This window comes from Lemur catta, chromosome 8 (genome assembly GCF_020740605.2).
Source record: "Lemur catta isolate mLemCat1 chromosome 8, mLemCat1.pri, whole genome shotgun sequence".
NCBI classification, from domain to species: Eukaryota; Metazoa; Chordata; class Mammalia; order Primates; family Lemuridae; genus Lemur; species Lemur catta.
Genome location: NC_059135.1, coordinates 9,845,776 through 9,982,687, shown reverse-complemented (window position 1 = coordinate 9,982,687; position 136,912 = coordinate 9,845,776). Strand labels below are relative to the sequence as shown.

Below are 136,912 nucleotides of genomic sequence, written 5' to 3'. Positions count from 1 at the left end.
AGAACACTTTATGTGAGCTCTATCCTCTTGACATATTTTAAACTGCTCTATACCGTATTGAGAACTATAGGCACTATGCTGTACAGCAGATCTCTAGAACTAGTCTAGAACGCATTTTCTAAAATAATGCAAGTAGTAGACAACATGATTGAGTGCTTACTATGTACCAACAATGCACAATCACTTTACGTAGATCATCTCATTTAACCCTCTTAGCAACTGTTACAAAGTAGATAAAAGCCCTGATTTAAAAATAAGCAAGGTGAGTCACAGAGAAGTTAAATAATCTGCCAAGGCATCCAGCTGTTAGGTGGTGAAGCTGGTTTTAGAACACAAAGATTCTGTCTCCATTACACTATGTTCTTAAGTAATAAAGATTTAATTATGACAGGAGAGTATCAGATGTACCAGTAGGATGAATTGAGGTGAGAATTACATCTTCGATCACCTATGGATGTTTACCTTCAAGAAGAGAAAATAAACTCAAAACAAAATAAGTAAAAACTTTGATGTGGCTGTTGGAAGGAGGAAGTTGTAAGACAGCGAAGCCAATGAGAGCTTGGATTAGAGAAAACTTTGCCACAATTTGGCTACTTTTTTTAAGCAAATAATTTAAATTTTGTTAGTTTTTCACCCTTACTAAGTAAGCTGACAAATAGAAGTTGCATAAATTCCAGGTACACAACCTGCTATTGTGATATAAATGTTCATTGTAAAGTGATAACTACAATCAGACTAGTAATTAACAAATCCGTCACCTCACACCGTCACCTTTTTCGTTACTGTGGAGAGAATACTTAAGATCTACTCTCTTAGCAAATCACTATTAACTATTGCTATCATGCTGTAGTCTCCAAAACTAATTCATCCAATTAGTCTCCAAAACTAATTCATCTCATAACTGCAAGTTTGTACACTTTGACCAACATCTTCTCATTTCCCCACCCCCTCACCCCTGGTAACCACCCTTCACTGTGTGTCTGTTGAGTTCTACTTTATTGGATTCTACATGTAAGTGAGATCATGCAATATTTGTCTTTCTGTGTCTGGCTTATTTCATTTAGCATAATGTCCTCCAGATTCATCCACGTTGTTGCAAATGACAGAATTTTCTTCTTCTTCAAGGCTAAATAATACTGCATTATATATATCTTTATACAGGCATATCTTGTTTTATTGTGCTTCACCTTATTGTGTTTTTCAGATACTATGGTTTTTATTTTGTCTTTTTTTACAAATTGAAGGTTTGTGGCAACCTTATGTCAAGGAAATATCTTGTCATCTCTTATTTCCATCAAGTTCAAAAGAGAACTACTTACTACCCTCCCAATTCTTCCCATTTTCTTTATCGTCTTAGCACTGCTATTCCTGCTAACAATGGCATCATCATTCACTTTTTTCCTTTATTTTCTCTAATCCACCAAATCACAAACAGTTTCCTCAATTGAAAAATAAATGCTATTAAGTCTTATTGCCGTTTTAATCTGTAATCTATAATCTCATTATCACCCTTGCACTACAAAAAGAAGCTGAAACCATCTTCTAATTAATTGCCCTAGTTTCCTTCTGCCCTGTCAGATTACTTCTTTCTAATATAAACAGAAAAAAAGCCAAATATTTGTGTATTATACAATTTACAAGATTTTTGCATAAATTAGTTCATTCTATAAGAGGAACGAAGTAGGGATTTAGAGCTGACAGCACATGTTTAGGAATTGGTGTAACTTTGAGTCTTTTACCCCATTTTTTGCTACCTTCCCCCACTTTCCTCTCCTCCTCTTTCTTCTGGAACACCTTGGTTTTCATAAGAAATTCCCAGGATGGATATTGACTTAGAATATGGAGGGGAAATTATAAAGTTGTGTGGTGGAGCCCCCTGAACTATACACATCAGAGTAAAACTATCAGTTTCTCTCTACTCCTAAATTTCCTGTTGTGTTTAGAGTTTCAGGTTGTATTATCTGGAAGCTTAAAAATGAGTTTATCGGCCGGGCACGGTGGCTCACGCCTGTAATCCTAGGACTTTGGGAGGCCAAGGCGGGAGGATTGCTCGAGGTCAGGAGTTCGAGACCAGCCTGAGCAAGAGCGAGACCCCGTCTCTACTAAAAATAGAAAGAAATCATCTGGACGGCTAAAAATATATATAGAAAAAATTAGCCGGGCATGGTGGTGCATGCTTGTAGTCCCAGCTACCTGGGAGGCTGAGGCAAGAAGATTGCTTGAGCCCAGGAGTTTGAGGTTGCTGTGAGCTAGGCTGACACCACAGCACTGTAGCCTGGGCAGCAGAGTGAGACTCTGTCTCAAAAAAAAAAAAAAAATGAGTTTATGCCTATTTGTGAGTATGCAAGAGATGGGAATTCCAGAACAATTGTATGGAAGCTATACATACAGTGAAGTCACGGACTGCTATTTGTTTTACTTTTTGGAAAATGTTGGATGCAACACTTTGAACAAAGTTGCCTTTGCTACTATTTTCTTGGGACCATGGGATCTTAATCAAAGTAATTTCCATAAGTCAGATGTTCATGTGGTTTACTGAACAATGAAGAGCATGCTTTCTACTGCTCTCACTAATGAGAACTAGAAAAATGTTTTAAAAGTGCATAACCTTGCACACTTGTATTTGTTCTCTTCAATCAGCAGGTGGCAGTGTTTATCTTTAGACAGATAATTTCCTGCTTTTCTTACAGCTAAAAATGAAGAGTATAAAAACTTTATATTCAATGCCCCTTACAGATCAGGTTCATGTGGGGATATAACAGTGCTCAGATTGTGCTATAGTTTAAAGCTTAGGACCATCTTGGCAGATCTAGGGCATGTGATGTGCCTCATTAATCCTGGTGCACTGTAGAGACATTTTCCCACCTATCTGTGAGGACACAGACCAGTAGGTGAATAGGATAGTTCCATTTTTCTTTATAGGCCCCTCTGTTGGAAACCATATCATGATCATTTATTTTATAATGACACAATCTATCAAGGAGTCCAACACTCAATTATGTCTTTTCATATTAGTATCTGACCAGAGTGTAACATAGATTATTTTTGTTTTATTAAAGTTTATTGTGTTTTCAATGGATTGAGAATCTAAGGAATTGTGAATACTTTGGATTGTATTATTTTTACCTACCTGTAAACCTAAAGGGTCCAACTGATTTGTGTTTGGTTGTCAAAGATAAAAGTTAAGTCTGAGACCAGATTAAGAAAGGCTGCTTATTCATAAACTTGTAGCAAGGGAAGGTATGTGATGTCCCTTTCCTTTCAGCAGGAGCTCAGAGGTTCAGTCAGTTTTATTGAGTTGGAAGAGGAAATGCTGGATGGTCTCTTATTGACAAAGGTCCTATTGAGATAGGAAGGAAGCAGGGAGACTTTCCGATTGGTCTTCAGGTACATTTGGCGGTTCTTGATTGTCTGCAAGGGGGCAAGCATGCAGTTTGGGGACATTTCAAAAGAGGAAGGATTGCTCAGTGTTATGCGTGGAAGGTTTTCCGTGGTGGCCATTTCCTGGAACAAGTGAAGGTGCTTTGTTGACATCAAACTGTCATAATGGTCCTTATTTGGGGGGAGGGGTGGCCGCCACGATAGCCAGTTTCTCTTGAGTGACAGTATTTTGGTATTGAAAATATGGACTCTAGACTCAGAATGTCTGTCTTAGTATCCTGTGCCACCACTTGGCTCTGGGACCTTGAGAATTAAACACTCCATGACTCAGTTTTCTCATTTATAAAATGGTACTACTAATAATATGGGGGGCAATTTGTGATGATTAAATAAATTAATAGATACATGAAGAGCCTGATACATAGTATGCCTCCTACTAATGGCAGCTAATATTGTTTGTGTACCATGTTTCAATGACTTAGATTTAATGGGTTTAAGAGCTATGAAAGAGTTTGCACATTCAAGGCAAATTTTTTCATTAATATTAATATGTACAGTTTGGAGCATCCTTGCAATAGATATAAACCTTCCAATTTACTGTTTTTCTGGGAAACCAAAGGGGGCTGAAAGAAATGCCGTGAATAGTTTGAGTACTTATCTCTCTTGAATTCTTATGTATCCATGGATGTGAATAAAATTTTAGTTTATCTTAATAAACATGTCGTGGCCCTGACTCTGAATCAGCACAGTTTTTTGGTACCTTTTCCCCTTTGCAAAGTTCTGAATTTCTAATTAGTCAGGATGCCTCTTCCAGCCCGCACAGCCATGGAAATCATTGTGGGTGGGGAAGAAGAAAATGTAAATAGCTTGAATTGAGTGGATTTTAAAAATTCTTCTTGAAACCCTCCTCCCAGTACTTGATATGAGGTACTTTTCCAATTTCATTAGAAAAATTAGAAAGAATTTATTAACACATTAAAAACATCTTGAAGGTGGAAATATTCCCCGGTATTCGAATTTCAGTGATTCACAGGTATTGGAGGAGTAGACAGATGCCCCCAAATTTGAATTGTAATTGCTTATAGTGCCAATCAAAGAAGCCAGTGCCCCTTTAGAATAAACCGGTCACTGGGGCACCTCCAGCCTGCTGACCTTCAGCGTTCCAGGTGTTGACTTATGCAAATGTGAGGACCCCTGGGAACTCTGGTGGTTCCTGGCTTTCTTTACCTACACACTTTGTTACCTGCCGGTATTTCTAGTACACACTCCCTTGTGGGGGGAATGCCTGAATTTATGCCTAATTCACGTATGATTTTTTCCTGCTTGCCCTGAGGAGTGTATATTCCTGGAGTGGAGGATGAGGCCGGGCATTTTTCCCCAGGCAAGAGGAGACTTGTTTTCTAGGTGTGCCTGAGGCAAAAGGACGTGTAAACTCTTTTCTAGGCCAGAAAATCTCCAACAGATGGTAGATTAACTGTTACAATGCTCTTGGGTTATTACCACGATAGGCAATTATTTTGAATCCTATGAAGTTGCCAATTTCGACAGATTTTGATCTACAATAAGTAATTTCATATGGTTCAACCTAATACATTGCTGTTTCTGTGCAGGATGAGAGATTTTCCACCAAGGCTTGTCCTTAAGAAGATCCTTGGTCGTGGCCTGTCCTACAGAGGGCAGAGTTCAAACAAAGGCTGGTGACATCTTGACATTCCCGATAGTGGGAGAAAAAACTCACCTACCGTGGTGTGTGGCAAAGAGTATGGACTTTGGAATAAGACATCATTCTATTATTTATGAATAAGCCATTTCACCTTTCTGAATTTGTGTTTCCTTGTCTATAAGAGGGAAATGTATTAATAATAACAGAAAAATATGATATAATACACTTGAAGAAACAATCACTAGTCCAATGCTTGTGGAACAGTTGACAGTTGTCCTTGCTCTTCTCTTCTGCCACTAAGAATGTGCCATTGCAAGGTTGGAATCGGCGCTGCCTTGTGTGATACGAAAGACAATCTTGCAGGAGCTGCCCTTCCTGAAGAGTGCAAGGCAGCTCCTTGCCTTTCTGAGGGCCTTTCTCTGAGTCACTCACTCAGGTTTTACTGACTCCCCTGGGAAAAGCAGGTGGCCTGTATTTAGAATAGCATCAGCTGCTTTCTCAAGCATTGGAGCTCATGCTCACAATTTTCAATCAAAACTTTTTTGTAGGATTGGCTGCCTGTAAAAATTTTGTTTCAGACAGTATTTTAAATATCTATATGGTCTTCCTTTTAGATTTGGTTTGAAAGAAGAGGATAGAAGAATGCAAATATATATATTTAAAACAAGTTTCTTTACAGGGAAGTTTGGTTGCTGAAAATGTATAATACATTATACCATACATAGATAATTTATTTGTAAAGGAATCATGTTAGCAGATTTAACCTTCAAGTTTGAATAGTTCAATGAGGTGAAGTATGTCATGACAGGGGTTCATATAGTCTACCACTTAAGAAATTCAAGTTTCACATTCTTGTGTTCTAATGTATTTGTGAGCTGATCCTAATCTGCATTCTGGCCCAATCTTTCCTTCTCCCCTATATCCCAGATGTTATGGGTTGAATTGTGTCCCTACTAAAATTCCAACTGGCTGAAAAAATAAATTTCTGTATTTAATTGTGCAAAATCTGGTCATGATCTATTCTGCTATTTTCTATAGACTGTTAAAAAGTCAGTTTGCAATGAGCCTGGCTAAGTTCTGCATCAAATCAGGAATGGAGTTCCTGGACCCATTCTCTGGTCAGATAAACACCACTGGCTACTGCTGTCCCCAGCACGGCCCAGATCTGCACAGCTTCAAAGAACGGTGGCTTGACTGGGAAAGGGAATACAGGCTGTCCCAAGGTCAGGGCCTCCCCAGAGCGTTGCCAGTGACCCTCCATGCTTCTGCCTTTGCCAGCCCCCGCCGTGTAAGCTGTCAACACCTTGTAAGGAAGGTTTGCCTGACAGAGACTTCCACAGCACCAACTTGCCACCACCCTCTCTCCTGAGACAAATTAGAATAAGAACATTTTTATAGTAGAGTGGCAATGAAGGCAGGTTCATCTTTATTCAGACATTAAATTTTCATTGGAAATACTGAATTTGTATTTATAGTTCATAAAATTTCCAACTGAAAAATTAAAGTCACATGTCCAAGTTGTTCCAACCATCTTTGAAAGCTGTCCAACAACTAAATTGAGTACCAAATAATCATTTCCCTTTAATAGCCACATCCACATTAACAGGCCTGGTAAATCATTTTTAGAGGAATCGATTTGACTTTGAAACAAAAGCATCTGCTTCCAAACATTATTTTCAGGTTAAGTAAATTCATCAACTCTTGTGTCCACGCTGTATTAGTAACATCAAATTAATAAGTGAAATTAAAACTTCAGTTCTTCAGTTACACTAGCCACACTTCAGTTACTCAATAGCCATAGGTAACTAGTGGCCACTGTACTGGACAGCACGGATATAGAAGATGCCATCTCTGCGTAATGCCGTCAGATGTATTTGCAGCAGGTCTAGCCAAATCAAGGCGATGCCCGAGATCGGGGCGGTTAGCAGCATTTGTTTTTCCTCGGCCTGGCTGGTAAGTCTTACACTTTATGGGCGTATTAACTCTAGTTTGCTTCAGCTGTGGAGCTACTGGACTCCTTGCTAGTCCTGGGCCTTGAACACATCATCCAATACCTTTCCGTGGGAGACACTCAAATATTTGTTCAATGGTTGCTAATTTAATCCTCTACGTATTTGTAGCTTTAAAATAACATCTGAAGTTTAACTTCTTTCAAACTGAATAATTTTTAGACCAATTTAGAGGAAAGGAAGATTGAAGCATTCATTAACTCCTCTAATTTGCTACGTGAACTTTATAGTATATATTCTCTTTTGCATAAATTCAGCTTTGCCATTTCTGAAATGGTACCAGCTGAAAGCAACTTGAGGCAAGACCAATGAAGTGTTCTAGGCAATATTTCAACCTGGGCCTGAGTTCATTTTTATTTTATTTTTTATTTCAGGATATTATGGAGGTACAAACATTCTGGTTACATGTTATGACTTTACCTAGCCCCGCTCATCTCTTCTACCTCTAATATTTTCTGATTTTGGAAATATGTCAAAGAAAGCCTTGGTATAACTCAAAGAAATTTCAAATTTGAGGTGTCTTGTTTTCTTTTTAGATATCTAGCTAAAGTAAAGTTTTGAATATTAGACATAATTTTAATATTTAACTGTATCAAAAACACCGTGGCAAAATACCATGTGGGAATGCATCTCTTGCAGGAAATTGCCCTAAATTATTTTAGCAATCTCTCTTGATAACTCCTCAGCCACTTGTGTACATCATTAAAAGATCAACCAGCAAGAAAGGTATAATTTCATCGGGGTTGAAGTCTGTAGTTTTACAATAAGAAAGACAGATGAGTAACACAACTCTCAGATACAACCTATTCTGACCAATGAACTTTGACAGAGCCCTGCTAGAAAATTGCTTTTGTGCTTGGTGGGTCTTCTGATGAAAGTTTCCAGTTTGAAGCAATGGATTCATGTACTATACTATGTATGCTTCTGCTATAATTCTACATGGACACTTTTTTATTGAGAGCTAGTATTTCCTCATAAGAAAAGTCAAATTTGTACACACCTACACAGACACACACACACATACACACACACATTTTATAAAATTGAACGTGAACAAAGAGAAGGAAAGAAGGTAAAAAGAACTTCTGTAGTACTTACTGTGTGAACCATCTGACTAGTCTCTGCATGTTGTAGTTGTTTACAAGAATGCTTTTCTGGAAAGCAGGGACTTTGTTTTCGGTTTTGGTGTTTCCAGGATGCTTGGGTACGATGATGTTTAATAATCGTTTCACAATGAAAGTGGCATTCAAGTTAAACCTCAAACAGCCAAATTCATCTTCCAAGCATTCTATGTGGGATTGTAAAAGGTAACACTTCTCCTCTTGCCTGGGTCTAACTATCTTTAGATTTTCTTCCTCTTCATTTCTATTGAGATCCAAAAAGAGGCATGTGTAGATCACAATTTCTCTTTTATTGTCGGAAAAGGATCTTCAAATGTCAGACTTCAACTGTAACACGTTTTCCTCCTTTATTGGAGTAACTGATGAGAGTTGAAACTATTACTGGACTGGTATTCAGATGAGGGCCCGCTGTTTCCCAAGAAAGAAAATATAAGGGACTTTGGGGTGGTGGAATCCCCCGCTCCCCAATGATCACGTAAAGCCTCTTCAAATAAACATAGATTTATAAAGTCAGTATGTTTCACTTCCAGATAAGCTTTTTTTCCTACTAAACTGCTCTGTTATATGGAAATTCTCAAGCTATCAATGTTGTATGCCCAACCAAGTATCTGTTATAAAATTTATTTTTCCCAAGCTCACATGAACAATTTCCAATATATAAAAAAAATCATTCTTCTTCAAGTTCAGAGTTAATTGAGGGCATTTATAGAGGCTAATTTGAAAGTGGACCTTTCATTATTTAAAGCAGATTCTGATTTTAGACTTACTATATTGGTGCTGAATAATTATTTCCAGGGATGCTAGATAAGCACCAGCATGTGGTGGTGCTGAGATAAATGAGTGCACTATTGTTCTAGGAAGATCTGTTCTGTGCAGGTATTTCCACAGGTGATTATTAATAAATATGCCTCACCTGGTCAGAGTGAAAAGACAGGGGAAAATTGCATTTGTACTTTGGCATTTATGTCTTCTCTGAATAATAAAACTTCTCTACCATTTATGCTTGCCACATTTTTATTAAAAAGAATCTGTGAATGATCTACTTTGAGGATATGGAAGAATTATCTTTCTCCTTTGTTATTAAATAAGAACAAAATTTATTAGTTAATTATCCCAGGTCTGTTTGCCTCGACTTTGGAATGGTGTGACCAGATAAATCATTGCCTGCAGCATCAGTTTTCAAAACACGGGGTGAGGAGACGTGAGAAGACTTACATTTCTACTGCTTTGGGTATTTATGCAATAGTGATGTTGATTTTCACAGCATCTCTTTTCCAAGTATTCCATATTCTCTGTCATCACAATCCTAATTGGAAAAAGCTTTGGCTTAGAATTTAAGCATATTTTAAAATTGTTGATACCGAGGAAAGGGAAAGGTCAAGACATTTACATGTATGATTAAATGTCTCCTATGTGCCAAGTGATTTGTAAAAGTTATCACTTTTAAACTTCACAAATTCTCTGGAATTTAAGAAGCCGACATAAAATGACCCAAATAGTGATGACAGAGCACAGATTTTTTTTCTTTTTTTTTTTTTGAGACAGAGTCTCACTCTGTTGCCCAGGCTAGAGTGCCGTGGCATCAGCCTAGCTCACAGCAACCTCAAACTCCTGAGCTCAAGTGATCCTCCTGCCTCAGCCTCCCAAGTAACTGGGACTACAGGCATGTGGCACCATGCCTGGCTAATTTTTTATATATATATTTTTAGTTGTCCAGCTAATTTCTTTGTATTTTTTTAGTAGAGACAGGGTCTCACTCTTGCTCAGGCTGGTGTCGAACTCCTGACCTCGAGCGATCTGCCCGCCTCGGCCTCCCAGAGTGCTAGGATTACAGGCATGAGCCACCTCGCCTGGCCCAGAGCACAGATTTGAACCCTAAAATGTCTGTTTAAAAATCTGTATACTTTCCAATCCACCATACTATGACCACTAGTTAAGAATTACCCCTCGCTTTGGAATTTGATATATATGGCCTCAAGGTGCTAAAAAATGAGAATAGACCTCTATTTATAATTTATATCTATATCTATAATTTACAACTATGTCTACACCTATGGTTTTTTAATGTTTAGTATCTTTTTTCTTATTAATCTTACAACTTATTGAGGGCAGAGCAGTGTTTTACGTTCTTTACATCTGCCACAACTATGGTTATAGTCATCATGAGCACAGTGCCTTGACAGTATCTGATAGACTAATTACTTAAAGTTCACTGTCAATCCCTAGGCTTCTTTATTTCCTGGGTCCAAATCAGGTCAATAGTAATAGTAATTGCTCAAATTCCATTGCATTCTTATCGTCATTTGTATACTGAAGGCCTCAATTTAAAATCTCTTCTATCTAGCAGTCCCTGGAAGTGTTTCCTGTCCGTGCAGAATTTACGTGAGGTATTTTATTCTGAACTGCCTTGAGTACATCCTTGGATTGAACTTGAGGGATATCACCCACTCTACAAGTCATTCATTCGGCGAGTACTTTTAAACACCTACTTGGTACTCATTATAGGTACAAGTTACTGGGATGGGGCAAGGGTTGGTTTCCCAGAGCTCCCAAAGCTGTAAGTCCTCATGATGGTAATGAGTGACCTTCTACTTATGCTCCTGTGCCTCATGAAACGTGAACATAGTTCCTTCAACTTTTATCTGCAGACTTGCCCTCTGCAGGGCTTAAAAGCTAATTTGTGGAGGGTAGAGTAGGGAGCAGGTATAATACTACCTCCTCAGTGGTCTCCAACCTTTTTGGGGTTGTGTCTCCCACTCCAGAGACATGTTAGAGAAGTGACCCCACAGGATGCTACACCATGCTGGCACATATATCCCATGCGATAGCAGACATTTAGATTTCTGTCCAACGAGGGCACTGCCAGTGGGGTTGTATTAACCAGAGAAGCAATCATGGCTACCAGAGAATTGCAGTTGCACTTCTAGAAAAAGAAAGAAACATTTGCCCTGCTTCCCTTCCCTCCCTGAGTGTCTGTTACTGATGGAGAATAGAACCAGAAAAGGCAGGAGAGGAAGAAAAAAACAGCAGACACTGACCCTCTTCTCACTTTGAGCTCTTCAGGCCAAGGAGCTTTTTCTAAGCACCTGATTTGTGCTTAGAAAAAGGGAACTAGAGCTTTCAGTTGCATACAAAAGCCAGGTCTATAAATTGGACTAGACTGGCTGGAGATTTTAGTAATGAAAGTGATCAGAAACTGTGGAATCTGCCCCAGATTCATAATAGAATGGCAGAAAAGAGAGTTGACAGAACATAGTTGGTCTAGTAATTGAAGAAATTTAAAAATGCATTATATTTTTGCTTGCCTTATATAGTTTGGATTAATAAACCCTTTACATTTGCAAGTTGACCGCCAAGAAAATGCTTCCTTGTTCAATTTTCCTGGGGAGTTGGAGAAGGTGGGGATGGAGGGATGAGAGAGAGAGAGAGAGAGAGAGAGAGAGAGAGAGAGAACCTTCTATATGATGCTTTCCCTTCAGATTGAGCCAATTTAGGTCCCATGTCTATTTCTGAACTAAGTGCTCTAAAAGGGAAAACTGAACTCTAATGGGCATAGTCTAGTCTGTGTGCACCCTGGGAGCTGGGATGGAGTCAGCTTCTCTTATATCACATTGGTTATGTGGAGGAAGGTGGATTCCTACCAAAAAATCAGGTAAAGAGGAGAGGGAGAAGGCATGCTGCTGACTAGGCACCAGAGCTCTACACTACGTGGGGCCACCATATGTGATAGTCATCTGCTTTCATCTTGGCAATGACCCATGTGGCCCCGGGCAGTGTTGACTTATTTCCTTTGGGTTGCTTCATGCCAAAGATCTCCTCATTACTCACATTCACTATGTATGCCCAGATTGGGATAGGACAGTTGTCACTTCCAGCATGTAACCGGTGACCAACAGTGGCATTGTGGTCACTTCATCATCCACAGTCCTCTCCCCACTGGCCTGCCTCAAGGGAAGGTTCCTCTAACTCTCAAATCCATAACGAATCAACCTTGGTGTTTGTTACTTTGGAAATAACCTCCTGTTATTTTTTTTCTCTTTTTTGCTGTCTCCTGGAGTCAAGCTCTAAAAACAGAATTTAAAATTCATCTTCCAGCATGTTTATGATTTGTTTATTCTTCCCATGCTGAAAATGTGGCTGATGCACACTTCCTCTGTGATCCACTTGACAATTCTGCTTTTGAGTTTGCTGCTTAATTTTTCACTTTGAACAGATGAATGCCACAGCATTATTGGTTGAGTATTTAATATAATATTTTTAAAAGTTAAACATAATATAATATTTAAAAGATTATAAAATAAGCCAAACTTCTTTTTTGTACTTTAAGAGGAAACTTATATTGAAATTTTAAGGTTTTGGAAAATATCTTATGACCTGGCATTCTTCCAGATTGAGGGCATTTTACATGTTGCAGTGAAATGTAGTATTTGCCTGGAGGCAACTTATATGAATGATCTGGAAGCATGGGTTCCTTCCCTAGGTGTGCTTTCAAACTGTTAATCCAGCCTTATAAATAGTCCTCAGTCCCACTTTCTCAGACTTAATTGTTTTCAATGTCAAGTAAATAACACAGAGTTTTGTTCATTGTTCTTTTCTCTCACTTTGGAAGCATCCTGGTAGCTGAGAACATATATGGTTGAATTGATCAAATGATTTGTGGTTTGTGGCTCTGCTTCTTTTTCCCTCTGCATTGTCTATCTTTGACCTCCCCTGCTTCTCATGTCTCTAGTTGATGCTAATTTAAAACCTTGCAGCAGAAGTTAAGAGTGCAGGCTTCGGAGTTAATCTGCCTGGGATAAATCTTACTCTGCCTGTTTCTGGCTCTGTGACCTTAAGCAAGCTCCTTAACTCTCTTTGTACTTCAAATTCTTCAATAATAAAGTGATAACAGTAATACCTATTTTAGAGGGCTATTGTGGAGATTCAACATATATAAAGTCAACATATGTAGAGCACTTAAAATAGCGTCTAGAACATAGAGTTAGTGCTCAAAAAATGTTAGTTGTTTTGTCTCTGTTGCCTTGCTCAGATCCCCTCACACCTCTGAATCTTGATGTCCTTACCTATAATATTAAGTTCATAATTTCTTCTCATATTTAAATAAACTACACGGACCTGAACAAGGAGCACAGAGGACGAAATCATTAATAAAATGTTGGCTAATTAGCATCAGGGAGCTTCTTGCCAAGGCTGTCCTGCAATTCCAGAAGCATTAGAAGGTGACCCTCCTTGGACTTCTGTGAGGTGCTCATTAGCGGCTGTCTCTATCTTTCAACTAAAGGGCTCGCCCAAACCTCCAGCTGAGTCGGGAAACTGCATTTCCTTCCAGGAACAAATTCATTTATTATTAAATGTTATTCACTCGTCAGTCCGGGGAGTTCTGATGATGACAGCATTGCCCTTGACATTCTGAAAGACAAGACCCCATGACTCAGGGAACAGTCTACTCGTGTGTCACCCACTCAAGTGCTCATGCAGGGCAAGTCTAAATGCAGCATGTGGGGACAGTGAGAGCTGGAGAACTTGGAAAATGTCATAAGGAAACGTGTTGGCATCTTAGTTGAGGATGGGTCAGATATATCGCCCAAGAGACGTGAAGGCAAGAGGAAAAACTGCCAAAGAGTAGGGATGTGTTGTCTCCGTGCAACTTCTGTCCTTTCACACAGAGTTTACTCGTTCATCTCTGTTCTCGCCATTGTGCTTGGGACATTTGTAACGTTGCAATTGTGACCAGCATGCTCAGACTCTCTTAGCTGCTGAAGTACAGACTGTGGCTGACTTTATCACCACTTCTTACTTGGTAACAAAAATCACATGTTTAGATTAATGGTCAGGGACCATTTCAAGTGATGCTTTTTGATTTCTTCAGAAACTTTCAAATTTACCTAAAGATGCACTTGGAAGCACTGAGGGGAGGCAGGGTCTAAATGAACACTTCCCACCACTCTTTAATTCTTGCTTTGTTTTTTAGTTACGTTTTTCCAGCACTTTTCACTGATGCTATGTGTTCTATTAAGATTTATATATTCTATTTTTGTTATGGCTCAACATCTGTATCCCTTACTAGCGTGAAAATTCTGAAATGTCAAAGACCTTGTCTGCTCTCTGCTGCATTTTCTTGTGTCACGTGGGATGGCACTTGGCGTGCAGGTGTTGACTGAACACCGCGGTTCTGCTAGTTCCCTTTCTTGGCTCTTTTTTCTGCAAGTTGGTTACTGGGCCTGCTATCATGCCAAGGCCTGTGCTATAACGTCAAAAAATGCTTAGCCAGACATTAACAGGCAGTTTAGGGCATAAGTTACAGCTTCTTATTTCTTCAGAGGTATATTTATGAAAGCTGTGTTGTAACTGGTGCGTGTTTAACTGAAAGTGATACATTTCATCTGCTTTGAGTGGCAGGTGGTTAGAACTGTTATCTCTGTTTTCAGCAAATGTAGAGGAAGGAAGAATAAATGCACAGGGTTTGACTGGGAGCGCAACCTCAGGGCCTCACCCCCCAGCAAGTGAGGAGAACCAGATGACCTTGATGTTGAACAGAAGCCTCTTCAGGGGTCATGAATGGGGCCCAGTGCTTTGACTGAAGCAAGAAGTAGCCCACGTGGGCATTTTACCTTGGCATGTATTAGCTGTGGCTTGTTGTATAAACTAAATTCTGCACTTCTACTGGATTTACAATCATCATAATAATTAAAAATAAAAATAAAAAATATTTCTTCAAAGATTACATTTTTATTTTCTCTTTCTTTCTTCATGAGGACATGTTCTGTTAAAAATGTCTTCAAAATAACACTCTTTTTGGTCATATCTGACTCTTTTGACAACTTTCCTTATAAACATATGAGTCTCAGGAGGGTAGGATTTCTTTAAACCAATATGTATGGGAGGATCCACTAGGCACCAGGATAGTACTAGCGGAAGGTCTAGGAGTGAGGGCAAATGAAGGAGCCATGTGCTCTACTTTCCAGAAACTGGAGCTGAATTATGAAAAACGAAGGAACAAGCCCCTGAAATTATCCAGACAGTTCAAGATTTGTATGTGTGCAGATTTCCTCAGGTTGTCAAAAGAGCCTACACCACAAACATTTTAAGAATTGTAGCTATATTTTTTTCTTTGTCTCACTGAGTACTCACAAACTTTTCCTCACCTTTTTAGCCAGAGTTGTTCAAAATTCTATTTCCCTGTACCTTCCCCCAGGTACCCATAGGAAGCAAATAAACAAACTGCTGCCGGATGCTTAACCGGAAGCCTCTTCTGATCTTCACTTCCCTGAGATACTGAACCCCATTCAATTGCTTTGCTCCCCACTTGCTATCTATCCCCTTTATCCTCCTCTCTGCTGAACAGCAATTTGTAAACTGTTCCATTGGAAGTAGCCTCCTATATCATGTTACCCACACATTTTAATTGTTATATTAAAAAAATTAAAAAACCCTAAGTTTCAGAAACATTTGGTAACATGCTGGAGAGTCCCTATAGCTGGGACTGTGAGTTACTGCTTTTTGTACCATATCCCTGAACTCAAAGTTTGAAATAAAATTCTGCTGTCAAATATAAAGAAAGAAAGAAAGAATTGATCTAATTTAGTGAGGAATTTTTTTTGACATTTCTGTGAGTTTCATAAAAGATCAATATGTGGGGTACTGACTTTATTACAAAATATTGCTAGGTTTAAAATGATTGTCCTGTTGCTTGAAATAGTAGACAAGAGTACCCTTCACAAATGTCGCACACGGGCACGGAGAAGAATCCAGGGCACTGAAGACTAGATGCTCTCTTGGTTTCATCCGCCTTCCTTCCATCTCAACAAACGGCGGCCCATTCTGTTCTCCTCTACAAAGAATAGAAACGCTGGTTTCTGTTTTATCTGTGCTGCGTGCTGTTGTTTGTGATTTGACAAGAGAAAGATATGTTGTGTGTGTACAAGGATCTGGGGGTCAGGTGTTCAGCCCAAGGACAATACAATTTGCCATAAAACAATCTTTGCACCTGGGCTTTGTGTCCTCAGAGTGTCATAGTAGAATCTAGAGTTCCTGCCATGTTCTGGGCCAGAAATAGACAGAGTGAAGAGTATAGTAATAAGTGGAATAGAGTCCAACAAAACAATGGATTCTTCCTAAGGCAAATAAAAAATGTTGATAAGTGTGTAATGAAAGGCTATCTCCAAAGAACGGAAAGGCTTCCTTTCTCCTTTCATGGGAAGGAGCTGTGAAAACTGAAAAGAAAAATGTGAGCTTGGATAGAAGACTTTAAGGAGGGCATTTTTGAAGGGACCATTCAGGAAAATTTTAGATGGTCAAAGGATCTTTGCAACAATAAAAGTGGATTACCATTTTCTTTGTTCATGCACAAATAATTTTTACCAGTGGGAAGGAGGCTCTAATTTTTTTTTTCTCCTGTTTGTTTGATTCAAAGCTTTCTGCACTCAGTTGGCTTCCAAGTCCTGCGGATAGTTCCCTGAATGTTACGCAGATTCATTCTCAGACTTCTAAAATATTCTCAGTGCTGTGCCATCTAAAATATTTTAGGTCATACATTCTTATGAAATTAAAATAAAAGGTAAATGTTTATATAAAATTTCACTTGCCTGAATCCAAAAGTAATTTCATAAGAAATCCTAAGCAGCCTTATATACCCGACAGTAGTCTCTGGTAAGCTAAGAAGAACACATCAAAATAAAACTGCAATTTTAGAATTAATTCTTGAAAATTTTTAGATGTAAACTAAGTTTTTATTTCCTTGGGGCCTGTTAGCTCCCCCAGTTCTACATGGTATCTGCTATAGAGACGACATTGTGCCAGGGACTATGGCAGAATCCATAGATGAATAAACCGTGATTTAGAAACTTACATCAGCAATGGAAACACATGCATTCACCTTCCCAAGCTAGAAGGCAGGAGATGATAGGTGCTTGTGCAGGATGCAGGTAACTCAGGATGCCTGGGTTCCTCAAACTCTGTGCATTCCCAAAAGAGGCCTATTTTCAGGACTGGCCTTTGGCTGACCCGTAGGAACTAAACACTGAGTCCTTAGAATGTTCTGCCTGGTAAGAGTGTCTTTGTAAGCCTGAGGTCTTGGGTCATGCTGTATCAATTTGACCAGATAATTTAGGGCAACAATGTGATTTATCATAAGCACCCACTTTTGGTGTGTGTGGGGCTAGAGTATGAATAGCTGAGGTCAGTATGACTGACCTCTGATCAATATCTGGGCATATCCTGGTTGGCAACACTTTGCATGCCTTGTCACATGTCACTGCTGAAGAGTTAAGTGCGTCCTGTGCAACTCCACTGGGAACAGACACCTGGAAGCTTGCTCTTATTTCTCCTGGATTTTGCTCTAAGTGCATTTTCCTTTGCTGATCTTAATTGATAGCCTTTTGCTGTGATATTATAAATCATAACTGCAATAGGCGGCTTCTGAGTCCTGCGCATCCTTCCAGCACATCGTTGAGCCTGAGGTTGGTGTTGGAGACTGCTGATGCACAGCGCCGTATAAGAAAAGCAAATCACAGAGCTGTGGGGATCCCTTTCCCCATGAACCAGGTGGTCTTTCAAGGCAGCAGCCCAAGTGTAAGATATAACTCAGTGGGCCACACATGCGTTCACATGTTATTTTTCTTACATGACCATCTGATTGTGCATCTCATTTGATTAAAAGGAATCATTCTGAAAGAGTGCATTTTGGACTCCTTAGAGATAGAAAGCCTCTTAAAATGTGGCTTTGCTTCATATCTCGTGCTTCCCTCAGCTCATACCTCTGTTATTGTATCACATTCCCTCTGCCTCAGGGACATGTCCAGATCCTCGCTTGGGATCTTTCTTTTGCTCTGAATGTCCTCTCTTCAGCCCTTTAGAGCCCCCTGCCCCCCACTTGCTTAAATGACCTCCTCATACCCAAGACGCTGAGCTCAAATGTTTTCTCCTCGGAAGTGGCCCCATACGTCATCAGGTAGCAATGAACACTCCCTTCCCAGGGCCCCCGGCTTTGCCAGTCCGTGCACAGTTACACAGAGCAATCATTATATTGCCTTGTTAGATGTTGACGTGTCTCTTTCCCCTACAGTCTGTGAGCTCCTACATGCCAGGCTGAGCATGATTGAGATCTCCATTCAAACTGTCTAGCATGGTGCCCACCACCAGTAGCTACTAACACAGTGTTTATCACATGAAGGGACCTGCACCTGGACTAAGGAAGGAAGACACTGGGCCCCAGGAAGATGTCAAGGATGATGGTTTCATCAGGACCTCCGACCACTTACTGAGTCTTCAATACTGGCAACGTGACCTGCACCCAGCCCCCAATGCCGGTACACAGCCACGGTGAGAGAAATCCTCCCAACCTATTGTGTTCCAGAAAGGGCTTCCAGCAAGGAACCGTCCTTCCCCATGTGACTTAGAGAAGACTCTCAGATGATCCCTTTTTACCTCTGACAAGGTCAGACACAGACCTTCTAAATTCCCGTTTTTTACCTCATAGATGATCAGTACCCACTGACCAAATGGAGCAAACTTGTTAACCAAGCTTTAGCTACATTTCTTTTTTTTTCCCTGAGGCCCATGAACTTTGGCCCATCCTCAACCAGATCCAGCGTTCAGCTGCCCTCCTGCAGGGCCCTCCTGAGGCTGGGCTGACCTCAGCCTAAACCTTCTCTGTCTACTGTCCGGCTACGCCACCTCGCTGGTCCATCTTGTCCCCCTATTTCCCCGCACTTGGTTCTGTCTAGCCGTGTTTACTCCTCTTTCTAGAAGAAAACCCCTCTGTGCCTAGGCCTCGACACACTTGCAGATCTCCTGGTCAGAGTGTTCTTGTTATTGCAATGGCTCCATCCTCCACCAAAATAGTCTTCTCCCAGTCCTTGCAATTATCCTTTTAAATAAAGCCTCTCTTCCTAGGATTCTCTTAATAACATTTTCTATTCTCTAGAATATATATTTACTATTCATTAATGGAAGTGGATCATCATAAAGGTCTTCATCCTTGTCTTCAGCTGACTAGGCTGAGGAGGAGGAGGAAGAGAAGGGGTTGATCTTGCTGTCTTGGGGTGGCAGAGGTGGAGGAAGTGAAGGAGGTAGAAGGGGAGGCAGGCGAGGCAGGTGCACTCGGCTGCGTTAGCCTCACTTTTATTGAAAATAATCTGCGTGTAAATGGACCCGCACAATTCAAACCCCTGTTGTTCAAGGGCCAACTGTAATATACCTTTGCTGATATTTCTCATGTATTGATGTTCAGTGTTATCTATTGACTTCCTGTTATGGTGGAAGAGGATTTCGTTCTTTTACACCACTTCCCAATTTCCCACCTTTCATCCTGCTAATGTAATTGTATTATAATTTTTATATAAAAAGTAATCAGTTTTTTTAACATTAAAAAAAAATAAATAAATAAAGCCTCTCCTTACCAATGTCTACATTTTGTTTATATTTGATAATATCCACTGGTTGACTGGAAACTTCTTTGTATATAAGCATGCTCATGCCTCCTTATTCATGAATAAAATAAAGTGCCTGTGATTCTCAATGCCTTGTTTGCATAAATCCTAATAATTCATTTCCTGAATTCAAAGAACATTCATCCATTTACCTCTAACCCTGATGAGTTTACTTGAGTCTAGATTGGTTTATTCTCAAGTTTGAAGGATCTTTGTGTGTCTTGTGCCTCTTTTTCCTGTCCCCTGACTTAATGTAAAGGTCACATGCCATGGGGGCCCCGGTAGGGGATGCCTGGTTTTCAGAATCCTACTGGGATTCTCTAGACTAGAGGCTACAGGCTCCTCCTTCTGTGCACTAACACTTCATGAGCCTCAGGTCCCCTTTTTTCAGTGCATTATTTACACCCGTGCTCCTCAACCAGTGATAATTTTGCCCTTATGGGATGTTTGGCAACTCAGGGAGATATTTTTTGGTTGCCACACTGGGAGGAGGCAGTTGCTGCATCTGGTGGGTAGCAGCCAAGGATGCTGCCAGGCACCCTGTAATGCCCAGGACAGCCCCCTGCAACAGAGCATTGTCTGATCCGAAATGTCAATAGTGCCAAGGTCGGGAATATAAGAATATTACAAACTTAGTAAGTCTTAACAAACCTAGTCAAAGAAAGGTTACTGGATGGGTGTATACATACATAATGAGTGCAACGTGCACTGTCTAGGGGATAGACACGTTTGAAGCTCTGACTCGAGGGGCTGGGGGGGCAAGGGCAATGTACATAACCTAAACTTTTGTACCCCTACAATATGCTGAAATAAGAATAAAAAAAAAAATTGAAAGCGGAACAGCAAAACCTGTCTAAGGGATTTATCTATCTTCCTCTAATCACACTTCTACTATTTTTTCTATCAGGCGCTTAAAGCTCTTGGAGAAAAAATGATCAACAGTTTGGCAACAGTAATTTATTGATTAGTTTGCAACGTTAAGTACAACATAGATAACTTCATCACATGGTTACAATCCAGTATTTGTGCTTTGTAAGATAAGTAAACATTTATTCGAGCACAAGAAAATTTTAAACACAATATTCTGGGACTGTTTAAAAAATAAATATATCATTTCCCATTTTTTTAGCACAAAGAAGCACATTTTAGCTTGAGATGGTGGATATATTTTAAAATTTGACATTTGGTTAATGTGTCAAATTAAACATAAAACCTAAATTTTGACTATTTGTGTAATAAATGACTAATGAGCACTGGCAAAGATTCCTGGGGTGGGTGGAGGGAGGAAGTATAGCTTAGGAGGGAGCTTTCTTGGCCTTTCAAGATTTGGATGGTAGATCAGATGAGGCCAGCATTGACAGTGTGGGGTCTTGTTCACATTTAAAATTACTTCATGATCTTTAAAAACAGAATAAAAGTATAGTATTTCTGGAAATTGTTAATAAACACATCTTTGATCAAGAAAATAAAAGTCAGTGTAGTTCATTTAGTTGAAAGGAAAGAAGACTTATTAGGGATACATTTAGATGCCTTTATTTTCCAAAAGAGTAAATCTCTATTATTAAAATACTTAAAATGTGATAAAGTCTTCTTTCCCCCAAATTGAATGCTAATATCTTTGAGTCAGGGACAGTCTGTGATCCTAACTGGCCATGTCAAACACAAGGCTATTACCCTGCTTCCATCATTATAAATGTCATTGGAGTGGCATGTCTGCCATACAGGAACCAACACATTCATAATGAAACAAACCACTGAGCTCAATGTCAACATATGACTTTAGACATCAATCTCTTCATATTTTACGAAGCTCTAAGCTAACTCAATATATTATTTAAGATAACAATCTCTTCATAATTTACAATAAAATAAAGTGAAAGTTTATATTTTATGTATTTCAAGACACAAGCAGATTTAATCTCAAAAGATTTTTTTTTGTTAAGTAATAAAGCTTTCTGTTAGGGTAAGAATTCTGTAATCACGTTACCCAAGTAACATAGTGTTGGAAACAAGACAACCTTCGATATCCCTCTCCGTCAGCTGAATGCCAACAGGTTTCTGGCTAAATAGGAGCCCAGATATTGTAGGGGAGAAGTGAGATATTTGTCAGCACGTTGCAGTGAATAAATAAAATCACCTCCGTAGAGGACACCGATATCCTTTTATCAATATCCACTGATACTGGTCTGAAAGTGGAAATCTTTTCTATAAAGGCCTGGGGATTTCTTACCCATATCTTAAGTGTTTCCCTGGACTGGCAGCCCCTTAATATGCTCAGAAAAGTAAAATATAGGTTACAGCATAATTTATAAATTATTTCGACCAATCTGTTTATTTCCAGTTAATTTGCCTAATTGAAGACATTACAGATCATTTTATATGATTAAACATAAGTGAGTGTAGCTTTCCTGGAGTTTGGGCCTCATAACGAGCAAATTTCTCTTTTTCCAGCCCCTCTAACGCAAGCTCTTTGTAACTCTCCCACGGGTTGTATGGGTTTGGACGGACCTATATTTTGCTTTTCCTTAGATTTATTCTGTGTGCAGTGAACTTGAGTAGCAGATTTTTTTTATAGCTCTGCTAATGTGATGTGATGTTTTGAGAACATTTAGAGCATCTAGAACAAACCACTGTAATATAAGCTGGAACAAAGGGAAGGAATGATCTACAGGGCAGCCTGCCTTATCCCAGTTCCAAGAGCCAGTCAAAGAGACTCAGGCTCCCACCCTTCCGCTCCTCATGCATTTTGCAGTACTGGACGACTGCGTGAAAGATATCCCCCACTTTCCAGGACTTCTGATGAACCAGCCGCACGACATCTAGAAACTAAGACAAAACACAGGGTTAGGACTCATGGATCACAGAGGATCTTCAAAGTCATCTCATTTGACCACCCTTCCAAAGCTGATGGCTCTCTAGCCTATGTTTGACCATCTCTGGTGTCAGGGGACTATTTTCCAGGATAATCTATTTTCTTTTTAGACATTTTAGATCATTAAAAGGTTCCTTCAAAGGAACTGGAATCTTCTTCACAGCAGTTGCCATTCATCGATTCCAGGGGACTACATGGAATGAGACTAATTCTTCCTTCAACAGTCTTTTAGATATTTAGTGTTTTCTTGGGTCTGCTTTTCATATACCATGGGTCCCAATCCTTTCTACCTCTATCACAAACAATGTCTCATTGGATGTATGCATTTAGGCCAAATAAATCAAGTGCTGAACTTTTAGGGAGGGCCACCTGTTGGCTCCTCATTCCCTCTTGAGAAGCAGCTCCCTTGCCTTCCATGCTAAGATCAAGCACCAAGAGAGGCTGGCTTTCCACAAAATAGGAGCAGGAAAAATTGAGGGAACACCCCAGATTTGTCACCTGGCTATTGACAAAAGCTTCAACTGGCCCTAGAGAGAAAGTTCTGGACTACAAATGAATTGTGGGCTTTGAGGAATAGAAGATGGGGGACATCATTATAGAGATTGTTCTCGTCATGAAACTGTGTGATGAAGTCCAGCATGAAGACCTCTCAAACTCCTTAGTCAGATACTTTTTAAAGCAACAACTAATGAGAGCCAGAAATGGCAGGAAGTTCTTTCACACGTGGAATCTCATTCAATTCTGTCACAACCCTGTGAAGTGGGCATTTGCAGATGAAAAAAAGTCATGTGCTTGAGAGATGATAAATTGACAATAGGGTCATGATATTCTAATACTTCAGTCCAGTGCTCTTGCCACTGCAATACCTTTCTACATTTTGGTGGCAGGAGAACACAGAATTGATATTCATTTGGAGCACTGTGAGAAAGAATAGGCTGGGAATCTGGTATCATTTTATGAAGAAGAAATTCGTATTTGTTAAAAACACGAGGATTGTATCTCTTCATTGTTTCCTTCTATGATATTTTTAACTCTAAGATTTTATTTTTCTTTTAAATCAAGTGTTTTTATTGCATTTGTTTGCTGAGACGTTAGCAATCAGCCAGAAACTGGAAAGCTAACGTCTTTCCAGTTTGAATTTGTTAATTCGTTTCAATTATGGAGAAGTTGTCTTACAGAGATCCACTGTTAAATTACGTTTCTTCTCCCAGCTGTGATGGTACCAACTATTCGCACAATTACAGAAATCAGTGCGTTATTGTACTCGCTTGCCTTGTATTGACTTAATCAAAATGAAGTAATTTTCTAGGCTGGAAAATGACATACTTAACTTTTAATACCTAGAAACATAAACATTGTCTTAAAGAGTTTTAGGATGCTGTGAAAAGGGAGCCAGATGGAAGGCAGATGGCAACCACAGATAGTAATCTCTGCAGGGAAGGACAACGTCTTAGCCATCTTTTCATATCTTGTGCCTGCACATAGTAAGTGCTCAATGAATATTTGCTGAATAACAGAATGGATGGGAGACCAAATGTGAGTCAAATACATTCAAAGTTCTCAAGAGGCCTATTTGAAACATGGATGGACATCTAGTATCATTGAGGATGAGCCTTCACTAAGTACTCATTTGTGAGTTTTAGGTTATATAGTTGTGCACAGGAGAGTCTCTCACTGTGGTGATGACCACAGGATGGTGCCAAGTGACCCAAAGTTGTCAAAACCCTGACCACATAGGCCACTGTTCCAGGAGTTTGTGGTATGATCACAAGCTAGAATCTGTCATGATTGCTGAGTCCAGGCTGATACTCTAATACAGTGGCATTTAAAAATGATCTGGCCCTACTAAATAGAGCCTGCTCTGAGGCTGTGATGACTTCATTTTGGATGGTGAGACCTTGAAATATCTTTGAAGGTGATGAGCAGGAAGGGTTCATGCTTTCTTTTCTTCCTTCATTAAAAAAATAGATAAAACTGAAAAAAAAATTATGAAGAAGCGAGAAAAGGACATTTCTAGTTCATTACTACAGATAGACTTTCAAAACCAGATTGTAGTTAGCACCTGGCCCTAGAGGTATCCTCATGCCTGCCCATGCTATTGTTTTGGTATTTAATCAGCTTTAGCATGTCAGGGATTTGGGTTTTTCTTTCCACTGCATGGAAGGATAAAAATGAAAAATTTTCATTTACTGCCATTTCACAATCAGTAATAATTAGGTTCTCTTCCTATAGATCATACTTGGCATTTCTTTGAGCAAGTGCTTTACTTTAGGAAACTAGAAGAATTTACAATCTGTTGTGCTATATCACCTGTAGACTCATTTGAAGAAAGACTATCACATGGGAGATGAGTTTATATTCCCAAGTGCATCTATCTAATAAATTAGATTCATTGTTTACAAAATTATATTGTGGAATTTATGGGAGATGTTGCAAACTCTGCAATTTTTTGAAAAACATTCAAGTTAGATTTCTGAAAACCACCACCTTCTTTTGCTTCAAGACAGAATTAGATTTCATGAAAGTGAGTTGGTCCCTATGTTACTCCTGCAATTATGGCCTCTAGAGCCACGATTCGCAGCCTTGGCTGCACCCTGGAATCCTGGGCACCTTTATAAAACCCTGATGCGTGGCCCTCATCCCCAGAGGAAATTCTGATATAATTGGTTGGAGCGTCAGAGTTTGTAAAAGCTCCCCAGGTGGTTCTAACACACACTAAATTTGAGAATCCTGACTCAGTTCAAGACACTATGTTTATAAATGAAGAGCCTTAGTATCTAATTCTTCCTAATTTTCCCCTTTGTTGGCAACATATTTCTTTGAAACCGATACTTTCACTGTAAATATTTTGGATACTTAAGTTACCACACCATACCATCAACATTCTTTTCTCTCATTCTCCTTCCACCACTTTGCACGTGGAATGGAATAAGAAATTGGAGGGGAGACCACGTCTGTCTTCTGATCCTTGCTTTCATAAGAAGGTAAGCATATATGTTTCCTCTTTCTGCACATTTCTTTCTATGCACTGCCTCCATAAAAAAGAAATAATTCTCAATGAAGGCTCAGAGATGACAAGGGCACCAGTTTATTGTGAGAAGCCAGTCATCAACTACCCCAGCTAACAGAATCTCCTGGAATTTAAACAGACGAGAAGGAGCTGGAGAGCAATGATCTTTGCATCTAAAAACTGGGACGATTAGCCCCTTATGTGCCTTTATTTTGGTAACCAATTGCTCTCATGATTTTTATTTTTTGCCCTTAACTAGATTAAATTTCACTGATATCAAGGCTTACAAACTGTTTTGGATTATTGAATATAGGATTAGCAGCAATCTTTCCCCTGGAATTTAGCATGCCTTAAGGCCACTTCAAATTCTGGCATTCCTTCGTGATATTTCTGTTGGAAGGGAATCTCAAGCTTTAGTGCTCATTAGACTCGTTCACTTGAGAGAAATTGTTAAAAATGCATATTTCTGGGCCCTCTTCCCAGAAAGTGATCAGGGCCCAAAAGGGGCTTAGGAATCTGAATTATGGGTAAGTGTGCCAAGCCATTCTGTTTCATGCCCATTTGACTCATGGGCACAGTTTGAGAAATACTAATTTCTCCCTGTTCCTTATCTCTCCTGTCCAGAATAGGTTCCCCTCACATCTCAAGATTGCCATTTATAGCCTTAGCCTATCTTGGTTTACATTCTCCTTACCTCAGCTTCATCCTAAACTAGAATGTAAATTCCAAGAGGGTAGGAAATTTTGTCTCTTTTGCTCACTGTATCTCCAGAGCCTAGAACAGTGCCTGGCATGTTATAGATTTTCAATTGACTCTTGATGATTGTTTTGAATTTATGACTTTAAAGTGCACTTAGCATTTTAATCATTAGACAAAACACAAATGGAAGAGAAAGCTTCAAAATGAAGATGCCATTTGCCAGGGGAGGAGTGACAGTACCCTGGGAACCCAGAATATTTCAAATTTGCCTTTGGAGTTGAGCTAAGGCTAGAATTAGCTGTAAGTTGTCTTTAAGTGGCCTCCAACTCCAAGGCCAAGTTTACAGGCAGTGGTGGGAGGGTGAGCCTCCTCATGATGAACTCACGACTCCCTTTTCTCCTTTAGCACAAGCCTCTATTTTCCCAAGGCAGGAAGGTGAGTAAGTTGGGAACACCATAGAGGGAAACATGTTGACTAAATTAATTTGTCCAAAAAAATTTCAGAATTCACACAAATAGGAACTCGGTATTTATCTGTGAATGTTGTTCAATACCCAAGTGACAGTGGGAAGATGACATTTTCTGAACTTAACTGAGACATTTCTTCAACCTTGTCCAAGCTGATAAGGAGCTAAGGAGACACAGCCTCTGTGAAAAGACACACTCTCTCTCTTTTCTGCACCACTTAAAAATAGCCACTTAACTACCTGACTGATTAAAAAACAACCAGAATGAGGTCCCCCAAAAGCACTGTTGATAGAAGAAAGAATATCAGAATGTCACTTAAGAGTTTTCTTTATTTAACTAGTTTAGTCATAGACATCAAATGGTGCATATTTATGGAAAAGCCACTACATGCAGAAAGCCTTAACTGACTCTGAAAAAAAATGAGATTTTTTTTTCCCTAAAATTACATTATTTAGAATTAAGGTCCTTGAGGTGATGCTAGTGGAATGAACAAAACATCATTTAATGTCTTTCCTGATAACACTAGTGGAATGTTTATTTTCTCAGAAAAATAGTTATGAGCAAAGGCAAGCATTCTCTCTGAGAATTGAAAACCAGATAGGGATAAACAAATACCAAGTCAGGGCGTGATTTACATAATCAAGGTGTTAGTGAAATATCCTTGTACCTAATGAGGATTTATGATATAGTCACATGACATTATTGTTTCCTCAAAAAGGCAAATTGTATAAAAATCTATTCCATTAAGACACCATCTGAAAATGTAGCATGGGGAGTGGCTAGAGATGAAGTCATCTTTCATTTTCCCATGAACCTGGGAATCTACTCCTTCTGAGATTGTGCTTGTCCTCTCCCCATGGCAGGGGGTCTTTGGGACAGTGTACGGCATGGGGTGGGTTCAGCTGCAATTACGCTCTTTCTCTCTGCCCTTTGCACTGGGCAGCTGGGTGGTAAGGCTGGAGGGGACTCACTTAGTGAACCACTCATCACCCGCTAACAACAATATGCCAAGTACAGGAGGGTACCTAGAATTCACTGGGGTAGGACAGTAGGAGGCCTAGACATGAAAAGAAATGTAAATTACTTGTTGGAGAAAGGTTGAAGCGGGAGAAGGCATGAAAAATGAATTAGGGCTCCTTTTCAATTTTTCCAGTAGCCAATCTCATTGCCTAGTGATACAGATATGGGGAAGCTGTTTTAATTACCATGAGCTTGGCAAGAAGGTGAAGGACATTTCATTTCAGGCTGCTAGAGTTTGGCACAGAGAATTAAAATGCAATTACGTGTTAAAAAAAAAATCCAGATTGTAACCCCAACTCATTTAACTTGACAGAGGCACTTTTTAACTAAAGAACCATAGAGAAAGTAGGGCTTCAGGGACTAGCCTCAGCTATTGCTACCTGAGGAATCTCTCCAGGTCCTGATTTACTCATTCGTAAAAAAAGGGACAATAATATCCATTTTACTTTTCTCTAAGGACTGTTGAGAAACAAGTCTGATGTGGTACATGGAGGCACCTTGTGACAAGCAGACATGAAAGAGCTGCCCCCTGGCTGTGACAGGCGGGATCCTAAAACAGTCCCCAGGATTTTCCACCTAATCCCGGGACCATGAATAGGATGAGATGTCCTGCCCTACCTTACATGGCAAAAGAGATTCATCAATTAGCTTTGAGTTAATTGAAAGAGAGACTATCAGGCGATCCTGACCTGATCACAGGAACCCTTTAAAAGCTGAGTTTTCTCTGGCTGGTGGCAGAAGCCATCAGAGAGATTGACAGCAAGAGCATGAAGGGGGCATGTGGCAAGGGATGTCGGGCAGCCTCCAGAAGCTGAGAATGGCTCTGGGCTGACAGCCAGCAAGAAACAGGGACCTCAGTCCTACAACTGCAAGGAACTGAATTATGACAACAAGCTGACTGAGCTTGGATGCTTATTCTTCCTTGGAACTTCCAGATGAGAGCCCGGTCAGGCCGATACTTTAATTTCTGCCTTGTAACACCTGAGCAGAGATCACAGTCGAACTCACCCTAACTTCTGACCTACAGAGCTGTGTGTTGTTTTAAGCTGGTAAATTTGTGGCAGTCTGTTACGTGGCAATAGAAAATGAACACAGCAACATTATCATTAGTTTGAAATCACTTAAAAGGAGTATACTTATAAACTATGGGAAATTGATCTTGAAGACATTGGTAGACAGATTCATGCCTTGATAGCTGAGATTCTATCACAACTAATGGGAGGTCCTAGAGACAGGGAATGAGAGTGATAGTTGCTATTAATTTTAATGTTCACCAAGGATCTCTTCTCAGCTTTATATTTCTGGTAGGTGGAGAAGGACAATGAGAAAGTCTCCCTAAAGCAAACATATTTGGCAGGAAATTAAAAATGCCTTTTCCGGATGCCAAGCCACAGCCTGTTTTAAATATCAATGTGGCCTCACTTTGGTTTCTTTTATATATCAAGTCCTTTCCTTCCATCTTTTATTTAATGAAATGTTATGAAGCAGTTTGTCCTGGAGCAAGAAAACACCAAAAAATAAAAGACTCTGAAGAAAAGTTCCCATTTCCTCAATTTGCTTTCCTCACCACCACCCACAATCCAAGACAAACTGAGGATCAAAGAAATAGTGATTATGAATAAATTTTTGTAGGTGGAAGTTTCTGAGGTTCTAGCCACAATTTTGAGGTGAAGAAAAATCAGGATCACATAATTTAAATTCAGATAGATTAAGTGGACATTTACTGAATTTCTAGCGGTGATAAAAACACAAAGCTTTATAGATATCCCACCCAAACACGGAACACGGTACCTTTTCAATTCTATTTTCCTGAGATTTCTTAAAGTAGATGGTGGGAATCCCAAGTTCGGAGGCAGCTATCCACTGCAGAGTGGCTCGAAGCTCGGCGTCAGGGCACTCTGGCTCAAGGTCAAAGTTGATCACCAGCAGACTCCTCTGGGGGCCGGCTGGTCCCACAGGCAGTTGGGAGGCACGTTCTGAGCACAGACACAACCACAGCCTTACTCCCCTTTCCAAAGGGATATCCCAGGCAATTGTGTGTCAAAATTATGGGAATGTGGCTTACCCTCTATGTTTTCTGACTGTCCTTTAAGAGTCTCCTTTTCTTCTACTAATTCACTTTGGGAGAAAACAACAGTATATGGTTGGTAATATTTAGGAAGAGTAAGCTGTAAATGGAAGATGAGGTGATGGGTCTTACTGGTCTAAAGGCTTCTGAAGTTCTGGATTTATGGTTCGTGTGATGTAATGCGGGGGAAATACCAGTGTGGCTGTTATGTAGCATTACTGGGTCTGCAATAAACATCCCCCTCCACCAGCAACAAGAAAAGCCACAGAACCTAAATGATTTTAGGTGGGATAATTGGTGTGGGAAACTGAGAGATGTATTCTTCTCTTCAATCTCCCTTCCACAAACCTTCACAGGTGTGAACAGTCAAGGAGAGATTTTTGTAGGTAACTAGTTCTGATTTGGAGATTTATCCTTCTCCTGCATTTTACTTGTCATTTAATGGATCATACATTTCTATCTTGTCACAATATTTTTTCTATATTGTGATAGCAACATAAGCTTGCATTTTAATATAGAAAATATATTTTACATGCATATGGTTCTTTGATCTGAAATAAGAGAAAAGACAGTCAATGAATTGCAGAAATTAAATTGTACAGCAAAATATCTCAATTAAAATTTTCCTTCTTTTTATTGGGGAAAAGTGTAGTAGGCTGAGGGTGGTCTAGAACAAGGGACTCATAGCGGAAGTATTTCATTAGATACAGTAATGTTTAATGTTAGAGGTGTCTGTATATGATATATACTTATTATGGAGCCTTGTACCTTGGTGGGAGGACTCAGTAAATGCTTCCAAAGTGAGAGCATATGGCCAACCACTAAAAGGATGTGACAATCTTGAGAAGCCTGTGGTTGTCCTATACTTTTGTCCTGTGTAGAAATTAGACTATAGATGCCCTTCAAAAATGTGTCTTTTGATGATAGAGGATTCTTTCCTATTCTCTGTTACTGCTAAGATCTGGCTGATAAATTCCATTGAATTCCTGATGTTGAGAGAAAGAATATAGTCACTCTTTCATTCATACCTAAGTATTTGTAGACATGCCAGTTTTTTAGGGCCTAGATTTTCTTCTAGATCTCTATGTGAGTGACATAAGTGATATGACAAACGGCAGGTACAGTTTCTTCTATTAAGGAGCTGCAGGATAGTGAGTATTTTGTGCCATAGTTTATGAAGTACCTGTTGTGCTTCTCTAAGTGCATTCTTCCTTTGGTATTTCAGAAGCCCCCAAATTACGGGAAGTGTAGTCGCTGAGTGAGAATGACACATCTCCATCACGGCAACTATTTGTTATTTGACATATTTTATGGTAATAACCCCACGTGTCTACATGTAAAGGAAAAGCTGCTCATGCTTAATTCTATTGAAGTGACTACATTCTATAGTGAAGATTACGGAATAGTCTCCTTTGATTGGCACCGTACAATTTTAATGGATTTTTGCTTCTTTGTGTCCAAGTAGGTAAAATGCCATACACCTCTGATTATGTTGATAAGCTTTATCTAAAATGATTATTCGAAAAGCAGAAAGCAGGTGGTGGTAGGGTGGGGCCTATTCTAGGTCTGCAATCTTGCTCCAGTGACATGGAACCGTGGCAGTACAGAAATGATGAATTTGGTGGTTGGGCACAACCTGAATGACCAAAATGGATTGCCAGATGGAATTGGAGTAGTGGTCTCACAATCACTGCATCTCAGTGGCTACTTACTTAATCATGGGAGGAGATGGCATGTTTTCCTGATAAATGTCCAGGTCCATAGTGCCAAGACTGCTAGTGGCACTACTGTTGCCATTGCTGACAAAGCAAAAGTTTACACATTAATGCCCGTCTCCACCCCCTGGCCATGCTGCCGCTGACACTGACGTTCCACTGTTGTACCAGGTCCTTCCTTTGGTCCCCAGAAGAATATTGCTTTGTGTCTGGGACTCCTAAATTGATATTTATTTCTGGCCAAATCAGGGGAAGACACAACAAGACACAAATTTAGCAGGCTAAGCCAATAATAATAATAAATAATAATTTGTAATTTCTGAAGCGATGTCACAACTGGTGGATCATATCTAATGGGTAGCAATCAACATGCCTTTTTTCTTCCTTATTCAGTTACAGCGAAGATATTTATCTATCGGCATGAGACTTCTTGCTGTTGGTATACCTGCAGAGATGAAGAAATTTCTGAATATGCTGGCTGGGGAGATACCAGAATTCTTATCTACCTGTTTCTTGGAGTTTGATAGAAACCAGTGGGCTCATGGTCTCCCTTTGCCATTGAGGGAATTTTTCTCAGGGACATTCCATAGGACTTCATAGCATGTGCATCTGGCTTGTTGTTTTTCTGTGAGACTACTGAATTTACAAGTACAAAGATGGGTGATATCAAAGTTTTACCACACCTTTATATTACATCTTCAAGAGAGCAACACTTGATACCTTTTGTATTGTAGAGAAGGAGGACCACGTATGGCATCATTTTTGGAGGCTGTATGATCAACATATGGTCTAATTACTAGCCTGGAACTTACTCACTGACAAACAGTAGAGTTGAGCCAAGTTTTAGTGGCTCTATCTGTGTTGTAAAATGGAATGTACCCAATTTTACCAAACCCACCAAGTCTCCTCATACTTTTTCTATTTTCAAAGATGTCTCTTCCAAGCAAGATTTTCAAAGGGTGAGCAGTGGTATGTCTTGTAATGGGACAGTCTTCCCTTAAAAATACCATGAGTAATCAACTAGACTCCCTCAATGTTAAATTCTTGTCTTAGGTTTTGGGTGGGGCCCTGAATATATTGACAGATTAAAACATGATGACTCTAAATTGTACTGGAGATAATTAACTCTATAAACCTGTGCTGTGAAGTCCAAAGATTCAAGTTCTCTTTGCTTTTTGTTTCTATCTTGTAATATTTCCCACTAGTTTTTGGGATTTAAGACAAATTGTTTAACACTGTGAAATGTTCTTAAGTATAAACAGACTAAACTGCCAGGGATAAAACTTTCAAAGAACCATACATACACCCAGATGATTCCGAATCTCATTTTCTAATTGGCCTCTCTGGATTGTCCATGGACTTGTTGGTCCAATATCAAAGAAAACTTTGGACAGAAACATAGAGATTCTTTTAGAAGTTCCACCTCACAGAGAAATAGTTTTTAGTTCATGTCTCCTGATTGGCTTGAGTCTTTCCAAATCTGATCTCTCCTAAGCTCCCCTCCAGCGTTTCCTAAGGAACAGTACAGAGGCCAGGGGAGACACCGGTTAGGAACAGCCAGGCCGAACAATACAGCACAGTGTGGAACAGGCTGGGACTTTGACCTAGTGGCAGCTTTCCTTTTGGCTCGCTCTCTCCCTATTAGAGACCCTTTGCAGAGAACCAGTAAAATGCGTTTTTGGAATCTGTGTTAAGACCAATTTCCCTGGGAAGTCAAGTGAAGAGCAGGTACCTCAGGGATCGCTCGCTGAGCTGCAGAAAGCTACTTGTGTCATCTGGGTTGTCATCCTCGTTGGCCAGCTGGGACCAGCTGCCTGTGCTCTCCTCGCTGCTGCTGGGAGGGTTGGGGAACTCGTCAGGGGCTCTGGCATCTGTAGACACTTCCGCCTCTGGTACGTCTCTGGCATCAAGGCTGTGACTGTAGACGGCAAGATACTATTACCAAGAGGGGAGGCACAAAACCAGACTTTTCACAGAGGTCGCTCTGTTGAGCCCAGACAAGCAGGATGTTGTTGGACACAGGTGGAGTCTTTTTTTGGCTGACCCGTCTGCTGGTGCCCCAGGTCCCAGTTTGCCTTTTGGGGATACTCCCCATCAGCCAGGGTTCTTATCTCTTCTACGGATCTCTTTGTACTGATTCCCTCCACTCATTCGAAAAACAGGTTAAAGCAACCTGGCTTGCAAAAATAAGAACTATTGAGGGACAGTGGTGTTTAAAAAGAAGATACCCAAAGCATTTCCCCCAGAGATGATGATTCAGAGGTTCCTGGGAGAGAAGCCCAGAAATCTGCATTTTAATCAACCACCCCTGGTGATTCTAAAGCAAGTGGTGGTATGTGGGAATGCCCTGTCCAGTTTGGGTGCTTTACCAAGTCACTTTTCTTACAAAGTCCTTATTTTGAACTTGCAGCCACCTTTTACTCCTTCCCCTCCCTCTGAAACCCGTGATTTATATTAGCACCACCTTTCTGAATTAGTGCTTCATTCTTAGATCAAGTAGCTGTCCAGTGCTGTTTAACCCTTGATCTGACAGGCCTTTGTCTTTCTTGATCTCCTCCGTGACCATCCTGGGAATTTCTGCCTTTCTGGTCCTCTCCTTGCCTGGAACCTGCTTCTCCATTTTTCCTTTAAGTATAGCTACAGCCAGCTCCAATTCCCTGCCCTCCTTTCCACAGTCTGTCGCTAAGCGCTTACATCTACTCACCTGTCTATAAAAATAGCTTCCCAATCTGGGCCTCAGCCAGGACCCTCCTTTTTCAGTTAGTCTTCTGCATATCTCCAGTCTGTCTCATTAACATCTAGAAATCAATAGATCTAAAGCGAGTTCTAATTGTCCTCGCACCCTCTTCCCAGTATTAAGGTGTGGCTATTTCTAGCAGGCTGTGCTGCTGACACTTGATGAAAGAAGGTTCTTAATAAGCTTGGTTCTCCTTTCTGAAATGTTGAGATTTTTTTCCAACATGGGCAGAGAAGAAACGAGGGAATAGATGCCATCAAAGAGACAGTAGTTACTTAAATTCAGATGAAAGAAAGTTCATTGATAACAAACGGACACAATATACGTATTCCCCCAAATTCTGTTAACCCCAAAAGTATAATGAGGTTCATAATTTGGAAAGGAGAGCTGTATTGCTCATAAAGGGTCGCTGCCTGGGGTGGCCATTCTGGCAGGCTGGAAAGCAGGGCCCCGGGCCACAAGCCAGGAACATGTTGTTAGAGGCAGAGACAACGGGAACAGGAATTTACACTGAGTAGGGTGGCCAACTATACATATTTAACAAGCCATAGGAGCTATGGGGGGTTATGAATAAACATGCGCCTGTGCAGTCATGCTTTATACCCCTTTATGGGGTCCATTCACCTAGCAGGGGGCTTAGGATTTTATTTTTAGTTTACAAAGTATAAATGAACCAAGGCCTGGACACAAAAAAGAAGGCTCCAAAGTCATTTGTTTGCCTAGTTAAAAAGTAATTTTCTGGACTAATTCCTTACTAAATTAGAACCTTCTGTTATTACAAAAATTTGTTCCAAGATATCTCTTACTAAAGAAGTTAAATCTCAGTGATTGACATTGAACATTTCGATTCAAAAAAGAGTCTGTCAGTGTATCTTACTTTATCTCAATTTCATGCTCTATTTAAAGTAAATCTCATGTTCCCTGTCACATAACTTGGAATTGAGAATGAATAATCATTATCCGAAACACCAGTTTTCATTTTCTTTTGAGAGAAATTTATAGTTTTGCTCATTTATTTATGAATAATGCACAGATTTCATATGCAGATGTATGCAGATGGCTTCCTACTTCTTACTTTACAGTTCATACACAGAGATTTAGAGGACCTTATATCCTGTCAAATTCAACTGTATAATCTCTGCACTGGCAGGGACTTCAGCGGTTATCTAGTCCATAGTTTACATTAGGGTTCACTTTTTCCATGTTCTATGGGTTTTGACAAATGTGTAATGACATATATCCACCATCCACACAGAACAGTTCCACTGCCCTGAAAATCCTCTGTGCTTCACCTATTCATCCCTCCTACCCCAACCTCTGGCAACCATTGATCTCTTTTTGCTGTCTCCATAGTTTTGCCTTTTTCAAAAATGTCATATAGTTGGAATCATACAGCATGTACACTCTAAAGGTTGGCTATTCTTAATAATATGCATTTAAGGTTCTTCTGTGTCTTTTCATAGCTTGATATCTCATTTTTAATTTTTTTTTAGTGCTGAATAAAATACATTGCTTGGATGTACCATAGTTTATTTATCCATTTGCCTACTGAAGAATATCTTGGTTGCTTCCAATTTTTGGCAATTATTAATAAGGCTGTTATAAACATCTGTATTCAGGTTTTTGTGTAGACATAAGTTTTCATGTATTTGGGTAAATATCAAGGAGCATAATTGCTGGATTGTGTGGTAAAAGTATGTTTAATATTTCAAATAACTGCTATACTGTCTTCCAAAGTAGCTGCTTCATTTTGCATTCTCACCAGCAATGAATGAAAGTTCCTATTGCTCCACATCACTGTCAGCATTTGTGTTGACAATTTTTTGGATTTTGGGCATTCTAATAGGTGTGTAGTGGTATCTTACTGTTGTTTTGATTTACGATTACCTAATGACCTATAATGTTGAACATCTTTTCATATGTTTATTTGCTCTGTATGTGTGTGTGTGTGTGTGTGTGTGTGTGTGTGTGTGTGTGTGTGTGTGTATTTGGTGAAGTGTCTGTTCAGCTCTTTGGCCGATTTTAAAGTTTTATTTGTAATTAACAAATAATAATTGAATATATTTATGGGGTACAATGTGATGTTTTAATACATGTATACATTGTAGAATGATCAAATCAGGGTAATAGCATATCCATCACCTCAAATATTTGTCATTTCTTTGTTATAAGAACATTTAAAATTTTCTCTTCCAGCTATTTTGAAATATACAGTACATTAACAATAGTCACCTTGTTGTGCAATAGAACACTAGAATATATTCCCTCGTCTAACTGTAACTTTGCACTCATTGACCAACATCTTTCCTTTGCCCATCCCTCATCCCCTAGCTGTTGGTAACCAATTCTACTCTCTACTTCTATGAGTTTGACTTTTTTAGATTCCACATATAAGTGAGATTATACAATAATTGTCTCTCTGTCCCTGACCTATTTCTTTTAACATGATGTCTTCTAGGTTCATCCATGTTGTTATAAATGACAGAATTTCCTGTTTTAAAAATATATTAGAAAGCTATACATGAGTGGATTAATAAAATGTGGTATATGTATACCATGGAGTACTACTCAGCTATAAGAAACAATGGTGATATAGCACCTCTTGTATTTCCCTGGATAGAGCTGGAACCCATTCTACTAAGTGAAGTATCCCAAGAATGGAAAAACAAGCACCACATGTACTCACCATCAAATTTGTTTCACTGATCAATGCCTAAGAGCACATATAGGAATAACATTAACTGGGTGTCGGGCAAATTGGGGGGAGGGGATGGGTGTATACATTCATAATGAGTGCGATGCACACACCATCTGGGGGATGGACATGCTTGAAGCTCTGACTCGGTGGGGGGTCAAGGACAATATACGTAACTTAAACTTTTGTACCCCCATAATATGCTGAAACAAAAAAAGTATATTAGAAAGCTATAATAATTAAAACAGCATGGTACTGGCATAAAAACAAATACATCGACCAATGGAATAGGATACAGAACCAAGAAGTAAACCTACACACCTATGGTCAACTAATTTTTGACAAAAGTGTGAAGAACACACAATGCGAAAGGATAGTTTCTTCAATACATAGCATTGGGGAAACTAGAAATCTACATATAGAAGAATGAGAATGGACCCTTATCTCACCCCTTATGCAAGGATCAATTAAAATGGATTAAAGACTTAAATGTAAGATTTGAAACTATAAAAATACTAGAAGAAATCATAGCTGAAAAGCCCCACAATATTGCCCAGTTTTTAATCAGGTTGTTCATTTTTTCAATTATTAAATTTTAAGAGTTCATCATATATTTTGGATACTAGTCCTTTGTCAGGTATATCTTTTAGAAATATTTTCTCCCAGTCTGTGGCTTGTCTTCTCATCCTCTTGACAGTTTCTTTCACAGAGCAACATTTTTAATTTTAATTAAGTCTAGCTTATTAATTCTTTCTTTCATGGATTGTATCTTTGTTGTATCTAAAAAGTCATCACCATACCCAAGGTTATCTACATTTTCTCCTATATTATCTTCTAGGAATTTTTTAGTTTTGTGTTTTACATTCAGGTCTGTGTTCTGTTTTGGGTTAATTTTTGTGAAGATTGTAAAGTCCGTGTCTAGATTCATTCTTTTGCATATGAATGTTCAGTTATTCCAGCATGATTTGTCAAAGAGACTATCTTTTCCTCATCATATTGCCTTTGCTACTTTGTCAAAAGTCAGTTGCCTCTATTTGTGTGGGTCTATTGTTGGGCTCTCTATTCTGTTCCACTGGTCTACTTGTTTTTTCTTTTGCCAATACCACACTGTCTTTATTACTATGTCTGTATAGGAAGTCATGAAGTCAGATAGTGTCAATTTTCTGACTTAGTTCTTTTTCTTCAGTCTTGTGTTGATTATTCTGGGTCTTTTGCCTCTCCATATAAACTTTAGAATCAGTTTATTGATATGTGCAAAATAACTTGCAGGGATTTTGATTGCGATTATGTTGGACCTATATATCAAGTTAGGAAGAACTGATATCTTGACAATAATGAGTCTTCCTATCCATGAATAAACTTTATTTTTTTAAAAATATTTTTGCTGGATAAAGTATACTAGGTCAACAATTTTTTTTCCTTCAGCATAGTAAAAACGTCATTTTTTTATAGCTTATGTTATTTTTAATGAGAAATCTGGTATTTTTGTTTGTAAATCTCAGTATGAATGCTTCTTTTTTTCTCAGCTGCTTTTAAAACTATATCTTTATCATTGTTTTTTAATAATTTGATTATGGTGTGCTTTCATGTGTTTGTCTTTTTGTTGATTCTACTTAGAATTCATTGTACTTCTCAATTTGTAAGTTTATAACTCTCATGAAATCTCATATTCATGTGTATCTTTAAATCTTTGAGCATATCTCTAATAGCTATTTAAAATCCTTATCTGCTAATTTAATCTTCTTTGTAATTGCTGGATAGTTTTTATTGATAATTATACTTCTGGTTATAGATGACATTTATCTGCTTCTTTGTATGTGTAACATTTTCTCTTCTTGGATGTTACATTGCAAATTCATGTTGGTGAGTGTTGGATTTTGTTGTCTTTCCTTACACAATGTTGGACTTCATTCTAGGCTAAGTTAGATTCACTTCAGCTTGATCTCTCCACTGCTTGCTTTTAAGTGTTTTTGAAGAAGTTTAGACAAGCCTTTATTGGTAGGGCCAGTTTAGCCCTAAATCTGTGGTGTGATGCTTTTAATGTCTCTACTAAATGCTATGTATATTTAACATGGATTCTTCACTTTGGCTGGTTGGAACTAAATGTCTGCCAGTCCTGTGTGAGCTTATGGAACTGTTCATTTTACAACTCTGGCTTCATGGAGTTGTACCTATGTATGCATGACTCAGTATTCAGCAACAGGTTGAGGGGATCCCTGTGCAGATTTCTGGAGCTCTTTGTCTGCATATCTCCCTCCAATCTCTGTTTCCTCACCTCAGAGTGCCCACTGAAGTCTGCTCAGGTTCGCCCTTTTTGCACTGATGTCTGAAAATGGAATCCAAGCAGAAAGTGGGGGCCATTACTGGGCTCACCATGTTTATTTCCCTTCTTTCAATGTGCTGCTTGTTGTACAATGTACAAAACAGTTGTCTCATATATTTTTCCTGTCATAGAATGAACACTCAAATATTTGTTGGATGAATAATTTCTTTCTTGAAACAAATGTAAATGAATATGCAACTTAAAATAGGTTTCTCAAACATAAGATATGTCAGCAAGTATTTTTTTGTAAGAATTATGAATATGTGTTTCAGTCAGACAGTGGCCTAAAAATGTATTCAGGACACAATAGCTCGCCACCTCTGAACAGAATTAAGAGTGCGTATATCACTTACCATATTCTTGTGTGTAAGTGGGTAGAACTGTTTCACAAAGAATTGAGTTTTGTATTTAGCTATTTTGACGAATCAAATCCTATAATAACATCTAATAACTTAGAAAATGTAAACTAAATATGGCTAATTTTCCGCTTGGCAAATCCGGGGAATTCTCTTGTTTTAATAAAATTCTCATACTGTTCATGACAAATTTCTCTTGGAAAAGATCTCCTGGAATAAAGGTAACCATAGCCCTAACCCTGAACGATGACAACACCAACCATAAATTAAACACTTATTAAGTATTGACAACAGGATAGGCACTAAGGTAAGAGCTTTATTTCCATTTCTTTATTTAAAACTGAAAAATCCTCCTAGGATGTAATTACTATTATTTTTCCCACCAACAGGTGAGTAAACTGAGGTAAAGAGATCAGGGAACTTTCTCAAGGTGACATAGTTATAAAGCTAGTTAGTGAAGTCCATGTTCTATAATAATTCTTTATATTAATTCACAAAGAAAAAATATGAAATATTTAGTGCCTATGTTTTGGAAGCAGACCCAGGTCTTGAGTTTCTAGAGCAGATAATTCCACATTCTTTTTTGCTTTATTAGTGGAAAACCAAATCAGACATCCCTATCATGAGCTGAGAGGATGTGTTCTTGGGTCATTATATGGAACAAAAACCTAAGTCAATTGGAGGCTTTATTCAGATATATTTCCAAATTCTTATTGAAACATCCCTGGGTTGTATCTATTTTAAGGATAGTATCAGTAACATTTAATTCAAAATTGTATAATGAAGTTTTTTCAACTTCAGTGACAATCACAATTTGATTTGAACCTACAAACATGAATCATGTTGAACTATGAGCTTATGTATGTTCTCTAAGTAGGTCACCTTTTTGTCTAAAAATGTCAGCTGGGTTATGATCTCTGTGTTTAAGTAGACTCTAAGTCAGGTACCTGGATTCTATAAGGGTTTTCCATTTGCTTGTATTTCAAGTAAGGTACATTTAAAGAATTACACATTGGCTATTTTGTCTCTTTAACTCTTTGATCACTTTTTAAAAACTTGCCATTCTCCATACTACCTGGATCAAAGTCTTAAATAAACATTGTCTATAGCTGGAGAATGACTGATATATAAAAACTTGTCTTCATCAGCTCAGCCTACTTCATTTGATTCAGCTTTGTGTTATTTTGTTTGTATGTGTTCATGCTTTCTCCCTGTCACTCTCTTTCAGGGTTTCATCCAGCTGGAAAGTTAAGTTCTTAGTTCTAAGTGGCTAAGAAGGATATCCTCAGATCCACCTGAACTATGCACCAAATACACCCAACCACAACTGCAACCTGTCCTGATGCCCTCTGATAGGGAGCATCAGAACCTGATGATAGAGCCTTTCTGCTTCCCTAGAGAGCTGCTGAGACGTGGTGAAGGCTGTGTTCAACTTGTTGACTGCAGCTAAACATTTAAAAATCACAGGCTGTTTGTCAATAATGAACAATAGGCATATGCCTCTGAAAAGACAACACGGGCTATTTCTCCAATGTATGTTTTTCAAGGCCAGAGGCTTAATTTTTGACTTTGTTTTCTTGTTTTGTTTAATTTTAAATATAGACAAAAAATAAAGAAATGATATGATGGTCTCATATTCAGGAATCTAACGAATTTTCTACAGAAAATGTAAGTTGTAAAAGGAATTGACACTTTTTAAAGCAGCCTGAGAGAAATAATTACCTTGCCTCAAATTCAAATTGCATTGTCAACTACATTACAATTTTCTGGAAAAGAACTGCTGAAATGACAATATTCCAGTGTTGCTTTGCACTTATACTGCCAGAATTATACCATGCATCTGAAGGGCCAGGCTTTGTGGGACATGGTGTCCTTGCCAAGATCTTTAGAATAAGACAAAAAAAAGAAAAACTTGAAAGAAGAGACACTAGGGAGAAGAAAAATGAGAGGAGAGAAAAATGATGCCAAAATATTTAATGTCAAATTCCAACGCTAAAATTCATTTAAATTTAGCTGTTTTCAAATGAATAAGTTGGCATCATTAATTATTATTATTATTATTTGCTTGAAAATTGCCATGAATGAATTTTAAAAGGTAGCAAACCATGGGGGGAGATTAATTTTAATGGCAAGAATGATACTTCTGCTATATAAACGAATTCAATCTGTTTTGGAGATTTTAAAAAGAAATTTACTTTCCACTTTTTGTTACAAGTGCATATTAACCCCGGTCATCATTTTTGCCCCCTCTGGAATTCAGTTCTTGCATCAGTAAAGTCCCTATATGTCTAAGATTTAGAATAAATACTAATCAAGATGCACACTCCAGTCGCATGCACCCTCTCTAGTCCAAGAGGTGGTTCACTCACCTGTGGTTTTGACAGACGCTCACATCTGCGTCTCCACCTCTTACCCCATCTGGGACCTTTTCTTCATTCAAATGCTCTTCGGCTTCCTCTAGGGGGCTGCTTTCGGAAAGGCTGTGTTTGGGTTCTCCAGCACAGGCTTCTCTCTGATCTATTTCTATCTGGATCAAAGGCACTTCCCTTGAGCAAAGAGATTGTCTCGTGTGGTTTAGAGGGACAGCATCATGACACGAGGAAGTTTCCTTTTTAGCATCTACACTGCTGTGGCTTGTAAGAGGAGCAGTTTTGCTTGGAGATGACACTGGAAGATGTTTGCTTTCGGCAGCAGAGTCTCTCCTAGGGTAATCGACAGGCTCCTGAACGCGCAGAGTTGGCCCGCCGTACACCCTGCTCGCGGCTAATTTATTCGCACATTTCTCCCCCTGTAAGGGACCAGGCCCAGGCTCAGCAGCCGCGGCCTCTGCGTCATCCACGATAATTTTGTTCTTGCGCATGAGGGCCTTAATTGAGCTTGCCCACGTCTCGTGAATTAGCATGTTTGTGATGTGATCAGTCCCACCTCTCCGATACAGGCAAGAGTCCGACTGGCAGAGACCCGACGAGGAAGCGCTACCGACCGGCTGCACGTTTAGGAAATCTTGCGGGCAGCTCTGAGCAAAGCCATCTAAGGAGTTGGCTTTGATGGGCGCACTGACCGTCAACCCGGCACAGGGGGACCTGCTATCCGGCACCGACGACTGTCTGTAACAAAGCGGGGACCGCAAAGAGGGGGACAGCAAGCCAGCCGTCCAATCCTGGCTGCTCCGTCTGGACGAGGCGCTGTCTCTGCTGTCTCTTTCGACGTCCCTGAGCATGTACCTATAGAACTCCTCGGTGATGCTCTCCGTGCTGGACTGCTTAGAGGGGCAGCTCGGCCTCACGCTGAGGTGGTCACTCGTCCGGCACGCCTGTTGCATGGCTGAGCTCAGAATGCTGCTGGCGTTCTTGCCGGCGTAGTAATCCAGCAGTAACTCAAACCCTCTCCCTTCGCTTTCCATCTGGTTCACCATGAACCTGGAAAACTCGTCGGTGATGCTCTCGCAGCTCGACTGCTTGGAGACCGAGCTGGCCCTGCTGACGGGCTGGCTTAAGGTACTCATGAAACCCAGGCTGTTGACATAGGCCCTGGCTTCCGAGTCCTCCTCGGGGATGCTCTCGCAGCTGGAGGCCTTCAGCCGGCTCCACCTGTCCCCGCTCAGTAACCGATTCCGGGGGTAGCTCTGGGCTTGCCACACGCCGTCCACCATGGAGAACTCCGTTAGGTTCATGATCTTGGCGGTCACTTCATTTGCAAAGATATTGACGGAATCCGGGATGTCCTCAAGGTTCATAGACTCGTCCACAACCCTGTTCATAAGCTTCTCCTTAAGCTCAGGGTGCTCATCTGTCTTCCTCTTGATCTCACTGAGCCGGGGTGGCTTGTGTTTCCTCACAGCAGCCCCACCCGCCTGGCTTTCCTTCTTTCTCTTCAAGGATCGGCAAGATGCGTTGGGTGTAACCAGAAACTCGCTCCCTCTTTTCCATGCACAAAACCAGGGTTGTTTCCCATTGGAGTTGTCAAGGCAAATCGCTGCTATTTCGGTTGCCATGGAGACCACCGTCTCTGCTAATTCTTCGGCAAAGTCTGCAATGCAGTAGATGTCTGCATGCTTTGCTTGCAGCATGGATTGAGCAGGAAGTGGCAAGTCATCCCCTAACAAGGACAGATTACCTTGAGCTTCGTTGTTTAGAGGTGTGGCACAATCGTACTTTTCTTGGGCATCTGGGTTGATATTGTCCTCAGCATCCCGGGAACCACTCCTGCACTGGCCTACTGTCAGTGACCTTTCTGCTTTGAAACAGGCTCTCCATTCATTGTCACCATGACTGGGTGTCTGATGAGGGCTTTTTGTATCCTCTGCCACCATTCCTTTCAGATATATTTCCTTGGGGGATGTTTTAGCAACCGAAGAATCTGGCACTCCATGACTACATGATAATTCAGATGGCAGTGTGGGGTTCTTGAAGAGACCTGGCCTCATGCCACCCTTGCGGTCTTGCTTTGGATACATGTCATCCACAAGAGCATCGCTGAGTGGATAGCTGCTGGAGTGTTCAGTGGCTTTTGTTCGTGTTTGACCAGCAGCCTGATCCCATGGCTGGTAGCCTAGTTCTGTCTCCTTGGAAAGCACAGTGGAATGTTCACCAAGCTGTATGATATGGCTCATCTTCTTGAACGTGAAGCATACCACATTGAAGAGCAGTTGGTTTGTACTTTCCATTAAGATGTCCAGAGTTTCCGAGGAAGGCCTGCCATCATTGGGGTTGATTATTTGATTTTTCCGGTGAACTTCATCAATGGAATGCTTCAGGATCACATTGGACAGGGTCTGTGCCAGATCATTCCTGAGGACATTTTCTGAGCATAGGGTCTGAGGCTTTGAAGCAGTGTCTATGATTCTCCTGTTCATGGATTCCATGAAGTCTCCAATGCTGTTGTAGTTGTTAGGCCTTGTTAAAACCAGAGCAGCCTCCTTGAGCAGCCCCTCCACAATGGCTTCCTTTCCCAGCTCCATCCCTCTCCCTGTTGCTAAACCATAAAGTGGCGGGGTTGCTTCAGAAGACTCAGCTGTAGGTAAGGAGCCACTTGGAGCCACAGGGCACGTCGCCTCTTCTCTTTCACCCAGGCCACAGACAGCAACGGCACTTGCCACCTGAGTCATGCCACACAAAGCAGATGGAAAGGAGTATTCGCTGAGGGAAGGCTCCCTGGCTGCAGGGGATGCTTGAGTTTGCAGTGCTTCACTGTCACCCAGTTGACAGTGTGATACTAGGGCCTCTTGCTCCATTTTGAGTCTTTCTGTGGCCTGTGGACTGGAAATGGTCCCAATTACAGTGGCCGCACAAGCTAATGCTACTTCTAGAGCACTCTGGGGATGTCTGCTGGAGTTTTCTCCAGAGTGGGCACCTGAGGTTTCCACGGAGACTTCCGTCTCAGGCCACGAGGAGATGCCTGGCTCCAGGGCAGCATCACTACCATCTGGACTCTGGACAATGACAATTTTGGGGAGCTCATTCCATGACCGAGGGACCACAATATCTTTTGTGGAGCAGCAACTGGGAAGCAGAGCACTTCCTCCAGACACACTGACTGCAGATTCCTGGGGTAGTGTAGGCTGAGACTGAGATAGTCTAATAAATGCGTCTTGCAGCACGGATTCTGCTAAATTTGTAGCATACTCGCCAGTTGTGACTTCTCCGTCTTGTTCAGGAGGAATAGAGTTTCTTGCATCTTCCTGGTCTCCTGAGTCCAGCTGGCTGGCCTGCTCAGTGACAGTGCCACATGCAGAAGGTATCTCTTTAACCATCGTGGAGAAATAAGCATCACTTGGAATATGCAGAGCCTGTGATTTTTCCACTTGACCTTTAAAGATTTCTGAACAATAACAATTTGTGGCTTGTCTCACATTCCCCACAGCCTCACCTTTCCACTGTGAAGGCTTGGCTGAGGCACCCAGACCCTGCAAGGCTGTGTTCTCTGCTAGGTTTTCCGGAGATCGTTCCATTTTAACGAACGGTGTATGATATTTGCCAATGTATTTGTCTTCCAAAGTATAAAGCAACTTTGCCTTGTAATTCCATTCCTCCTGGGTAGCTTCCTTTGGCTTTTTACTCTCCAAAACATTGGCTGAGACATTTATATTTTCATACCCTAGTGTAGAGAAAATGAAGATCACTATCACTTTTTGGATAGCAGGTTATCATGAATCTAAAGTAATAATTACTTTCTAAAAATACCTTAAAGTATCAACTATCTTTTTTTCTTCAAGTATAGCATTTTGAATATTTGTTTAATAAAAGTGAATCCGAAAGTCTTTTGAATTTCGTTATGGAATGCCACCCAATAAACTGGCTATCAATGTGGGATACATATGCAAGCCCTAGAGTAGGAGAAGTTGTTTGGACAACTGAAGACTCACTATTCTTTAAGGAAAAGCAACCCAAACAACTGCATCTTAGAGCTTCCCACTGGGTACAAAGGGAGGAGGGAGGATGTTTAGAGCAACATAAGTAGTGGGACTTGTTGCAAAGATTTGCTCTAAAGTTTACATAGGACTTTCCCCAGGGATAGTGACAACAACGTCTGGGGTATACCTTTCTCTGTGGCTAAAAGTGAGGAAGAGGAAACCATTGTTCATTGAGCTCTGTTAATAAGTCAACAGAAAGAGCTGAATAAATGAGTGTTAAGCACTTTCCTGGCTTATCTCCTTCTGTCCTCACAAAAATTATTAGCTACAGGCACTAGCACACTCCCAAATTACAGGTAAGGAAACTGGGGCTCAGAAAGATTCTATAACTGGCCCCAGGTCTCACAGCCTCAAAGTGGCAGTGCTGAGATTCAAATCCAGGCCAGTCCAACTTGGCTCCAACTAAAATATGGCTTGTATGGAAATCTCAGGGAAGTTAACTTTCCTCCCAGTGATCTCCTCCATCTCTTGGCAGGCAGGAGGATTTCTCTTTAAAGCACACAGATTTCCTCTGGCATCCCTAAGGCATCGTTGGGGAGTCTGGATCCATCCGACCATTAAGTCTGCTAAGTGCATTTGTCAGCATCTTCACCGGTGTGCTCTCCTCCTTCCTTCCTTAAAATTTAGCAAGTAACGATTGTGATGTGTCAGCCACACTGACGGGGCCTGAAACTTTTCTGAAATCTCACCCAGACATTTTTATATGGTGACTAATTTCAAGATGCACATTTGTTTTATTGGAAAGTTCTCACCATTCCTGTATTCTTCCACCTCGCTTTCCTCCTCCAAGTGCTCAGACGCGGTGAGAAAGTCTTCCTCAATTGAGGATAAAGAACAGTTTGTGTCATCCTCCAGTTTCAAGACGTTTGTTTCCAGGTGGAGCTGCCGCTCCTGCACCAGTTCCAGACCAATCAAAAATTTGTTGATTTCAAAGATGATGCAATTGGTACTGTTTGGTCTGTTACCTCTTGCACATTGGACCAAGCAGATATCTGGCAGCCAAGGGCACTAAAAGTGGAGAGAAAAGAAGGAATTTAAGCAAAATAAAAGACTATTTGTGCTGACCTTTCTCTTTCCACCAACCTCTCCCGTTAAAATGAGTGGGGACCTTTAAAATATTTGAAATATCTTCTGAGCTTATATTGATGGATTGCTTGAAAAAAATTCAAGTGTTGTTTGGGAACACAGGGTACCTGGAAGAAAGTTTGATTTAGGGGAAAATAGACCAGCTGTATTATATATTTTAGTTTCTCCTGGTCAAAGCAAAAATTGCACTGGGCAAAGTTAAATAGGCAAGGAAGATTTTATTCAAGGCTATTGAAATAGGGAAGAGAGATCAGAACTGAGTTGGACCACAACTCCACTGAAACAAAAGGCAACAAGGTGGCTTTATTCAAAGGAACAGTAAACTTTCTTGTATCTTCACAGCAGGAGGTAGTAGTTTTACAACTTGGAGCAAGGCTCCCACAGACATTAGGCTCCTGTGTGCCCACAGAGACTGGGAGGTTGGGGCACCGTCTTTCTTGATGATTATATTTCAGAGACAACTCCCGGGTCCAAGTCTTACACACATTCCTGTGTGTGAAGCTGGCAAGAGGCTTTTGGAAAAGATTTACCTTTTAAAGGGGCAGGGAAAGGGAGGGAATTTACAATTATATGTTTTCTAGGTTGAATGTTCTAAGAAAAGGGAGGTCAGAGTCTGGAGTCGGGAAGAGCCTGTCTAGAGCTCAGTCAAGCTGAGGCGAATGTTAAGGTGGTCTTCATCACCTCTCTTGATGGAAGATCTTCAATGTGTCCTTGGCAATTCAACTTTCCTAATCCCAAAGAGTATCTGTGTTGCTTTTGTGACCCAGCATCATTTACTTTTCTTCTTGTTCTCATACCTTGGGGGGCACCATTTTCTGCCTCACTCACAGTCCAAGTAATTCACACAGAGTTAACTCACCCCCAGCTCCAGAGGTGATCGTGTGACTCAGGCCTGGCCAATCTGAACAATGCATTCCTCAGGCCATAATGATAGGTTCAGAAATGGGCATGTGACATATGACAGATAATAGGACACAATGAAACTTCTGCTGGGAGCCACTTGGGAAGGACATTTACTTTCTTTCTCTACTTGACTCCAAAAATATATATTGCCTCATTGTGGGAAGAGCTTGTCTGATAATGGGGCCAAAGGAGAGAAAGCAGGAAAGAGGCCACAAGAAAATCCAGTGACATTGTTCAAGTCCCTGTATCTAATCTACCCACTGGAGATTTTTAGTTACCTGACACAATACATTCTCTTTGTGCTTAAGCCAATTTCCTGCTGTGTTTAATTAAGAATCCTAACTGGGATTAATCAGAGTCTAGCAAGTTTATCTCAAGGTCAGATGTAATTAATGTCAATACCAATTTTCATAGAGATATTGAAAGAAAGCTGGGATTTCCCAGTAATACGTGTACTTGTCAAAAGTTAGGGGATGTGCTCTATAAAGCAGAAGTAGTTTTAAATAAATCTGTTAATTTTATAAAGAAAAGGGAAATAAAATCTTCACTCTGCTCTATTTCAAAGGCAAAATATACAATTTGTTGACAAATCACAAATTACTTAGGATTCACGTAAAATTTATGGTACACAAGCCTCATGAGTAGCTACAAAGTCAGGGAGATCTGATTACCTAGAAATAAAGCCTCCTCATTTATTAATTGACTTATCACTTTGCTTTAAAAACAATTATGTATTTTGAAATTTGGAGATAAAGCATTTTCTCTGAAATAGGATTTTCCAGAGGACAAATATAATTTCAATTGTATTTTTCTGGAAAATGTTTGGTTTCTTAAAATATTTACCCTGCCTCCTTTTTTAGTAACAAAAACTAAAATATTGTTTTAGTCAAAGTGCTTTTTACCTATTTCATTTCATTCTTCAAAGTAATCCTGTAAAATAGAAATCATTATTATCCTGATGTCACAGATGGGCAAACCAAGGCTCAGAAAAATCCAGATCCTCTGGTTTCAAATCCAAAATGACATTTATTTTGTTTTTTTGCTTCTCTGGCTAGCAAGATTCAAGTTATAATAAACAGTGAGATTCTTGCTTTATTAATGAAAACTGTTACACTGTTACGCAGATATTTGCTCAGGCCAGGGGCCAAGAGATATTGCTTGTCTTCTGCCTTAATTTAGCAGGAAAGGAGCAAAGCTTTTGACTCCCAGGAGAGTTAGTTTTCTACTTGGGCTTCTCTACCTGAAGTTTCATTTGTTATATTGGTGAGTACTGCCCTAGATGAGGCAAAAACATTTTAACTGGTTGGTAAGAGCTTAACACCAGGGAGTAGCAGCAGAGGAAATATAAACACAGGTCTAAATATTATTTCTGGTCATCATGGCTTTGCCTAACATAGACGGAATTTAGAATCATTTTCTGTATTTTTTTCAGAAAACGAAACTTCTCACTAAGGAAAAAATATTAGATTGATGTCTTGATTAGCAAATTGTAAGGGGCTGTGGGTAGATCTTCACAAAACATCTGGAGTAGAGCACGAAATAGTGGATGATCTTCTGGGCTCTTTGAGATTTTGAAGGGTTGAAGGATAAAAGAAGACTTTAAAAACTGAGAGCAAAACTAAAATCCAAGGAAGAACAATTTGATAGAAAATAGATGCCCCTCATTTTACTCTGGAGCTATTTTATATCACTATAATGTATATTATATATGTATTTCTTATAAATTAATTAAACAAGTTTGCCTATTTACCTATATTTCTTCAAAATAGAGTTATAGTGACTTATACAATAGGAATGAACATTAATGCATTGAATGATAATGATAGTATTTTAGTTTCTACTTTATATTTACTAACATTGCTTTTTTCTGTGGATTTTATTCTTTGGGTCCAGGAAACTCCCTTTCCATCCTTGGGGCTGCCATTTTGTATTTACTAATTTGGCTAGTTCGATATCTCCTAAGGAATAAGTAACATCCAGAAAGATAGTGTTGTGGGATTCCGGGATCACATGGTATGAATAAGAATTTTGGTACTGTTACTAAAAGAGCAGATTACTCTGTTTTTGATTATTTAGTAGATTTGTAGAAAACCAGGCTAACTAATGAATGCCTACTGAGTCTAGCAACATAAATTTGAAAAGATAATAGAATTTAGGAGTTGATATAAGGGAAGCTCTGTCAAACTCTATGGGGCAATATTAGGAAAAATACAAATGAAGACTATTCTTGAATACAAATACATTATTGATTTTATGCAACAGAGCTTATGTGTAGCATCTGTTTTGGGTTCATATCGATTTATGCAGAGCTAACTATAGATAACTTATTAAGTGAATGGCTTATCAAGAACTTATATTTCTTACCTGTGAAACTTCAAAATCTGCTTGGAGATTGCCAGATGCTAACCCACTTAGGAGGACAATTTCATTTTCTTTTGGCTGTTGGACATTCATGGAGCTGATAAGTTTTGGAAGATCTGGTGAAACGTTGACCAACTTCTGTAGGGCAGGAATCTTTATTAGTTTAGATGATTTCTTTTCACTTCCAAAACGCTACTCAGAAACTTCTTTGTTTGCAAAAATAATTTACTCATAAGTGTTCATACTACAGATTACATAATCTACTAAGATTATTACTAGAAGAAATTTCATAAAATTAAAGCATAAGCATCTAGATTGGAATAGAAAATTTAAGCTTTAAAAACTGCTTAGTTGTAATTTTCCAAAGTAAATATTTAGTATTAATAATTACTATCACACTGTATGTATAAATAGTACTTTGGAAAAATTTCCCCTCTTAAGACCTTGAACAAGATAATTGTCTACTAATAATCTTCTGTTATAATAAAGTCAAAATAATAAAAAATTATGACTAACATTGATTCACTCTGATTATATACTAAGCACTAGGCTAAAAACTATATGTATGTTAAATCTTACTTCATTGAATCCTCACAACAACCCTGTATGGATTAAGCACCATTATTGCTTTCATTTTACACATGAGCAACCTAAGGCCCAGAGGAGATTAGTAACTTGCACAAGTTCATGTAGCTAAATCAGTGCCAAAGTGTTTGCTCTTAGCCATAGCAGAAGATTGTCTCAAATGACTCACATTAACACACACACCATTTTTAGATGCCAACTTGCTTTGGTCCTCCCTGCTCTCTCTTTGATGAACTCTGTACCATAATTCTATCAAATTAAATTATCTGTACAATTTCTTTTGAAAATCTCTCAGTACTACACGGATGATGCTATTTGGAGCTTGCTGAAAATGTGTAATGGGTAATCTGTGTGGGCAGCTGGGTTTGAGAAGTTTCAGGTGCAGTGTTGTCGACATAGGAGTGACTGAGTAATTGCAGATCTACTGTTCCGATAGTCAAGCTGCAATTGGTGTGCTGCTAGACATAAAGAGTATTATACCAAGCGATGAGCTCCAACCATCGTCAGTGTTGTGCATGGAATCACAATCGTACCACGCCACTTAATTCTTCCCATTGTATCAGCAGGCTCTGACTCCAGAGGACCGAGCATACTTTCAAGTCCTTGCATGTTTTTGAGGATTTACATCAGGGTTCTCACAACCTTGGATGTGCTTGGGAAATTTAGCTGCTACAGGATGCAAAAAGTTCAAGCCCCGGATGAGTGTAAGACAGGGAAACCAAGGTTAAAGATAAAACATTTGATGAAAGCAGCAGGAAGATGTGAAACTGCGAGACAAAGGGAAAGGCTGGCTGGTATCAAGCCAGTTTTGGAGAAATCTCAGAAAAATCATCCCGGACAGGGTGTTTTAGAGTATAGAGGAAGGGAAGAGCAGAGAAAGTCACTCTGAATCACGGATGGGCAAGAGAAAGTGAGGCTGCTTTGACAGTTCTGCCTACACGGGAAAGAAAGCAAGCTTCACAAATGTAAGAATGAACAGGAAGGTAGCAGGGAAAGGGCCAGGGAAATGAATGGGCTATGATGAAACCATCTAAAGAGTCTCCTACAAAATGAGCATCATTTGCAGATGAAATCATGTTGCATAGCCCTTGTGATGAGCTCCTGGACAGCTCGAATTCAAAGTGTTACCTGCTGCAGGTGCTCTGTGCTGCATTCATCCTTGTTCACATCCAGGTTCACAAAGCAGACCTGGGAAAGAGGGCAAAAACAGTTAATTAAGGTAAAAACCCAACAGGCCTTTTAGAAGAAAGAAAGCAGGAATCAGTTTGGGGCAAATGATTTGAGAATCCTATGCAGTTTAGATAGTTTGGCAAAGAAACAGTCATTTTGCCTTTGGGCTTCTATGTAGATCTCTGACACACTACTCAGCCTCCTACTAGTCCTAGCAATTGTCCTCTTCCTTACGTGGCCCAACACTAAGAAATGTCTTGGTGTATTCGAGACAATGTAACAACAAAATCTTTAGGTTTATGAGGTGTTACTGAATCTCATGGAATAGGAAAAAAAACTTTGTAACGCTCTAAGCCTCTATTTATAATTGCAATGAGCAATCTCTCAATTTTTCTCCTTATTCTTCTCACTTCCTGCTCCCTTTCTCTACACACTTTTAATAAAGTGCATAACAAGTGGATTTCTCTTTGCCTCATTGTTTTAGTTCTTTTAATTTATTTAACCATGTTATGTAATTGGCCTCTTTGTTAGCCATCTTTGATAAATGTCTGAACAAGTTAGTCTAAAAACAATAGCTATATTATTAAATAATAACCTTGAACAGCAATGAAAGAAGTGCATACAGTCATGAGCTGCATAATGATGTTTTGGTCAACAACGAACCACATATACAACTATGGTTCTGTAAGATTATAATACTGAATTTTTACTACACCATTTTTTTATGTCTAGATATGTTTAGACAGACAAGTACTTACCATGTGTTACAATTGCCTCCTGTATTCAGTACAGGAACATGCTGTACAGGTTTATGGCCTAGGAGCAATAGGCTATATGATATAGATGTAGCGTAGGTGTGTTGTAGGCTGTGCCATCCAGGTTTGTGTAAGTGCACTCTGTGATGTTCGTACAAGGACAAAATCACCTAATGACATAATTCTCAGAACACATATGCCTGTCGTTAAGTGACCCATGACTATAATTTAAGTCCCAAACACATCACACAGACAGAAAACTACCATGGCCGTTCAAACGGGGCAATGGAGAAGAAAACTTAAGAAAAAGTTTCAAAGAGGCGAGTTATGTTTTTGAAAGATAAAAAAAGACTTCTGTTGGGCAGGGGATGGGTCAGAGAGCATGAGTGATGCTTGAAGGTAAGAAAGTGCAACATGCTGTCAAGAAACAGGGAGTAAGAGAATCTGATTGCAAAGTAGGCCTAGAGAAAGGGAAGTGTTAGAAATAAGGTCTGACTAGGTTTGTGTTAAGGAGATAATGTGAATGAGGTTTTACGTAATATTATGCTAAAAATCATCCAAAGGCTTTTATTTGATCATACAATACTCGAACGTTAATTATCTAGAATTTAGTTAGAAGTTTGAACTTATTAGATGCCTGCAAATACATGTGGTGTTTTCTGATTTCAGTTACTGTTTGGGGTCATGGTTTCTCACAGTCCATCCTTTTTTTTTCTTTGTGGTTAAAAAACATAATTGAAAGACTTCATGAAAGGCTTTAAACGTTAAAATAGTTTATGCACTGCTGAAATGTAAGATCATTACTATTTTCTTCCCAAATAATGGGAGATTTCCTCAAGTCTCATGGGCTCATAGGATAATCCTTGCAGCGCGTCCCCGGGATGCAGCATCTGCTTGTTCAGGATAACTCGATGGGCACTAAGGATCGGGAAGGGCATGAGAGGACCCACACTCTCATTCTCAGGTTCTTTTCCTCTTGCTTAATAAGTTGGGGACATGGGGAGGACCTGGACATGAGTCCTTTTGCAGACAGTGCAAATGCAGCATAAATAGTAGATGGAGCTCAGAAGCAGTTCATGATCTAGAGCAGTTTGAGAATATTCATACAATAATTGAAACTTTGCCCTTGGAAAACTAGGTCAATATCCACTGGTACTGAGGGACTTTTAATAACATGCAGCTAGGACTGCAGTTATTGAATTGATGAGGTGATTTGCCATTCACCTTAAGGAAAGTCCCATTACCTTGCCCCTGGGCGTCAGAAAGCTCTTATTATTCTGCATCACAGTGGGAGAGGGCAAAGCAGAGACCAGAGGCTGAAGAAGGCATTTGTTAGAATGATTTGTCTGCCCTCCAATATTTTCTTTAGTTCTCTGAGGATGAACTCTCTTTTCATGCATTCTGGGCTACAATATGAAACTCTGCCTACATCTAGAGTTCATCCTACACATCTGCTAGCTGGGCCAAGACAGGAACAAAGCGAGACGCAAAACGACCACTTGCTCATACTTGACACACATATCTTTCTATATCTTGGTGGGAGAGGATGATCCAAGATTTTTGGAGGCCTGATGTGCATACAGTTTGGAGAGACCTTATTTAAGAAAAGGAATGACAAAATTAAAAATTCTAAATTAGATGTGAAGATGAAAATTTATTTATTTAGAAGGGAAATAGAAATCACAACAAAACTCAAACTTAAAAAGGCTGAAAATACCACAAACATTAAACCTTCCAGAAAAGGAATATTTTAACTAATCAACTGCCCAGGACACTTCCATAATACTTATTTTTTACATTTTTGGCTATATATTCTTTATCATCTCTTCATATGAGAGCAGTTTTGAATATTTTCTCTAGAGAAACTAGAAATATAAGCCAGTCTTCCTCTACTATTGTTGATTGAATTTTTTTCAACTTCCAAATTTTTATTGATAATATCTTATATGTTTTTCAGCTGATTGTCAAATTCAGTGGGAAACTATTATATAATTTCTTTCACACATGAGTTGTTATAGGCATGCATACTCACTTTTTGTAGTACTATTATAGTTTTGTACTCTACAGATAAAAGAATTTGGATTGATTCTCTTTTGTGTGATTACCATAAAAAACCATGCATGGTGCTTTTATAATTTTCAATGCTGTGTTGTCAAATGAAAGCCTGCCAGGAGAGAACTTCTGGTTAACTAGGCATCAATTAGAACCCAATCTTGTATTTAAATTCTATGTGTCTGATGACTGGAAGGATTTTACATAAACTAACTACCAGCATGTAAATCTCATTTTTTCTCCTCTACCCACATATAATATTTTTGGTATCAGGAACTGTAGGATACGCTCATATGGTGGTATCCCTGACCCGAAAACTTTGTGACACAATGTCTGGTTGAGTCGCCACTCTCGATGGTAGAAGTATTCCTGCAAGTCATTCGTACGTGTGGATGGCTAGCAATCACTGAACTGTACGTGAAAGTGACCTCAAGCCACATAAATATGTCTCATGTAAACACAACCCCACTCAGTTTCCCTTGAGCCAGATCCCATTAATAGCCACTCCAATGAATCTCAGCATGAGGGCAGATAAGATGCAGTAGGAATCTAAATGGAATGAGACAGTTGTAGTTAAAATATCCTACTTTTGAAATTTTCACAAAAACATATAGCCATGTGAATACATTGCTAGCTCCTGTCTGGGGGCCTTGGATGGTGGCCTATGTACCTAAGAACCCTGAAACCTAAGTCTTGATAGTTTTACTAATATCGTAAATCCACTTCTGGAGAAATGGTCCATGTGGCCTGATTGCTCTTAGCAAATTTTCAGTCTCTATGACCTTGGGCTGTTTACTTGAGATTTAGACATCCACTAATGTTGAACTCCAAGTAGAGAATACAGGACAAGCCTCTGGTGGGTATAGGTTAGGAAGTTTTGATGAGAAGACTAAGTTTTCTGTGTCTCCAAGGTGTGTGGTCTTGGTGCTCTGTGTTGAGAAGACAAACAATACAAGGCACTGCTCTTGCCCTCAGGGAGTTTTGATCTGTCTAGAGGCAGGATACATCTCTAAAAAAAAAATAACAAAATAAAAAAATATATGGGCTGTGTGTGCTGGATAAGGGAGTTGGGAGAACTGGGTCGATAATAAATGACATCCCAGAGAAGCCGGGATTTGAGATGAGCTTGGAGCGCAGGGGGGACACATTTAAAAGCAAAAAAGGGAAAATTGCACTAAAAATGAATGGGTGCTTTTCCCCCAATCAGCACCTGTTGATCAATGACCTGGTAAGAGGCTCTGCATTAAGTAGGAGGTGAGGAGAAGGAGACAGGGGCAGAGAAGTCTGAGGCAGGAGGTGCTTCCTACAGGGACTCCAGGAGTGAGATCGAAGCTGGCAGGCAGAATGCCTTTCCTCTTACACAGTGAACACCAGGTATCATTCAGGAGACTTTTTGTCTGCTGAGAAAAAGAGCTGGATGAAAGAGGAAATTAAAATTTTATGATATACTCTCTGTGCAATAAAGGTTGAGAGAGGCCTGCCAGTTAGAATTAGATATTAATATTTACCTTCTTATCAGTGAGTGTGCTCCATTATCACAGGACGTTATGCAGGAAACTTATGGTAATGGGAAGGCAGCATAAAGGTTTTCTGGGGGGAGCAAGGAGGGTTAGGGTGAGTGTTATGTGTGACTAACTGAGAAAGCCGGGGAGATTCTGCTTTATGGTCTATGAGCTGGAGGGCACCCTGCAGGTGGGGAGGCTGGGGCTGTGCCCCCTACACCAGCCGGGGAAGGATAAAGCACAACTGCCGCCCTGACCCTTCACCTATGTCCGCAGTGATGCTACTGAGTTATCTGTAAAATGCCGAGCGAACAAATCCAAATATGCCAAATGACCCAGGGAAGGATGTTTCTTAAAGTATGTGTGTTCATGTGATCAACTTTTTTCTTGAACATACAAGTAGTATGTTCCTTCAGCTTTCACTAGGTGTTGGTTCACACGGGCAGGCCCCGTTCCTCGCTGTACCCTCCCGGCTTAGCATGGGGCCAGGCATTTGTTAGATGCTCAATAAATTCTTCTTGGTAAATACATATGAATAAATGATGTGGCAGCACTGTCTCAGGTAATAGTGTATAAGAGAGGGACACTTGGAATAACTATTTCCCTTATTTATGTGATGAATTCCAATGCAGTCAATAAACACAATTTTCTTCCAATAAAGATATAAGGGACTATATGGATAAGTTAGAAGAGAATTAACTGAGCTAATAATCTAGCTATTGGCTCCTATTTAAGGCACTTAGATTGGCTGCTGCTTCTCGCAAATAAGGATTTGCTAAAAAATAGAGAAAGACAAAATGTTGAGAGCCATAATTGGTAATAAAGACACTTAAAAGGTGTTAACGGCTTTCTTGGAATAGAAGCTCCTTTCTCTTCACATAAAACACATTTGGTTTGCGTCTGCACATGTCCTTGTTTAGACCATCTGCAGACATCCTCAGCCAAAGCAGATGGAAACACAACATCATCCCAAGGGAACACAAACGCTTCTTTTCTTACTTAACAAAGCTAATTTTGTGGTTGTACTCTAACTTTTATACTCCAATGCTGCTCTTCTATCATTATTACAGTTTTAAAATCAAATATTGTGGGAACAAATATGGAGCATATCATGCTACTTTATGATTTTGACTTTTACATAATCTAATAAAATATTCTTGAAAACTGTTTATGCATAGCAAAAATGTAAATGTCTCTAGGCAATATGCTGGTTTCTCTGTTTAGCATGGGTTATTTAGTCAAGCAATCTCAATTATTTCTTTTCTTTATAACTCTTTTCATAAGTGAAGTTCCATGTAGGTATTTGTAAAAATAAAATTTTACTGTGATATTTTATTAGCTAGTGATATAAAATATGTTTTTTGTGAAAAACTAATGTGAGAAAGAGGTTGAGGTTAAAATCTAGTGAAACAAGACAGAATAGAATAATTTTTAAGGGGATTGGAATTCATAGCAACTTTTGTGAGGTAACTATATTTGCTAAATAGCTTTATTTGGATAAGAATTAAGTCAGACAAAAATAGTACTATTATATCAGATAAAAAAGTTTGACTTTTTGAATTGAAAACATAAAAAAACTGATGATGATGACTGTCAGCATCTAACACGTATCACATGTGGATAGCTTTATGTTTTCATGTGTTAATTTTAGTCAACATCTTAGGCTGTTCTGAGAGTCAAATGCAATCATCAAAAAATGTCATTGCATTATGCATCCACTAAGGGCCAATCACTATGCAAGAAGTTAGACGACAGCAGGGCTTTTAACCTAGAACGTGAGACCTTTGACTTCCTCTGCTGGGAATGTTTTTTTTGACTCCTGAAGTCAGCTAAAATTTTAAGGAAATCATTCTTAAAGAGATCCCATTTAGAAAATATTAACCAAAACATGATGTCAAATTGCCTTTAAATTCCAGGCACTTGTGTATTGGATTTGATCAAATATATGCTTATAGTTTTTCTTAGAAGAAAACCAATTCCTTCTTTCAGCAGCTTCTAACAATGCAGCCATCTGGCCATGTGGGATATGACAGGATCTCTTAATTTGGTGTTATCAAAATGCTGATCCACAAAGCTTCCAAAGAAAAAATTGTTTCCTTTCTTCCAAAAGACTTCTGTTAGATTCAAGACCCTGGACCAGAATTATCTTCTAAAGAATATGGCATTTTTTGCTGATTAGTCCTTTAGGCTAATGATACTAAAATGGCAATTTTTTTATCAATGTTCTGCTACCATGCTGTAGACATTCTGGAACACACTTGACCACATGAGAAAATACTGCATTTGTATCCAGTTTTTGCTTTGCAATGATTGCAGCAATCATGCAAAATGAAATATAAACTTTTACTTACACTTGAGACTGTCAAACTTCTCTGCTATTTTTTATTGTCACTGTATTTAAAAAAATCTTCAAAATATAGTTTTTTGGGATAGTTATTCAAGCCATTTGTGATAAAAGGCACAGGAAAGGTATAGAAATTTCTAAAAGATGAGAGATCTTTTAACTAAACATACATTCAGCCAATTTTATTGCTAGCCTAAAAAATAAATTAAAAAACATAAGTATGCCACTCAAGATTTGTTTTGCCACAAACATTTTAAGATGTTTGCTGTCTTAAAAGCCATTTCTTTTGGAACAAGAGGATATACTTATATGTAATGTCTGATGTACAATTGTCAGATAAGTAATACATTACATTTATTTTAGATTTCCATTATAAGTATTTGTTATTAGCAAGTGTTTCCTTCTTGCAAGTAAGTCCTAGGTAATTATTAATATTTGGACCAGATGAAAGCCAGAAACTCAGTAGACCAATGCGTTTTTATATTTCACCTGCTTGCAAAAAATGTCTGGGTCATACAAAAATAAAGTGATAACAGAAAATTACCATATTTTAAGTACATGATACCATAAGATGTTTTCCTACGTGGTTTTTTAGAACAAGCCTTTTTGTGATTTATGAGACTCTGGCATTTTCTCCAGGGTGGCTATTTCCTGCTGTCCATCAGTCAGCAATTATTTGTTGAATTCCACTCAATGCCAGTACTAGGCTGATCATGTGAGGACCTGTTCTCTAAGTTTAAGGAATACCTGCTAGACACTAATTTTTTTCTCTGGGATCAATATAATTTTTACCTCTGAGGGCCTTCAGGAACGTTAAATCAGGATTCTCCAAGTATTTGTTTATGAGAAGACAGTTCTGTTTTCCCTGACACCTTACAATCACTAAAGAGGGAATAATCTTGGCAGAAAGTCATTGTACAACGGATAGTCGTACAAATAGTTGCCGGAGGAATCTGGATGGTGATGGTGGAGCTGAGGGTGCTGGCTGAGGAAGGAAGCACGCGGTGGCTGGCTCTGCTCCCAGCTCCCATGAGGTCGTAGGGGGAAGGAGAGGGTAGCCAAGTTCAAGGGCTTGTCAATTGTCAGGGGATTAGTTGGGAGTCTTAAGGCTAAACAGCCACTTTGAGGACTAGTCTGATTTCCTGAAAGGGGGAGAAGAAAATGCAAGTGGAAATTCAAGTGCCCAGAGTAGGAGAGAAAAGAAGTGAAAGAGAAAAAAAAAAAAAAAAGCAAAACCCCAGGCAAATAAACAAACAAAACGACAATAAGGTATAACATTATGTACTGGCTTACTGCTGGAATGAACTGTATTGCAGGTTGGAAGTCTAAGCTTAAACTTTTGTTCTGCTTCAAACGGGCTTTACCACTATGAGCATTTAGCCTTCCTGTGTGGCACATCAAAATCACTTGGGCAGAATCCTTGCATTTGCATGTTCCCAGGCTTTCCACCAGCGCTAGGCAATCAAAATCTCTTGGGTTAGGGCCTGAGGATATTTATTCATTTATTTATTAATTGCTTCTATTGTTATGTATTTATTTTTTAAATATAACTTTATTGAGATATAATTTACATACCACATGATATGCCCATTTAAAGTGTGTAACTCAATGGCTTTTAATATATTCATTGTTCTCAAAAGAAGCTGTACCCATTTCCAGCCACTTTCTGTTACTCCACAGATACCTTCTCCCCAGCCCTGGGCAACTACTAATCTATTTTATATCTCTATAGATTTGCCGGTTCTGGACATTTCATATAAATAGAATCATACTATATTTATATTTTTTGTGACTAAGAATATTTATATAGAACAGCTATTTCTGAGAATGTAAAATAACTAAAATCTGTCTCCTGGACTGTAACTACTTTTTCTGCCACCCAAGTTCTATTAATATTTATTTGGTATAAATATTTATTTCAGTTTGATTATGTAAAACATTATTTACTGATGAAAACACTAAATGGCTTTTTTCTAAGCCTTTTTACTTATGTATAAGCACAGAATGTTACCTTGTTTTTCAAGGCAATGGATCATTTAATTAATGACTTCCCTGTTGTTCCTGGAAGCGTTTATGACTTAATTCATCTAAATGCGCACCAGCGTTATGCACGTTGCCTATTATCATGTGTCATAATACCAGCGAGTGATTGCAAGAGACATGAAATATTCAACTACATATACGGAAGTACAAAAAGTTATAATTGACAACAGAAATGTAGACATGTTAAAAACAACAACCATTCCTTAATCGTCATTACTTAGTAAATTTCTAAATATTAATAGTGCTGTTTGAAGGGAACTTGTGGAGCTGGAGACAACAGATCCTTTATTATTAAGACAAAAAAATAGTGGATCAGAATTAAGTAAATACCACCTTTTATATGCAGATCAACCACTTGAATCCAATGTGTAATTTCAATTTCTCAACATAATGTATGAAAGGATATATGGGTTAGCTTTATTGTAAACATTTTAAAAGATTAGTTGACAATGCACTTTTCATTGATGTTGAAAAGCTGATCAGTTAATTAACAAAAATCTTCCTCCGGTATGATGAGGTAACCCATTTTTGACTATGATATAAGAAAAGATGCTACAGACATGACATGAACAAAAATATTACATTTTAAAATTGTGTAGAATTTGGTGCTTTAACTCTTCTGCTAGGCTTCCATTAAAGATTATTCCTTTCACCTTTAAAGTAATAAAATGTCATAACCTCCAGTGGTTGCTTTCTTCCTTTTCTTAAAGTCCTATACATTTGCACAAAGAAAATGTAAAAAAAATAGAAAGTCACGTTTGTAGTCTGAATAGCTCAATTATTTTAGAGTGGATGAAAGGCAATATAAACACTGTAAATCATGGCAATAAATGATAGTGAATCTAATTTTAACATGCAAAAAAGTTTATTTACTAGACATCTAACCTGTGTATCTCATATTTTTGACAACCAAAATGCTAAATAACTCCAAATTTACCTCATGTATACTTGACTAAGTATTTTGTGCATCTTTAATAATTAAATGATGCTGCAATCCCATTGATATAAATAAAATGTATGAAAAATAAAAACTCAAAACAATTACTAAATGCACATCTTGGGTGATTCTACACAGGGATGTGGAGTCGGATTAGAGGATTTTGTCCTTGAATCTAGCTGCAAAGAGAGGAAAGGTCCTTCTCTTTTTTTGAATAGAACTATCCAGATTGACTATTGATAAAAGGCATCAGAAAGTGGTGTGTTGTTCCCCTAGGACTCTCAGAACCACTCTATGTGGCCTGTTCTAGATCTGTATATGAAGCCATTAGCCCAAGACATCCATACGAATTATGGTTCTTATGTTAACAGATTGGATTCACAGGACCTGTTAGAGACTCATTAATTTAAATTTTCTAACAGACTGGCAAATGTTGAAAAGTAATCTCCTTTTTAAATAAATGACCATTGAATTCAAACTTTCAAAAAATGGAATTCTTAGGTCTGTAGTTTCCACATAAATAGATAAAACAATTAGAGGAAAAAAACAAAAGAAAATATGAGAGGGAACATCTATTACAGTGAAAAGGATAACAACTAATCCTTCCCATTTGTTTCCTTAGACAATGATTCTAATTAATGACTAAAATGGAAGCTGGAGGACATTATGCTAGGTGAAATAAGCCAGATACAGTAAGATAAATACTGTACGGTCTCCCTTGTACGTCAGATCTAAAAACATCGAACTCAGAAGCAGACAGTCAACTGGGATTGCCAGAGGCTGAGGGTGGAGAAAATTGGGAAATGTTGGTGAAAGGGCACAAGCTTTCAGTTTTAAGATGAATGAATTCTGGAAAGCTAATATGCAGCGAAGTGACCATAGTTAATAGCACTGTATTATTTGCTTGAACTTTGGTAAGAGAACAGATTTTAAGCATCCTCACCCCCCACCAAACAGACAAACGGTAATTGTGAGTGGTGATGGATATGTTAATGAATTTGTAGTAATCAGTACACAATGTATACATATATCAAATAATCAGGTGTATACCTTGAATATTTATAATTGATACTTGTCCATTAAATATTTTTACATAATTTAAAAATTAAAAAAAATCTAAGACTTTTTGCATGATGAATACTCTCGGGTTGGTTGTTTTTATTTTTTGTCTCTGTGGGTAAATATGATATATATCTGGATTTCTGACATTTTTGTCCACTTTACTCCCTTAAACTTCATTTGGGCAATGACTTTTGGGAAAATGGCCTTCACGATTCAGGTTGTAGTTTAAGTTAGCTCAGGCTTCTTAACAAATCATGGCAAATAAATTTTGCACTTGAACTCCGGTTGTGGAATCAAGTGTTCAAAATAGATAGGAAATTCAGAAGCTTGCCAAACAGTTTATATTCTCCAACACTACCAAATATCATTCACAGCCACAGGGGAGGGAGCTGTTTTTTGCTTTTGTGAAGTTTCATGTTTCAACATTTCTAACTTTACTCATTGAAGCACCCATTAATCTGTCCTCATCGTTTACAGAAATGAAAAAAGAAGAATTCTTTGTAATACTATTATATTTTTCTGTCTGAGATTTAAAATTCCAGGTTGCAATTGAAGGACACTGTGAACTGTCTATCTGTAGCTTTTGGAAAAGACTCAGAAAGAAGCCCCTTTCTGTGCAGGGAGAGACAACACTGTCTGGGCAAGGCCAACTGAATGGTGAAATTCATCCTTTTGTCATTCCGAAACCTCATCATCGCTCCACATCTGTTGCCAGCTAACATTTTCCCACTTGAAAGGAAAGCACAATAAGGCATAAAAAATATTCTTGAGCTTCAAACAGATCTTGCCAAATACATTTTTATTTCACTATGAGTACGTGAATAAGATAACAAACAAAAGTGGAATAACTCTCCAAAATATAAGTGCGAATATATACAGGAAAATGTGTTTCTAATATTTTTTATTTTAACATAGAGTCACAAAATTTTAGAGCAAAAAGTGACTTTAAAAATCATCCGATGCTGATTTCCCTGAGTTCTACATAGATTCTAGTTATCAGCCCTTTATCGGATGTGTAGCATGAGAATATTTTCTCCTATTCTGTAGGTTGTCTGTTTGCTCTTGTGGTAGTTTCCTTGGCTGTGCAGAAGCTTTTTAATTTGATCAGGCCTCAGTTATTTATTTTTGTTGTTGCTGTGATTGCCTTTGGGGTCTTCTTCATACATTCTTTCCCTAGGGCAGCGTTTATATTTAGGAGTGATGAACAGATTGGAAGCCCCTGAGTGGTGCTTGAAGTACTGGGTTTCTCCGCAGGTCCATTAGAGGGGACCCAGCCATATTCTTGGAAGACTTGACACTATCACTGTGCATAGCATATCAGTCTGCTCAGGCTGCTATAGCAAACTACCCTAGCCTAGGTGGCTTAAAGTACAGAAATTTATTTTCTCTTAATTCTGGAGCCTAGACATCGTACGTCAGAGTGCCTGATGATTTGATTCCTGCCAAGGGCTCTCTTTCTGACTTGTAGATGGCTACTGTCTCACCACGCCCTCACGTGGTGGAGAGAGAGCTCAGGTGGTGTCTCTTTCTTATTCTTTTCTCTCTCTCTCTCTTTTTTTTTAATAAGGACACCAGCCCTATAAAATCAGGGTCCTATCCTTACAGCTCATTTAACCTTTGAAACTTCTTTACTGGCTCTATCTCCAAAAACGGTCACATTGAAACTTAGGGTTTCAACATATTAATTTTGTAGACACACATTCAGTCTATAACAAATAGGTTGCAGTGCCTGCAACCAATCTATTTCTCCAGAGATAAAGTCTTCAATTTATTGCTTGGGATATGGGTGTTAAAAATCTGGCTATCAACGTTCTTGGATCTTAGGAGTACGAGGGTCTTATGTGTATAGATTTTCACTTAAACTCATTTTTCAGTACTATAATTACCCTCTACCTTTCTCTTGAGCCTGACTAGTGTTACTATGGAATATGCCTTGAGTTCCATTGATTTATTGAAAAACTGTGGGTTGAGTGCCTACTATGCACCAGTTATTGTGTCAGATGCTAGAGGTGCAGCAATGAACAAAAACCTTTTGCTGAGATGGTGGCCTCTTATGTAGGATCAGAGAGGGAGTTTAGAGTTCTAATTCTTCCCTGAATAGACTTACAATGAACAGCCCCATTTCAGCCTCCTGCTTAACTTCCTTCACTGTGTTTGACACCTATTTTTAATTATGAATAACTTCCTGGATTTTGAGATGTGAATTGACTTGGCATTCCCCACTGAAGTCTTTTAGTATTCAGTGTTCTACTACAATCTGTTTGGTTTTCATTTTCTGAAAAATTGACATCTCTCATCTATTGTTCTGTTTTCTTTGTCCTTTTTGTTCTACTTTAAGTTTGATTTCAAAAGAGAACAGGGAAAATTCATGTATTTAATCATCTATACGTAATGGAACACCTTAACATTTCTTCCCATCAGAGACAAGATTTCTTCAGAATGGAATTCTGGTGCCAGCTATTATGCTAATAATTTTTCTTCATTTATTGCCTTGGCAGTGATGGGGAAGAGGAATACAAAGGAAATAATTTGATATAGGCAGTAGAAGTGGCCAAGGGAATAGAATGGAAGGAGGAAACAGGCACTTCAGAGACAGCCTGGGGGGACTGATGACATGGGTGTGAGGGAGAGACGAATGATGGAAGAGAGTGTATGGGATTTTTTTAAGCCAGGGTTATTCAAATAATATTTCATTCCAGGTAAAACACATTTGAGGGTGAGGGCAGGGTGTTTTCTTCCATGGGAGAAAGCAGGAAAATGATAAAGGAAGAGCAAACTTCAGGAAATTGTAGGGATTAGGCAGAAGACATTGCAATGGGTTGAAGAGCTGTTGGGAGAAAGTAACATCAAGTGTAGAGAGGGGAGAAGTTTGGCAATAAATCACTTAATCATAGACTGTTGAGATCAGGTAAACTTAGGGATTAAATATTAATAATTTAGTTGTTCTCAACTGGGCAACGGAAGGAAGGCGGTATCAGAATTCCCTAGGGAGATTCATAAAATATACACGTTTGATTTCAGACTGTCCTCCACAATCAAAATTAAGCCCATTTATTTACTAAAGTGACCCATTCAATGGGGAGGGAGAAATAAAGAAAATGAGAAAGAGGGGATGAATAGTAGAGTAATAAGAGTAAGAGAAAATGAACACTTTAAATGGAAAATGAAACAAAATGATAGTATGAGTGTGAGATGCCAAGTATTTAGTGCAATGCCACCTGCCTGCTTCTGGGATTGCCCCCACTCCACTGGGGAAGGTCCATTTCCAGGCCTGTGGTTCATGCCATCACTTCTCTTACATCTGGAGGGGGAGCCTCAAGGAACAAAGTGGCTGGCAGGGGAAACTCTAAAAACTTACTGCTGCTTCTGACAGCACATTGAAGATTCCTACTCCCCCTGCATCTGCCATGACTACAGAAAGGATTGGTAGCGGTGACAGTGGAACTTCAAGAGAGAGTTCCAGCTCAGACGCTAGGAGGAGCCGGGACACACTTTCTTAGCAAGTGCCATTGCATGTGGATGACAGCTGACGGTACTGGGATTTCCAGTGGTGGGAGCTGAGGTTGCCACCTGAAATCTACTGCTCCAATGAAAGCTGTGCTTTATGGTAAATCTCCTCCTTCAAATGCCAACAGCAATATTTAAGGGCTTACGTATAAATCTTCAAGACCCCAGGATTCTAAATTGCTTCTTCAGGTTTATTTGATATATTGCTGCTAGTGTCTCCAACAGTCCAGAGACCCTGGGAGTGAGAAACTGCCAATGTTAGTTTGATGAGACAGTTCTGATGCTGCTCTCAGGTTGGATTTTTATGTTGTGTGCAACAGATCTCCTCATTCCATCTTCACTGATAGGAAGAAGCTAAGAAGTGGCCATACAAATATTCCTTCTCACCTTTCAGACCTCCTCTTAACTGCTACCTCCTCAAAGTAACCTTTCCCAACCACTGTGCTATTGTTGTCTCTTATAGCACCTTGCACCTGTCCTTCATAGCAGTTGTCACAATTTACATAAACTTTGTTTATTTCCTGTTTTTTCCTCAACTAGAAGGTAGACTCAAAGAGAGGGTCATGGTCTATCACGGGTACCCAGCTTCTATCAAAGTCATGGCACAGCAGATGATGAATAAGTAACTGCTAAATGATTGAGGAATGACCGGGGCATTGATGGACATATGGAGATACTGAAGTGACCATGTCAAATGTCCCACTTTGGTGAAAGTCTGTGTTGTTTTATTTTCTAAAATGTTTAATTTCTAATTATGATGGGTACATAACAGTTGCATATATTTATAGGGTACATGTGATGTTTTGATACAGGCATATAATGTATATTAATCAAGTCGGGGTAATGGGAGTATCCATCACTTTAGGCATTTATCATTTCTTTGTGTTAGGGACATTCTAATTCCACTCTTTAAGTTATTTTAAAGTGTACCCTAACTTCTTGTTGATTATAGTCTCTTGGTAGTGATATCAAATATTGCTTGTTCTATCTACTGTGTCATTTTAGACCATCCCTTCCTGCCCAGTTTGGTTGGCAGAAATGTTACAATGAACCCTGGCATAACGTGGTGGTACCTGCTGTCCCTAGGCACTGAGCTAGCAATTCTCATCTTTTTTGACTTGAGTGCTTCTTAAAAGTTTTTTTTTCAGTTTAAAACTGAACAGGAGAATAAAGTAAATAAGCCAGAAAATTTACTTTGCTCCCCAGGAAGTATTATGTGATATATGAGCATGAGCCAGAGAAAATCATATTTCCACAGGGAGGAAATGAAGTCAATGAAAGTTTGCTTACAGAGTATTGACAAATGTGCTTTCAAACCAATTATCAGACAGCTTTGAAGTATGAGTGGACAGAATCGCCTTTCCTCTCCTTGTGGCTGGTATTGGAAAGGTCTTTTTTCCTTGGAATGGCTGCACATGTTTATATTCATGCATATTTTAAGGTGGGTTGGCCTACCAGAGTAGCAGCTCATGAGAGCAGCTTGGATGGCCCCCAGGGTTGAGAAAGAAATAAAATCACGAACCATCCGTGCTCAAAAAGGCACATCTGACTTGTTCAATGGACTGAGAAAGTTGCATTGAATATCTGCATTTGACAACTTAGGCCTGTGCTCTCAAATGCCACTGCACAATTGGGAAGGCAGGCAAGACTGAAACAAGAAACTGGTTTGACTTTATCTCCTGCTTCTTTCTTTAAAGTCTTCTTATATACCATGAAGGAAGAAAATGTTCTGATATTCTCGGTTAGTATTCTATAATATCGTAATAATATCGTAAGAGAATATATTATGAAAACAATATGCTATAAATCATGCTTTAGGTAATGAATATTAAAGAGTTTTTTGTATTCATATAACTCTTACCTATTATGAACTCAAAATATCTCTACATGCTATCATTGAACTGACGATATTTTTATTGAGGGTAATAGGCAATGAAATCCTCAAATGCTCAAGCAGAACACAAGCAAACTCATTTCTTTCAAACTCTTTCCTTTCCTAGTGTTCTTTATTTCTACATGATTGTCTGAAGTTCAAAACTTATAATTTGTTTTATTCATAACTTGGGGAAATATTTGAATGCTTATGCGAGTAATAACTGAAATCACAAGTGCAAGGGGGAATCCTTGGGCCTTAAGGAGTGTGTGCCAGAGGACACTGAACTGACAAAAAGGAGAGAGAAGTCTGAGCAAAGATTTGGAGGTCTCAGAGGCAAGGCGGGGGAGGCATGGGGGATGTGTGCAAGGCGGTGAGGAGCAGAGAGGATTCCAGGTAGGGAACAAGTAGCCTTTGCGAGGGCTTTGTGACCAGAGGGAGCACGGTGCTGAAAGGAGGAGCAGTCAGAGTGTGAGGAGTGAGCAGAAGAATGGTGGATGTTGAAGCCAGAGGGAGGAGCAGGTTTCAGACTATGCTGGGCCTTGTAGGTAACTGTAAAGACCTCGTCTTCATCCTGAACACAATGGGGAGCCAATGGGAAGAAAGACCCCAGATTGGGGGAGATTGACATGATATGTGGGCAGTTTCTGTAGCCTGCACTCTACTCCCCTCCCCAGCCCTGACATCCCATTAATAATTAGTCTCCGTTCCTTGTATACCTACAGAGTTGCTGAGTCGCTGAGTTGCAGGCCTACATTTCCCTTTTGTTCCTGCAGATTGCTTGACTCAGAACCTCATTCCCTGTGACCAAGAGCAAAAGCCTCCAATTGATGCCCACAACTCCGGCTCCCACATTCCAGCCCATTCTGCACCCTGCTCCTCCCAGAATAACAAACTTCTATTTTTTTCTAATGTCTAGGGAAATCTTAGCAAAGGGTGTGAGTTACTCCATGTGCTAACTGCCCCTGGTACATTATCTAACTGTACATATATGATGTTACACTTTGTATCCTTTAACTCTCACACGCATTATACCATTATACACATGTTAGACCACACACTATGCCATTTAATCTTCCTCACCCCCAGTTGAGATAGGAATCATCATTTTACTGTGCTAGGGTTGTGAACCCTACACCTTAAACTCTGGCCAAACCTGACCAACAGTGTTTCCTGAACACGCCCTGCAATTTCTTTCCTCTTCACCTCTGCTCACACAGTTAGTGCTGCTGATGGCACCTGTTGCCTGTGCCCCAGTCCCCACCCCCCAATCAGAACATCATTCAGTCTTTAACAAATGTACTTACTCCTTCAATGCCGACCCTTATAGATCTAGTGTTCTGTGTTCCCCTTAGCATTTGTTAATAAGAGCTGCTATGTAGCCTTATAATATTTATATGGTAACAAATAGAAAAGCCTTTTTTTAGTAGTTTATAAGTTCCCAAATAGGAGAATTTACTCATTCACTTTACAATTTTTTTAATTGTAAATTTACACAGAGTAAAAGCTCGCTTTTTTTGGTGAACAGTTCTTTGAGGTTTGTTTGATGCATGTGTAGATTCTTGTAACCACCACAGGATACAGAACAGTACAAACACTCCAAAGAATTTTCTGGTGCTGGCCCTTTATAGGCATACCCTCTCCGCACCCCTAAACCCAGCAATCACTGATCTGTTCTCTGTTTGTGTATTTTTGCCTTTTCTAGAATGGCCTATGTGTGGAATTGTATAGTATGTAACCACTTAAGATTGGGTTCTTGGACTCAGCAAAGCGTTTTTGGGATGTATCCATGTTGTGTATCAGTTGTTTGTTCCCCTTTAATGCTATGTAGGATACCATTGTACAGATGTACCATGGTTTGTATATCCATTCACTCATTTATCTAGTCACTGTGCACAGGTTTTTATATGAATATAAGCTTTCATTCCACTTGGGTGAATATCTAGGAGTGGGGTTACTGGGTTGCATGATAAGTGCATGTTTAACTTCTAAGAAGTTGCAAGCTGTTTACCAGAATGACTATAACACTTTTCATTCCCTGATTATTCACTTTGTAATTTTCTTCATGTACTTGTAAAAAAAGCTCTCCACAAACGTTTTCTAAATCGATTTCTACAAATGGTAAGGCTGAGCTGCAGTCTTGGTCTTGCAGAGGAAACTGCACGTGCCAGCTAAATATGCCAGCCAGTGACTGCAGACGCTGATATAATAGGAGAGAGAGAGAAAGAGAGAGAGAATTTTTTTCCTGAAAAACAGAATCTTAAGGTAGACTAAGAAATATGGGTTTATTATTTGCTACCTTATCCCCCTATTCTTGTTTGAGGTGATGTGAAACTTAAAATACAGCAAAAAGCATTCATTCAGATGCTACTATATGGAATTCATGGTAAATTTTATCTTATCAATGAAGAACAACACTTAGCACAAGTACAGAGGGCACTCTACTAGGTGTTATGTGAGATATAAAGGTGTAGAACACAGGATATTTTCCTTCAGTGAGTGTGGTTGGCGTGTCTTAGTGCCATCCGCGTTGATAATTATATTAACAGCAAGAGCAGTAAAAAGCTTTACAATTTATTGAGGTCTGTGCTGAGTGCTTGCATGTACCTTAGCTCACTTAATCCTCATAACAACCAGATAAGCTTGGCACTGACACCGTATTTAGATATAGATGACGATATTGAGGGGCAGAGAAATTAATTAATTCCCCAGGGTCACGAAGTCTATGAGCAGGAGAACTAAAAACTTGAAGACAATTCTGATGCTATAATCTGTTCTTTTAATCACTGAATCACCATGCTTACCCTACGAGAAAGAGCTCAAAAAGGAAACGAACAGATTAAATAGGACTGAAGGGATGTGTCTAAATTTCCATAAAGATCGAAAGCTTTTAAGGACATAGCCACACTCCTTGTTTGTGTAGAATAGACTGAATAAATTCTTAGGCCTCTTATTCAATATAGAATTCATGGTCCCTGTCTGGTAAACTAATTAATGGAAAATTATTAAACATAATAAATTAAGACCAAAAAAATCAACATTTCTTTTCAGTCACTCAGGAAGGTAATTCGCTCCTGGTTTGCTAAAATTGTGTATCAGCGACAAAACTCATTTTTATATTTAAAAAGAATAATCCTGAGGCCTTTTGGTTTTTACCTGATTGCATTAATTAAATAATGAAAGAATCATTACTTAGAAATGTGAAAATAAAAATGTTCATTGGGTTTAAAGCGGACAAACGTATTTTACTGAGTGGTAGAACCCAGTCTTAAAAGGCTACAATGTTTTTAATCCGATTAAGAATTGGATACATTCTTAGCATTTGTGTTTAGTAGCCAAACAAGGGTGCTTTTTTTTTTCTTTTTAACCATGACAGTGATAGGAATGTGACATTTACTTCCATGACTTTGACATATTTGCAGTCATATGCATGATGGTTGTTGAGGATCCTTCACTACAACAGGCATCTAACGTTGGGTTCAATTGGTGGCTTGAAGACGGCCACCAGGAGCCCGGATGGAGGGGCAGAGCTGGGGAGAGCCATTCCCCAGGAAGACAGGAGGACATGGGGCTTTTCTTGGGGAGAGGAAAGCTTCAGAAGTTTGATGGGTGATCAAGATAGGACCGTGGAAGGAAGAGACCTTATCAAGAGCAGCATGAAAGGGGAAAGCAGTAGCTTCATCTCTAAGAGGAGAACACAGGCTGAAACTGGTGATAAGGGCTCCATGAATCACCCAGCATTTGGGGCAGACCTTGAACTTTTAAGGCACTAGAAATGCTCCATTTTTACATGTGTGCTTCCAATGTAACAGATGTGGATTTCCCTTTCTTAGTGTTAAACCTTCTCCATAACATAACATAATAATAGGGGATCACAGGAGCAGGTGAGCTCTATCGGCTCAAGGTACATGTACCTAAGGGACAGCAGGATAGGGGATAAGGACAGAATCCAGTTAGCATTATTATTTTTCACTATTGTCATTATTATCACCGGTTAGACTCTCAGTTTTACCCATTACTTGGTAAATAAGAGTTTACAATATGAGACTCAAATAAGGAAATTGCTTGGCAATGGTAATAGCTGCAATATTTGGGCTGAGGTATTTATGCTCTGATTACTCAAGAAATGATTTTTTTTTTTTTTTGGGTGGAGGAGAAACAGCATCAGCTGTGGCCACAACAACAGCAACAACAAAACCCCACAGAAAACAAAAACAAAACAAAACTCTTTTCATTGATAAACTAACAGATCTTCTGGTGACTGAATCTAGACTCCACCTTTATTAGCCTGTGAGATAAGGAATATCACCCGGTTCCTTTCAGAGGTTACAAATGGGCATTCTCAGGTTAAATTTAGCGATTATACGGTCTGGGAAATGTTTACTGAGGAATAGGAAATGTTTTAAGTGAAATCAAGGTAACAATAAATAAGTGGGTGATTTCACATAAAGAAATCCGGATTTCTGGCCTCTTAAAAAAACAAACCCTGGGGACAATGAGCCTACATTTCTTCAGGGCAGCCGTTTCCCGGACCTCTTTCCATGTGGCATGTGCCTCCCTGTTCCCCACAGTCTCAGCCACTTCCTAGTGTATCCTGGATACTGAAATCTCATGGAAAATGCCTGTTGTCATTGTTTTTGCACAGCACTTTATGTTAATAATAACACATGTCTCTGTACCATGTTTCTATTAAAAATGAAAAAAATAAAAATGCCAAGACTATGAGTTTTTTAAAAAATGGTAGAGAGCCTGTTTCTTTGTGAAAGTGAGTACTAGCTCTACCTGTTTAATATGCAAAGTGGATCTATATTTAAAAGAAACAACATAAAATCATAAAATAATATTATAAAACAATCCATCATAAAGAACTATACAGGTATAAAGAAAAGATGCATGATGAAACAATTGGTGATCTGTAAAAAAAAAAAAAAAGGAACGAAATTTTAAAAGCATTTGTTTTGGATGTGAGTAAAATAATTTCTTTTGTGAAATTAGTTATGCTTCAGGGAAAATAACTTGCTTGGGCAATTGCTTTTTACAGATGGTAGGTTTATTTAATAAAGCCTATTGACTACAGCAGAAATCATGTGTTCTGAACAGAAACAAGCTTTTATAAATAAAATTATAGCAGGGAATACTGTTGCTTGGCATGTTAAGCTATTGGTGAGATTTTATTATTTAGTTTACATGGAAAATCATTTGTGGCATCTGCTGAAAGCGCAGATCGATTTCTCTCTCTTGCTCTCTCTCTGTCTAGTAGTGCCCCATTAACTATTTAACTATATTTTTTCTTGGTGTTGATGCCAATTTTTATTTAACCCAGGAACTTTTGGATATAGCACCTCTGATCACATATGTCATAAAATGACTTATTTTGTATATTGAGAGAGGCTGAATATCTTATTTCAGACTGGTCAAAATCAGTAAGAGGTGGTGTCCCTGCTGTAGTTGGAGTTAAAGTCAGATTTACTATGAAACTAACATATACAGTGACAATGATTTGCAAGAATGTAGAATTTTAGTTCCTATATTACATTATGAACTAGTTTTTGTTTTTGTATTTTTTTGGTTAAAAAGTTGTAACTGGACAATATTAAGAACATAGCAATTAATTCCATGCACTCAATATGCTCCTATAGCTTTCATCTAAAGTAATATTGCTGGATAAACTGGGGAGCACTACAGAGTTTAGGTGGCTTTGTTATGATGAAGTGCTGAAGAGAGTTTTAACTGTGGAAAGACATTACTTATTCATGCATCCATGGTTGCAAAGATTGCGTTAAAGATTTGACTACTTTAATTGCCAGTATAACTGGTCTAACCATTGAAGAGTTATAGGAATGCATTATTTCCTTTGTCCATTCATCCTGAAGTTATGTATTTGGAGGTAATATTTGGGAAGAAATAAGCTGGCTCATGTTTATATGTTAATATTGGTTTCCCAAATGAAACTGAACTACATTCCCCATGCTATAGATTTTAAGGTTGAGTTTTAAAATATTACTCTGATTGATGTTAAACTGCAAGTAAAATTATTTGACATTACTCAGCTCAATTTTTCTCTCTTTTAATATTTAAATTGGGAAGAAAGAACTACCAGTGAAGGTTACTGAAGTACAAAAATCATAAGTCCTGGAATCTATAAATGAAATCGTTGGGGTACCAGAATTCTCTAACTCTCCGAGGCATAGCTACCTTAAATACAAGAAGCAGGAATCTAGTCTAGCACTTATGGCTCATTATAAAAGCAGTGAATTCTCCAAGCTTGGTATTTCTTGGCTGTGATGCAGTCTTACCATGTGTGTGGCATACACCTAGGACCCAGCTGTGTCACCCCTGTGGTTCTTGGGAGACAAGGGAGACCGACACGACCATGCTGACTCGAGCTACTGCTTGTGCTGTGAGTAATAAAGTCCTTTTTCTCTGACCCAGCAGTCTCGTGTCTTTTTCTAACAATCGTAAAACAGCAACAGACTAGTTTATTAGCTTGAAAGTAAGATAACATCTCAGATTTTTCACAGTCTTTGACAAGACAGAGGTACCAGCATAGCCAAGAGGTCAAGTAAGGTAAGGATTAAAAGAAAGTCTATTGGTTCCTGATAAATTTGGCAAAGAGCAGTTTCCACGGAGTGCTGAGAACTGAAGCTTAATTGCAGTGGGTTTCGTTGCTGCAGTGGAGACACCAAGTCTAAACTATTTCAAAAAGTTTGGCTATCCAAGGGGGCAGAGGGTAATCTGTAAAAGAGAAAATGGGTTCAAAGAAGAATTCTCTTTTAACTTTTTTGTTATTTCATTGTGCCTGGCCCCCTTAGGCTTTCAAGTTTGTGATTCTTGACTTAGGGCTACTGCTGATGGTTGTGCACTGTGTAACGGCAGGGGGCACCACTAACTTTCTAGTCATGGAAGAATTGCAGGGTCCTCATAATCATTTTCTGGAGAGAGGCTGTGCATGGATTTGAGAAAGGGCTGCCCTTTGGGTCTGAGACAAAGCTGCCTCAGGGCACTCTCGGGGTAAGTCTGTCACTGGACAAACCAGCCCCAGACTGTCGAGATGATTTTCTTCCCAGCACTCAACACTTTTGGTGTCGAGCTATGTGGTCTGGGTGGCTAGGGGCATTGCCCAATAGCAAAAGAACTTTAATAAGCAGTTCCTTACTGGCAAGTTACTTTTTCACTTCAGGGACAAAGCATTAATGGAACCAATCCAGAAGAGGGTTCTCAATGTCCAGGCCTTTTTGTTGTGCAATGAAAAGACTGGCAGGTGGTGTTTGTCTTTTATCCTTCAAGACTCAGGGGTTATCAGTTTTATGGATAAGGACCGTCCTGATCATAAACCCAAATGCATTTGCACAAAACAGTAGAGTTAGTGTATCCCTTCCTGCTTAAAACTTGGTGCTTGCTTCTTTTCCTTGCTAATAAATATCCCTTGTGGTATTTTGTCTCCCAAAATAGGGTACTTTCAACTGCATTAAAAACTTGTTCAGGCAGGTGGGAGGGGGGAGGAGGGGATGAGTAAATTCACACCTAACGGGTACAATGCCCACTATCTCGGCTATGGGCACACTTACAACTTTGACTCAAACTGTACAAAAGCAATTTATGTAACCAAAATGTTTATACCCCCGTAATACTCCAGAAAAAAGAAAACTTGTTCAGGAAGAACATCCTTTCTCTTCAGTGATTTTCCTAATGGCATCTGGGAACTCCTCTGCTGTTCTTTAGTCAGAAACAGCTGCTTCTCCTGTTATATCAAACTTCTTTCTAAAATTAACAAACTATTCTTTGTCGGCATTAAATTCTTCAGCTTTAGATTCTTTTTTTTTTTTTCAGCTTTAGATTCTTTATTTTTCTTTTGTCTCAAGCAGTCATAAAATTCCACTTTTTCTCAAATCACATTAGAGCCTATAGGTATGCTTACTTATAGCAATCCTGCACCCACATAAAAGCTACATTTTCAATATGAGAGAAATAGGTACTTCACAAAAAGTTCAAGGTTTTCAGACTTGCTGGTGTAGCTGAGCTGCAGTGATGGCTTCATGAAATTCCTTTTTCTTTTTTAAAATCGTCCTCACACTGGATTAATTTATTTTGAAACGGTGGGCAACTGCAGCTACAGCCTCACTCTATAAGTATATGGCAAACAATTCAACTTTTTCTTGTAATATCATGACTTTTCTACGCTTCTTGGGAGCACTTGGAGCATTACTAGTGGTGCTTTGTAACATGAGTCCCATGGTGTTATTCAAGGTCTATGGTATTGCCCTACACATGATGAAAATTTCATGAGATCCATGAGAGAACACTTTTTACTGTGACATGCAAAATTTATTGGAGAGACAAACTCCTCACGTGAAGATGATTAACATCACACAGAGTTTTAACATGTACTTGCAACACTTGAGCTTACCTCAATAGCAACAGGAGATGGCTACAAAATTATTATAGTCGTACAGTATGTACTATAGTTAATTTTATGCAGTTATGATTTAATGCTGCATCTTTACATTTGTTTACATTTCTCCTGACTGCAAATGTTTGTGTGGGTAAGTTTTAATAAATTTAACTTTTTAATAATAGATTTGAATATATTATATAGTAGTAAATATTAAAATAGACTAGTATCTATATATCTTATGCATTCATGACATATTTATCATTTTCTTATTTTTTTTTTTGACATTTCTAGGCTACATAGTCTGTCTGTGAGTTTTTTCCAAATTGTTGCATATCTTGAAAAAATTTTCCAATATATTTATTTTAAAAAAAATCCATGTATAAGTGGACCTTTGAAATTAAAGCCCCTGTTTTTCAGGGGCTTGCCCAAACATAGGAAGGGGTTTCATTTGCTAATGAGCCAAAGAGACCCCAACAGCAGTGTGATGGTTAATTTCATGTGTCAACTTAACTGGGCCACTGGCTGTCCAGATTGCTGGCTAAACATTATTTCTGGGTGACTGCCTTCCACTCAACCCAGCTGTGTATGTGAGGGATTTCTGGAAGGCATTAGCATTTGAACTGATAGACTGAATGAAGCTATGGGCCTCTTCAATGTAGCTGGGCATCATGCAATTGGTTGAGGGCCGTAACAGAACAAACAAGTGGAGGAAGGTGAATTTGCTCTCTGCCTGACTGAGGAGCTGAAGTTGATCTCCTCCTGCCTTCAGTACTCCTAGTTCTCAGTCCTTCACGCTACAACTGGAATCTACACCATCAACTCTCAGGCCTTTGAACAACACTACTGGCTTTCCTAGGTCTCCAGCTTGCAGACTGTGGAACTTATCAGCCTCCAGAATGACATGGCCCAATTATTTATATAAGTAGCTATCAAAAGTTGTTTACTGTGTCTACCAATTTTTTTTTTTTTTTTTGAGAAAGACTCTCACTCTGTTGTCTGGGCTAGAGTACTGTGGCTTCAGCCTAGCTCACAGCAACCTCAAACTCCTGAGCTCAAACAAATCCTCCTGCCTCAGCCTCCCAAGAAGCTAGGACTATAGGCATGCGCAACCATGCCCGGCTAATTTTTTCTATGTATTTTTAGTTGTCCAGCTAATTTCTTTCTATTTTTTTAGTAGAGAAGTGTGTTTTGCTCTTGCTTAGGCTGGTCTCGAACTCCTGAGCTCAAACGATCCTCCCACCTCGGCCTCCCAGAGTGCTAGGATTACAGGAGTGAGCCACCTTGCTCAGCCTGTGTCTACTAATTATTCTTTCAACTAGCAACATTAATTTTTTAATATAAAAATTCAAGAAGATAGAAACCATGGTAGATTAATTCTATCCACACCAAACCAAAGATATTGAGATGCTCCTTTTACATGATGTGACAGTGTATTTTCCAGTGGTAGGGACACGAATATATATCACCTTACATGCTCTTTCTACAATGTACCATTGATGCTCCTCCAAGAAGATATAGGTTCAGTGTTCCTTCACCTTTCATCTGGGCAGGCTGTATCTACAGTGGAAATAACTCTGGTGATTTCTGAAAATAGGCCATCAAATGTGATAAAACTTCTACCCGGTTATGGGACACATGCCTTGGGGACCCTGAGCCACCATGTATGAATTCTGGCTTCCCTGAAGACCCTGTGCTGGAAAGACCACTTGAAGGGGCCACATAGAGATAAAGAGATGCCCAAGGAGGCCCAGCTATTTGAGGCCCCAGCTGCTTGAGTCTTTAAAGCTCAGGTGTCAGACATGTGAACAATCAAGTGTTCAGATAATTCCAGCCCTCAGTCTTCCAGCCAACACAGCTGATGCTCAGTGGAGCCAGCCTTTGAGTCTTCCAGCTGCGTCTCAGACAGTAGGGAGCAGAAAAAAGCCACCTGCCCTGTTCCCTGTATGAATTCCTAATCCACAGAATTTGTGAACATAATGAAAGTTTGTTTTATGCTATTTAATTTGGGCATCACTTGTTGTGCAGTCATACTAATTGGAACAGATAATCAGAGAATCATAAACTCTCAGAGATGGAAAAACTTTGAAAATAATTAGTCAAAGCAGTTTATTTTACATATGAGAGAATTAGTTCAGAGGGGCAGAATAATTGACCCACCATCTAACAGTTCATTAGTGGCAGAGCAAATGTTCTTTCTCTCCTTATGATGTCAGGAGGGTACTGGTCTGGAATGGAACATCCCACATGACTGAATTGGGATAAGGCCTTCGGTTTGAATGAATGTTGGTTCATATATTAATAACCCCAGATGGAGGACTCTTTCCAACTGTGATTCAACTAGATTCAACTATAAGTATTAGATGGGTAGTCTTGAAAAAAAATGCATCACTAATGTAACGCTTAATGCACAGGGAGTAATAAAAGACTGTGACTAAATAAAGCCTGAGACCACAGGAATCTTTGTGTGTCAATGTATTGCTTAGATTTTAAGCTGTGCTACAACCCTCTCCAAGTTAAAACAACATGTCAATAATCACATAATTTCAAAGCAGACTGTTCTGGTAAATCCTTTAGACCATTGTCACTTGGTTTCTTCTCTTTATCTGTTAACAGACAAACCTGCTACTTTCAGTACCAAACGGACTGAGGCTTTACATGCATCAGTCCTTCTGTGAATAATTTTGATAAATGTGCCTTTCACATTTACTTCTATGAGCACTTAAAATCTTTTTTTATAGCATAAAATCAATAACTTTGGATGCGAGGTTAATTGTGATTCTGTGCCATGAGGAAGACCAACCAAACAACTGCTCCCAATGACTTATGGTTAACTTAGGAGAGAGCCACTTTATGAAATATTATAGGCAATATACAGCAGCAGCAAAGCAGGGTCAACATTAGTTTGCAGAAATCTCCATACAGGTGGATAAGGATAAAGTGCTGCAGATTTAATCTTAAGGTCAAAGTTTTCATAATGTGCTCCTGTGACCTTAAGTCAAGTAATCGTCTAGGCAGATTGTATTTTTGATAATTTAAAAAGAAGTATTAGCAATGCAAAAAATTGCTGTATTATATAATGTGACTAAAATGTATTTTTTAAGTGCAAAAAATCTATATGGTTGTAAATTTATATAATTTCAGATCCATGATCTGTATTTTATATTAATGCCCACGAGAAAATTAATCTTGAAATATTTAAAATGGTCAGAAGTATACCACTGATAGTATGGGACCCTGCTTTAATTTTATTTGAGTCTGCTTTCTTTCCTCTCCTTCTCTTATTCTCTCTCCTTCCTTCCCTCCCTCCCTCCCTCCCTCCCTCCCTCCCTCCCTTCCTTCCTTCCTTCCTTCCTTCCTTCCTTCCTTCCTTCCTTCCTTCCTTTCTTCTTTCCTTCCTTCCTTTTCTTTCTTCTCTCTCTCTCACCCTTCCCTCCTCCCTCCCTCTTTCTCATTAGTCAAAAACATGTATTCCTGCCAATCAAGCTTCTCTTCAGCATGAGATACACAATGTTTTCAAAGAAAAATTAGGTCATTTTATTCCTTTGCCAAGAAAATTCTGGCTCTGAGAAGGCAGATGCTATGTCTACCTCAGTTACCACTGTAGCTTCAGGGAGTTACACGATGCCTATTAAAAGTAGGAAGAACATAATTATGGAAGTAAATACAAATTACAGAATATGTTCACAAAAATGGATCTCAAAGATCAGAAGGTTTTTATAAGTGCATTATTTCTCTTGTGCCACAAATACAGTAACATTTGAGCACGCGTTTTTAGCATATGCAGATGTGTCTGGTTTTCAAAATTAATAGCCCCGTAGTTAGGGCTCAGGTGCATGTGTGCGTGCCCCTGTGAACTTACTTCCTGAAATCTGAGGCCCAGCAATAGGGAAATGTACAATATACTCTGATTACACCCTCTTTGAATTACACAGGACTTACTCTTCTTTTATAAAGGGTTGACCTGTGTTTGATCCTCTCTCTGAGTTTCAAACCACATATGAAATTTTTTCTGGTAGCTTTTGCAATTTCTGGTGGGTTGTGACTAACAGGCTACAGTAAAATGGGATGGCAAATTAAGGTTTATAGGACTAAAAATACGGTTCATAATTATAGCTTTGCAAAAAAACAAAAGCTATATTTATATAGGAACCAATATCTTTCTTGCCAAAGATGCCAGATTACTCTTCAAAAGGAAAAGAAAACGCAATGTAAATGTCTAATTTTCAGATGTAAGTCAGGGGGAAATGCTATAAAACATGTAATTTCTTAGAACACTTTGAGTAGTTAAATTAGTAAAGCCTAGTAGAAAAAGCAAAGAAAGTTTGTACTAATGTGAAATTACAGTAAGAGCGTATGTCTGAAATTGTTACGAAATGGTTATTTTGATAAAAATTTCAAGGCAAATCATACATTATTGGGAAGCAGAGACCAATCAATTAAAGTCTTGATGGTTGAGAGTGAAGTCCTTCAAACACTTGATGCAAAAAAAGACCAGAAAGATTCCTCTGGTACAACAGGAATAGTTTTCTTCTTATCCATACAAAAACATCAATGCAGAGAAGTAGTATTTATCTTTCAAAATGTTGGCTGCTTGCCCTGGAACAGATGTTGGCACACTTTGTCTGTAAAGGGCCACATGGTATTTTAGGCATGCAGGCCATAGGGTCTTTCTGGCACTTACTCAACTTTTCCATGATGGTGGGGAAGAAGCCAGAGACAATACATAAATTAATGGGTGTGATTGTGTCCCAATAATACTTTATTTTATGGACACATGTCAACAAGATAGTGGAATAGGACTCTCAGCCTCATCCCTCCTCAACAGAAACATCAATTTGAACAACAGTCCACACATGAAAATACCTTTACAAGAGCTAAGGAGACCAGGTGATAGATTACAGCATCTGGTGTAGCAAAGAAATAAGAAAAGACCCATTGAAGAGTGTAGGAAGGATAGTTTTACATTACTCACATCATCTCTCCCCCAACCCCAGGCAGCACAGAGCGGGGAGAGGTATTCTCAGAGTGTGGGAACCAGAGAGGGAAGAGTGCATCAGGTGTTGCCTCAGAACTCAAAACCAGGCCCATCCCAGGAAAGCCCAGTACCAGACAGGCTGCCACAACCCTACACCCCAGGCTATACCTGTGGACTGAGTCTCCAGGCCCGTCCTGGTGCCAGGTTGGATCCCCTAGTCCCAGTTCCAGGCCTATGTGGCAGACTTGGTCTCTGGTTTCCTGTATCACCAGGCTGACCCTATAGCTGCCCCGGCTGTGGGCTGCCCTCAGCATTGGGCTGGCCCTCAGCGCCCCAGGCTTTAGACCTGCCCCAGCAGACCCCCAGGGCAGGATGGACCTTTTGGATTGAAGCTCAAGACCACCCTTGCAGACCCAGGCTCCAGGCCAGTCTCCATGGACCTGGGACCTAGACCTGCTCCCATGGACTCAGGCTCCAGGCCCTCCCCAGTACCAGGCCAGCCCCTATGGACTCAAGCTCTATGTCTACCCCAGTGGACTTATGTGTGAGGGCCAGCATCTGCAGACTTATGGGCAGTTTCTTTTTGAGGTGACAAAAATGTTCTGAAGTTGACTGAGAGGATGTATCCACAATTACATCAACATGGTAAAAACCAGTGAATCGTAAACTTTAAACTGGTGGATTGTATGACATGTGGATTATATCTCATAAAGATATTAAAAATAATTGATTCACTTTTCAGACATGTAACACTCATTTTGTGTGTGTGTGTGTGAGAGAGAGAGAGAGAGAGAAGATAAAGAAATTGGGCAGGGGGACAGTAGCTCTTAGACTCAGTTTGGAGGCTACAAGGGATATTATGGGGGCTGTTAGTGAGCTGTTAGTTACATGCCCTACTCCAAGGGGTAGACCATGCTCAGTTCTAAATGCTTGATGACATCTTGAAAAGCAGAAATACTCCTGTTAGTTCTGAATTTCCAAGAAAAGCAGAAATATGGATTTTTATTTTAAATCCCTGGAAATACAGTCAACTAATTCAAATATTAAAAACTACCATGTACATTAACACTATGATTTGATGAGCAGATAAGTTTTTTTTGCAAACATTCATTCTTGATATTTGTCAGATAATTTAACTCTTAATTCCCTGCTATCCAATTTATAAAGATTTAGTGGAGAAATTCCTAAATCTGTAAGGTCTGTTCATTTCTTCAGATTAGTGCTTCCTAATATTTTTTTGAGTAATCGATACTTTGGAGAAACTGATGAAAAATCCATATCCCCCTCCGACACACATTCAACATTTTCATGTGATTTCAGGGGTTCATGGACCTCATAATAAGAACTCTTAGCCTAGAAACAGTAAATCTTCCTGGATTAAGCCAGCTCATAGGGAGTTTGTATGTGGATGCATTTGAGTCCCACAGAGAACTGCTTCCACTGATGGTACTTTTGCATCTGGCTGTCAGTTAACATTAGGGACAGTTCTAAAAATAGCAGTAGGGACCTCATTGTTGTGAAGATAATACTGACATAACAAATAAAATGAACAATGTTATAGTGACTCTCTCTGAGGATTCTTAGTACAAATTTTCCAAAGGTCTTAGAACCAGTAAAAGCAGGGTTGATGTAGAGTAATCCGTAAACTTTTGTTGTGTAATGGAAAACTCACTCCTTCTCTGAATTGCCTGCCAGTAAGTGCAGAGCAAAACTTTGCAATGTTGCAAGGCAAAGGTTTTATACACCAACTGTCCAACTATGTCCTTGACTTCATATTATTTTTTTACTCTTAATTTTCCATTATTTTGGCTTGTTTATTTTTCATAATTTCTTAATCTTTGTTATGTTTTATGACATTTTTCACCCGGGAGACACTGGTGCAATGGGGCGTGGCAGGTCTAAAGGAGTACGTAAAAATAATGAATACATTTGGCAACAGAGCCTTACATTTAAATTTACTACCAAGAGCCTCACATTGTCAAATGAGCAATTTCTGTCGTGTGTATGTCAGGCGGGAGGGCAGAGTGGAGACCAAGGTGGACCACAGGGGTGAGGATTCATTTGTGCTTGTTACTGCATGGAAGAGAATGTCATTGTCAGATCATCTCAATCTTCCTTTCCAGTGGCATTTCCTCCTCTTCATTCCTGTTCTGCCACCTACCCTCCGACACTATTCCCTGCATTATTCCACTTTTCCCAAAGTATTCCGGTTGTCTGGTTTTATCTTCTCTCCATACCTCCATGTATCTAAATCCTACATTTTTTACAAGGCCTGTCTCCAATACAGTGCACACCAGGATTTTTTTTTCTAATTCTACTGTACCCAAGCAAGACTTAATCTCTCCTAATCCTCTACTTTTCACCCTTATTTTTCAGCCTCCTCTAACTCATAATTTTTACACTGTGCTGAAGTCATTATACTGTAACTGTGAATTTCTTAAGATGCAGAAATCTATTTTGCCCATATTGCTATAGCCCTCAGAGATTTTGGCACCATAGTTTGCACATCATTAAGATCAAATAAATGCCAGCTGGGTAATTAAGTGTAGGTATAGTCGCATGGGATGTCTGAGGACAATGTTGCTTTGGCTTGATGGTACAGAAATATCAGATCTTAATGACATTTATGCCTGTGGATGATATAACTAGGTATGACCTGAGAGCAATTTATATACAAATGTGATAATCTTGAAGGCATTGAAAGTAATAAAAAAGCTAAATACCTAGGACCTTTTCAATAATACTAATTTTAGGTCTTCAGAATGGATTAATGAAAATCTTTTAAGCCTCAAATAAACATGATAATCCTATAATGAAGAAACTGTACCTTTTGTGATATTTTCATAATATTTGGGTGGGAGGAGGGAGGTATCTACCAGAATATTGAAAAGTGCTGTACCGCTGCATTAAGGGCTAGTAAATTTGAGCTTTAGACCTGGCTTTGCCACTGATTTACTCTGTAGGCTTGAGAAATATCTTCCCTTCATTGTTATTTTGTTTTCTCACCTGAAAAATAAGTAGAATGGGCAATATATCTTTTCAGGTTTATTACAGCTTTTGGGTTCTGTGATTTTGCAAATGGAAGCTTAGTCACTTAGTTTGGCAGAATAGGAGAACACTTGTATATTCTGTTTGTTTAGCAGATGGTATAAATAAATTCACTAGTTGATATTTTATTTTGGTGCTGTCACTAGGCTCTGGCACATGAGTATTGTGAGATTGCTTCCAATGTCAAAGTGTGCCAGTGTCAAAGTGTTTTCACTGCCCTGGCATTTTGCATGGCATTTTTAAAATTAGGATAAAGATGATGAATCGGCTCCTTTCGAATTAAGATGCAGTTCAATTAAAAATAAGAGCCATGCTTCTTAAATTAGATACTGAACTGACTCAGCAGCCCCTGGAGGAATTGTGACACTGGGGGTGGCGGTGGGGGGTGGTCTGGGAATGTAGTTATTCATATAACTGGAACCCTAAAATAAATCTAGGAATTAGGTGCTGCAGAATTTCAGGAAAAAAAAAAAGATACCAGGAGCTTTTCAAGATTATTGGGGTCTTTTTGCTTTTTTCTGAATTTGTTTTCTCTTAATTTTTGCATATTAAATATTTAGAACAAATATGTGGGGCTTTAGGGAACAAAATAGTGACATTGGAGCTGCAAAGGCATAGCCAGAATTGAAAAATCAAAACGGCTTTGATAGTTGATTTGAAATGAAAGTGAGGGAGAAAGTGTGATTCTAAGGATTATTGCTTGAGGAAAATGGGTAGATTTCAAAACTACCAATAGAAATGAAAAATTTGGGAGGCAGAACATATTTTTGGACCCTTACCTTCGGTTATGTTGAGTTTGGGGTATTTTTGAAGGTTCAGGTGGGTGTCTCTAACAGGCACTGGGAAACAGTTCTACAGCCTAGAGATGGTGATCATGCACTCATAGCCATGGCTAAAGCCCTTACGGTGAAACGGCCCAGTGAGAGCAGCGAGCAAGAAGGGACCAGGCTTTTGGACAGACCTTTGGGAAACACCACATTAATGTGCCTGGTGAGGTGAGTAGAAGTCCAGGATGAAGACAAAGAAGTGATCACCCCAGAGGCAGGAGAAGAATTAGAGGCCAGACTAGTGTGTTTAAAGCCATGCAGAAATAGCCGGTTCTCAGAAGCTGGGTGGGGGTGAGAGTCCACTTAGTTCTATCGGGAGCTAAGTAATGTAAGCAGTGAAACATGTCAGTGGATTTGGTGACACTAATGAGAGCAATTTATGCAAAATGGTAAAAAGCGGAGGCCAGAGAGCAGAGACAGTGCACTTCTTATTGGTTTTTAAGTTTGGGGGTAGAAGGAGGGTCATGGTGGTGGTTTGACAGGAAGAGAGGGGAAAGTGATTTTTGTTTTGTTATCTACTTTTTAAAGGCAAGTTGGAGAAATATAAGTATAAAGGTGGAAGAGAAGTACATACAAGAATACAAGAGTGCAGTGGTGAATAGCACTTTTATTAAGAGCGATGATCATTTGTTCTCTTTTATGACAAGGCAATTTAAAAGGAACACAATATTGAAGTAACTGAGAAATCACCTGTCAGTTCCAAATAAAGTAAGGAGTGTAGGAAATTACAGTAAGTTTCCCAGTAATTAATCTGAAAGAAAAAACGTGATTTGTTTTTCCCTGAATCGTCCTGATTAAGAAATGCTTTAAAGTTTTAACTAACGTTTAAAAATTTTTCACGCACATAGGTGTACTGAAAATGTCAGTAAGAATTTATGAGGCAGAAAGCAGGTTCCAGGGCGGTCTAGACCAGCAATTCTCAACCTTTTTGGCACCAGGGACCAGTTTCATGGAAGGCAATTTTTTCATGGATGGGCGTGAGGGGATGCTTTTGGGACAATTCAAGTGCATTCCATTTATTGTGCAGTGAAACCTCTCTGCTAATGATAATCTGTATTTGCAGCCGCTCCCCAGCGCTAGCGTTACCGCCTCAGCTCCACCTCAGATCATCAGGCATTAGAGTCTCATAAGGAGTGTGCAACATAGATCCCTCACATGTGCAGTTTACAGTAAGTTTTGCTGCCCTATAAGAACCCAATGCAGCTGCTTATCTGACAGGAGGCGGAGCTTATGCAGTGATGTGAGTGATGGGGAGTGGCTGTAAGTACAGACGAAGCTTCACGCTGGCTTGCTTGCCCCAGTGCTCACCTCCTGCTTTGTGCCAGGTTCCTAACAGGCCACAGACTGGTACTGGTCGGTAGCCCGGTGTATAGGGACCACAAGGCTATACTAACGGAAAACATGAGCAAAGGAACACAGATGTTTGCAGAATGGCAAATATTCTAACAAAACTGTGAAAAGGGCAGTGAGGGGGAGTGAGGGTTGATTAGGAGTGTGGACAGGGCTGATGTAGAGGGTCTTGAATCTGAAGCTTGGATGCAAACATACCTATTGGATTCACTTTTATGTTTTGATCTTTTGGATCACTCTTTCATGGTTGGGTTGAACTTACTAGTACTATAGTTTCACAGAAATATATATATGTTTATATATAAATGTATGAGTATACACACACACACACACACACACACACATATGCAATTAAGTCCCACCAACATTATGTCACAGATGCTGTGGACCAGACATTGTGCCAAGTGCTGTCTGGAATATAAGGTGAAGGCTGTCTTTGGTTTATAAAAAAGTGTAATATCCACCATGGAAGGGCAGAAATTCTGCTTCTTCCTTTAGCACTTTTTCATCTCCTAATAAACCTTTAGGTTGAGCTTGTCTCGTTTTTACAAAAGAGAGAAATAATAATCTAGAGACTCTAAACTTAAAAAGCAGGTAACCTAGGGTGGTCAGTAGCCAAGCTCACCTTTGAATTTCTTCTATTTTTTTACCTTGAGACTCTAAGTTGTTAAAAAAAAAAACAAACTATTACTTTTAACTAGTTTTCCTGGGATTTTGGAAGAACTGATTAAGAAAGACATGTTAATTCAAATTAATAATTATTTTAAAAAGAAATAGAAAACTATGTAGTCAATATCCTGGAAGCTTAAATGTATTTTAATGAGATACATTGTTTATTGTTGTTGGTTTTCCTTGACTGACAGGCTTTCTCCTCAGAGGAAAATTGCTGTAATAACAGAAATTGTGCAAAATTTGAAACTCAAAGCTACTCTGAGCTATTTTAATAATGGATTCTTTTGTCAAAATGAATTTTTAAAAAGTTAAGAAATGGTACAAACACCCAAATTTTGAGAGTACACTCAAATCTATTCATCTAATTGTATTTTTAGCAACAAAAATGTCAAGATACATAAAATACTTCATTCTGTGTTTTAAATGCAGGTTCACATGTTAAAATAATACTCTGGCTATTTTGGGGACCCTAAGACGTGCATGTCATTAAGCATTTTTTATGAGAGAGCCCCATGACTTAAGCCCCCTTCTCCATCTACACATTCCCCCTAGTTGGTTGGTTTCTACTTTCTGAGAGTCACCCTGAAGACCCTTAAATCTATCTCTTGCTCTCATCTTGTCACCAACTCCACTTTTACACCCAACTATTAATATTTACCTGACTTCTCCACTTGAATGAATAAAGGACATCGAGCATCATCCCCCTTCCCACCTCCAACCCATTCTTCCCTCCCTTAGTCTTCCCCAACAGAGTAAATTACACTTCCATGCACTTAGGAGCTCAAGCCCAAATCATTGGAGTTGATTTCTTTCCTTCCTTCATGTAATCCACTAACACGTGCTGTTTAGTATATATGTACAACTTTGTAGCCTATCTTTTATGTACAGTTACATTGTGAGCCTTTGTTTCCATGTGCTTAAATATTTTTTGCAAATTTGGTTTATAAAGGCTCCATAAGTAATCATGATGTAGATGTTTTAAGTTTATTTAACCATTTCTGTACTGCTGGGTATCTAAGTTCTTTCTAAGTCTTGCTATCATATGCTGCTAATTTTACTGAATACTTATCTGGTGCTTACTGTGTGCAGGCACTGTTCTGGCACTTTGTAATACAAGTGATATAACACATTTAATCCTTACAACCTTTGAGATAAATACAATTATCATCTCTGTTTTGCAGAGGAAGACTCTGAGGCAGAGAGAGATTAAACTTGCTCAAGATTATATAGCTGGAAAGAGGGGAAGCTGGGGATCAAACCAAAGTGGTTTGACTCCAGAACCTGTGTTCTAAGTCAGACCACTCTGTTATCTTAGATACATCACTTTTTGCTTCGATTTATTTACACCAATCTGCATGTAACTGATCATTTTTTTAGAATTTATTTTTAGAAGTCGATCAATAGGCATGAACATTTTAAATGCTTTGAATAGAACATATTACAAAATTACCCTCCAGAAAGATTGTACTGACCTTATCAACTAACACTCTCGATGTCAGTTGCTGGGTGTCCTTTTTATAGTGCTTACATCAATATTGGGCACGATAATTTCAAAAAATATTAGGCAGTTTATTCAGAATAAATTGTATAATATTTGCGGTTGCATCTATTTGATTACCAGAGGGCCTGATTTATTTTTTCACGAGTATGCTAGCAATTGTATTTCTTTATTTTGTGAATTTCTTACATTTGGCTTTTGACAACTTTGCTACTGGAATTTTCATTTCTCATACTGAATTACAGAAACCATATATTGAGATTAACACTCTGAGTTTGTCAAATATATTGCTTATGTTTTTTTTTTTTAACACAGTTGTCATTTGGTTTTTTATTTTGTTTATGTTGTTTACTGAAGCCTAGACATTTTAAAATTGGTTTTTGTAGTTGCATCTAGCTTAACCAGTCATACAATTAATCACCTATATTTACTTCTGAATTGCTTCTTGTATTATGAATTATTAGAAGTCTCTCTACTTATTTAATGCTTAGATATACATCGTAATTCCATGAGTCAGAAAAAAAAATTAACGATCTCAATTTTTATTATGTATAATTTTACCTACAACATATGAGATAGAATTTGGACTCAATTTGAATGAAAGTAAACTTGTAAAACTTTTTCTTTAATAGTTTCAGGATCTGAGACATTGATAAATGTATAGACTAGTTCTAAGACCTGTACTATATATAGTATTTATATACTACTGCTACTAATAAATAGGCTATAAATGAGTACCGTATTTTTTGGCCATGCATGTTAGCCTTCAAATTATTTACTAAAATCTCCTTAATTTCATTTATCGCTTTTCTTGGTTTCTATTTCTTCCACCTTCATGGAGGTAGAGCCACCTAATTGCTTCAATGTGTGACTCTTCTCCACCATCCCTCTGTGTCAGGCGTCCCAGTAAAGTGACTTTTCTAATTCATTAGCTTCAGGAAGCTTCATAAGATTTAGTAGAAATCTCATTTGACTGAGAGTCAAAAAGTTTTCTCCAGGGCTGTTGACTCTCCTGAGGAGCCTCCGCACAGGATGAGGTGAGACTACGCAGACAGGTTCTAGGTCACTCAGGGCTGCCTGGCTTTCTCTGTTTTATCTAGAGCTGTGTTAAGAAGCAAGCCTCCAACGAAGATGCCTTCTGGACCTATCCAAGGAGGATGGGCATTAAAACTCCTGGAAACATCTTAAGATGGAAGAAATGAGCTTGCTCTCTAAGAGCAGTACTAGATGAAGTTGCAAGGAATAAGTTCCTGGTGGTGGAGCCTGAAAGCTTCCTCTCTCCCCCTCCTGCCCAGGAGGCTACTTGCTCAAGTAATCCTTGATGCTGAAACTGCTTTCTAAACAGAGTGAGTCTGCTTAAATACAGGGGCTTTATTTTGCTCAGGGGCTGGCTGACTTCTGCCAGCATTTGATTTTGGTTTTTTTTAAGCTTTCTATAGACAGCATTTAGCTTCTCAAAAACTGTTGAATAAATACTTAAAGAGTGTCCTTGTGCAGTGGGTACTGAATTAAAAGCCTGATCAAGGATTTCTGCAGGTTTGGGTTCAATCCTGGTTTTAAATAGTCATGTTCCATACTGAAGTATGTAAGGATAAGGGGGCATCTTGTGCAACTCATTCTCAAAAAGTTCAAAAACAACCATATATATATATATATACACATATATATGTTTACACACAACCATATATACACAGAGAGAAAAGGATAAAGCAAATTTAGCAAAATGTTAGCATTTGGGGAGTCTGGAAGTTCTTTGCACTTTTCTTGCAATTTTTCTTTAAGTCTAAAATTAAGGAATTAAATAAGTTCCAAACTTAATATTTTTAAGAAAAAAATTGGAAGCTGCTCGAAAACTTGGTAAATATCTGGACTAGAAAATTTAAAATGACTCTCCACAGTTCTATAATTATGTATTTACTTGATCCTGTGAGTCTAGATTCTTTCATAGAACAACTTATCCAGTGGAGTATTCGTCAAATATGGTATAGATATATTTGGAGAAATAATGTAAAATAAAATTCAGTCATCTAAGATGTCATTTTGTCATTGTTTGTCATCACTGGTTGCAATAGCATAGGAGACCCACACAATAGTTGTAAAACTTCTTAGTTTTACACTGTCATGGATAGAATGCGGAAGGATACTGGAGAGCTTTATTACTTATTTGCAAATATCAGACATTTTTAAATACTATGATTCATCAATTAAAATGCATGCTAATAGCTGAGCATCTTAAAATGATCTGTAAGGAAAGAGCCTGACAATAACCACAAATAGAAATAATGTGAATGGTCAAGGTAATGTTAATGAAGCATTAAACCAAAAGATGTTTCCTGAAAAATGAAAAATTAAATTCCAGTAAATGGCAAAAAGCAATAGAGGATTGAAAAAGACTAATTTAGCTTTTAATTTAAAAAAATAAGTCAAGAGAACTGAAAAGTACAATTCTTACCACTTAATTAAGGACCTCTATTAAGATAATGTCTCAGCTGTTGGGTTTTGGAGATTGGCCTCCATCACCCTCTTCCTCATTTCCTTTCTTTAAATAACAAGGTTTTAAAAAACATGCACACCTTGAAGATTAGTATGTATATTTTTCAGAATGGCAAGCCAGAAAGAAAATAAGATTGTATAGCATGATAGGCAATTATGTGGAAACACATAAGCACAGTTTTCATATTCAATAGCCTCAGAAAAGCTATTGAAGGTTCTGTTTAGTGTGCCTATCGTATTTCTGGCTGCTCTAAATTGCTCTTCACCAAGACTCCTCATATTAGCTGTGAAATGAACGCAGTTCCCTACTGAAGAAACAATTAAAACTCATTATTTGATGCTCAGAAACAAATAGTTGTACTGAGATATGCACACAACACCCTGAATGTTTTCTAAGCCTGAGACTGTCCTTCAATAAAAATTTTAAGTAGATGTCTTGAATTCAGAAAACACTGGTACCACTGAGGTACTTAGTTCTAAGAATCCACAAATCTGAACACTATAGAAGTTCATCATAATGAATTCCACACCAATCAAAATTGAATATAAAAAAGTCGGCCACTAATTTTGGTCAGGAAGAAATAAGCTAAAGAAGGAATGATTAACTTAGAGTTGGGTCCTCTTGAGTTATGAACAAATTACAAAGCGATGCAGAACAGCAAGACAGCATTGACAGGGTTCCTCAGATTCTGTTGTGATTTTTTGTAAATAGACTTAGGTTTGGGATGATTTTATGAAGCTATTTTTTAAATTAAACTTTTATAAAAATATTATTTTAAAATACAGCCTTTTATCCCCCTTTAAATTACACTTTCATTTTCATGCTGATGTGAAGAATTGGTTTTGCAAAGGAATTAAATACTTTTTCCCTGATCATTTTGGCTCCTCTTTCTGTGTGCCTATTTTGCTCGCAGTTCCTTCTCCTGGTCCACAATCTATAATTCAGTTCTATTTCTCCTGTAGCTAACAGCTTTCTCTCAGTAATGTGCAACTCTAGAGGCTTAACTTTCATCTACCCATCCTAGGAACCTGTGCCATGCCAGAAAGAAAGAGGGTTTGGAAATTAAGGAAAAGTGACTATCAATGCTTTTGAGAGATTAGGGCCAGTTTTTCATAGGGATCCTGAAATTTCTTTTAGATTTAGAGTCCTGTACAATTTTTTTTAAGATCTAGTTTTATTTTTTAATTGAAAAATAAAATCAAATATATTTATTGTGTACAATAAAACGTTTTGAAATATACAGTATATGCATTGTGGAACAGCTAAATCCAGCCAAAGAACATATGCATTAATTCACATAGTTATCATTTTTGTGTTGAGAACACTTAAAATCTATTCTCTTAGCATTTTTCAAAAATGCAATATATTGTTAATAACTGTAGTCACCATGTCGTGCACTAGATCTCTTGAGCTTATTCCTCCTAATTGAAATTTTGTCTCCTTTGACCAACATCTCCTCAACCTCCCCCAACCCAACACCACTACAGTCCCAGCTCCTGGTAACCACCTTTCTACTCTCTACTCTTATGAGTTGGAGTTTTTTAGATTCAATTTTTAATGTTTGTGCAAGTTCCAATTATTACAAACTATTGGTAGGAAACAAATCTTCCAATATGCTCTTTGTTTGTGTATAGGTTTTTCCTCTTTTAGAAAGACTAGGGAGAACCACAAACGGAGGATAAATAGCTCAACCTCACTGTTGTCATCAGACATTATACAGGGACAAAAGTTAAGAAAGCCATATAGTTTTAAGTCTAAATTTGACTCTATTGGGATTGGTTGGGAAGAGGGGAGTTTTCTTGCACATAGGAAGAGCCAATGATAATCCTTAAATTTGGCTATAAAAGTTAGCAATTCTAATTGTAGACCTGAAATCCAGAGCCCCAAACACAAAGTTTAGAGAAGAACTCTTTGCCCTTCACCACACAATGTTTAGTGTCCCAAGTTTCATGAGTTCTCTAAGTAGGAGACATTTTAATACAGGAGCCGCTTGAATGACAACTGTGACCAAAATGTGTCCACTGATAGCTTTTCCTCTCCATTTCTCTCCCTTTTATGATGTATAGTTGTGTAGAGTTCTGCATTAGAAAATGCCTGAATTTTCCAACTCAAAATTGAATTTGCAAACATTAAATTTGTAAATATTAAATTACTTGTCACCTAATCCTTTTTGTTTTCCCTGAAGATTCTTAGCCAGCAACCAGTTTTCTGGATGAGAAATCAAAAGTACTAAAAATAGCAGCATTATAATCAATTGCTTAAACAAAGAGATTGACTTAAGTCTGTTGAATGGACTCTGCATTTCTTGTGCAGTGTGAAATGTTTTACATCCTCTGTTTGCCAGTTCTGGTTCTTTAATTCTGCTCATTATATATATAAAAAGCCTCCCATCCCATTTTCAGCTTCCTTTTTTTTTTTTTTTTTTAACAGAAATGCTGGCATGCAACTTACCTCCAGGAATAGCTCAGAGCTGATGCTCTCAATTTAGTCATGAGAATTACATTACATTTCTCTCCTCTTTGGAAACACTCTTTTCCAATCTCTGCAATCATGACCCTATAAGAGCTAGGTGATTTCAATCAAAATGAAACATATATTTTTGAAGAATATATAGGAAGAAGCACATTTCATAACAATATCTATAGGAACATGTCTTCCTTTGAAAAAGAAGGGTTTGTATGTAAAGCTCAGCTCCAATATATTGAAATGCATGCCTGCGTATTAGGTTGAAAAGATTTTCAAATAATGACGATAACATATAACAATGGTGGAAAATTTTCATGCTGGAAAATACCTACTAGCAAGGTTTATAATATATATTGAAAAGAATCCAAGAGAGCTGTTGGATGGTCTTTTATTTCTCACCATACAATTCTATTTCTGAAACTTTTTCCCAGTCATTTTTTTTTTTATTTCAGCATATTAAACTTTTTTTTCTTTTCAAAGAATTTATCAGATTAATGTACCTGTTGAAATGAGCTAGTTAAGAGTAGCAACATCAGGCCTGTATGTGATTTTGTTAATGGTCCATATAAGCCAGTTTTGTATATTCAAAAGAATACTTTCCAGCCGTGTATTTAATGAATTATGGAACTTTATCAGACAATATCTCGAGAATTCTGTGTACTTACAGAAGCACAGTTTTCAGACTTGTCTTCTACAAAACCAATTTGGCAGGGCGTCCTCTGATTCTGCAACCAGTAATCTGTTGACTCAAGCAGGCTATTACTGCAAAGAACCTGGGGAAATGAGAGAAAACCTCAGTGCTTATTCAGCAAAGCTTTCTATTTAATCAGGCAGGTCTTTAAAACAAAACAAACAAACAAACAAACAAGAAAATCCACAAAACTTGTAGGTGTTTTTTTTTTCCCCTAGGAGCATCTGTACATTAGAAAAAACTTGCAGGATAATAGCAACTATAGAATATGTAAAACATCCAACCAAGAACTGGCTTGAGAGGAATACATTGATCTTAATACTGATATTTCTTCTCTCATCAAATCCAACACATGGTAACTTCAATGTATGTGTGACTTTTGCATAATTTGCAATTACATGATTGTTTTGAGGTCTGGCTCAATTGCCAATGGGGATCAAACTTCATTTAGTGTTAGGGTTCTTTCATACTCTTTTTGAAATTTTTTTATTTAAAAAAACATAGTGGTTTTCTTTTTGGTATGATATTGATTCTTCAGTTCTTCAGCTCTGCTAATATGCTGAAATACAAAAAAATAAATAGTATAGATTTGAAATAAGGTATGATTTTTCTAGAATACCTAGAGTACCATGTTAAATTTAAGAAGTATTAGGAATAAGTAAAGTGCATTCAAATAACCATTTTCTATAGTATGATAAAGCAAAAGGAATTTGAATATATATATATTGACAAAACCAAATATGATTACAAAGGCCTATTTCTGGGCTTAGATTTTTAAAGCAAGGAAGAACAAATATATTTTGGAGCCAAAATATTTTGAAGATAAAAATCTCATAAATAACAAAATGATTCAATTTAAAATATGTCTTTACATTATCCAAATACTGTATATTTTTTTCCTCATCTTATTTAAGACTTCCAATGCATTTCTGGTACCCTCTACTTTATTAGGGTACATGTCTGCTAATATTGGACTACTACTTTCACTTAAGCAACATAACAAATTTAATCACTTTGGTTAATGCTTCTAAAATAGAATGATACTTCAGTTACATTTCATTTGTACAACAAAGGACTGTCTTGTTTTGTAAAGATAGAGATACATTAACTTTTGTCTCTGTATAGAGTTAATCAAATGTAATTATAACACATTTTTATAATATTTTTGTTCTAGAAGAGTATTATAACACTACTTTTAAACCTTTTCCCACTCAATGTTTATTATTACCTAGTGATGATAAATTTCCATCATTCATTTCCAGAACAGTACAAAGAGACACTTTGTGGATGAGGAAATAATTGAATGATAAACATGGTTATCACTGCAAACAGATACTGGCTATGGAATTCCTCAGTTCTTTTAAAGATTTCACCTAAACTGTGGTTCTTACAGTGTGGGCTAGGACCTCTAAGGGCCCGTGAGATCTTTCAGAGGATGCAGTGGTCAAACTATTTTTATAATAGTAGTAAGATGTTATTTGTCCTTTTCATTCTCATTGTCTCATGAGTATTCAGTGAAGTTTTTCAGAGGCTACATGATGTGTCATAGCACAACAGACTGTAGAAGCAGCTAGGGAAGCTCAGCTGTCTTCTACTAAGTCAGACGTTAAGAAGATTTGCAAACATGTTAAATGGAAATCACTCTTCTCACTAAAAGGTTTTGTTTTGGGAAACATAAATATTTTGTATAAAAATGTTATGTTAACATGTTTATTATTATTTTGAAATTATTTTTAAAATAATAAGTTATTGTTATTTTAAAATTTTCATTTTTTTTAAATTAAGCAAATAAATAAAAATATGTCCTAGCTTTAATTTGTAATATGGAAAATAGCACTAAGGGTATACACAAAAGTTTCTCGAGGTCTACTCTTGTTAGAATGCAAAAGAATTTGAGGTTCAAAAAAACTGAGAACCATTGACCTGGATGAATTTTATTCACAGTAGAAAAAGGGTCTAAGTCCACATCCCCCATTGTCCTTTACTTTTAATTGCAGCATAGAATAAAGTGTAAGCGCATGGACATAGGTGGTCTCACTGGGATGACCTTGGGCAGATCACATTAACTCTGAGTCTGTTTCCACACCTGTAAATGGGCATAATAATACCCACCTGGTGAGATCACTGGGTTATTCAGTGAGATGCTGTATGTGAAACACTGAAACATGCAAAGGGAAGGTTATCCTCTCAGAACATGGTTTCTATTCTCACTATTTGAAGGAAACTGCAAAGGACAATAGAAAGTTGGGTGCCTTCTGCCTGAAATTAGAGGATTGAAAGTATTTTAGATGTGTTAAGGCAAATTTTTTTTAGCAAAGATTCTGGTCTAAGGTGTAATTTTAGTTATGTATTTTGTAGTATGAATAGTTACAGCTACTATTTTTGTATGCTTGGAATCTTCCGGGAATTGTGCTAGAATTTTCATATATATACTTTTTTACTTTTACATTTAATCTTTCTTGCAATGCTATAAGGTAGGAATTATTTTAAAGATAAGGACCTATACAAAATTCTCATTTTGAAGATGAAGACCTTGAGACTCACACAGATGGGAGTTTCTGTCCCAAGTTGTTTGGAGCCTCACTTTGGATCTGGTCTTGAAGACAACAAGACCTATGTGTGAAATCACTTAACAAGGCTGCCTTCCATTCTCATACCAATGGGTCTGATTTGGGGTGTGTTTCTGAAAACTTATGTGCTTCTAATTGTTATAAATAAAACTACATTTTTATGGACTTCCATGTTAAAGTTAGTTTTCTATCAATGAAACTCTGAGGTGACATTTTTCTTGTAGGAGGGGAAATTTCTTTTCCTCCTACGAGGATGTGATGTAAATTATACAATTGAATTGATCTACTTGGCAAGTCTTATCAGTATTTCAGTTTCTCAAGGGAAAGCATGCTTTTACTTCTATTTGAGTTACCATGAGACAAACTGATGTCATCACGCTTCTGCTCCTTGCCTCCCCCTAGAACTCAGGACACCCATCAATACAGCAAAGCACTTATACTATTAATTCTGCATCATAAGAACTTTAGAGATTTAATACAGGCATCGAATGATCATACTGGTTAATAAAATGCTTCACAATGCAATTTAATAAATCTTCTGATTACAATCACTTCTTAGCCATTCCAAAGCTCACCCTCAAAAGTCAGGCCCTGGACCCTGTATATGTTCTAATATATTTAGGGCACATGCTACCATGGTTGCAACACAATGTCAACAGAAAAAAGTAACTGTCACTTATCAGCATTTGACTTATTCTTGTCCTAGATCAGCCTTAGGTAGGGGACAGAGTTCAAACACAATTCCCTTGAGGCTTTCAGGAAAATAGTGGGCAGAGTGGGCACATTTTCCTTGTAAAAAACCTAGAGGTGGAGGAGGAGGTGCCGAAAGCCGTCAGTCTGACAACTCACACTTCGAGATTCCTGCAGATGGGAAAGGGGCTGTCTGTAGATGAGGCTGGCTGGAGAAGAGCTGCCTACCTGTGGGCTTTCACCTGCATTTAACTTCTCTAGCAGAGGGAAATGTGCACAGATGGGTGAATCTTTCAAGCCTTCTACTTTAAAGTTATTTGGGTTCTTGCACCTATTTTTAAAATATTAATAAATGACAACTAATAATTTACAAAGATCCCGTTCTGTCCTATCCAAGAAGTGAGGAAAACGTCAAGTGATTTATGGACCCACTTACTCAATGGAAAATGCTAGAAACACTTCTTTTTTGGCTATTCCATGTCCCTTGGGATACTGAGTATCTTCCCCAAGGCACATCTTTGCTTTTGAGAAAACAGAAACAGCTGAGTAAGGAACTGGAATTTAGAATAAAACCTAAATCTTTTGATGCTTAAGAAGAAATGTTTTGAAGAGAGAGCTTCTTTGTTTGGAGAGTATTCATTCACATGTAACTTTAAAATTTCAATTTTATCATCATAACTAAAAATCAGTTCATCTGATTAGATCAATAGTTAAAATAAGATATATTTTCCCATAAATTTCATTAATATGTAGATTATTAATTACTAAACATTAATATTCTTTAACTATTGGCCAAATAATACTACTCTTATTAAAATAGCCTTGAGCTAAGGCACTAACATATTTCATCTGAATTAAACTCCTAGATTTGTGAGGTAGAATCTAAGGGCTAATATATGTGAAGTGCTTAAAACAATGCCTGGCTTATTGTAAGTGCCCAGTAAAAGTTATCTATCATACTAAGTGTTATTCCCTTTGCCCAGGCTTAGAGGGGTCAATAAGTTGTCTAGGTACTGAAGAACTAGAATTTGAGTCAGGCTGTCAGATCTTAGAGCCTACACTTAAGCAGTGCTCCATTGCACGTTGGTGAAATTACATAGTTTCTTATCCTCAGGTTCTATCAAATCACAGTCTACACATCTATCCATCCCTCTCTGAGCCCTGGTATGGGTGGTTAGGGGGTTTGAGTCCCAGTCGTGACTCACTGTTAGCTATCTGTGTAGTTAAGTCAGCCACTAGCTTCCTGCCTCCACTTGCCTTTTGTAAACAATCAAATCAAGAGAACTGAAGGCCCCTTCTACACCAAACATTGTGTGATTCCTTCTCCTTCCTCTTTTGCTCCTCCTGCCTCTTCATTTCCCAAATACATTAACAGGCAAATAAACAAAGATAATAAAAATGCAGGCTTCCGTAAACTGCTTAGCATCGTATGTTAAGCAATTCCAACCTGTGAAAAGCTTTTGGCTTAATGGGTTGGAGAAATCATTAGAAGAGGAGTGCTTGAAGGAAGAATATGTGCTTGAGAATTTAATGATTTTGAAGCTCTGTGAATAAAATCTCCCCATTGAGTCACTTTCTGAGGGGGTGGGGGATAGAAAACCTCACCAGGCTCTCAATGGCTCATTTATTTATCTGCTATTTTTAGTTGTGGGCTTACCTATTTAAGAAGAAGAGCTAATAACGAATGTTCTATGTCTTCATAAGTTTGAAATAATAATGGCACATTTTTCTCTTAAAATTTCACAAGTGTCCTAAATAAGGAAGAAAGGTCCTTTTGCTCCATGTGACAGTTACATTCCTTTTTATATAGAGAACCAAGTTGCAGGAATTTAGTATCGATGTTAGACAGAGAGGGACAAATAAACTCTTTGTAACTCAGAAAGAGTCCTAAACATTTCTAAGTGATACCTTATATTTTTTTAAGGTAATTTAGATTGGAGAAGACAGTAACTTATGATTAGTTACAGAGGTTTGGAGGCAGAGCTGAAATTCTATTCCATTCCATCTCTTACTGAGTGAGAGAGTCACTTAACTTCTGTGGGACTTAGTTTTTGCATTTATTATATGAGGGCAATTAATTCTAAACCACTTCAGAAGATTGTTCCAAGGATCAAGTAAGACAATGTTTGTAAAGGGCTAACCTCTTAACAGACTGGGCAATGGATGCATGACTGTTCTTAGTATCAGAAATGTGGTAAAAATTAGACAGTGTCTTTTCCATCTCAACATTATTTTGACCTTTTCACATCTGACAATTTCTCTTCTTTTATTTATTATTTATGATATGTCATTCTTATTTCTCCTCTTCCTTCTCTACTTTCCTGCTTCAGTCAGTATTTAGTCTGTAAATGGTCATTGAGCTCTTCTGATGTTAGACACTGGGGACATTAAGATGAATAAACTCCAATAGAGAAAGAACAAGCACTCACAGGACTGTAATAAAGGAAAACAGGTGCTTTGATCAATGACAATCCAGGTCAGATATCACTAAGGATGGAGTGGTTAGTTCTAGCAGTGGGAAGGGATGAAAAAAGACTTTACACTTGACCAGAGTGTTGAAAGACGAATCTGAGTTTCCTGGAGGTGTTAGGGAAGGTGGGGAAGCCATATCTCCCTTTTAAACTAGTATTTCCTCCTCTGATGACCAATGTTAAGTATTCCCTATAATTTAGCTTTCAGTGTGTTGCTCTTTCATTCCCCCCAATCATTTTCCTTGCCTCCTAGTCACTCACGGACTCTCAGGGCATTAGTGACCACCTGGAGGGATGACTCACTCATCTGTAGCTCCAGCTTTGACCTTTCTCTAGAGCTTGGCTTTTCACATTTCTAACTGTTCGTTGTTCCTCTTGGATCTCTTGCTGTCATCTTGGACTATTCCTTTCTACATTCAAACTCCCTCCCTCCCCGATTCCAGTGCCTAAAAGAAACCCAACTCCCTGACTTCTCTATTTGTAGTTGATAGCACAACAATCCTCCCAGTTACCTGGCTTGAGACTTCTCTGCCATCTGGAATACCTCTTTATCTAGTTTTGGTCTTACAGTTTGCTCTCCAAAGTTTAATTTGTTCTCTACAATGGTGACTAATACAGAACTGGTCTTTATATTTATGGAGCTTAAATAAATAAAGAAACATTAAAATACACATTTAATCACAAATGTGGTAGGTGTTATGAAGAATTCAACACGGTACAATGATATAAGATAAAAGGGATGAAGATTGCTATGGTCTGAATGTTCATGTCCCTCTAAAATTCATAACCCCAATGTGTTGGTATTAAGAGGTAAAGCCTTTGAGAAGTGATTAGGTTAAGAGGGCCTCAACCTTATGAAGGGGATTAGTGCTCCCATAAAAGAAGTTTGAAAGAACGTTTTTGCCCTTCTCCCATATGAGGACAGAGCAAGAAGTCACCACTATGAGGAATGAGCACTCACTAGACACTGAATCTGCTGTCACCCTGATCTTGGAGTTTCCAGCTTCTAGAACTGTGAGTAATAACTTTCTGTTGTTCATAGGTTACCCAGTCTAAGGTAGTTTGTTATAGCAGCAATAATGGACTAATACAGGGATGATACTTGCGAATGGAAGTTAGGGAAGGCTGGACATACACAGGGGCCCTAATCATTCATATTTAATTCTCTCTCCCATCACTCTTTCTCCCTTACTCCTTACCTCTTTAATCTATCTAGGTCACTGAAACCACATTAAGGAATAAGAATCTAGGCTTTGAAGACAAACCAGGTTTCAGATTCCAATTTTTCCATTAATTACCTGTTCATCCAAGGCTTCACTTCACCTGTAGAGCCTCAATTTTCCCATCTACAAAATAAGGGTGGTATCCCCACGCACAATGAGGGATCTTTTATAGACATTAGAAATAATGAATGCACATAGGATATGATTAAGTGTTCGTAAAGAGTAATTATCATTATTATTAATGTTACTGATGTTATATAATTCTCTCCCAAGACCTTATCCTCAGTTGACTGACCCAACAAACATCAGTATGGATCTTCTAGTACTATCACAACCTAGGCTAGGCCCTACAGAGTGCGGAAGAAGGACAATATTTGCTGTGGGTGAGGCCCAAAATTTCATGGGCTTGTTGCCAAACAATGGCCTAGCATTCAAGACAGATCCTAATTCAGCTCCCACCTGCTAATCATACAATGAATAGTTATTAAGCTCCAATGACTAAGATATTGCACTTTTCCCAATTTAGGTGTTTTCTAGGCTTTGTCTCTGATTATTCTATTCTGCTGTAATCCACTGGTTTACTGAAGAGGTTCATCTCACAGCCTTTATGATGCAAACATTTTTCCTCACTTCATTCCACCTGCCCCCTGAACATTTATTTCATCAATGCTCTTCTCCAGCCATCAAGATCTAACTGAAATCAAGCCCGACTTCAGTGTCAAATATTTCTTAATTTCTGTGAAATATTTATAATGAAAACAAAAGTTCTACCTCAGAATATTGGAATGTGCATGCAAGTCTTTTCCTTCCCCATATATATGAGTATTAAAGTATTTTATTCAATTTCTATATCACAATTTTCTCCCAGCATATTGTTGGTACTGAGTAACTGTTTGTTATTTGACAACAAAGTCTCTTTTATTTGATGTAATAGAGATGTATAATTTTCCTTTCCAATGACTGTGTTTCCAAACAAAAATCTGTGAATTTGAAAAATGATGCGGTATATTCATTATGAAGAAAAGTTATATCTATGCACACAATGATGTTTTATATTTCTGCAAGGCTTTTATTTCCCTCAAGAATTTTACAAAAAGATAACAAAGAACTTTACTGTTGAGTAGGATCCCTACTTTCTAGTACTATACTATCAAAACATTTCATTTTCTGATCATTGTAAGCACAAAGATGTGAAACATTGTCAAAGCTCTTAAGAGAGGGAAATGCCACACACAAAATACTGTATTTGCTTAATGTATGCATTGTGATTTATGATAGAATCCTGCTTAAAATTAACTACATAAGTTATCAGAACAGGGAATTTACTCTTTTCTTCTAAAGAAATTTATCCTTTTCCCCACCCCACCCCCAACCAGCTGAACTCAGAGAAGTTAACGTATGCAGAGATATTGAGACACTGATGCTCTCAGCTGTCTGGAGACTTCAGGGCCTGGGGTGCCCAATCTAGGGCAAGCACCCGTGGCTATCTTCTTACTCAAGGATTCTAAACAAATATTTACACATGTGTCATCATGTGCAAACGGTTTGTAAGCACTGTCCAAAGGAATGTGCTTTTAAATTTATTTTATCCTTGTAGTATAGTTTGAAGTCTGATAATGTGATGATGTCTCCAGATTTGTTCTTTTTGCTCAAGATTGCTTTGGCTATACGGGCTCTTTCCTGGTTCCAAACAAAGGATAGAATTACTTTTTCTAGATCTGTGAAATATGATGTTGATATTTTGATGAGGATTGCATTGAATCTGTATATCAGTTTGGGTGGTATGGGCATGTTGACAATGTTGATTCTACCAATTCATGAGCATGATATACTTTTAAGTTTGTTTAAGTCATTTGCAATTTCTTTCCTCAGTGTTTCATAGTTCTCTTTGTAGAGAACTTTCACTTTCCTGACTAAGCATATTTCTAAGAATTTTACTTTATTTGTAGCTATTGTGAATGGTATTGAGTCTTTGATTTGACCCTCAGCTTGAGTTGTTGGTATAGAGAAATGCTACTGATTTCTATACACTGATTTTGTAACCTGTGTCTTTGCTGAATTTATCAATTCTAGGATTCTCTTGGTGGAGTCTTTTGGGTTTTCTAGATATAAGATTATATCATTAGCAAAAGGCAATAGTTTGACCTCCTCTTTTCCACTTTGGATACCCTTAAATTCTTTCTCTTGCCTGATTGCTCTGGCTAGGACTTCCAGCACTATGTTGAATAGAAGTGGTGACAGTGGGCACCCTTGTCTTATTCCAGTCCTTAGTGGGAATGCTTTCAACATTTTCCCATTTGGTAAGATGTTGGCTGTGGGTTTTCCACATATGGCTTTTGAAATTTTGAGATATCTTCCTTCTATGCCTAATTTTTTGAGTTTTTTTTAATCATGGAAAGGTGCTGAATGCTGTTGAATGCTTTTTATGCATCTATTGAGATGATGGTAAGGTCTTTGTTTTTGCTTCTGTTTATGTGGTGAATCACATTTATTGATTTACATATGTTGAACCAGCACTGGGATGATGCCCACTTGGTTGTTGTGGATTTTTTTTTAATGTATTGCTGAATTTGGTTTAATAGTATTTTATTGAGGATGTTTACATCTATATTCATAAAGGATATTGCTCTGTAGTTTTCTTTTTTGTTATGTCCTTTTCTGGCTTTGCTATCAAGGCAATACTGGCTTGATAGAAAGAGTTGGGGAGGATTCCCTCCTTCTTGATGTAATGGAGTAATTTCTGCAATATGGGTACCAACTGTTCTTTGTAGGTCTGGTAAAATTTGGCTGTAAATCTCTCTGGTCCTGGGCTTTGTTTTGTTGGAAGATTTTTTTTTATTACTGTTTCAATCTTGCTGCTCATTATTGGTCTGTTCAGGAGATGTATTTCTTCTTGATTGAATCTTGGGAGATTGTGTGTTTCCAGGAATTTGTCCATTTCCTTCACATTTCTGAGTTTATGTGCATAAAGATATTCATAGTATTTACAGATGATATTTTGTATTTTTGTGGTATCAGTTGTGATATCTCACTTTTCATTTCTGATTGAGCCTAATTGGGTCCTGTCTCTTCTATTCCTTAATAATCTAGCAAGAGGTCTATCAATTTTGTTTATCTTTTCAAAGAACAAACTTTTTGTTTCAATGATCCTTTATATTGTTTTTATGTCTTCTATTTTGTTTAGTTCTGCTCTGACCTTAGATATTTATTTTCTTCTGCTGGCTTTGGGTTTGGTTTGCTCTTCCTTTTCTGGTTCCTTGAGATATGTCATTAGATTATTAATTCATGATCTTTCTGTCTTTTTGATGTAGGCATTTAAGGATATGAATATTCCCCTTAGGACTGCTTTTGCTGAATGCCATAGATTTTGATGACTTGTGTTCCTTTTGTTTTTCGGTTCAAGGGATTTTTTGTGGGATCTGTGACTGGCTCTAGGCCCTAAGGTGGAGCACTCAAATACCGCAGGTGGTGGGTCCTAGAACTTCCAGGTGAGTCTTTATTCTCCATCACAGGAGGGGTGTGTGGGGGAGTGAGACTCAGCAGGGCTGGGTTGGGTAAGCCTACCCTCAGGCTCCTCAAAAGCTGTAAGGTAGCTGTCTTAGTAGGGGTCAAAGCTCCACTCCCAGGTTTCTGGGGAGAACCACCATGGAGGGGCTGAGGTGGACCAACCCAGCCAGAACATCTGCTTGTAGGTGAGGGGCCATCTGAGATTCACAATCTGGCTGCTGGGAGCAGGTTTTGCTCTTCTTTCCACTCCCTTGCTCTGCGGTCTCTCTTGGTGTCTGCCTGCAGGCAGGTTTGAGCTCCTCCACTGTGGTGATGCAGGCTGGGAAATTCCCTGTCCAGGATCCCACCCTAGACTAAGAGCATGGCTTTTCTGTGGGGGGCAGGGTGCTCCATGAGTGCACTGTAGCTCCACACTGCAGTCTCTTTTCAGTTCTGCCCAAGCAGGCTCCCTCACCTCCCAAGATTAGGTCACAAATCTCCCCTCCATGCCCCCGAGCAACATGCTCGAGTCCTGGGGTATAGGATCTGGCCTGAGTCCCTGAGTCCCTGAAGATCAATCCCTAACTGTGCCCTGGTGAAGCGTGCTGGTCCTGAGTTGCCTACAGGGTGCTCAAGCAGGTTTTACATCCCTCCACTTCGATATATGCCCTGCTCTGATGGACCAGCCAGGCAAGCAGCTCTGGGAAAGGCCTGTGAGCAGGGAGCTCACAGTCTGAGCATCCTTTAGTCCACCACAGGTCTGTAAGAGGAAATGTTTGAGCCCCCCTCTCTCTGTGGAAGTCTCGATATGGTGGATGCACCAACAGAGGAGAAGCAGTCACTTTTGAGAGCCCTGGCTCAATCTTCTCTCTCGACAACTGCAGGCGGGGGAGGGGAAGGGGAGGCAAAGAGTCTGGATGGAGGAAAGCTAGCACTCTGGTTGTCTCTGTCACTCTCTCCAGAAGCCAGCCTGCCCAGAATGTCCAGGCTCTGGGGTCACACAGGTCCCCCAGAGGACCCATGGGCCCCTGTGACTCCTGCAGTCTGGGCTGGAGTTGGGAAACGTTTGTGTGGGAATGAGCAAGACAGAAACTGAGGGGCTGAGGCCCCCTGAGGAGGACGAAGGAGCACGGTGGATTTAGAAGCAATATGGTGCCTGATGTCTTGGTTCAGATCTGTGGTGACAGGCAGGGACCCCAAGGGGGCTGGCAGCCTGGCGCTTTGTCCTCATGAAGCTCCTAGTTCACTGGCGCCAGAGGCTTTTGGGCTCTTGAGAGTAGAAAGGCTCCCCAGCAGCTCCGGAGCCTGCTGACTGCCAGAGATGGGAGGGAGGGAGAAACAAACCACTCCACCTACCCTTTTCGCTGGACTACAGACCTCTTAGGGGTTGATCTCTGCCAATGTCTTACTCCTTCTTGTTCTGCTCCACAACTTCACCCCATGGAATCTCTGGCAGGTTCTGGCACTTTTCCCTCAGAATTACCCCCGATTTGTTTGATTGTTTTCTTTTTCATATAAAACTTTTCCTTCTTTCTGTGATGATCTGGCAGCTGACGTCTCTGGTCAGCCATCTTGTCTCTGCCCCTCCTGAACTCAAGAAACTTTTATCTTTCAATGAAAAGAATCAATTGCTGACCTGGGCCAGATATTCTTTAATGTCTTGAAGCACTCTAAGAGTCTACAATTTTTTTTAAATGTGGAAAGTCTAGTTACTAGCTTAATTAATGTTTAATTGCTGACTTAAACATTTTAGAATAGCTTAAAATCTAGCATACACGTACACACACACACACACACACACACACACACGCACGCACACGCACATACCACACATACTCATGCAGGAGTAGAAGTCCTAAGATTTTGTGTAATTTTGCACACCTAACTTCATGTTGATTTAACCTATGGCATAGCAAACTTTCTAAGAATTCTGTAGCCTTTCATTTTCAACTCTGGGATATAAATACTTTTCCATTGTTTCATAGGGAAACTGTGTAATGCCTATTTAAAACACACTGAACTGAGAGAGAAACAATGACACAAACTGGAAATAAAATTACTGTGTGGAAGAAAAAAATTGGCATCAAAACCCCAGTGATTTAGTCTCCATTTCTCAGAAGGTTTAATTAAATGTTAAGATAAAAATATTCCTTTTAATGATTTTTCTGGCTGACTGCCTGAGTTCTGGTGTATTAGCTTCCTTTGACACGAAGGAGAAATGGTTTTCAAAGTATGAAGAATTACGTTTCATTATTCTGTAATTCTGTTTCGATAGAAAGCATTTTTATATTATACTATTGACACCTACTAAAATTTGGAAATCTTATAACTGATTATTAGAAATGTATTGTAAAATAATGGAATCTTTTAGCCATTGGAACAAAACAATTCTCCATGATAAAGGAGAATTCACCAGATCACAGGCATAGCTGGTTGGAAGTGTTGGGAAGGAAACAGTGACGGCCCCAAAATTCATTCTCCCCTTTCCTGCAGAGGGAGTGGGAGAGAATGCCTCCAGCTGAAGAAGAAGGTGACATTGTTACAGGTGATGATGAACATACTAATAACTAGCCCCCACATAAACTAAGTGTACTTTTCTGGCAGGACAATCCTTATCTATGGAGTGATTTTTGCAATATATACTTGGTCTGACTAAGCTTACTTCTAGTAAATAAATATGAACTGCACTGATTTATGGAGTATTCATCACTGACAAATGTCACATAAGGATGCAACTGAGTATACAATGGAGATGTTTCATGAACAAAAGGGCTCCTTTCTTTGAAATAAATGTCCTCATATACGTAATTTAGAGACTTTGTATGTTAACTGGGCCAAAGTGCATCCTAAGAAATGAACTACATAGCCTCAGTACAATCTCAGATACCTCACTGTTTTCTTTGTGCCTCTAAATTGCTTGTACCCTGGAAGCTACACTGTATCTCAATGTGGTCACAAGGATATAAGCACAAAGGACATTTCAGAGCTTGGGGAAAGATTGGGATTGGTAAAGAAGTATCAAGCTACACTTGTCTACTTCTGTCCTATCACACAGATGTCAGCTGGCTGAAAAATTCTTTGAAAGCTTATCAGAGCTTTTTCCACATGAGTATGATAACTGAGTTTGAGTCTTAAGCAAAAAATGCAAGAGTGACAAAAATACTCAGGAAATGTAAATATAGTATAATTTATGAATGACCAGCAATGGTTTAAACAGAATCAAGTTAGACATATAAATAGAAGACAGCTGATTAATTGCTGTTTAATTGCTATTTAGAGTCAGTATAATGCTGTCATAGTTACAAGATCAGTGAAGGGAATGTAATTTTAATGTGAGAAGAAGCAAAATACAAGAAGAAACACACATGCAGAAAATTATTGGATTATTGATTTTGGATTATTTAGTGTTGGCATGTGAAGTGCAGGCAGTGCAGAATTTGCCACTAGACAAAAGGACAGTGGATTCAATGGCCATGTATCATGAACATTGGTGTATGCCTCTGGTCTTTGGCAATTAAAAAAAAAGCCACAATTTTCTTTTCTCAGACTCTTCTCTTTGGGGGAAAAAGCTACTGGAAACAACTACTTTTTAAGATGTATGCAGATGAGCACATAATTTGCTGAGGGGTGAGCCTGGCAAGATACAGGAAAGACGGATACTATTAGGGCTGGTGGGGAACATGGTGTCTACGCCAGACTACTGAGCTGAGAGGGTTTCTTAGATGAAGAACTGCAGGCAAAGAGAGGAGGCCCCAAGGCTAGTGATAGGAAGCAGGGATGGCTAGTCTTTCATTAAATACCCAAAGATAGAAAGGAGAATTTTGAATGCCAGATTAGATATTCTTAAAATTTGAGACCCCTTCCATTTCTGGGTAGAAATATTTAATACATAATTTAAATAAAGTTTGGAGTAATGACAATAAGAATTCAGCAAAACAGATCATTTGTTTAGTTCCAGCAGTGCAGTATTACTCTCAATTCCACAAAATGTGCCAAGCTATTTTAGGTTTTAGAGTCCTACTTTTTGGTTAAAAAAAAAAAAAAAGAAAGAAAAGAAAAGGCATGAGAGACGCAAGATCCTTCCAGGAGTTCTTCACACACAGCAAAAAGGACATTCAAGGAACGGAGCTGCGGAGACTAGAACACAACTAACACTGGAATCTTAAACACCCTATAGCAAAAGTGTTGGAGGCAAAGAGAAGTGGGGCAAAGTCCAGAAGTCCTCAAAAGGCTGACATTTGGAATAACAAGCTGAATCATATTCAAAGTGCAAAATAAGCCATAATTGATAGTTTTAAACAAAATTTCCCACATAGGGTCACCACACTGATATTTTGAAAAGAATGAACTCTCCATAGCCCACGCAGCCCACCTCTCTGTTTGTGTGTGGACCCAGCTGCCTGAACGTCAAAGGAAGACATTCAGCTTCTTGACCTGCTTTTGCTGAAGGCAGAGAAAGTGGGTCTCTGCCAGAAGCTGTCATTATTTGTATTCTGTCCTCAGTGCAACCCTGAAGCCTCCTAGATGTTGATGTGGCTCAGCACATACACAAGTTTCCTTAGGCAGTGAGTGAAATTGCCCCCAGAGAGAATTTTGTGGCTGGCTCTTTAGCTGCAACTAGGCTGCATCCGGACTCATGGCTTCTCCTCCTCTCTGCCTCCCAGTCCACCTTCGCAGTGGTTGGGTAGTACCACTGCTCATGAATATCTTAGTCTAAGTGGTCAGAGTTCATTCTTTGGTTTAACCCTCGGGGTCACAGAGTCCTACTGATCTTGACTTCCAAATGTGTCCCACCAGCTTCCTTTTCCTCCCCTCCTACTGCCCCATCCCGGTTCTACCTCTCTCCCCGCCCTCCCTGTCTGCACCAAGTGCGCCCCTCCTGGCATCCCAGATTCCAGTGTCCCTTTGCTCTAAGGAATTCATTTTAGAGCTACCAGATTAGCTTTCTTTAAATATCACTTTTAGTTAGATAATTGTCTATTTCTTTTCTTTAAAATACCTTTGTTTCTTCAATGCTTCTGATTACCGTTGCAGAATGGTGATAAAACAGGACATCTAGCTATTTAAGAAACATTGGCTCAGCCGTTCTCTGGTATCAGAAGCTGGCCTGAAACCATTAACAGGCAGCGTGATCAGAAGAGAGTGTTTGTAGAGCTGAGAGTGGTTTATACTTCAGGGGAGAAATCCTCATGTCTTCCTTCTACAGAAAGGTAGATACAGCTCAATCATGCTGATATTGTTTTAATTTACTTTATTTATTTTTAAAGTCCTTCCTTCCTTGAAGGAAACCACTTCTACAAAGGAGGAATATTATACCTATTTTCCATCACGTGAATATCTAACTTTCAAATGCAGTGAAATTGCTTCTTAGCTTCTTGGAAGTATTATTGGGGCTCTTGTCCAAGAGCAATACAATTATGACTAATAAAAATGTCTTTAGAGATATGGACCAGATTGTGAAAGAGCCTTCCAATTTGTAAGGCTGTGCCTGCACATGTTAATTAAATTGCTTTTGTTAATTACCTGCCATCAAAAAGATACGGGCTTAGATAAAAGTGTATTTTACACAATAAGATGAAACATCAAGGGACCTTCGTTCTGTCATTCTTCAGGTACGTCTGTGCCACTGTTGACAGCAAATTTAAGTCAGTTGAAAGGGGGCCAGTCATGGCCAAGAATGCTCTTGAAACTTCAAAAAGCTGTTCAGATGTCATATTAAGATCAAACTCTGCCTCTGGGAACCTGAAGTGTTTTCAGTCTGCCGCCTTTGATAAGTCCAAGTTTAAGGCGGATTTAATTAACATGACATAAAAAGAGAAGGATATTTCAGGTGTTCATTTTGCTCCTCACATGAATCTTATTAAGAGGCTTGTTTCCACTTTATCACAGATATCACATCTTCAGTCTGTGAAGTAAAGCATGGACTGAAATTGTCCGGCTGTTGTAGAAATATAACAGTGAATATAATGCTTTCAAAGCAGAGGAAAATCTAAGAGGTATTCAACATAATGAGGGTACATTGCATGCTATGTTAACATCAGTTTTAAAATTCTATTTAAATAAATTTTCCCCTTATTTAAAGATTATTTGGAATCAACTAATATTGATGGAGCATCAACTATGTGCCAAGGGCTTACACAAACCTTTTAGTATGTAAACCACACCAACTCTAAGGAATGAGTCAGAGAGGTTGCATCACTGGTGTAAGATCACACAGTAAGAAGAGACTCCTGGGATCTAATTCAGGTCTTTGGATTTCAAGTCCAGGTTTGGTACACATCCTACTGCCTCCCTAGAGATGAACAGTTTTTGATTTATTATAAAGAGACCATGAAGACCTTTCACTAAGTGGTTAGCAAATATAAAAGAATAACATTTATTAGCTTATTTCGTAGAAAATCCTTATGATTCTGTTTAACAATGGTTGTATTTGTCTTACAGGAAGGAGTGGTTGTATGAGAAGGGGCCATCAGGCAATGTCTGTGTGAGATACGATTCGAGGGATATAAGGGGAGAACTCTAGGGCCGCTCCCGCATCAGCAACTTTTCCCCATTTTTTTTCATGTAATATGTTATAATTTAATCATTTAAAATGTATTATTTTGGAGAATCACGTTGCATACATTAAAACTGCCCCTGGGTCTCAGGGTTCATTAAATTAGGGTGACATAGAGGTTAGCTGACTTTCCAACTTGGTTGGATTAATAGTGTTCACTTGGAGCTTATAATAAGTAGAACTCTGAGGTCATGTCCAGGTTCAATAGTCTCAGTTATCAGTGTCAGTCAAGGCAAAGGGTAATAGCAGCAGTAGCAAACAGGTTTTATTTGTCACCACTATGTTAAGCTATGCAATCATAAATACCTCAGTGTGAATTTATCTGATAACTTTCCTAGCTCTTAAAAGACAGGGAGAAGGGAGAGAAAGGATAATTCTGAAGCTGGAGCTAGGATGACCACATAACTTATTCTGCGTATCAAAAGTTTTGAGAGCAAAAAGGGGTCTATTCACAAAAACCAGGACAATGTGTGCAAACTGCCTCTGTGTGGTATGGTCATCTGAGCTCTGGGGAAAGGCAGTCTCTGACTACCAGAAACATACTGATGAGCTCCTCTTTCAAATAAGTGCACTGATGTCTTCCTGATAATATGGCTTTTTCACAGCCATGGCTTCTGGTGACCATGTTTTCCCAATGACAAAGAGGAACTGAAGCAATTGTGTTTGGGAAGGATTCTCAAAACCCCTGGAGATTCACTATGAAACGCATGAAATAAATTCAGTCAATTTTCCTTTTTTTCAGAGATTGATTATCCAAGGAAGGCATTACCTTCTGGACCCTTGTTTTATCTCTTCTGCTGGTTAATTTAGCAATATGTCAGTTCTAATAAAACGGGTTGATGGGGAAAAGATGAAGCTATTCCGTGAAATGAGTTTGGGGAATTGTCAATAGATTTCAATTACCCATGTTACTATCAGTGAAGGTTGATTGACTGAAGAGTGGTGATTCATTGGGACAGCCTTGCTACTTCCAAGATATAACTGTCCTTATTCTTTTTTCCTCTTTTGTACAGAACGTACATTATATGTGCATTTATGAACATATAGATCCTCTCCCTCCTAGTCCCATTACCTGTGATTAACAGTATTGAAGAAAATTGATCAATGATCATTGAAATTAGCTTGCAGTATTATTTAATAATAAAATAATTAATAAAGACATGAAATAATTCGATATTCAGTGTCTTTTCCCCCGTAGTTTCCTTCAAAACATTCATTGTCTTTTTATTGAGGACCTTGGTTCTGGATACGAAGAAGAAAACATTAGTGAGCTACTCTTCTGAAGGGAGGGCAAACCATTACTGCCCTCACGGTGTGTGACATGTAGCACACTCAGCAACTAAATAGGCTTTTAAATGCAATTATTAGGTAAGCTTGAGAGAATATTTGAAATGAAAGAAATGTGCTATGAATATTTAAAAACATATTACCTATACAGAAAGTTGTTAGTTCCTTCTGCATTAACTTGCAACAGCCCTTCCTAAATTTGGTTGAATATTCTCTTTACATATTCAAATCTAGATCATCCTTCAGAATGTAAATTAAGATCTACTTCTCTACTGAATTTATTGCTGTGTATTGCTGGTCCAAGGTCTTTCTTGGCTCTTAGCTTTTAAAGCCTATAATACTTATTGTCACCTACTTTATATACCTCCAAAATATAGTGGTTTCAGTTCCAGACCAGCACAATACAGCAAATATCACAATAACACAAGACACACATAATTTTTGGTTTCCCAATGCATATAAAAGTTATGTTTACATCATATTGTAGTCTATTAAGGGTTCAATAACACTATGTCTAAAATAACAATGTGCATACCTTAATTAAAAATACTTTATTACTAAAAATGCTAATGATCATCTAAGCCTTCATGGAGTCCTGATCTTTTTGCTGTGGAGGGTCTTGCCTTGATTTTTATGGCTGCTGACTGATCAGGGTGGTGGTTGCTGGAGGTTAGGTGACTATAGTCATTTCTTAAAATAAAACAACAAAAATGTTTGGCACATTAACTGACTCTTCCTTACATGAAAAATTGTAGCATGTGATGTTGTTTGATAGCATTTTACCTATAGCAGAACTTCTTTCAAAATTGGAGTCAATCTTCTCAGACCTTGCTGCTGATATATCAACTAAGTTGATGTAATATTCTAAATTCTTTGTTGTTGTTTCAACAATATTGACAACAGTTTTACCATGAGTAGATTCTATCTCAAAAAAAAAAACAAAGCACTTTCTTTGTTCATCCGTAGGAAACAATAGATGCTCATCCATTTAAGTTTCATTCTGAGACTGCAGCAACTCAGTCACATCTTCAGGCTCCACTTCTAATTCTACTTCTCTTGCTATTTCCACCACATCTGCAGTTACTTCCTCCACTGAAGTCTAGAACCCCTCAAAGTCATCCATAAGGGTTGGAAGCAACTTCTTCCAAATTTCTGTTAATGTTAATATTTTGACCTCCTCACATGAATCATGAATGTTCTCCTCACCATGGTATTCCTTTCCAGAAGTTTTCCAATTTACTTTGCCCAGATCCATCAGAAGAATCACTATCCATAGCAGCTACAGCCTTACAAAACATATTTATTACATAATAAGATTTGAAAGTTGAAATTATCCCTTAATGCATGGGCTGCATACTGATGTTGTGTTAGGCATGAAAACATTAATCTCCTTGTACATCTACATCAGAGCTTCTGGGTAACCCAACGCATTGTCAAATGAGCAATGATATTTTGAAAGAAATTTATTTTTCTGAGAAGTAGATCTCAAGAGCGGGCTTAAAATATTCAGTAAACCATGATGCTGTAAACAGATAAGCTGTAAGCTTTTGGTTCCATTTATAGAACATAGATAGAATAAAGTTAGTATAATTTTTAAGGGGTCTAGGATTTTTGGAATGGTAAATAAGCATTGGCTTCCACCAAAAGTCAGCAGCTGAATTAGCCCTTAACAAAAGAGTCAGCCTGTCGTTTCAGGCTTTGAAGCCAGGCGTTGACTTCTCCTCTCTAGCTCTGAAAATCCTAGATGGCATCTCCTTCCAATAGAAGTCTGTTTTATGTACATTAAAAATCTGTTGTTTAGCATAGCCACCTTCATCAATGTCCTTAGCTAGATTCTTCTGGATAACTTGCTGCAGCTTCTCCATCAGCACTTGCTGCTTCACCTTAAATTTTTATGTTACGGATACAGCCTCTTTCCTTCAACCTCATGAGTCAATGTCTTCTAGCTTTAAACATTTTTCTGCAGCTTCCTCACCTCTCCCAACTTTCATAGAATTGAAGAGAGTTAGGACCTTTCTATGGATTAGCTTTTGCTTAAGGGAATGTTGTCACTGGTTTGATCTTCTACCCAGACCACTGAAACTTTCTCCATATCAACAATAAGACTGTCTCACTTTCTCATCATTTGTTTGCTGTTTGGAGCAGCACTTTTAATTTCTTTCAAGAACTTTTCCTCCACATTCACAATCTGACTAACTGTTCAGTGCTAGAGGCCTAGATTTGGCCTGTGTTGGCTTTTGTCATGCCTTCCTCACTAAGCTTAATCATTCTGAGCTTTTTATTTAAAGTGAGAGATGTGTGATTTTTCCTTTCACTTGAATAGTTGTAGGCCTGTGTAAAGTTATTTATTGGCCTAATTTTATTATTGTTGTGTCTTATGGAGTAAGGAGGCTCTGGAAGAGGGAGAGAGCTGGGGAACTGGCCACTAAGTGGAACAGTCAGAATACACACAACATTTATCGATTAAGTTCACCATCTTATATGGGCATGGTTTGTTATGGTCCAAAATAATTCCAACATTAACATCAAAGTTCACTGATTGCAGATCACCATAAAAATATAATAATAGTGAAAAAGTTTGAAATATTGAGAGAATTACTAAAATGTAGCACAGAGTCACTGAATGAGCACGTTCTGTTGGAAAAATGGCACCGATAGACTTGCTCAGCTCAGGCTTGCCTCAAACTTCCATTTGTAAAAAATGCAGAATCTGTGAAGTGCAATGAAGCAAAGTGCACTGAAACACGGTATGTCTGTGGTTATCTTACATAATATTTTGTCTCATGATCACTGTTTTAATTTTTACAAAAGAAACCATTATATTTCCCAAACCATACTGTGCAAGGGTAGGAGCCACTTGTGATCTATCTTTCTCTCTCTCCCCAAGATCTAACAGAGTTTTGAAAGTGTTTAGGTTGAACCATATGAAATTGCCTATATTTGGTCATTTTTGATCAGTAAAAAAGGGCAATTTCATATGATTGAACTTAGTAACAGCTACTCTAGAGATATAATTGTGGAATGAGTGGGACCATATTTAAAACTTTAAAGTCTTACTGATATATATGTTTGTTTATATACACACACATACATGTACATATCTACACACACAGATATATATATATATAGTGATGAAGTTATTCAGAATTGAAGTTATTCAAGAAAAAAGTTTCAGTTTTAATATTTTGAGTGGACATCCAGCCCCAAACAGCTCTTTCAGTTCAGTAGCTTCCAGACATAATTATTTTTCATAAAAGAAATAAATATAACCACCTCTTTTCCAGGGAAATAACTGCAGCTGAGATAAATCATAAATCTTCAACTCTCAATTTAATAAATATTGAATTATTTTTCTGGAACTGTCTACTTAATGATAATATTGTTATGCTGTAGAATATTAGTAATAAAAAAATCTTATTTTCATTGCTTATAATATACCAGGTACTGTTCCAAACATTTTACATCTATTAATTTATTCAGTACTTGCTTCAATCCTGTAGAATAATATTATTATCTTCATTTTTAACATGAGGAAATTGAGACATGAAAAAGTAAAGTCATTTGCTTAAGATTACATAATAAGTAATGGTGGAACTGGGTGTCAAATTCAGGCAGCCTGGCTTCAATCTTGTTCTTAAAAACCACAAAAATTCTAATCAATAAAAATAAACATTTATTTTTTAAATTAGAAAAAATTAAAAATCATTTAGCCTTGTGAAATGCACAGCACCTGGTGAAGACTTTATAATTTGGAGTTAGAGGGTTGAACAGAATATACCTAAGGCTTAGAAACCTGCAGTTTTAGCTCTTTTATAAATAACTCAAAATCATTTTGAATTACAGATCTTCAATTTCCTGCATTAAAAACTGGAATTTATAGCACTGACTTCCCTATAGGAATTTTATGAGAGGCAAAAGAACAATAGATCATATAACACATGCTAAGAACTCTTAATTAGGCTTATTTTTATATTTGATTATGAATGAATATATGCTAATACTGTCATAAAATTAGGTTTAATGTTACTTTTCTGTAATAAATATGTTTTCTAGTTCATTTCTTTGTTAATTTCTTTAATACTCAAAAATTAGGAAGTTATACAGAAGTTACATAAGCAGAGAATGAATAGGCTGCTTAACTGTGTATAGAATTAACTAATATATATTAAGTTTATGTATGCACATGCATGTATATAATGAATATTACATACATATACATAATACATACACATATACAATATGCTTGGTAACAGAATTTGTCTTAATTTACATCTCTAAGATTTTTTATAAATTTTTTTTGCAATAAATGAAAAACAATGTGATTTCTTCTACGTTTGGATGAGAAGAAACACATTCTTCTTTGGAATTCAGTATCAAATAGTGCCAGAAGCATTAGGTGGGAATTAGGATCTTGGGTATTTTGCTTTAAGTCTCTGAGTTTTAGTTGGATTGGCAGGAAAAATGAGGTCATTAGATTAGATGATTTTATGTTGCTCAAATGACAACTATCTGTAAGTATCTTAAAGTAAGATTGTTTATCAGCTCTCAAGTCTAAATTTTAGGAAATACAATTGTCTTTCTCCTAATAAAATAAGCCAAACATATCCTTTGCTTTAGGAAAATATCAAAAGCAGAACAGCCATAAAATTTTCTTAGATACAGACATAGGAGCTTAATATAATAATTTGAGTCATTCAAAACCTGTGAAGGTTTTTTTTCGGGAGGAGATCCTAGAAGCTGTTATCTATGGCTAAGTTTGGGAAGACGCACTGGAGAGGAGCTTGGGTTGAGGTGGTACGGCAACGGAGGCTTATAATTTCAAGTTGTACCTTTCTGAACTGCTTGAGTTTTCCAGTCATTTCCATGAATTGCGTTTTTAGTGTCATCAGGGTTTATTTGGGAAAGCAAAATGTGGACCATTTTGTTGTTTTTATTGTTGTTTCTACTTTAGGAAAAAGTCCTTGAAAGGTCAAACTAGTGCTCAAGTTCAACTGGAGAGGAAAATATGGTGTAAGGCGACGTTACCTTCTTACATGCGGTGATAGAGCCACCCAGGCTGCTTCCCGAGCTGCCGTTGCCACTGCCCTGCTGCAGTTCTGAAACTTCATGCATCAGTGGTGACTCCAAGGTGCTATTTGTGCCCCAGAACACAAAAGAGAACACATTCCAGTGAGTCATCTCTATATTTAGAAATGAATGAATGAATCACGACATGGCTTATCAAAAATCATCTTTTCAGATTGCATTAAACACTACAAATCCCTCAGCTGAAATTTGCATTTCTTTGTTGGATACACCTTTGGAACTGGTGGAACAACTACAGACTATCCTCTTGTGAATTTAAAACTGCAACCCAATGCATTCTGCAGTGCCTTGATGGACACAGTTGAATTTGTCTGACTTCTAGCAGTGCTAGCATCTTTTCTTAAGCAAGCAGTTTTAATACTCAAATAAAAGTCTTCTCAATTGCCATGTTAATTCAACTCTGCCAATATTAACACATAATAAAATACTTATTGTATTTTTTGAAATGAGGGTAAAACATAATTTTATTCAGGAGGCAGGATTGTACCATGAAAAATAACGAGCACTTTAGAAAGTGCAGGTCATCCCTTTACCATCTCTGTGGCTGAAGACAGTCCATTAACTTGGCTGTCTCCAAAATTCTAGACTTATACCCACTCCCATCTGTGTCAAATCTTGGTGGGCTTGACTACGTATAGGGCTCTATAAATGTTTTTAAAATATTTAAAATTATTTCTACATCTTTAAGAGGTGATAAAATTGAAATTATTACCAAACCTGAATTTTATGATATGACTGGAAATTTAAAATTGACCCTCATTTAAATATAAAAAGCCCTCCTTGTCTTTTAAGCATTTCTAAATATTTCTTTTTTGGAAATATGATAGTTTGGAATTTAAAAATGTATTGATATAACAAGTCTGCATGTTTTATTTTTGTTATTGACCGCAAAGAATATGCATTTCATTGACATATATTTTTCGACTCTGATCTAATAGTTTTGTATATAATTGTCAATGCAATATGTAGATTTTTCCTCCTTTTAGAAGTGCCAAATAAAAGATCACTTAAATAAACAAAGTATTTCTAACTAACATATAACTCTCATGTATCAAGCTCTGAATTGGTTAATTTTTATTGCATTGTAATTAGTCATAAGTCAAATAGTACATTAATGTAGTCTGTTGGCATTTCCATTATTAATTATTATAAATGTCATTTTAATAAATGACTACTGATGGAACTATGTAACAAATAATAGATTCAGGTGAAATTTGCACAGAATAATGCAGGTAAAATCTGTTCTGTTTTAAATTCTCTTATATTATTTTCTGAGTAATTGTTACCTTGAGGACTAGATCGAACCTAATGTAAATGAAAGGATGACGCCTGTGTTACCTTTGCTTAACTGGGGAAAGAAAGTGAAAGAGAGAGAAGAAATAAAGCAGGAAAGGAGAAAGGAGAGAGAGCAGAAGTGATGCAGGGAAAGAGAGAAAGGAAGAAGGAAGGAGAAGAGGAAGAAAGCAAGAAAGGGATATTGGCTCCATTTCCTGGCTACCAGTCCCTACCTACTATGCCACCCTGCCTTTCTGCATCTCAGTCTCTTCATTTATAAGTGACATGTTTGGAGTAAAGTCTGTGGTTCCCTCATAGCTCTGGAAGTCGCTTGCAAAATATCACAGAGGGCCTGAGCTTCTAGTCCCTATTTTTATAGGTTTTCCACTATGTGAAGCCTGTAACTTTTTAAGCTGCCATTTACCTCAAACCCAAGTGCAGACATTCCTCTGAGTGCTTTCCTGGCCCCAGGACAATTTGACTTTTACCCAAAGGCCAAACACCTACTATTGTTAGGTTCCAAATAGCTTACATGTGGAAGATAAGACCATAGACCAAGCTAACTTTGTCCTATAATAACGTGGCCTGTGAGTCGAGGAGATCATATACGTGATTCTTTCTAGGAGGAGCCAGCCAAGGCCCTGTGTGCAGGGGCTCAGGGAGTCAGGCTGTAGGGTCCCCCCCGCAGCTCTGGTCAGCTGGGGATCACTTCCAGCCAGGCCATCAGGAGTCTTATGTCCAGTGTTAGGACATCTCCCACATATTTCACCGGGTTAGTGATCCCCGAAGTGGGAAGTAGGCAGGATGAGTAGGTAGGAAGGCTGCTCCTTCCTGATATAAAACATAGGAGAACCGGTACTCCACCTATCTCTGCTCTAGAGGGGAATCACATTTAACTTGGGCAGAGCTGGTTAGGTCCAAAATTGGGATAATGTGAAAATAGAGAAAAGAAAAAGATCAGCCTTGAAAATTCCTTATTTACCTTAAAGGATATTTTATATGGCTTTAGCTAGACAACCTGCTACAGTACTTTTTACACACCCCAAAATTGAAGAACTGTTCAACTCATTTAGTAGAAGGAAAAAATGACATGTCTACCCACAGATATTTTGTAATTAATGTCCTTCTGCCTCTAAGATTATATGAGATCCTAGCTGGAAGTGGAGGTGCAGAAGAGAATTTGAAGGTTTTGTTGTTTTCCTGCAAGGCTCACTCCATTTGGTCTAATGCTGAGTCTATATAGCATTATTAAATAAATTTAACTCTGTATATATATATATTTGCTTATTGTCGTGAGAATTAAATGAGGAAATAGAGACACATGGTTAGGCAAAAATCAATGCATTAATTAAGAAGTGTGATACAACTTCATGTAACCAATATTCAAAGTAAATGCATCTTCTCATTCTAGAAAAACATATATGATGTGTTATAATCATCCCTTTAATCATATCTATTATCCAAAAAAATCAGGTAGGCTTATCTTTTAAATCATGTGATATGGATATGAATTTCCAGTAGGTGACTTTGCAATATGGCTCAATCTCTTCCCATGCCTTTGGGATAGAGATGGAATTTTCAGGGTATTTGCAAAGATGCTGTGTTTGGTCTCTAGAGAAGCAGAATATTTGCTGCTACAGGATGAGGGAGAGATGGCAGTGACATGAGACTCATACATTTATTAAAATGAGCTCAAATTGACATTAAAAGAACTGCTGTCAAGATACAGTACAGCTTTATAACTTGCTCCTAATGGGTAGGGCTGAAAGTTCTTCCCTGGGACGTTTTCCTTTGATTTTGACAAGTGTTGACAATATTTATTAAGCACATCCTTTCAGACTGGTTTCATGCTGAAACTGTTAAATGTGTTTCAATGAGGAGTTAGATAAAGGTGGGAAAGAAGGTACAAAACAGAATTTGAAGTAGTGGCTTTAAAGCAGAATTCTAAAAGGCAGCCTTCTCTGTCAAAAAATTTCATATATAAATAAATGAGGTGCTGAGTTGCCACTGTACTGCCATCATCAATGATTTATGCAGTGTGAATAACTAGGTCACCATCAATGGCGAAAATGGCCCAGGGGATATTCAGTTATTTCCCCAGAGAGAGAAGTGTCTGGCTACTGGAAATTGAGTTGTCTATATATTGCTACTCGAAGTTTGGTCCATGAACCAGCAGTGTTGGTACCACCTGGGAGCTTGTTAGACACCCAGCAACTCAGGTCCCTCTCTAGAGCTACTAAATCAGAATCTGCCTCTTGATATTAAACTCAGGTGATTTCTATGCCCATTAAAGTCTGAGAAGCACTTATCTAACATATTATATTGAATATACATTCTCATTTGCCCTTTGCACTTGATGTTACTTCTTTTAGGAATATTCTTCCTTGTCCCTCTCCTCCCTTCTTGATAATTTCTACTCTATTTTTTGGGTTTCAGCTTATAAATAACCTCTGGTACCTCCCTTCTTCTTCCCCTTGGCGAGGAAGCCACTACTCCTCTCTGACATACCTCCAATGCCCATGCACATGCACACACACTCTCACAAACACACTTACATACTTTTCTCCCACTCCCGTATTCCCAGCCCACCCCAACCCAGCAAGTGAGAGAGACACTCTTCATGTGCATTCCAACAGCACCCTGAGCCAAACCTTGTTACACACTTGTGAAAAAAGTAATATAATTTTGTAATATTTCCTTCTTCTCTTTAGGCTGTAAATTCTAAAAGGGTAGGGACCACTTATGACTCAAGATGGTGTTAGGCAGTGGTAGGTTCTCAACAAGCATTTATTAAGGGTGTTTGTTCCTATCTTTCTGAACATCCTGATTAATCTCAAATGATTAGGCAGAAATAAGCATTTGAATTTAGTTCTAAATTTTCTGCAGTGGTGACAGATGGTGGGATAAGCCACATCTGAGAAGATAATTTAAAGAATTTCCCAGGATAGTTCTAATGAAAGGAGATCCTGCTGCAATGGTTGCTAAAATGTCAATTAAACACAGTACAAAGTTAAACAATTTTAACAGATTCTAAAAGATAAGATTTGCTCTTATCTTCCCCCCACTTAAAGAATGCTCTTGGTAAAATGGAGCAATTATCTTTCATTTGATTGTCTCAATCCTATTAAGACTATCTACTCTTGATCTTTATACTAAATCCTTTAATCTCAACATTGGAAAAAAATAAAAACTTGGATTTATCAAAGGAAATCTTGAGCAAAGAATTGACATGCTCTCATTAAATTCAAAAAATTCAATAACAAACTTCAACAAAGAATGTAGAGGATTTTAAAATATGCCTTCACACAGTTCAAAATCAAAGTTTATTCAATGTTCTTATTTTACCCTCATCCCAAGGGATTTATTTACCTGTTACATGAAACTCAGGGGTTTAGGTCGATCTTGCAAAAACTGATTTGTTTTAAAAACACGTGATGGTGATGTGTTAGTGTCTACTACCTTCATTTTCTGACCAATCTATTGACAAATCTCCTTCCTTAACCAAACTTTAGTCAGGCTCCTCCTGAGCTGTCTTCTCAATCAGGCCTGCCAAACTCAGTTTTAGAAAAGAATCCTGCTAAGTCAGTTTGGCCAGAATCTGCCCACCTTGATATCTGATCAACTCCCCCCTTGTGATATTTAAGTCCCTGGTCCATCTTTAGCAAGAATCCTGTTAGGCCAGTTTAGCAAGATTCACTCTACTATTAATATCTTCTTTTAGTAATTTTTTATCCATGACCCCTTTACTATGCCCATTGGTTATAAATCCTCACTTGTTCCTGTTGTATTCGGAGTAGAACTCAGTCCTATACTGATGTCTCTCTCCCCTACTGCAGTAACTTGCATAAAGTCTGTCTTGTCATTTTTTTATATTTGTGCAAATTTATGGGGCACAGGAAAAATTTTGTTACATTTCTTGCCATTTTTAGCAAATATCCAATGCAAACTTTTTCCTTTACACATGTACTTTTCTGGTTTCATCTCCTAGGTAAGAAGCTTATGTGTCTTTTTGTGTTGTTTTGTTTTCTAGTTTGGAGACATCATGTCATCCATGAAAATTCAATATGCCACCAACTCATCAATTGCTGAAAGACCTATAAAGTCCTCATTAATTCTATAGACTTTTATTAAATGTATTATGGGAAACAACTATCAAAACCTTGAAAATATTTAGAAAACACCATTGTGTATCCTGTTTTAATATTTAAAGATTGGCTGAGTAACTATAAAGTGAATTCCAGATTTTTGATCCCCTAGATCAATAAAATAAAAATAATAACAATAACAATGCTAAAAAGTACCCAACATTTTATTTTCCAAATAAGGACATTAAAAAAATCCCTTAGTACCTCTGTTTTCATTGTTATTCTTCAAAGAAAGCATATTGTAACAATGTAACAGAAACTATGATATATTATCTAAGAATGAAGAATATTTCTTTTTAAGAAAAAATAGTTGACAAACTTTTACTATCATTTTTGTCTTCAGATAAGTGAAAATCTGAGTTTTGGTACCGCCTCTGTGCGGTATTGGTAAGTGGCAATAAAAAGGATATAAATAGGCCACTCTTTATTAATCATAAAAGAAGTGGCTTATTCTTGGCACGAAGAATGGCCTCAAATTAGCTATACCCTAATTCAATCTTGACTATTAAAAAAAATAAAAATAAAGACAGGATTACAGTATTGTTACTTCATTTGGGATATAATTTATAAACACCAGCAGCTGGTAAATTCCTTATTTTCAGAAGTAGTTGTGCTGAAATCTTGTATACTGAAAAATTATATTGAATATTGCTCAATTAAAAGGTTTTTATTTGGGCAACTCTAAACCTATCAGATATGTCCAGTGAAACATGAAATCTCATGTTAGATACTATGCAAAGTAACCGGATTATAATAGAAAATGCAATCAAATAGTAAACTTTCTAATATAAGAAAAAATCTGTACTTTCAAACAGAATATTATTGGTAATTATATACATAGTATAAAATAAGAGTTTTGAACAATCTCCTGTGTGTCAGATTATTTCCACATAGTTCAAGTAACTTAATCCCCTAGTCATGAGTGCATTTTCATTTTATGACTTTAAAAAGTACAGCTTGTTAAATGTCAAACAGTTATAAATAAAAAACTATAATAAACTTAAAATAGAGGTAGTTTTATATCAGAAACATTTAGCAATGAGAGTATAAACACAACAAACTGGGAGCTATATTGGACTGCATCATATTAAAATAGTTTAAATTAGCTGCCAATACTTGAAAACTGGAAGAACGTACCAGTAAGAAAACAGACTAAGTTTCTGTCTTCTCCAGAAAAATTGGTAAATCAAGCTACACCGGGCAATAACTGGTGAACTTGAGATCCCTCTAGAGCATGCCTTGTGAGCCTGTTGCACTCATTTTCATTATAAGGATTGGCCTGGAGAATATTTGACTATGTGACCCTGGGGTAACAAACATCACAGATATATTTTGTCTCATATTTTCTGCTCTCAGATTTTTTTGTTTTTGTTTTTGCTTTTGCCTTTTGCCTCAGTGAAGTCCTTTGGTTTTCTCTTTTGGAAGACTTTATTTGGAGAAGTTTTAGGTTCACAGTGAATTAAAGAGGAAGGTGCAGAGTTCCCCTGAAGCCCCCTTGCCCCCTCCACACACAGCCTGCCCCATTGCCAACATCCCTGACCAAAGGAGTACATTTGTCACAGTTGATAAGGACATCGTAGTCACCCAAAGCCCATAGTTCACATTAGTGTTCATTCTTGGTGTTGTATTAATACATACTATGGGTTTTGAAAAATGTATAATGACATATATCCACCATTATATTAATAGTGTCAAACAGAGTATTTTCAGTGTTCTAAAAATCCTCTGTGCTTTGTCTATTCAACCCTCCTTCATCCACCCTCAGATTTTTAGAATTGTAGAACTAGGCCATGAATTAGCTTTGCTCTTAGAGTTAGTTATTTTTTAATTTGCATTACCTTTTGAAATAAAACACTTTGACACATAATTTTATTAGGTTTTAAAGAGGTCTTTTTTGCTGTCATAGCAGAGAGCTTCATAATCTATGCAGCAAGCTGCTTATACAGCTAACAAAGAACTGGATTTTGTTTCCTTCTCTTGGAGACAATAGCTATGAAAATCACAATTCAGTAAGTATATCTTTACCTATCAATGTTCCTATGTAACATTTTAAGGCACATTTGTATTTCATATTGAAGGAGGAGGGGTTTTACAATTTAGCTGGAGTTGAATTTCTAAATTTTTTATTTAGTTCTTGATGTGAAAAGAATACCTGATTCACTATTAAACTCCACAAAATACTTAGTGCAATGCCTACCTGCTAATTAGTGCTCAAGAAATGTGGTAGGGTCAATAATGGCACCACATTAAAAATCTTGTGCCTTATCTTTAAGTCAATCAGGTAATAATAAAGATAATCTTCTAATTCTCAATTCATGCTTTTTGTCTGTAAGGGTCTGTAGTCCTGAGACACCAATGTTAGTGAACCTATCAGATAGAAATAATCCATGAGTGAAACTTTTATAGATTTTTGTTTTTTCAATCAAAACAAAATGTGTATAGATTATAATTGCAATATTTAAAACCAGTGGAATGAACTAAGCCATGTATAACAGCATCCACGCATTAAACAGCTATGCCATCTGAGAAGATTGGCAACTAATATAAATCCATCAAAAATTTAATATTTCTTATGCCATGTGGTGTAGTGAAAATATTATGCTGTGCTGGAAGTCAGAAGACTTGAATTTGGGTCTTAACACTGTTTCTTTCACTAATTTGAGCTTGGAAAAGCTAATCTCTCTGAGCCTCAGTTTCCTCATCTGTTAAATGGGACTAATACCATTCAGTTTACAAGATTTGTTGTTATCGAAGAGAGATAATCTCAATCAAAAGTAATAAACACACTTTAGCCTAGTCATTGTGACAGCACCTTTACCCTTGTAACTTTAAATCCTCATAGCATCACAGTATGGCAGGTGATATTCACTAAATATATTCATAATGACACTGAGACTCAGAGATGTGACATTTGCTCAGAGTTGCACAGTTAATCAAGAGGCTTAATTTGGGGTCCAAAGCTAGATGAACCTGGGCCCAGGCTGTGCTCTTTCTTGGATGTCCTATTGTCTTCAGATGGTACAACTTGTTTTTGCCACATGCTACTTATCTTAAGAACTCTTTTTCTTTAGGGTGCTCCAGTTTTACTGGGACACTGGGGCCCAGAGGAGAGCAATGCAGATGAGGGTTGAAGGTTAGCACAAGGACCTGTCTCATGGGTGCACCAGGTTGGATGGCTACTCCTGTTGAGAGAGGAGGGGTACTTGGGTCATTGAGGGGTATCATCAAACACACTGCCAGGCCTAGGCTTCCATGAGAGTAGAATAGAAAACCATCCTTCTTCTGTGATTTGAGAGATGAGGAATGCTCTGCCCAACTAAAAATTTCTGCCGTCTGTCTAATCTTGGTGCTGAAATCCCTACTAATGCCATAGAGTCATTTATTCTAGAAGGGGGTAGCAGGACCTGAAGGAATGGGGCAGAGAAGTGATAAAATTTGACAGTAAAGAAGTGGGAAGGTGTGCAGCACAGCATGCTGTCTGGCAAAGGTATCCTAAACCAGGAAGCCTGCAATGTCTGGATCAAAACCTGAAAGTTGGGATCCCAGGGGACTCAAGGGACGCTGGATTGAAAGAGGAGGCTCTCATCAAGATTTGCCTTTATAATGCCCTGGATCCCACGTCCCACAACCAACCTGGATTCCTGCGAGTGTCTCCTGGCAGTCAAGGCAGCAGAGAGGCAGGCAGGTGAGTTTGGTTCAACTACCCACATGGCTGATGGAGAGGACCACACCCACAATAAAGGAGTTACAAACACCAGCAGATTTGGAGAAGAAGCAGGAGAGAAGGGTAGGGGGGAAAAAGAAATAGAAGTTTTAGTATTATTCAAGAGGAAAGACAGATTCACAGCAGGCTGTCTTTAAAAAGAACCAAAGTAGCTAGATGGTGAGGTTGCAACAACTTTTTAAAAAGCTCAGAAAAGGGTTCAAAGTTTGCAGGTATGTCTTGAAATAGCATCTGTCTTGGATGCTGGATTTGTGTCTGTGATTGAGCTTCACACCTTTGATGCATCAAAAGATAATTTATACCTTGTAGATAAAACTTTCAGGAATTTCCAACCGGTTTTATGCATATCTATGGGTAAGAAACACACTTTGGTTTCTCAAGCTTAATATTTTAATAGACAATAGTAGGACAACAGATTTTTATGAATAATTATTCCAGCTTCTTTCAATTCTTTGTAGTTAAAATTTCTATACAGTGCTTACCTGTAAGGCATGTTCTGGTACCTTTTTTCAATGCAAATCTATATATGTTACTTCAAACCTCAAAGGGTATAAGATCACAGTAACTATGAAAAAACAGTAATATTGATGTATATAGAAGCAATAAGTGAACAAGAAGCCATGAGTAAAATTATCTTTGTGTCTCATTGCCTGGTAGTCACTGGTAAGTCATTGGAATTCAGTAAAATTTTACTGTGTGAATAAAGAAACCAGAGAACTAAAGTAGTAAAATACTTGTGATAACAAGGCAGGGAATACCTGGCGTAGGGGCAGAGGGAGAGTACCAAGTATGAATAAGCAATCATTTGTGGTCACTTAAGATGCTCTCCAATCTAAGTCATTCACTAAGGTTTGTAATTCTCCCTGGAAAAGTCCTGCATGTTTTCTTTAGATTTGCTCTTAGAAAATTCATATTTATTTATTTACTTGATAACATTATAAATGGATTCCTTTTTAAAATTTCCCTTTTTGTTCGTGACTCATATGAAAAAATGTAGTTTATGTAAGTGTTCTGGTTTATATTCAACAAACATGCTAAATTCATTTATTTAGTCTAATAATAGATAATTTATCTGTAGATTATTATGGATTTTCTATGTATGCAATCAAATAAACTGCAAATACTGAGACTTTTCGTTTTTTCTTTTCCAAATGTTTTTCTTTTTGTATCTAATTATTGCTGTACTGCATTGACTAACATCTTCAGGAAATGTTGAATAGAGTAATGCAAAAATCCTTTAAGTTATACCACCATGTACTATACTTGCTGTGGGTTTTTGTAGATATTATTTATTAGGTTAAGAGACTTCTCATCTATTTTTATTTTTCTGGTGCTTTTCTCTATTAAACATGAAAAGTTTTTGCATTTTATCGAATGTCTTTCTGCATTTATTGAGATAATCATATGTTTTTTTTTTCCTTTAGAATGTTTGATTATAATGCTCGGTTTTCTAATGTGAAACCATTCTTGAATTCCTGAGACAACTCAGTTTGATAACAATATTATCTTTTGTACATATTGTTGGATTCAGCTTGCTAATATTTTAGTCGAGGATTTTTTTCCTCTCTGATCGTGAATAAGATTTGCTGCATTTCCTTCTTTCCCCCGTCAGGTTGGTATCAAGGCTCAAAATTATGCTGGCCTCATAAAATAAATTGGGGGTATTTCTCTTTTTCTATTTGCTAGGAGAGTATGTGAACTAATGGAATTGTCTGTTTATCAAATGTTTGGCAGGAATTTCCAGCAAAGCTATCTTGGAGTATAGCTTTTCTGTTGGAAGGTTTTTGATCACAGAATCAAATCTTTAATGTTTATAGATTATTCATGGTTTCTATTTCTTCTTTGGTTACTTTGGTAAATTATATTTTTACTCAAAACTGCCCATTTTATCTAAATCTTATTTTTATGTATTTTTTTTTTTTTTTTGAGACAGAGTCTCACTTTGTTGCCCAGGCTAGAGTGAGTGCCGTGGCGTCAGCCTAGCTCACAGCAACCTCAAACTCCTGGGCTTAAGCAATCCTACTGCCTCAGCCTCCCGAGTAGCTGGGACTACAGGCATGTGCCACCATGCCCGGCTAATTTTTTCTATATATATTTTTAGTTGTCCAGATAATTTTTATTTCTATTTTTAGTAGAGACAGGGTCTCGCTCAGGCTGGTCTCGAACTCCTGACCTTGAGCGATCCACCCGCCTCGGCCTCCCAGAGGGCTAGGATTACAGGTATGAGCCACCGCACCCAGCCTACTTTTATGTATTGACATAATGTTTTTACAATATTATAATTTTGTCTGTAGTATCCGTAGTGATGTTCACTTTTTTTTATTCCTACCATTGTTTTTGTGTTTCTATCTCCCTTCTAAAATTGAGTGTATCAGGGACTTGTCAATTTGATTTGCCTTTACAAAGAAACAATTTTGACTTATTTATCTTCTACGGCCTATATTTATTTTTTATTGTATTAATTTTGGATTTTATTATTATTTCCTTTCTTTACATTCTTTGGGGTTATTTTGTTGTTCTTTTTAAAATCTCAGAGCATAGATGTTTACTATGTTTACTGTTATCTTTAGCCTATTTTTTTAACGTATACCTGTAAGGTTATACATTTTTTCTCGTAAAATGGCCTTATCTGCATTTTACAAGTTTTGAGATGTGGCATTTTTATTATCTTTCAATTAAAATAATTTTCTACTTTTAATTACAGTTTTATAGATCTTCAGTTTAAAATACTTTCTACTTTTAATTATAGTTTTCCAGATCTGTGTGCTATTGAAAGTGCATTTTCATTTCTATTAAATTTATCTTTTAATTACTAATTTCTAGTTGTATTGTGCTCAGATAACATGTTCTGCATGATGATAATCTTTGGTATTTGTTGAGAATTTATTTACAATCCAGTATGGATGTCCAAATTCCATAAATGTTATATGAATTCCTCAGGGTTTGGCTGTAGTATTCTATACATGTACATTAAGTTGGCTGTGATATCCAGATCTTCTAAGTCCATATTGATTTTTTGCATAATTTCTTCTTTTAGTTGTGTTTGTTTGTGCTGTTTTAATTTTGAGGCTGTCTTATTGGGCGAATACAAATTTAAAATGATATGCCTTTCTGGGAATTCCACCTTTTGCCATTGTGCAGGACCATACTCTGGCAACACTCTTCCGTTTTAAAGTTCCTTTTGCCCTGTAATGGCAAAGCTGCCTCAGTTTCCTTTGGTTAACCATTGCATGATGTATCTTTTTCCATCCTTTTTAGTATTTAATGTTTTAAATATGTCTTACTTTGAGTTTTAAAAATTATCCTTAGTTATCTTTAAAAATATAATATGCATATTTACGTTATTATATTACAAAATTAATCAACATCTTATCCTCCTGTTCAATACAGAGATCCTAGAACACTTTAACTAACCCCCACAACCTACACTATTGCCTTATATTTTGATTATTTTTGACGCCATAGGGTATAATTAATATTGTTTTATACAGTCAACATTTGCCTAAGTTTACTAAATATTTAAAACTTTCTTCACTCTTTATTCTTTTTGTATTTCAGCCCTCATATCTGGGATTGCCTTCCTTCTGCCTAAAGTAAAATAATATTTTTTAGTGAGGAATAACACTCTTCGTTTTTGTTTCTATGAAAATCTCTTTATTTGTTCTTGTGGCATATTGCACAGAGTATAGAATTCTAAACTGACATTTATTTTCCTTCAGCACATTGAAGATGTCACTGTATTATCTTTGGAATCTCATTGTCTTTGTGGAATCAGCTATCAGTCGAACTATGTTTTGAAGGTAATATATCTTTTTATCTGGTTGCTTTTTAAGATTTTCTGTTTATCTTTGATGGCTTGAGGATATTTAGTCAGTAATTCCTTATTATCTTGTCAACTTTTCAAATCTTTTACTAAGTTTAAAAATATCTTATTATAATTTGGGTCATTTTCAGCAAAAGGATGGATAAATAACTTTGTTATGTTACTGGGACAAAAATTTCACAGGCCTTTAAAATTTATCTAGCAGTGTTGGGAAGGACACAGACAGAGAGGATGATAGCAACCAGTGGGCTTCCAGGTCGAGAAAAATGTGGGGAGGATAAGGGAGATCTAATAATTGGAGAAAAGAAGAACAAATTAGGAAGAACTGGTTAACTGCCTGAAAAGCTTTTCAAAAAGAATTAGAAGTAGAGACGGATGGGAGAGAGAATGATCAATCTTTCTATGACTCTTTACTAAAGTTCAGTTAAAAAAAGCAACTTAAAAATGATCAGGTTTTAGAATGAGATGCAAAAATGAAGGAACGTATCCATCATCTACTTTCTCTTTTCTCACTTGAATTCACTCAACTAAAAATAAATAAATAAGTGGATTAATTAATAAATAAAAAGACAGACAAAATGCAAGTCATCACTGAAGTCCTAAGCTATAATGTTTAAAGACATTGAGCTTACAAAGGAAAAAATATACCTGTGTTTTTCATTTCATGAAAAAAGAACTTCAGAAATTGGAATAATCAATTTTACTAACTACGTTTTATCTTTGCACAATTTGTAAATAAACTATTTTTAAGCCACTTACCTATTCACAAGGGTTATTATTTAACCCACCCAAGAAAGCCATTTTTACAAAATGGTATAGTGACATTCCTCCTTTTTATGTAAGTTCTATTTCTAATGACAGGTGTGTTTCCTAGGTACCATTAAGCATTATCGAGGTGTTCAACTATATTGTTTCATTCAAGTAAATCTCAATTATTGTGGTTTCACTGACATAGTTTTCTTATTTAGTTCTTACATCTACCTTTCCCAACTCATTTTCTTTCAGAAAATGGAATCAGGGCCCAGAGATGGGACCAGTACCTCTGTTTGAAGGTTAGCATTGAGTACTCGTTTTGTGCATTCAGTAGTAGCCATTTGTGAAAAAAAAATTCATATGGTAATAATCCTTTGCTTTCTAAGGGTAGATCATGAGAATAAAGTAATTCAGGAACATATCAATAAGTAGCAATAACCTACATACAACTATTATTAATGGGGGCCTCAAGTATCATGCCCCATGTAAATTAAAGAAACAGAAGATGTATACTCGCTAAATAGACCATAAAATAAATATGATATAAATATTTACTTCAGGTTTTATAACTCCACAGATTTCTGAGTAGCCAAGGTTCAAGAAACCTTGACTTATTCTTGGAAATCACATTTTATCCTTTCCAGGGGAAGCAGAGCATGGAATTTTACTGTGGCTGGGAAGATGAAGTGTTTCATCATTATTAGGACAATACAGCCATGGGCACAGCAGGTTTATGCTGTTGCCTCATTAGATGCCACTGAGAAAAGTGAGCTGAGAGCAAAAAGTGAGCAGATCCAGCTAGAGCAATTATGTAAAGAAACTTTTGGGCTGCTTATTACCTTAAAGCAGTTATTCTCCTACTTCTAAAATCTCCAAGAGTGCTATAAACATATCTCTGAGAGAAATCCTATAAATTTTATATTTATTGCAAATTAGAGTTGCAAACAGGCAACAGAGCTTCTATGTGGCACAAGCAAAGAGGCCAATGCAAAACTTAAAAATGCAGGAGAGTTGTTAATTGTAGCTCAGGGAGGGAGCTCAGCAGGTCGTCCAATTGATTAGCCAGTTTCCAGGCAGAGTGGAACAGAGTGTGTCCTATATAGAAGAGCATCGTGGTTAGAAATGTCTTCCCTGGTGAAGGATTTAAGCTGAGATATGCCAAGTAAGAAAACAAGACTCTTTTTCCCCCTCAAGACCTACTTTGAGATAAGATTACTATCTTTTAGATATACTTTCCTAGTTTCCATTATGAATTCTGCCCAAATCCGGCATACATGTCTCAAATGTAGCTATGTACCAATTGTGACAGAACTAGAAACAGGAACCTAGAGGAAACTTTATGTGCATCAGTATTCCTGATGTACTGGCTCAATTCGTTTCCACTGTAGATAGAATGAAGCTTTCTGCTTCAACCAAACTACAAGTGCAAGGGCTGGCAACAATAAATTGTCATGGTTATATGTCCCAGGCCTTCTTGTCACTGATTCAGATTTACTTCCGAGCTCCTCATTTTCTGAGGTAAAATCTTCTAGAAACACACAAGCATTTGATTTGATTTCTCCTGAAATATCCAGTCAGAATGAGATTTCTTTCTAACAATTTAACAGTTCCATAAGCCAACTTGTCAGCATAACAGTCAGAAAGAACATAATCCTTTCTAAGCAATTATAAAACCAGGTAGAAATCTATGTGTACATTCCTTCTTTTATTCTTTCAACAAACAGCTACAGAGCACCAAGCATTGTGCAGGGTGCTCAAGATACTGCTGTGCATGATGAAGACAAAAATCCCCAGCTTCATGGAGTTGATGTTGTATTGGAGGAAAGAGACAAAAAAAAAAAAAAAAAAAAGCAATACAGGAAAGTAAAATATGTAAGCGCTTAAGGAATATAACATTTGAATATTACTCTGAAAAGTAAGTATTTTCACACAGGTTGCCTAGTTTTCTCTGTACACAAATAATGAGAACCAGGTCAGGGAGCATTAATATACACATTCAGGGTAGTTAAATAATTTGGCCAAAGTCACACAGCGGGTCATAGAACACGATCATAAAACCAAGTCTTCCAATTTCATTCCTTGGGATTTTTTTCCATTACAAAGCACTGTCTACACAGTGCCAAAAGTAAATTAAATGTTCCCAAAGAGCTGTGTACTGAATATCATGGACATAAAAATTTAAATGATCTGAAAGATTGAATATATATCTAAATGTTTCAAGGTTCTCCACTCACAGACTCAAAAAAAAAAAAAAAAAAACCACGAAGCAGCTGGATAATTAGCAATGGAGCATCTGTTATTCTTTTCTTATTTTTTATAGAAATTGCTTTCAGAGGGATTATGAGTTTGTTTGCCTCATTGCAGATGCTCCTGTTCCCTTGGCTTATTGATGTGGGGGTAAAGGAGGTATCATTTGGGGAGGAAGGCGGTGGAAGAAAGCTAGGGGGCAGTGCATGGGTCTGATGGTTTTATAGTTGCAAGGAAAGCTTCACTGGAGGGTTTGGAAATAAACACCAAGACCGAAATATTTTCAGACTGTTGAGATGGCCACAGGAGCACAGTAGTTGTTTTGTCTAGGTTGAATAATTATGATTCTTAAGAGGACAGGAAAGTCACCAAGAAAATGAGGCACCAAGTTTTAAATAGTGTTCCTTTTTATTAAGCCATAGTTATTAGCCCTCTGCAGCATGCCTTAGACCGATGTGGAAATGCCAGGGGCACAACGGCATGTCAAGCTTAATGAAGCTAATTATGACTGATACACTTGCAAAAGGTCAGGGAGTATGCAGCAGAATGGACAACACACTTAGATTCATTTCTGCCATGACTGTGCACTCAAGCAAAGCAACAGGGAGAATCGAGCAATTACCCAGCAACATTAATCAGTATGGCTGTTCAACGTTGACCATCCATTCAAACGACTCCTATTTATTGCCCAGGTTGTTCACTGACAGCTTTCTTCACCAACTTTCCTCTTTTTCAGACCTCAGACGCTGTCAGAAAATTAACATGCATAGGTAAGATAATTCTGATTGTAATTGACTTCTTTCTTTTTTAGCAAAGTCTATGTGATTTTACCCCTAAGAGCCAAGGAAGCAATCATGCCCAGCTGCAGTCTGGAGGTGGTTAAAGCAGCCAGGCATGGTAAGAACCAGAGGCAAGTTTAAGGTATGTCTTAGGGAATAGGAAAGGTCAAAGACAGAGGCTGAATTTTCTCACCAATTCTATAGCGTGAACATGGGGCCCACCAAAAAAACAAGAAAAATATCAGAAAATTCAAAATGCAGCAAGAATAGAATTGGGAGTGAGAAAAGGAGAACTATTCTTGTTTAACTAATTTGCCTGAGAGATCGCATCCCTCTGAGACTTTCAGTCTAGATTTATATCCTCCCTGCCGACCTCTCCCTCAAGCTTCAGACCCAAGCACCCAACAGCCTACTGGCTGTCTCTATCTATACAGTCTGCATCTGTCTCAAATCCAACCTATTTCTTCCTGCTGTGCCTTTCCCTAGGAGTTTACTGCTTAGGTTTTTGGCATTACAACCAGCCCAAATTCTCCAAACTAAAGCAAAATTGATTTCACCCTTGAATATTTTTCCCCTCACCCCAGATATTCAATCCATTACCAAATTCTTCCAATTTTACTCTCTAAATACACCTTGCATCCATTCCCTTCTTTCCATCTTTACTATCACTGAAAGGACTCAGTCCCTCCTCATGTCCCATAGATGAAACCAAAACCAAGACTGAGGGATGAAGTACTTTACCGTTGGGCAGGGATGGAGTCAGGATTCCAGTCTAGGATGTCGGACCACCCGCTCCAGTCTGAGCTCTCCCCTCCTGTCCCACCCTGCCTCTCCTAACTCAGACACAGTCCAGGTTCCTAAACATGGTATGGAAGCATAAGGAAGACTTTATTCAAGGCCATTGCAATGGAGGAGAGAGACTAGCATGAAGTCTGAACTCAACTCTGCTTAAATAAAAGGAGGGGAGTTTTTAAGAGCAAGAGTGGGGGTTGGGGTGGAGATCATAGGCCATCTGTGCTTGTCAACTGGCCTAACAATTATTTGTCAGAGCTGATATTGTGTCAAATGCTATATGAGACACTGTAGATATAGGGTTATGAAACTTAGTTGGATCTGCTTTCAGCAAGCTCACAGAGAGTAGAAAAGGTAGGAATTAAGCAAATGATCACATAAATAAGTACAAATGTATAACTGCAATGATACTTAGGGGGATTTGACTTAGGAAACAGAGTCCATGGAAAGCTTCACTGGGAATCTGTCTTCTAGAGGATGGATAGGAATTAACAAGGTGAAGGGACTTGGTGTGTAGAAGTGACTAAGGGTAGGTCAACCTAGCTGATGCATAGACAGTGAGGAAACATGCAAGTCAAGAAAAGTTTGGTTGGGAAGACAGGAGTCAACCCATATGAGATTTTTGAGACATTCTGAGTAGATATTATTCTTGGTCCAATCTAGAAACAATGGTATTTCCTTAGAATGTTAGTGGCTCAATTTCCATCTGCTATATGAATTTCAGTCATCAGTGAGCAAAAAAAAAAATGGTTTACAAGATATTCATTCAGAAGTACAAATGCACATGACACCTGTCCACTTTTACCAAGTGCCTTTGATTGGAATGTTTTATTGTTTCTGCCACCTTGGACGCCAAGATTTTATGTCCTTCTATTAAGTATGTGATAATCAGTTGAAATGCCTGATACATTATAGGATTGCCAGGACTAGATACATAAATGTTTCTAGGTTTTCTATCTATTGTGTTCCACTAAATCAGAGCATGGGTCAAATTCATATTCCTTCAGAAGTAAAATTCATTAACAAAGAAGATGGCCCAGAGGAAGAAGTAAATAGAAGATAGAAAGTGTTTACAAATTATTAGGAATTTGCTTTGTTTTTATTTTTGATAGATGTTGGTTGTAACCTAGCCATATTCTTTCTCTAAGAAATAACCCTACAGCCACATAGAGTCAGAAGTCAGGCTTCTTCAAGGGGCTGGGTTGTGCTGCTTCTGCGTACCTTACTGCCAAACAAATAAGATTAGAGAAACAAACAAGTAGATCCCCAGAATTACTAACTCTTTACATGCTTACTGCCTTTCTACAGCTACATTAGAGAATCTAAAGAGTGAAATTGGAGGATTTAGATAAATTTAGCTATTAATTCTGATATAGATTTTTGTAGAATGTTGCCTTTTGATATTTTGTGGAAAATTCTCTTTTAGATTTAAG

General features: G+C 38.1%; 1 protein-coding gene and 1 pseudogene across 1 annotated transcript; both read right to left on the bottom strand.

Annotated features, from left to right (window-relative positions):
• Positions 1 to 20,550: 20,550 nt before the first annotated feature.
• Positions 20,551 to 118,034, bottom strand: LOC123644096 (SPHK1 interactor, AKAP domain containing). Its single transcript, XM_045560273.1, has 11 exons — positions 117,882 to 118,034; positions 94,548 to 94,655; positions 52,041 to 52,100; positions 50,331 to 50,465; positions 46,730 to 46,985; positions 41,935 to 45,661; positions 33,187 to 33,372; positions 31,452 to 31,538; positions 29,737 to 29,789; positions 29,463 to 29,647; positions 20,551 to 22,429 (listed from the first exon to the last, which is right to left on the bottom strand). Exons 1-11 carry the CDS (start codon positions 118,032 to 118,034, stop codon positions 22,286 to 22,288), a joined length of 5,094 nt encoding a protein of 1,697 aa, XP_045416229.1. The 3' UTR covers positions 20,551 to 22,285.
• On the bottom strand, positions 113,423 to 117,776 carry LOC123643763 (annotated as a pseudogene).
• Positions 118,035 to 136,912: the final 18,878 nt, after the last annotated feature.

Bases quoted from the DNA above. Each gene is read 5' to 3' on its own strand.
- LOC123644096 (XM_045560273.1), bottom strand. From the start codon at position 118,034: ATGACTCACTGGAATGTGTTCTCTTTTGTGTTCTGGGGCACAAATAGC. The intron at 29,790-31,451 runs GTAAGTAGCCAC...TTTCTCCCAAAG, and splicing joins CCATCTCCTCCCATGATTAA to TGAATTAGTAGAAGAAAAGG. The intron at 29,648-29,736 runs GTAAGCCACATT...GTCTGTGCTCAG, and splicing joins ACAGTCAGAAAACATAGAGG to AACGTGCCTCCCAACTGCCT.